Consider the following 101,142-nt stretch of genomic DNA (forward strand, 5'->3'; position numbering starts at 1 on the left):
TATATATATATATATATATATATATATATATATATATATATATAATGTGGAGCAGTGGCAGCATTCTTATGATCATGAAGCACATCACAGGGAGGAAAAGCCAACAAGCCAAGTGTATCAAAGTGTAAGGCTGGAAAGAGTCTGGGTCCTGGATGACATTTTTGAACAGAGAAATCAGCCCCAGCAGCTGCTGGCTGTTAAGACTTCTCACTAAATGTTAAAATACAGACCCTGTTTGTTTAAGCCACTGTCATCTGGGCTTCCTGTTCCGTAGCTGAGCCCATCCTATCTCATACATCATTCAACAAACATTAAGTTCTACTAGTACTAGGCACAATTCTAGGTATGAGCTTTACAAGAAGGGATAAGACATCTTTGAGGTTTTACAGCCTATTCAGGAAGACAGCCAAGCTTTTTTTTTTTAATGCAATGAAAATGTAAGTGGTGGTACAACTAAAGTCTCTAAATGTTAGCCTGAGCACATAAAGGAAGGGGTAGACTATTGCTTCTAGACTGTAAAAGCTTTCAGAACAGATACTTTGTTTTTCTTACCAATACATCTCTAGCACGTCTCTTTGCATATAGCCAACCCTCAATAAATGTTTGTTGGATTTGGTAACTGTTCATGCGGCTTACCCTGCATGAAGGATGATCTCACTTCTGTGCCCTTTTGAAGTTAAGTGTGGCCACAGGACTTGCTTTAGCCAATGAAATGTAAGCAGAATTGAAAAGGGAACCTTCATGCACTGTTGGTGGGAATGTAAATTAATACAACCATTAAGGAAAATAATATGGAGATTCCTAAAATAATTAAAAATATAACTACCGTATGAACCAGCAATTCTACTTCTGAGTGTTTATCCAAAGAAAACAAACCCACTAATTTAGAAAGATACATGCACCCCTGTGTTCACTGCAGCATAATTTACAACAGCCAAGATATGGAAGCAACCTAAGTGTCCATCAATAGATGAATGGATAAAAAAGAATGAAATCTTGCCATTTGTGATAACATAGATGGACCTAGAGGGTATTATGCTAAATGAAGTAAGTCAAACAGAGAAAGACAAATACCATATGATTTCACTTATATGTGGACTCTAAAAACAAAACAAACAAACATAATGAAACAGGAACAGATTCATAGATACAGAGAACAGACTAGTGGTTGTGGGGAGGGGAGTTGGGGGATGATGGGTGAAACATAGGTGCATTTTAGGCAGAAGCAGGTAAAAGCCAGTGCCGATCTCTGTGCTCTCTCTTCCCCCTTGCTATTTGTTGCTGGAACATAAACTAGCCAACCCTGACTAATACAATGAATGAATCATTAATTAAATGAATGAGTGAATTAATAGTGGCAGTGTTGGGAATGGATTAAAGGGGTGGGGACACCCAAGGCAGGAGGTTTTGGGCTGACACTATTGGTTCCCTACCCTAATAGAAACTGCCTCTTCATGCTCTTCTCATTCCTGCTGGCAGAACCTGCATCCCACTATTGAGATTGAAACTGCCAAATGATGGCTTTCCCAGCCTCCCCTGCAGCTAAGGCATGAATGTGTGACCCAGTGCTGCTAGTGGACCCCAAGGGAGAGTCTTCTGGGGGGCTTTCTGGAAAGGGCTTTTCTCTCAAATAGAAAGAACAGACTTTCCTCATTGTGTAAGCTACTCCACATTGACTTTTCTGTTACTTGCAGCCTAAAGCACCATAACTGATACAGCATTGATTGCTACAATGTGGCAGGAGCCCATGTGAGAGATGAGGCTTAGTTGAAAGGATAGAGAGGAAAAGATATAGCTGAGGAAAGCTTGGAAGTAAAATCAATAGGACTCGTGACTGACTGGGTGCAGGGATTGAGCTGTGTGCTGTGCGGAATAAAAGAGGTTTAAAACCCAGTCACTGATGTCAAGGATCCCAGTGAGAAAGATACATACTGAATGAAAACACCAACTGCACGAGGTAGCCTATCATGGGCCAATGTGTACTGTAGGGGCTGTGAGGAGGGAGGGATGAGGAGGCAGCACAGGACTTGAAGAATGGCTGGACTTTGGGTTTGGATGGATAAAGAAGATGATGATAGTCTGGGCAGACCCTTCCTAATATATCTCAGACCAAATTTTATAGCTAGTACTTTACAAATAGTCTTTGTCTTAAAACTTTCATTTTTAACTTTGTTTCAACCATTTTCACATAGTAGATGAAAGGCAGTAGAGGGACAATCCAGTTCAATGCCAAATGTACTTTAAATGTAAGCATCATTTAAAATATGGCTACTTAATAAATCATTAGGTAGATATGCTGTAGGTCATTTACCTATTTCCTTGCTCTCAGATGCTATGGGTTTTCAATGCTTGAATATCTAAAATAGTGCTCTGGTGGGACTTCCCTGGTGGTCCAGTGGTTAAGATGCTGTGCTTCCATTGCAGGGGGCGCAGGTTCGATCCCTGGTCAGGGAACTAAGATCCCGCATGCCGCCACACAGCGTGGCCAAAAAATAGAAAAAAAAAAATTAAAATAGTGCTGTGGTGAGCTCTTTTGGCGAGAGTTTTTTCTATGCCTTAGATTATTTCCTGAGGATAAATTTTCAGGAATGGAATAACTCATTCAAAGAAATATTGAAAGCAGTGAGTCTCACCCAAGACACAGCTGCTATAATTCTTGATAAATAGCCAAATTGCCTTCCAAAATGCTTCTATCATTGCACATGAGATTTTTGTTTAACATGAAAAATGCAAAACTGGATCACCTGACTCAGGAAGAACTTAGCATGTATTATGGCTATTTTCACCTTGTGAGCTTAGCCCTCAGGACTCTCTTTTTTATCTTAGGTTCCTAATAGTCAGGGTGGGCTGCTCCTGTTCTGAGCTCATATGGTCTGAATACATGGCTTAAGTTGGAGATATAGTTAACTGAGCTAGAAAGCAATATGCTTCTTCATCTTTTCTTGAAACAGAACTCCAACCCTTCATCAAAGAGCTAAACAAAGTAACCATTAAATAGCCAAGTAAATAATTCGACGTGATGATTTGTTTTTAAAAAGTAAATTCGGAGCTTCCCTGGTGGTGCAGTGGTTGAGAGTCCGCCTGCCGATGCAGGGGATACAGGTTCGTGCCCCGGTCCGGGAAGATCCCACATGCCGCGGAGCAGCTGGGACCGTGAGCCATGGCCGCTGAGCCTGCGCGTCCGGAGCCTGTGCTCTGTAACGGGAGAGGCCCACAACAGTGAGAGGCCCGCAACAGTGAGGGGCCCGCGTACAACAACAACAACCAAAAAAAGTAAACTCTTAGGTTTAAATAATAATTAGGTTTCTTGAGAAATAAATGTTTCTATTCTTTTCTCACTAATCCTGAATTATTTTCAAGCACAGCCTAATCTCATCCTGGTCTTGGTCCTCTGATTAGAATGGGCCATTCTAATTGGAGTTAGAATTAAAAAGTCCTTGCAGGGCTGATGTAAGGACCTATCTGGCTTCCCAGACCAGCAACCTGTTATACTGACTGTTGAGTCTACTTAACTCTCAGCCTTGGGCTCAGACCCCCTTACCTCCCTGCCCCCCCCCCCACACACAGAGGCTGAGACCACTTTGGGCCCCAGATAAGCAGACAAGAGGGGCTAGCCACGTGAACTGGGCTGTCATCTGTCTCCTCCTGAGGGAGAGGATGGTTCTGGGCATTGAGAGAGAAGCACAATCCTAGCAGAGACTGGAAAAGGATGTTCAAAGGGATGGCAGGGGCCTACCTCCCATTTGTAGCCTCTTTTTTTAGATTCCACATATAAGCAATATCATATATGTCTTTCTCTGTCTGACTTACTTCACTCAGTATGACAATCTCTAGGTCCATCCATGTTGCGGCAAATGGCATTATTTCATCCTTTTTATGGCTGAGTAATATTCCATTGTATCTATGTACCACATCTTCTTTATCCATTCTTCTGTTGATGGACACTTAAGTTGCTTCCATATCCTGGCTATTGTAAATAGTGCTTCAATGGGGCTTCCCTGGTGGCGCAGTGGTTGGGAGTCCGCCTGCCGATGCAGGGGACACAGGTTTGTGCCCCGGTCTGGGAGGATCCCACATGCCGCGGAGCGGCTGGGCCCGTGGGCCATGGCTGCTGAGCCTGCACGTCCGGAGCCTGTGCTCCGCAACGGGAGAGGCCACAACAGTGAGAGGCCCGCGTACCACTAAAAAAAAAAAATGGTGCTGCAATGAACATTGGGGTGTATGTATCTTTTGGAATTACAGTTTTCTCTGGATATATGTCCAGGAGTGGGATTGCTGGATCATATGGTAGCTCTATTTTTAGTTTTTTAAGGAATCTCCATACTGTTCTCCATAGTAGCTGTACCAGTTTACATTCCCACCAACAGTGCAGGAGGGTTTCCTTTTCTCCACACCCTCTCCAGCATTTATTGTTTACCTCCCAGTTTGGCTAGACATCAAATGTCTGCATCATTGAAAAATCAAGAGAGTACCTGAACAATGAATTGACAACCTTTTTCCTAACTACAGGACTAATCAAAACTCAATATAATAAGTTTCCCTTTACTTCTCTGAATCTCATTCCCTCTTCTATAAACCGGGGTTTAAAAACTCTAAAACTTTGGGGTTTCCCTGGTGGCGCAGTGGTTAAGAATCCTCCTGCGGGGCTTCCCTGGTGGCGCAGTGGTTGAGAGTCCGCCTGCCGATGCAGGGGACGCAGGTTCACGCGGCAGTCCGGGAGGATCCCACATGCCGCGGAGCGGCTGGGCCCGTGAGCCATGGCCGCCGAGCCTGCGCGTCCGGAGCCTGTGCTCTGCAACGGGAGAGGCCACAACAGTGAGAGGCCCGCGTACCGAAAAAAAGAAAAAAAAGAATCCTCCTGCCAATGCAGGAGACACAGGTTTGAGCCCCGGTCCGGGAAGATCCCACATGCCGCGGAGCAACTAAGCCGGTGCGCCACAACTGCTGAGCCTGAGCTCTAGAGCCCGCGAGCCACAACTACTGAAGCTGGCGCGCCTAGAGCCCGTGTTCCACAGCAAGAGAAGCCACCGTAATGAGAAGCACCCGCACCGCAACGAAGAGCAGCCCCTGCTCGCTGCAACTAGAGAAAGCCCCGCGCAGCAACAAAGACCCAATGTAGCCAAAAAAAACCACACAAAAAACACAAAAATCTCTAACTCTTAGTATTGCTATAAAAACCAAATGAGGTGATAATGTGAAGGTCTCTGAAAACAGATTAAGAAAGTATTATTCGCTTTTTGTTTTCATTAATAATAATGCAGCTAACACCTATATTGCAATTTACAGTTTACAGTCGTTCTTCTCAAACTCTAATGTGCGTATGAATCACTTGGGAGTCTTGTTAAAATGTGGATCTTAGGTTCAGTAGGTCTGGGACATGAGATTCTGCTGCTACTGGTTCACACACCACACTTTGAGTAACAAGGGTTTGCAGCAATTTGCAAACATGAAATTTACTAATAGTCGGTTCCTGACAGACTTCAAGTCATCAGTTTGGACCGTTGTTAGTGTATCCCACATGTTACATGATCAAAGCTCAAGGTCTGAACTGATTGCTGAAATAGACACCCATGGTGGCCAAGTAAGTGTTGTCTCGGGTTTGACAAACTGTTCCTGGAAGGTGAGTATCTCAGGAAAAATCCAACGACAATGGGTCTCTCCTTGTAACCAGAGCTTAAGTTAGGGCCCAGAGCTTTGCTCTGATAATTATTTAAACTAAGCTGAGGAAGTGGTGATTTTCATGGGTTTACTGCTTGGCAGGTTCTCTATACCCCGGTGCTGGGGGATGCTTCCCTCTAAAAACATTTATTATCTCCTGAAAACAGTTTAAAATATGTTTTTAAAAAACTATTGAAAAGATGATGTAAAATTACCAGTAAGGACCATTTTGAGAAAGGAAGATTCCCCACAATCCCACCACACGATGGCTTTTATTGTTATAGTCCCTTGCTAGATGACACATCTTTCTGTACTATATTTCCTTGGTTCTAAAATACCATCAAATTTAAGCCTCAGCATTGATTTAGTAAAAGCTTTTTAGGGGGAAAAAAAAAACCACCACAAGAACCTATTAAGAATGCCCAATGATTGAGATATATTCTGATAATGGAAACTTTAAAATGTGGGTTAGAATTGTGCCTTCGAGTTGAGGAATATAGTAGGAAAAAAGATATTAATCTATCTTACTTTGCTATGTACCAGGAAGTGTTTTAAATTATTTGATTTTTTGAATCAGAAACACGCTCACCTGGTTCAACATTCAGAGGGTAGAAAAGTTGTCAGTGACTTGTTTCCAAATGTCCACCTCTCTGTCCCCTCCCTAGAGGCCCAGGTGTTTTCAGTCACTTGTTTGCTGGTCAGAGGTATTTTGTGCTTAGAGCTGCAAGTGAAGTCTTCTATTTTTTGCCCCCTTTTTTACACGAATGGCATCATCTCATACTTTTTCCCAGGATCTTGCTTTTTCACTTAACAAAATATCAAGATTGATCCACATCATATGCCAAGACCATTTTGATTTCTTTTGTTTTGCTAAGATTACATCACAAACATTTCTCTATCTTTCTATACAATTGCTATAATTATCCTTCTCAATGACTGTTTGGTTTTGTGGGGTGACTGGGCCACAGTTTAATAACAACTCCCTGTTGTTGGGTATTTAGGTTGTTTCCAGTGTTTGGTTATGACATGGAACACGTGATGACCATTTAGTCATTCAGCAAGTATTTATGTGACAACCATGAGTTGCCATCCTCCAGTGTACCAAAGTGCCCTCCCCCACGGGGCTGACAGTCACTCAGCGGGAGTAGCCAGGAAAATGAATAAGAGCACAGAAGTGTCCCCAATCCCCCAAGGGGCCTCTGAGTATAGTCAGGGATCCCACATGGGGAAAAGAGAGATCAAGGTGGTGACAGATCCGCCTACAAGCACTGGCCGGCGTGAATGAATGAGTTGGTTACAGCTTATTCATCAGGCTTGTGAGCTTGGTTAACGTGCATCCACCTCAGATACAGATCCGACCCCCAGTGCCGACTACGTCACTGCTCGGGACGCCAGTTACGTGAATTTACAGAGGTGGTAAATAAAGAATTACAATGGTTAATACTTTGTAAGCACTTACCATATACTAGGACAGCCCTCTAGGAGGCGAGTATTATTTTCCCATACATAAGAAAACTAAGGCACTGAGATGTTAAGTAACTTGGAATCAACATAGCTATGATTTAAACCCAGACAACCCAGGTCCCTGACCACCTACACTGTACTGTCCCGAGGAAGGTCATTGGACTCAACCCTGGGGTACAATTTGTCTTTGTTCTGTGAATGCCGGCCCAATCCCTCTCCTTTCTTAAATCTCAACAAGGATAAACTTGGGGTGCCTTTAATTCCCATTTATTGGATGAGCATTTTGCTAGGTTGAGCCTGGCTTTTCTTCCTCTCCAGAGAATTGCCTACCAGTACCTTTGAGGTGGGAGCTCTCCTCCTCCACTGGGGGAGGGGGTGCAGAGCCTCTTCCTACCCTGCAGCCAGACAGTGCAAGGGGACTCAGAGCCTACGGTGGCCCAGACCGCAAGGCTCAGACAGTAGGGACCTAGGAGAATCCAATTGGCTCAGACCTGCCCCAACCTTCCATCCTTCTCCCCTCTCATTCCCTGCTTCTCCCAACCACTTCCCCTTGGTTCCCAGACAACTCCCCACTCCCCCAGACAACTCCCCACTCCCCCAGACAAAGGCAAGCCTGGATCTCATCAACCAGCACGTTGCTGCAAGCCCTGCCCCTTATGCCTTCAGACCCAGCTGCAGGGCACATGTAATCAAACTCTCCCAATGATGCCCAGTCTCCTGCCCCATTTCTAATAATTCAATTTCTTCTCCTCTTCACCTCAGAATATTTCAAATGCCAAAACAAATAGCAGCTTACAGCAATGGGGACCACCTACAGCAATTCTTCTTTGTTTACTGTAATGGAAGTAACAAGGAAAACAGGAAAGATTGGCAATGAAAAATGGGTTTCCCTCGCACCCTCAAACCCTGGTCCTCCTCCTCAGAAGTAGCCACCGTGAGTAGTTTTGTTTCTGAAATTTTACGTGCATACACATAGGGAATATTTTTTCCGTTTTTGACATAAATGGTAGCATATTTATTCTTTGGATCCTTGGGGTTTTTAAAAAAATTTTTATTTTTCCCATTTACCAATATATCTTGGAGAACTTTCCATATGAACACATCCAGATCTCCCTTATTATTTTCTATGGCTGCAGAGAATTACATTATATGGTAAATGAATATATACCAGAATTAATTTAACTAACTTTCCACTGAGAGATACTTAGGTTACTTCTAGATTTTTGCTATTACAACTGGTGCTGTATTTAACAACCCTGTGCATATATTGGGGTTCTGGGGGGACTCCTGTGGGTACTTCTGCAGGATAAATTCCTACAAGCATTTATTTTAAAACAGATGGTGCCAAACAGCCCTCCAGACTTGCAGTTTTTCAATAGAGACTGAACAAATAGCTTAAGCTTGATGGTTAAATCATTTAAAATAACCAAGACTCTATTTTATATGAGAGGGCATCTTTATGACTTAAAGACACAAGCATATAAACCATAAAGGAAAAGAATGATACGTTTTACTATATTAAAATTTTAAACTTCTGTACCATAGAGAGATAATAAAAAAGTTAAAAGACGAGTCACAAACTGGGAGAGGATATTTGCAACGCATTCAATGGAGCTATTATTAGTATCAATGTCTACACATTAATAAGAGAAGGCAAATGCTGTCCTTACCCCAATGGGGAAAGGCTAAGAATAAGCAATTCAGAGAAGAGGAAGGACAATGAACATATGAAATGACGCCTAGCCTCGTAAATAATCAGGAAAATATCAGTGAAACAACAATAAGATAGTGTCCATACCCTTCCGATTGGCGACATTTTAAAAATCTGGTAGTACCAAGAGAAGGGAAGCAGTTAGATCTCTTATTGTCTGGGAGCGTAAAATGGCACATCCACTCCAGAGAGCAATTTGGCAACAACTGGTCAATTTGAAGAAGTGCCCTATTTTCCTATTGTGTGTATTCTTGATGGTCTGGCATTTGGCCTCCCTGACTGGGGAGAGACCACCCCTCCCAGGGTTAACCAATTCTTAGTGATAGCAAAGGGCTCAAAGCACACCTTTCATAGCAAAGTAACCAATCCAGAGCCCTTACTCTGAACCACCTCCTTTATCTGGCTGTTATACTCCAGGAAGCAATATTCCTCTGCCTTAATCACCCAGGGCTAGGTTCCAGACAACTTGAGACCACATCTATAGTCCAGAGCCTGCTGACACTATTTAAATCAGCCAGTCCTAAGCTGTTTTCTCTGCCCTGCCTTGCCTTTCTTGCAGAAAACACAAACAAGTTTCTGGGCCATGCCTTCCCCTCATCCCGTCTGCCTCCTGACCAAACCTGGTGGTTCCCCATATAGCCCTGCATGGCATGGCAAGCCCCCTTGAATCAGGGTGTAAATAATAAAAATTTTCTTTCATTGGCATTAGCTTCTCCATGTCACCACTCAGTTACCGCCATAAATTAAAATCCCATGGCTACAACTGGTATACCCACATTGTGACCTTGAGAAATTCCCATATGATATAAAGGGAGATGTATAAAAGGGTTCTCACTGTAGCATTATTGGTTAAAGTAAAACAATGGAAACAACCTGAATGTCCATCAGTAAGAGAATAATGAATATGTTGACCCCTGGTCTCATAATAGGTTACCAAAGCAGTAACATGGAAAAGACCAGAGCCATGTATCCCAATGCTGAATGAAAACAGCAAGTTGCAGAATAAGTCAATGTGTTTGCCTATGTGAAATTTAAAATATTTATAAAACAATACTATATATTGTTTATAAAACATATTCATGTAATAAAAATATAAAAACATGGAAGGGAAAGACTCTCTCCAATCTGGGACATGGTTTTCCCATGGGAGGGAGAGTGGGGGTAAAATTAGGAAAGAGTTCGAAGGAGGTTTCACCTCTACCTATGATGTTTCATTTCTTTAAAACCAAGCAAGTATTTGTCCAAGATGTGATGAAATGTTAAGATTAGTTCAATCTGTCAGGTGGGTACATGGTTGTTTGCTATTCTATTTTCAGTACTTTACTGTATGATTAAGCTGTTTCATAATGAGAATAAGATGTGATTTAGGCTGCAAGAATGATCTCAAGGTCATGTAAAAGGACAACATGACAGGGTGCTAGCAAGCTCTGTCCCCATCTCAAGAGTGTCAAATTTTCTCCTCTCGCCTTGTCTTTTTGTTTCTTTTTTTAATTACTGACTTTTTAGAAAAGGTGTAAACACTTGCACCCCACAGAGGATATACATATATGTTGATCAAGTATTCAAAAATTAAGTCACAGACCTCAAAAGTCAAGTGCTATATTAGAGGGCTGTTCAATTAATGAGCAGAACCTCACTTGTTTTTCAGGAGGAATAAGGAAGAGAAAAATATTCTATTCTAACAAAAGTAATAGTTGGTAAACAATTTCTAAAAGGTATAATAAAATTCTTCTGAAATTTTCAGATTGAATTTTTCAGAATTTTTATGAATCAGATTTCAGCTGTAATAAACTATACCTTAAAGCATTTATTTTTCCTAAAAACAAAGAACTAGTTTTTATTTGTTCTTCTCAAGATGATGTTTCTACATTTTACTAGAAATACTGAATAGTCCTTGCATTAGTCCTGAGGTTTTCAGCAGCAAATATCAAATGTACAGTGGCTTCAACAATAAAGGCATTCAATTATCTGATATAACAGGAAGGGTACACATGGTTTGGGGGTTGGTACAGTCACTCAACAATCTCCTCAAGGACCCAGACTTTCTTTCTCTCTCTTCTGCTATCCTCAGTGAAGTAGCCAGCCTCCAAATTGTCCCTTAAGAATTCCCACTTTCTGGTCACATAGACCAACCCTGGCAAAATGTAGGAGGGGTGTGAATATGGCAGAAGGGATGGTTTTCACTTCTCACAGTGTTATAAAAAGACTATGGCTTCCACGGGGGTTCACACTCTCTATCTCTCTTATTCTCTCTCACTCCCTTGCACATCTCACTCTGGGAAAAGCAAGCTGTCATCTTGTGAGCAGCCCAGTGGAGAAGACCATGTGGTGAGGCACTGAAGCTTTCTATCAATAGCCAGCTAAGAACTGATGCTTACCAGCAACCATGAGAGTGTGTTTGGAAGTGGATTGTTCCACCCCAATGACCCTTGAGATGATTGCAGCCCTAGCTGTTAGCTTAACTACAACCTAATGAGAAACCCCGAGCCTGGAACTAATCCATTTCTGGGTTCCTAATGCTTGGAAACTGTGTAAGATCATAAACGTTTGTTATTTGAAGGAACTGAATTTTGAGGTAATTTGTGACACGGCCATAGATAACTAATACACTCAGTGTGGCTGCCTGTTTCCCCTGATGGGTACAAGATGGCTGCTGTAGCTCCATCCTCCATGTTCTCACAGGATAGCATCTCAGGCAGGAAGAAAGGGGGATGGGGTGAAAGGGGCTCTCCTTATGTACCTTCCTCCTTTTATCAAGGAGGAAAACCTTTGTTGGGAGCCACCTAGCAGATTCACCCTTACTTCTCATTGGCCAAAACTGGGTCTTATGATGGACTCTAACTGCAAGGAAGACTTGGAAATCAAGTATCTAACCTTTCAGCTGCTCTGTAGGGAAGTGGGCAAGGAACATTGGGCCGGGAATGGCTGCTGTGTAGTAACAAGTTATCTACCAGCCCTTCTCCCAGTTTCACTTTGTCTTTGTTTCCGTTTCCTTTTTTTTGGCCACGTGGCACAGCATGCAGGATCCTGGTTCCCTGACCAGGGATCGAACCTGTACCCCCTGCTTTGGGAGTGCAGAGTCTTGACCACTGGACCGCCAGGAAAGTCCTGCCTTTGTTTTCACCTGGCATCGTTTAACTTGTTCCTTCATACTCTGTATTCCCAGTAACCGGAAGTTAGGCCTCCCTTAGATTCAGGTTAAACACTATTGGCAAGATTACTCATGGGCGATGCTGTGACCTTCATACTCTCTCACATCCAGAAACAACCACGTTCTTCACTCGATAAATTTTACAAGATTTAAGTAAAAGGGGATGCACCATCAATGAAAAGCTAACCCAGAATCTCAATGCCGTCTTTTTCCCTGAGAGGTGTGTCCTGGGTGGTCTCACATATTTCATATTTAGGGAAACTCTAGGTTCTTCTATAAGTTCCTTTTGGGTTGGCTTGTTGGAATTGTGTGTGATAAGCAGTCTCATTTTCTTGCATGTGATTTCCTCAGAGGCTGATGAGTCATATGAGCAGCATTAACTTAGTGTAAAACACCTGAGAGGATCATGAGCCGACTTTAAAAATCAAATGCAGAAATGTCAGAAAGTGATCCTTTCTTGATGACATCCACTTGGAGTTCTTAGGGCTTTGAGCATAATGTCAGGAACAATAGGAAATGAGGGGGCTTCCCTGGTGGCGCAGTGGTTGCGCGTCCGCCTGCCGATGCAGGGGAACCGTGTTCGCGCCCCAGTCTGGGAGGATCCCACATGCCGCGGAGCGGCTGGGCCCGTGGGCCATGGGGAGCCTGTGCTCCGCAACGGGAGAGGCCGCAGCAGAGGGAGGCCCGCATACCACAAAAAAAAAAAAAAAAAAGGAAATGAGATGAACCTTCTCAATCACTTAACACCAAGGAACTGGGTGGGCGAGTCCTGCGGCCCGCCCCCAGCCCTCCTCAGAGGTGTAGAATACTCCGCCAGGGTCAGCGCGTGGGAACGTGTTAAGAGTTCCAACGGGGCCTTCCTAAGTGCAATCGTGAATTTCTAGTTTGCTTGTGGCCTAATCCAACAGCGAGGCCTGAAGAGCAAGGTGCCAGGGACCGAGTCAGGACACAGTGCTGTCTTTGAAAGGGTGGTGGGCCCCCAGCCTTCTCGAGGCCCTGCAGTCCATGTAGAACAAGTGGCCTTGCCTCCTATTTCACTGGGAATAGCAAGATGACCAGGAAGGAGCATACCTGTCCAAGGTTGTCTTCCTTCAACGTGACCCTGTGCCCACCTCCAACTGCTCACCCTTCTCTGATACTCAATGTCAGGGTCTCTGTCCCTGTCTCTGGAGCCTTCCCTGCCTCTCCTCCAAAGCTCCAGTGTCCTGCTGTCATCTCAGACATGTCCTAAAGTAAACTCATACTCTATCCAGTTTCCTCAGCTCTGTCTCAGTTTTCCCAAGACTTCCAAAGGCAGCCCCACCCCTCCCAGCACCCAGGCTAAAAATGAGGCATCAGCCATGACTCATCCTGCCCATCCAACCAGTCCCCAGGTCTTGAGAGTCTCTGAGGCAATGGCTTCATTAACTCATCTTTTGTCAGCCGCCACCCCAGCTTGGCCACCAACATCCATAGGAGGATTGAGCACTATCCTCCTTCCTCATCCTCCAGCCTGTCTCATTGCCCTTCCAAGACTCTCCTGCCTGAGAACTCTCCTAGCTCCTCCTGCATGTTGCAAATGCAAACGCAGCTGCTGACCCCATCTTTCTACTCCACCTTTTCTCCCAGGTCCATCTGTTCCAGAAGCCTTGGCCCTTTCTGACCTTTGATAATGAGACACACCACGTGCCAGGCATTTTACAGCTATATTTTAAATTTTACAGTTCCTGTACAGCATAGGCATTATTGTCCCTTTTACAGATGAGGAAAACTGAGGCCTGGAGAGGTTACCACACGTCACACTGCCTATAAATAGCAGAGATGGGCTTCCAACCACGTCTGTCTGTTCCAAGGCCCTTCATCCTGTGTAACTGCCTGCCATCACACCCCTTCCCTCTCTGTAAGGACCTCATGCTGCTCTTGCCACAATACCCTCCCTCCTCCTTCCAGCTTCTTCAAACACCCCAACCCAGAGCTCTACCACATAGCTTCTCTGATGGTTCCAGCCCACGCCACTCACCCTCATCTCTTAATTTTTCTGGCAGGAATCTCAGCCCTGCACAATTTGGTACTTAATTATAGACTGCCTTGTATGGGTCTCTGGCTCTTTCTCATTGGTCTATCTTGTTCCCAAGAAGTGTAGGCATCTGATTTAGGGGATGGGGCTTCCACTCCCTCCCATCTCCCAGGACCCCCAGCGCACAGCTGGACAGACCAAGCTGATTTCCCAGGAAGGAGGCAGGGTCTCAATGTTGCAAAAGCTGCTTGGACTCCACCCAGCCCCACCCCACCCTTCACCCCAGCCAGTCGGTCACCTCAGATCTCTGTGAACATATGTGAGCCTGCCCCGTGTGCTCATGTGCACACGTACACGCAAGCGCAGAGACACGGGCGAGATCGCGTTTTCTCTGTTGCAGACACAGGTAGTTAGGAGTTCCCTTCTCAAACAGAGGTAATATACTTGGAACTACCTACCTGAGATAGAAAACCCCCTCCTGACCGATCACTGGGCGCTGCCCCCAATGTGAAATTCCAATACGGATCAGTAAGGCGGACAGAGTTGGTGGGAGCTCCCCAGGGCGGGTTCAGCATGGCCATCACATCCTAACAGAGTATGGAGCTGGACTGGGGATTGGCCAGGGGACTTTGTGTGTTGATTCCAATTCTGATCCTGCCTCTAGGTGGTCTCGGGGGATGTTGAAGGGGGAGACGTGATCTGCATCTTTCTACTCCACCTTTTCTCCCAGGTCCATCTGTTCCAGAAGCCTTGGCCCTTTCTGACCTTTGATAATGAGACACACCACGTGCCAGGCATTTTACAGCTATATTTTAAATTTTACAGTTCCTGTACAGCATAGGCATTATTGTCCCTTTTACAGATGAGGAAAACTGAGGCCTGGAGAGGTTACCACACGTCACACTGCCTATAAATAGCAGAGATGGGCTTCCAACCACGTCTGTCTGTTCCAAGGCCCTTCATCCTGTGTAACTGCCTGCCATCACACCCCTTCCCTCTCTGTAAGGACCTCATGCTGCTCTTGCCACAATACCCTCCCTCCTCCTTCCAGCTTCTTCAAACACCCCAACCCAGAGCTCTACCACATAGCTTCTCTGATGGTTCCAGCCCACGCCACTCACCCTCATCTCTTAATTTTTCTGGCAGGAATCTCAGCCCTGCACAATTTGGTACTTAATTATAGACTGCCTTGTATGGGTCTCTGGCTCTTTCTCATTGGTCTATCTTGTTCCCAAGAAGTGTAGGCATCTGATTTAGGGGATGGGGCTTCCACTCCCTCCCATCTCCCAGGACCCCCAGCGCACAGCTGGACAGACCAAGCTGATTTCCCAGGAAGGAGGCAGGGTCTCAATGTTGCAAAAGCTGCTTGGACTCCACCCAGCCCCACCCCACCCTTCACCCCAGCCAGTCGGTCACCTCAGATCTCTGTGAACATATGTGAGCCTGCCCCGTGTGCTCATGTGCACACGTACACGCAAGCGCAGAGACACGGGCGAGATCGCGTTTTCTCTGTTGCAGACACAGGTAGTTAGGAGTTCCCTTCTCAAACAGAGGTAATATACTTGGAACTACCTACCTGAGATAGAAAACCCCCTCCTGACCGATCACTGGGCGCTGCCCCCAATGTGAAATTCCAATACGGATCAGTAAGGCGGACAGAGTTGGTGGGAGCTCCCCAGGGCGGGTTCAGCATGGCCATCACATCCTAACAGAGTATGGAGCTGGACTGGGGATTGGCCAGGGGACTTTGTGTGTTGATTCCAATTCTGATCCTGCCTCTAGGTGGTCTCGGGGGATGTTGAAGGGGGAGACGTGATCTTGCCACTTTGCTGCTTTGCGACATCCTCAGGCAGTGAAATCTGCTGGTTGTAAGGAAGGCCCTCCTTGCCAGGGCCACGTTGCACAGCTCCAGAGGGGCACAACCAGTGCTCCCTGGAGCTAACCCTGGTCCCCCCGCCCCCGCCCTTTGGGCTCCAAATCATCTCTCTGCCCTGACCCAGATGCCCCCATACCTGGCGTCCCAAGCTGTTCATGCTTGGGGTTAAATACTGGCATCTCAGACTTCTCATTTCAAAGTGAGAACAGTGCACAGTATGAAGCCCAAACAGAATGATCGAGATTCCAGATTGATTTCTTCTGGGATGTTTAGGATACAGGATAAAGATTCAGGGCTTGGAGAGAGGGCACTGACTAAGAGTTAGTGTGTCAGTAAAGGGCCAAGGAGAAAAGAAGGTGGGAGATGGAGAGGCGGCAGTGGGTGGTGCCCCTGAAGCCAAAACTCTTTTCCTTTACAACTTTGCTGGTGGCCAGTCCTAACGTGGGAATAAAAAAGTGAATAAGCAAAGGGGCACTTATGTAAGAAGAACAAATAAAAATAATTGTGTAACACAACACACAAAGCCTGGAGAAGGAACCCAGGGAAGGGCATCGCTGTGGAGGCATGGGTGCTGTGAGCTGTGTTTCCCTCTAAAACCAGAGCCAACTTGGCAGCCCTGCCCCTGCAGGAAGGGGATACCGTCCTCCTGGCATGAGGTCAGTTCCTTTACTGCAGTGTGTTGGGGAGGGAGGCGCCATCCCATAACCATCGTTGGAGGTTTTGCAACCAGATGAGCGAAGCCTTCGGGGCTGAAGGCTGAGCAGTGCGCGTGCAGGGCCAGGGAGCTGCTCACCCATCAGGGCTTCCTGCACCTCGTCCTGGGCCTGAGCCCTTTACCAGGCTTTGGGGCTGCCTACTGACGGAGCTCAACAAGCCCAGGCAGCTGCTGCCTAAACCACCCATGGGTGTCCCAACCGCCTGGGGAGAGACAGCCACATTCCAGGGTCCGGGCTGGCAGGGAGTCTTGGCAGAGAGTTCCGACAGGAGGGTGGCCCGCACTTGGGCAGGCCAGCACTGAGGGGTTCCTCCCCACCCTGGGAGGCCCCAGGCTGGGGAGATGGAAGAACAGGTGTTCAAGGGGGACCCAGATACCCCTCATTCCATCTCCTTCTCGGGCAGTGGATTCCTCTCCTTCTACCAGGCCAGGGTGGTGGATGCCTTTCAGGACCTGACCCCCCGGATGCTGGAAACGGCCCATCGCTTTGCTGGGACGTCGGCAGGTGCGGTGATTGAAACCTTGGCCATCTGTGGGATTGAAATGGGTAAGGCCTTTGTTCTAGGTTCCCTTGGGAGCCTCTGGAGGGATTCCACAAAGCAGAACCTGAGGATGGCTTGGGGGTGCTTTGGAGAACAAAGCCAGGCCTTCTGGGTGGCAGGAAAGGAAGAGGTGGGTCGAGTGTGACAGCATTTGAGGTTGGGGTCTGCTGGGTCCCAGTCTCTGACCCACTGGGTGAGCTTAGAACCCTTTCTCCCTCTCCCTCAACACCCTTACCTGCCATGCCCTTTCCCCCCAAGGTCTGGGAGAGGGAAAAGCGGTATCTCTCTCAAACATCCTGGGCTTGGAAGTTACACCATGACACAGTCATACATTGGGGTGAAGAGCTGCTCCTGCGTGGCCTCGTTTAAAATGCAAATATCCTTGCGAAGGACAAATTGGCATGCTCATCATCTTGGTGGGGATGGATTCGTCAGACCAGCTTCCAGGTGGCTGGAGGTGCGAACCCTGGGTTGGAGATATGGCCAGAGGGGCCGGCAGAGGAGGAAAACTGGGAAGATATATGGGAGATCTCACTTTGCCTCCTTCCCCACTAGTCCAGGGGGCCCAGAGGGAAGGATGGGACCACACACCCAGAGGCAGAATCACCATCCCGTGTAAGGGGAGTGGGCACATTCCGAGCAGTCACACACAGCAGGCCCAGACCTGGTCCCAGAGCAGCCCTGGGCTGCCTTGGCCTGGGGAGGGGGTGAGCATTTATTCATTGGCTTCACTACCATTCTGTGCCAGCCTCTGTTCCAGGCACTGGGGACAAAGTCCCTGCCCTCATGGAACAGAAATTCTAGAGAGAGGAGACACATATTAACCATCCAAAAACTATAGTCTTATAATGTCGTATCAGGAAGTGATAAGATCTATGAATAAAATTACAGCAGAAAAGGGTCAGAGAATAAAGTGAGGACTATTTTAGAAAGGGTGTCAGGGAGGCCATTTGGGAGGAGGTGACATTCAAGCAGAGACCTGAGTGAAACGAGACAACGATCCATTAGAAGATCAGTAAGGAAAGACTGTTCTAGGTGGAGGACCAGCTGGAGAGCCTGTGGGGTTGGGGAGTGGTGGATGAGGAGAAGGGAGGTGGTGGATAAGGCTGGAGGGGCAGGCAGGGGCAAGATCACGTGGGGCCTTGTAGCCGGAGTATGAGCTCTGATTTCACTCTGGCAGAGTGGGGAGCACAGGCTGCTGGGAGGGAGGCAAAGTGGGGAGGCAGCTAAGAGCACGAGATCCACAGGGATTGGATCCCAGTGCTGGCACTGCATGATGTGGACCTGGCGCAAATTACTGGATGCTCTGTGCCTCAGCTTCTGCATTTCTCCAGCTGAGATCCTACTAGTATCTCATTCTCGGTGTTGTTAAAGGGTTAATGGAGCAAGTGAGTGAACTGCTTATCACAGTGCCTTGCACATGGCAAGCACTTGGTACATGTCAACTGCCTGGTTTGGGTTTTTAAGGAACCCCGGCCCGCTGCGGGGAGTGAGATGGAGGGGACAAGGGAGAAACAAGGAGAGCAGTAGGGGAAGGTTGTACGTTGAGGCGAGGGATGGGCAGGGCAGGTGCCTGGGCAGTGAGGGTGGTGAGAAGCGGTTGGATTTAGGATACACTTTGAAGGTAGAACCAATGAGACTTGCTGAAGGGCCAGCTGCAGTGTGTGAAGAAGGGTGCGAGCAGGGCCCCTTCCTGCCTGGGGATCTGCACTGGGTGGGAAGTCTTTGTCCCCGTTTTAAAGAATAATTATAATGCCCATTCCCTGCGTACCTCTTTTGTGCAAGATATTTTTTTTCTAATAATTCACAAGTAACAAATTCTTTCCTACTGTACAGAATTCTCAAACAATGCAAAAGTATCTAGAGTTTTTTTAAAAAGCCTCTACTCACCTCCCCCTTGTCCCCAATCCCACTTTCCCTCTTGTAGCCAGTGGAAGGGCTCTGCTTGGATCCTTCTAGATCTTTTTTTTTTTTTTTTTTTTTTTTTTTGCCAAGACATCTGTGAATGTAGCAGTTAATGTTTCTGTCACACCATGGACCCCACTCCCTGGTCCTGGAGTCACACAATCCTACCCTTGGAGACACCCTGCCTCTGCGAGTCTCTCTCTTTCTGGGTACCTGTGTTGTTCACCTGCTCCATCGCTGCCACCCTCCTCATGTTTTTAGTTCAACTTCTTAAAATACACCATCGTCTTAATCCTCAGGCATTCGAGGACTTTCAGAATTAATTCAAGTCAATCGATTCAATAAATACTGCCCCAAAACTGACGTGGCCAGGCTGTGGCCGGTGTGGACAGCAGGGGAGAGGAACTCAGACCCGTGAGAAGGACACCTGATGGCCGTGTAACCAAGGGCTGGTCCGTGTGCTGGGCCGCATGCGTGCAGTTGGGAGGGAAGGGTGACATGTGTGTGGGACTTGCTCTTTTCACTCAGCAGCATGTTTATGAGATTGAGCCATGTCACTCCAGTGTACTTCATTCCTTTTAACTGCCATGCAATTTACCATTAACCAGCACTTTCTCTGTATCAGGCACTGTTCTAACTCTTTGGTGTATTAATTCATTCAGTCCTCACAACAACCCTCTGAGGTGAAAACTATTATTATCTCCATTTACAGAGGAGGAAACTGAGTCACAGAAAGCTTAAATAACTTGCCTAAGGTGATACAAACAGTACTTGGTAAAGCTGGTGTTTGAACCTAGCCCGGCCTTTAAGCCACTCTGCTTCTTGACAAAGCAGTGTCAGGGGGCGTGGACGCTAGTTGTATGGATACCAGGGTCAGGGAAGCTTCTCTGAGCAGGTGGAATTTGCACACAGACCTGAAGGAGGGGAGGGAGTGACCCACAAGAATATCTGGGGAGAGCATTCAATGAAGAGGGATACGTGACTTGTGTAACATCCTGTCATCAGTTAGAAGCAGAACAAGAACCAGGACTCGGTCTCCTGACTTTCTTCAATTCTCTTTTTTACCTCTTTTACCTCTTTCAGTGTTTATTCCATTAAGACTGTATCACGGTTCATTTAGTCATTCTGTTGATGGACACGGCCAAGTTTTTGTTGTTATAAACAACACTGCAGTGAGCATCCTTGTTTGTGTCTCCCAGGCCCACATGGAATGTTTCCCTAGGGTACACGTCACATGAAATTAACCAGACTTGGCTAAATTACTCTCCAAAGTGGTTGTACCAATTTAACCATTAGCAGCATATATGAGTTTTAATTTCCCCACAATGTCATCAACCCTTGGTACTATCAGACTGCAGAGTTTTTTTGTTTTTGTTTTTTTGGCCGTGCTGTGCAGCTTACAGGATCTCAGTACCCCAACAAGGGACTGAGCGCAGGCCATGGCAGTGAAAGCCCAGAATCCTAACCAGTAGGCCACTGGGGAACTCCCAAGACCGCAGAGTTTTAAGTCAATCTGATCAATGTGAAATTATATCTCATTTTATTTTGTTATTTAATCTGTACCTCCTGATAACTAGTGATGTTAAGCATCTCTATGTATTTATCGACCCCTTGTGTTTCCTCTTCTGTAACTTACCTGCTCTTGACCTTTTTCTGTTTTTTCTACCATTATCCTTTTCTCTTCAACTTGTAGATGTTCTTTATATAGTCTGTACATGAGTCATTTGTCAGTTATGGACATTGCAGCTATCTTATCCTATTCCATGACTTGCCTTTTTATTTGACCATGTCTGTTATTCAGAAAATTGCAATTTTGATGCAGTCAGATGTATCAATAAATCTTTTCCACTTACAATTTTTGTTTTCTTAAAATCTTTCTTTGTTACAATGACTTCTTCTATATTTTCTTTCAAAAGTTTTAAAGTTTTCTCTTTCAAATTTAAGTTCATCCATCTGAAATTTATTTTGTGGCTAGTTTGAGGTAGAAATAGAAGTTTTTAATTGTGATAACCAATTACCTCACACTATTTATAGGCAGCCCTTTCCACACTTGTTTGAAATGTTGCCTCTGGCTTATTCAAGTTCCTAGAATCCCAAGAGTCTGTCTCTGGAGTCTCTCTTCTCTTCTTTTGGTGAATTTGTCTATTTCTGCACCAAATCACACTGTTTTGATCACTATAGGCTTATAATAAGGGGTACATCATATATGGCAGTCATCTCCTCCTTTTTCAGTTTCTTCTTCAAATATTGACTATTATTCTTAACCCTCTTTTTCCCCCATGTGAAAAGCTCTATTAGAATTTTGATTAAAATTATGTCTTCCCATTTATAATATAGTCTATCTCTCTATTTCTTCTGGCCTTTTTTTTTTTTTTGCCCTTCAATAAAGATTTTGTGTGTCTTTTCTTAGATTTATTAGTTTTTGTTGCTATGGGGAATGGGATTTTTTTTTTTTTTTTTTGTGGCTACATTGGGTCTTCGTTGCTGCATGCACGCTTCCTCTAGTAGCAGCGAACGGGGGCTTCTCTTCATTGCGGTGGCTCCTCTTGTTGTGGAGCATGGGCTCTAGGCGTGCAGGCTTCAGTAGTTGTGGCACGTGGGCTCGGTAGTTGTGGCGCACGGCCTTAGTTGCTCCATGGCATGTGGGATCTCTCCAGGCCAGGGATCGAACCCTTGTCCCCTGCATTGGCAGGAGGTTTCTTAACCATTGTGCCACCAGGGAAGTCCCGGGATCTTTTTTTCTATGGCATTTTCTAATCTAATTTACTATTGCTGATATAAAGGGATGTTGATGGTTTTTGCTAAACGGTATTGCTTTGAGCAACCTCATGAGCATTCTTAATAGTTCTAAAAGTTTCTTGGTAGATTATCTCATACTTTATGTGTAAACAATCATACTGTCTGCATATAACTAGAGGTTTGTCTCTTTAAAAAAAAAATTCTTGGGCTTCCCTGGTGGTGCCGTGGTTAAGAATCCACCTGCCAATGCCAGGGACATGGGTTCGAGCCCTGGTCCGGGAAGATCCCACATGCTGCAGAGCAAATAAGCCCGTGTGCCACAACTACTGAGCCCTCGTGCCACAGCTACTGAAGCCTGCACGCCGAGAGCCCATGCTCCACAACAAGAGAAGCCACCACAATGAGAAGCCTGCTCACCGCAACGAAGAATAGCCCCTGCTCGCCGCAACTAGAGAAAGCCCGAGCGCAGCAACGAAGACCCATCGCAGACAAAAATAAATAAATTAAATTAATAAATTTAAAAAAAAAATCTTCAACATGTGGCCCCCAGGCCTCTCTCCTCCAGGCCATGCCCCCTCCTCTTGTTCCCAGTCTCGGCTTTTCTGTCCTGAGATTGTGTTTTGTTCTGTGGAAGCTTAGGCAGCAGTGGGTCCATCTTCTGGTCATGTGTGCCTAGTTCTGTGATAAGGCCAATTTGGGGGCATGTGAAAATGTTTATAAAACACTTAACCCAGTGCCTGGTTTTCATTAAAGATGCATTAGAGAATCAATGTTTGTTCCCTCATTTATTCAACTGAGGAGAGATGGTCTCCCTGACAACCAGCGCGGAGATTCATGATTTCCAATTTGGGTCGAGGAACTTGCCTCAAAACTGCATTTGCATAACTTTGAAAGATAATTTTGTCTTACCAGAGAATGGGCATCCGGTGGACTTAAAACCCATCTCCCCTTAAGCTACTACTTGGCACCTTCCCCCCTATAACAACTTCACGGCAAGCCAATTATTCATTCATTCATTCATTCAACGAGTGTTTTTTGAGCATATACTGGGTCCTGCAGAGGATACAGAGATATAATACAAGATGAAACTCCACCCATGCCCTCAAGGAGCTTACAGTCTACTCAAACCCCAAGGTAGTAACCAAGTCGTTACAATACAAAGAGTTCCAACTGAATGTTAGAAAATTAAAAGGCAGTGGAGTGCAGGGGGAGGGAGCAGACAGCTCCCATCGTGGAAGGCCTCATGGAAGTGACATTTGAGCTAGTGATTGAAAGGTGGGTAGAAATTTGACGAGTAGAGACAGTTTGGACAGGAGCCTCAGCTTCTAGCCAGGACGCTGCATAACGACAGGACAAAGTCACGTGGTCGGGAAATGTGATGCCTCCAGGGAGTGGTGAAGAGTGCAGGTCCCCTGGTGTCAGGGGTTGATGCGAAAGTTTCAGAAAGGCAGCTTTTGACTCGGCAAGGGTTGTCCAAGGTGGGAAAGGGCTATTTTGGAAGCAGGGGAGCACCTGCCCTCCGAGAGGCCCACGGAGAGGCTGGGAAGCACCTGATTGCTACTGGTGAGTCCCCTTCATTTAGCTCAGTGACTGACAGGACCTGTCAACCTGAGGTCTCCAGCCTCCCAGACTGAAACCTACAGTGAGAAGTATTTTTGGTATTGAGACCCAGGGTGAACATAAATCTGAAAGAGAAGTTTCATGATAGAAACTTTACCATACTCTATGATACAATTTTGATATTTTCTTCTAGTCATTAAAGAATTCTTCACTTAGTCAATGGTTCTCAATCTTGCACATTTGAATCACCCGGGAGCTTTTAAAACGTCCACTGCCCCAGCTTCTCCTCCAAACTAATTAAATCAGGATCTCTGGGGATGGAACCCGGCACCAGTGTTTATTCAACTCCCAGGTGATCCTGGTGTGCAGCCACAGTTAAGCCCCAGTGCACTTTGCAAAACTAAGATGTACTACCTCCCTGAGACGCCAGGACTGTATGACCAGGCGGTGGAAACGGGTCAGGCATTGCTTATGGAAACCTGTAAAATGCCCGCCACAGTCCTGGACTAATGAAAATTCCGTATCTGATTATTAGTGGGATATGTATTTTTCCAGGATAAAGAGAAACAGTTTTCCTACAGTGGCTTTAGACTGGACTAGATTCTGTGAATTCCTCTGGCTGGGTCACAAATGAGGAAGACGGACTTGGTTCAGGGGCTGGTCCATCCCTTGCCCTTAGCCCAAGCCCACATCCAGTCTGCTTTTCTGAGAAGCCTGTGGAGACCCATGGCTCAGAGCTTCTACTGGCTGTTTCTCTTTTTCTGTGGCTTTTAGTATATTCACAAAGTTGTGCACCCAACATCACAATCAGTTATACAACACTTTAATTATCCCCCCGAAGAAACACCATACCCCTTAGCTGTTAACTTTCAATACAGCCATTCAAGTGCCTGACAGCCATTAATCTACTTTCTGTCTCTATAGATTTGCCTATTCTGGACATTTAATATACATGGAATCATACAATATTTGTCCTTTTGTGTCTGGCTTCTTTCACCGAGCATAATATTTTCTAAACTCATCCGTTGTAGCATGGGTCAGTACTTCACTCCTTTTTATTGTCAAATAATCTTCCCTTGTGTGGATATAATACATTTTTAAAATCCATCCATCAGGGAATGTACATTTGGGCTGTTTTTACTTTGGGCTATTATAAATAATGTCATTGTGAACATTCATGTACATTTTTAAAACTTTTAAATAACTTTTTTTTTTTTTTGGACACACCACACGGCCTGCGAGATATTGGTTCCCCTACCAGGGATTGAATCCACGCCCCCTGCAGTGGAAGCGCAGAGTCCTAACCACTGGACCACCAGGGAAGTCCTTAAATAACTTTTTTTGTGTGTGTGTGGTACGCAGGCCTCTCACTGTTGTGGCCTCTCCCGTTGCGGAGAGCAAGCTCCGGATGCACAGGGTCAGCGGCCATGGCTCACGGGCCCAGCCGCTCCGCGGCATGTGGGATCTTCCCGGACCGGGGCACGAACCCGTGTCCCCTGCATCGGCAGGCGGACTCTCAACCACTGCGCCACCAGGGAAGCCCCTTAAATAACTTTTGAAAATGGAAAAATTTCAAACATCTTGGAGAGAATAATATAATGAATCCTCAAGAACCCATCATCTAACTTCAACTATTATCAACACTTACCAACTGGGTTTCATCTGTATACTCCCAACCCTGCTTTGTTTTGTTTTTTAATATTATTTTGAAGTAATTTTAAATCTGCATGGAAGTTGCATGTAACCTTACCAGGCTTTGTTTTCTTGCGGGAACATTTCGCAACATGTATCTCTGCAGATAAGAGCTGTGAGCCGGAGGAGAAGCCCAGGGTGGTGAGGCTGGTTGGTCTCATGGCACAGAATGGTGCTGGGAAGTACCAGCCTCAGTGGCTGTTCCCCTGCTGGGTGCGGGTAGGACAAGGTGACCGAGCTGACTTTTAGCTGAGCTCATCATGTGCCTTTGTTCTGGCCTCTAAAATTAATCGTTTTCCAATACCTCTTACACTGCCTGCTCAAAAAAGCCAATCCACCAAACACCCAAACCGCTAAATAAAGTATTAAAAGGGTGGGCCTGATGATGAGGGCTGGAATTGAGAGCTCTTCACGTCCACGATAGTCTCAGGGTGTGTCATATCTCTGTGCCTTTGCTCCGTTGTTCCCTCTCCCTGGGGTGCCATCCCCTTTCTTCTCTCCCCGTGTTGCATCTCCCCATCCTCCAAGGCCCACCGCAGAGGTCACCTCCTCTGAGAGTCTCTCGTCATTCCCGTCAGGCACTAAGTCCTTGGTGCCCCGACAGCTCGCTCTAGGAGAGCACTTGACTCAGAGACCAGAATCACCATGGGAAAGAGCACTGGTCTAGGAAGCAGGCTCTCTGGATTCTGAGAGCAAAAGCGTCTACAGTCAGATTGTGAGCCTAGCTTGCCACACACATGATTTTCACGTGATCTTTCAGAGTAGGGTTTAGTAAGCAGGGAGGTGGTCTTCCCTTCAAATCAAAGTTGGTCTGACCCCAACATCCAAACTCTGTCCACCTTCCCTTTCCTCTTGCCCCAGGAATCCGTTCAGCAGTGAGTGGCCTTGGACAGGCCACCCTGAGCCTCAGCTCAGCTACTGGACAGTGGGAGGGAATAATGCCTGCTGAGCCCTCCCGACAGCTGGCTCTGGGACCAGCAGTGGGGTCGGCAGTGGTCCCTCGGATTGATACTGCAGTTGCACTGGTTGGGATAGCAGTGACTCAACAAGACCCGAGAGCATTGCTCACTCATGTGGCCTTTGCACTCCAGCCCTCCAAGCCTGGTGTGGTAGCTCCACAGAATTAGGACCCAGGTTCCTTCCATCATGTTGCTCACAATCCAAGAGGGCTCCCCACCATGTCTGCCTTCCAGCTAGTTGGGGAAGGAAAAAAGGGGCACACTTCTTCCCTCTAAGGGCAGACCTTGAAGGTGACACACATCATGTCACCTCACATCCTATGGATCAGAACTTAGTTACATGACCACACCTGACTGCAAGGGAGGCTGGGAAATGTAGGCTTTCTTGTGGGAGGCCATGTGTCCAGCTAAAAATTGGAGGTTCAACTGCTAAGGAAGAAGGGGAGAATAGATACTGGGGACAATTAGCAGTCGTTGTCACAATAGCTGTAATTGGATATATGATGATGATGGAAAAACTCTGTCCCTGTCTGGGACCCAGACCTTGACTCCATAACCACCAGGTCAAGTCCAGTGTGTTGGCTGGGAAGGGGCTCAGCTCTGAACCATCAGCAGACTGCCTTCCTGGCGGCTGGCACGTGAGTGCTCCAGTCTTGCTAGGGGTCCTGGGCAGTGCCTCACGGCACCCGCTGTGTCCCCTACCTAGAATGACCTTCTGTTTTTCTCTCCAGAGATAACACCTCTTCCCGACATATCCTCCCATTTTACCCCACTGGATCTCTTTCCATGATCTCGAGTTTACCTATAGAATCTGTCCACCTACTCTAGCACTTGAGAGCATCCTGTCTTAATTGTTTCAGACACTGTGTCTCATCCCATCAACTAGATTGGTTGAGCAATCTGACATCTTACGGGTTCCGTGGCTCCCACAAATTGCTGGTCCAACAAGAACTGCCTGATAGACTCCTGACAATTGCTGGCCGTTGGAAAGTGTGACACTGAATGTGTCTTTGCAGTTTTTACTTTGGGGTTTACCTGATATGACATATAATACTAGAATGTCATAGAAGGAAGGTCAGCGAGTCCAACTCCTCCACTTTATGGATGACTGTATATAGACTTTGGAAGAGGAAATGACTGGTTGGAAGTGGACCGCACTTAGGCCAGTGGTTTCCAAACTGTGTTCTGAGGAACCCCAGGGTTCCATGGGGGCCAAGATGGGGTTAGGAAGGATGGAGCAGGGGAGCAGGGAGAGGATACACATTGAAGCCCTGGGCCCTTACCCCAGCTTCAACGAGTACAACCCTGCTATTTTCCACTCTTTATAAAATTTCTCTTAAAGAAAGTGTTCCAATGATTTTTTTTTTTCTGTGCCTCTCCTGATCTCCAATGATTTTTTTTTTCTTTTTAAGTTTGAAAGCCACTGTTTGAGTCTAATCTACTTAGTGTGAAGACAGAGAAGTTGAGGACCAGATTCTGGCTGAATTTACAATGATAAAATAGACCATTTGTCCAGTCACTCATTCTAGGTCCTAGGGATCTAGCAGCGAACAAAACAGTCTGCCCTCTTGAAGCTGGCACTCTCTTTGTGAAATCAAGCCATAAATAACTAAACATACAGAAAAATATCAGCATGCATGCTCAAAGAAGAAAATAAAGCAGGCGAAGGGTGTGATGAATGATCAAAGGGTAAAGTTTCAGGTGGGCTGGGGGATGAGGCCCACTCTGAGGCGGAAAGAAGGGTGGGAGAGCCACGCACTCTGAGAGGAGAGTGTTCCAGCCTGTAAGATCAGCAGGTGCAACAGCCCTGCACACAGATGTGCTTGCATTTTCAGAAGGAAGACAAGCTGTCTTTCCGGGCAGGAAGTGAGTTCCAAAAGGACCTTGCAAAGCACCTGAGCGGGCCAGGCTCAGGTGGGGTGCCCACCCCACAAATGTGGGCACAGCAGGACCCGGCACAACTCCTCCCATGGAGGCAGGGGATGCTACAGGTGTTTTGGTCTGCCTCCCATGCCTGGTCCAGTGCTGCCTTGGGCAGCTCCTGCCACCCCACCTGAGGCCCCAGAGCCAAGTGTGGCTGAAGTTATTGTCATTGGCAGGTGGCTCAGGTGTGTTCTGGGTAGTGGACCCACTGGGGCCTCAGGGGTGGATGCTGGGAGGACAACACTGCCTCTGTGAGAACCTTGACTTTGGTGAATTCTTTCCTCAGTCACCCATGTGCCTGTCTTTGTCACTCAGATGAGGGACAAGACACCCCAGGGTTGATGGAGAACTCATATCCCAGGAATGAGGGTGACTGGGCTGGTGTTCCAGCTCTGCCACTAATCACTGTGGGTCCTCCGCCCACTGGTGACCTGCCTCCCCCTCAGTTTTCCCATCTGTAACTTGGGAGTGGGGACACATCCCTTGGACGTTACGGTGAGGGACAAAAAAAGTCATGGATGTGCCTGGCAAAGTGCCTAGCAAATATTCATCACAAAATATCTTTGATGAGTGAATGTTGAATAAATGGATCAACAAGTGAAAAGAAAATGATCTTGAAATAGAAAAGCATAGGTAATGCAGCAGTTTTCAAACTTAACTGAAGAACATCCTAGAGAAGTCATTAAACTTATTAAAACAGATTACTGGACTCCAACCTGGTCTGGTTAATATTTGTTAATAGTTTAATTGTGAGCTCATCTGCACAAGGACTTGGTTTTTCTGTGTGAATTCTGTGTGGCTTGGGTGGTGGAAGGACCGTCTGAGCTGGTTTGCTTTGGCCCTGGCCAGGCACCCAGAGTTATCAGCAACTCGGGACCAACCTTCATGGTAATCACCCTGTAGGTTGTGTCAGTTCAAGCTCTAAACCACAGGTGATACAGGCTTGGGGCTTTGCGTTTTTATGGGGGACTTTGTGTTGTTTCACCCAGAGTCCCGCTCAGAGACAAGCCATTGGCACGTTTCATTGGCCCAGCAGCTGTTGGAGGGTCCCGGCTTTAAGCAGCGTCTCAGTTCAACTGCCCCTCACACAGCCCAGAATGACAGGCCCTGTAGCTGCCAGTTTCTGATCTAATAATCACAGCATCAGCTTTCTCTCTCATGGCACTGGCTTTCAGTTCCTTCTTCATTTCTGCCCTTTCTTTCTTGTGAAGTCAACCATGTCTCATGATTTTATTTTATATCATGCTCTTTGTTCTGGTTGTTGTTGTTGTTGATGATGATGATGATGTTGTTCCTAAAGCTGGAGAGGTTCCTTTTTAGCTTAGCACTCTATTACTGGAGCTAGAAGTCTCTCCAAAGTTCTTTAAGACATGAGTAGAACCACCAGTTTTTCCTGTTGCAGGCGTGTGCGTGTGTGTGTGTGTGTGTGTGCGTGCGTGTGTGTGTGTGTGTGTTGCCCAGACATAACCTGAAGTTCAGCCCAGACTGCTAGGTGCACTTTCAGAATCAAAATGTCCTCATCAAAAATCATTCCCGGAGTTCTTTATCTGCCTGAGATGACAGCGTTTTCTGTAGAATGAACTCTGCTCTGATTCACATCTTAGTGTCACACTAATAATACTATTTATCAGGCACTTGGAATGTGCCAGGTACTATGCCCAAAGCTTTGCATAAACCATTTACTTTTATCTTCTCACAATCCTATCAATTAGATACTATATTTATACCTATTTTACAAAGTGGGAAACAGGCATTCAGAGAGATTAGCTAACATAATCAGCCAAGACTGGAATCTTTCTTAATTTCTACATTTCTATATCCCCTCTTATCACGATTTCAGAATTGCTTTGCAAGCAACACCCCAGCTTTCCTACCAGACTCCATAGGCCAAGCAATCATTTGCACATTGGTTAAGAAAGTGAGATCAGATGACATGATGTATGCAAAAAAAAAACTTTTTGTAAAATGTACAGAAATGACATTGCTGGGTGGTGGTGGCTGTACCTCCTACTACTGTGATGGAATCAGTATCTTTCAGTTCACTGAAAGTAACTTGTGTTTTACATGTTTAACCTCTCAAACCAAATGGATAAAAATTTATTTTACCCAAACGATTCTTTGGACTCAAGTAGAAGACAACTGAATGGAAAATCGGGTGATACTCTGAATGTGTTGGTTACACATTAGAAACATCTAACTATTTGGAAAGCAAGTCATGCAGGTGACCTATGTTGATTCATTCTTCTTAAATCAGCAGGTGTTAACTGAGCCCCTGCCAAGTGTCTAACAGCCTTGGTCGATCTATGGTTTTTTTTCACTTTTTTTTTTTTGGCCACATGGCATGTGGGATCCTAGTGCCCCGACAAGGGATCGAACCTGTGCCCCGTGCAGTGGAAGCATGGAGTCCTAACCACTGGACTGCCAGGGAATTCCCTGTTTTTTCTTTCTTTCTTTCTTTCTTTTTCTTACTTTAAAAATAATTAACTTGTTATTCTGGAATAATGATAGATTTACAGAAAAGTTGCTGAGATAATACAGATAGCTCCATACATCCTTCATCCAGTTTCCCCTAATGTTACCATCTTATATAACCACAGTACATTTGCCAATCCTCAGACATTAATATTGGTACATTAGTATTAACTATAGGTTTCACCAGTTTTTCTACTGATGTCCTTTTTCTGTCCCAGGATCCAATCCAGCATCCCACACTACATTTGGTGGATCCATTTTTAGTCCAGCTCACTTAGAGAGTATTAAAATAGCGATGTTTTCTTTGCTTCTCTTTGGGATCAAATTCTAATTCCATTTCTAATTCTACAGGGAAAAGAAGCAGACAAATGATAAACAAATCTCCAGGCTGGTTTGACTCTCATTTGAATTAGGAGTTCACGCATCAGTCCTGAGGGTAACTCACCTCTGTCCTCCTGAGATCAACACATAAAGAAAAAGCTCCTCTTCAGCCCCAGCTCATGGTATCGTGTCCATTAATGGGGGGCAAGAGTTAGGACCAGGCTTGACAGAGCAAACTGCTCGGTCAAGCCCCAAGACCGGCTGAGTCACTGAAGAATTCCACCTTCCTGATCACCAGTTGGGAAGAGTCCCAGCAGTCCAATAGAGAAGATACTCTTTGATCTCCTCCTTCAGTTCATTCATTCTTTACCATTCATTATTAATTTATTCAGCAAACATTTATTAAGTCCCTACAGTGTGCCAGGTACTGAATTAAGTGCTGGGGGTATAACAGGAGCAAAACAGAAATATGGAACATTAAATAGTTCTTTAATTTATTCTTGAATACCTACTAAGTGTTCAACACAGAGCTAGGTTTGGCCACCCCTCGAGGCATCTTAGTTCCCCGACCAGGGAACGAACCCGTTCCCCCTGCAGTGGAAACACGGAGTGTTAACCACTGGACTGCCAGGAAAGTCCCAGGAGAAGGGTGTTCTTGATACAGGTCCTGTCCTCAAGGAATGCACTAGCCAGAGAGACAGGACAGACCACTGAAGGCAGCCTGAGATAAATAGTGCAGATGGTAAGGAGAAAGAGAGCGCTAACAGTGAGGGTGATCAGGGAAAGCTTTAAGGAGAAAGCCCAGATCTTAAGCTGGGCTTTATGGTGAAGTCTGCGTAGATAGTAAAAAATAAATAAGTAAATAGAAGTTGTGTAGCAGGAAGAAAAGCAGGATTGTGCACTTTGTGTTTACAAATGAGAGAAGAGATTGGCCTGGCTTGAGAAGGGTCTCTGGGTGTGCGGCCAGAGGAGCATATGTTTGAAGATGTGATTTGAGTTCTGTTTGCTCTAAAGAGAGTCTTCCTGTCTCCCAGGGACATCTGAGCCCTTAGTAGATGTGCCTAAACTAAATCCTAGAAAGGCAGATCCCAAGAGCCTTTGCAGAGCCACCCTGCTCTCCCTACCTCACCGTGGGAACTGGAGGCTCTGGAGTTGAAGGGCATGTCCCTGGTGGAGGCAGTGAGCTGTGGTGGAAAGAACACTGGCTTCGTGGCCCTCAGGAGTTGGAGGCCTAGCTCTGCTGTTTTCCAGTGTGTGACCGTAGCCAAGCTACTGGCTGAGCTTCTGTTTCCTCATCTGTAAAGAGGAGATAGCCACAGTACCTACCTCAAAGGGGTGTCATGAAGATTACATGAAACTATGAGGCCTCAGAACCTGGCACAGAACCTGGCACCAAGGAGGTACCAAAGAGTGGTAGCCAGGAAAAGCAGTAAACAGCTGGTGGGATCGAAACCTGTGGTTCCATGAGAACTTCAAGACTCATGTAACGTAGACGGAGGTCTATGTAGGTAGGTAGGTAGGTAACAGACCCCACCAACTGAAGTCTTGGACAGCTGGGGCAGTGAATACTGCCAGTCAGCAGTAATGAGCTTCAACTATCAGTGGTTCTGAAAGAGGGAGGCATGGGCATTCCTCTGCAGTGGTGCCCTAATTTGGGCAAATCTCAAATGAGGAGATGCTCTAAGACGGTATTTTCTCTTTATAGCAGAGACTCACTTGGCGGTCCCCTGACCACATACACACACACACACACACACACACACATATACACTAAGACTGTAGGGTGACTAGTTCACAACATTTGTATTATCCCAGTGTCCCTTCAGTAGTTCAGGGAGAGTCTGTAGGGTAGGACAGGCTACAGCCTGGAGGGGTGCAGTATTGGTTTCTACCTTAGAGCAGAATCCCGAATGGACTTCTGGGTCCACCAAAGAAAACAGAGAGAGAAGAGCAGGGGCAATGGCCCTGAGAACTTTGTGAGGTTCCAGAGAACCTTCTAGATACATTCTCTCTGCCTGTTTCATCTCAAGGTAATCAGTAGATCCTTCAGAGGAAAGTTGTGGAGGTTGTGTCTAGATTCTGGGGGAGAGGCACACAGGGGCTGAGTGAGTCCCCTGGCCCTGAGAAAAAGTTCCGAGGGCACCTTGACAGGAATCCAGGTGAGGAACCAGGGGCAGGCACTGCTGTTTCCATGGCAAACTGAGGTAAGATGATTTGAACTTTTTATACCAATTTTTTAGTAAACTCTTACGGTTAGAGAAAGGTCTCTGTGGAATATTGTTATTATCCATAAGAAGTATTGTTTTTGTTTTTTGGTTTTTTAAATGCTTACTAAGTCAGAGTTGTTTTGCTTTTGGCTAAAGCCAATAATGCATTCAGAACAGAGAAGGAAAATGTGAGTTTTGTCATATATTCTAGTTCCAGTTTCTGCTACCATAGAGAGCATGACCTAGGGTATATCCGGCCTTTATTCATTTCTCCATTTAGCCAGCTAGCCAGCCATCCAGCCACCCACTCAGCCATATTTATTAAGCTCAACCTTTATCCTGAGCTGGGTTTCTTACCTGTAAAATGAGAGAATTAGTCTGGTTTAGTATTTTTGACCTAGGCTCCTAGATCCTTAGGAGTTTCAGGGCTGAGCTTTCAGGGCCTTCTTTCCCAGGGTTGGCTGGGGCGATTGGGCCTGAGACCCCACTTGCCTTCAACCCAGAAAAGCCCTGTTTTTAGTTGTTTTGTAATACACATTAGGTTTTCATTTGAGATTTCTTTTGAATGGAGGCTCCTTGGCTGAAAAATCGCTGCCCCAGAGGGTATCTATGGACCTTCCAGTGGTGCAGTGGTGACACTGCAGCTTCAAGCCAATTTTTTTTTCAATCGGTGCCCTTGCAGTATAGGATTTAGAAATAAAATGGTGAATAAACCAGTTCCCTACCCACCTCCCGCACAGGGGCTCGCTGTCTCTGTGAGGATAGACTGAGATTACAAGTGTGAAAACCTGCTTGGGTAAACGACTGTTGTTAAGATAATACTAATAATAATGATCATAGTGGAGTCGGGCAGTCAAGATATACCCACAGTGAAATACAGCCTATAATTCAGCCTACAAGTAGGGATCAGGTAAAAGCAGTTGACTCCCAGGGTCTCCACACAGGGACTCAGAGAATTGCATGGCTTTCCTGGGAACGCTACTCTGCTCGCCAACGCCTCCACAGAGGCTGCCGAGCCCCCTGATTCCCCGGTGCCCACCACTCCCGCAGGTGGGGGAGCAGGGCCGCAGTGAGAGGGGCTTCACGGTGATTGGCTGAACTGGAAGTTGTTGCTAGGCTACCAGTCCGAGGCAGACTGGGGCCTCTAGTCCCATCCTCCACTGCAGATTCATCCTGCACAGCCAATTTAATTCGGGCACCCTGTGAACGAGATCCCCAGCAGTTTAAATTGTCAGCTGCCAAGTGCCCATCTTTCTAGGATTTAACACTTAGCAAGAGGTTATGTGAGGGAGGGAAAGAGAAGCCCTGTTTTTACACTCTGGGTCACCTTGAGTAGCTTCTTCTCTCTCTGGGCTGCAGTGTCCTCCCTTGATTTCTGGTTTCATTCATTTATTCATTATTCATGCATGCATCTATGTTTATTAAGTGCCTGCCATGTTCCATGCACTATATCAAATGCTAGGGACAAAGGGATGAATGAGATGGAGACCATCCTTGCCCTCATGAAGGGGGAAACATCACACACTTAAGCATATAAGTGAGATAAACACATATCTATTTCTTTCCTTCCTCGTCAATGATTTTACTAAGCCCCCCTTTTCCCCTGCTAAATCTGTAGGGTCCCCCAAGTTGACAGGGTAAGGAGTGCTGCTGCCAGCCATGCCTAAACTACATTACCCCTCACCCATACCCTTACCACTCCCTGAAACCAGGGTACATCCTCTCATCTCCACAGTGCTTTCACTTTGTTCTCTTGAACCCACAAGTGAGCCTGAGTGAACCTTTTTTTTTTTTTAAATAAATTTATTTATTTTTATTTTTGGCTGCATTGGGTCTTCGTTGCTGTGCATGGGCTTCTCTCTAGTTGCAGCGAGCGGGGGCTACTCTTCGTTGCAGTGCGCAGGCTTCTCATTGCGGTGGCTTCTCTTGTTGCAGAGCACAGGCTCTAGGCGCATGGGCTTCATTAGTTGTGGCACGTGGGCTCAGTAGTTGTGGCTTGCAGGCTCTAAAGAGTAGGCTCAGCAGTTGTGGCATATGGGCTTAGTTACTCCGTGGCATGTGGGATCTTCCGGGACCATGGCTCGAACCCATGTCCCCTGCATTGGCAGGCAGATTCTCAATGACTGCATCACCAGGGAAGCCCTGAGTGCACCTTGATAAAGATATGGGGCGGAGATCATTTTCCCCTGTTCAGATGAGAAAGCTGAAAGCCAGAAACATCAAGAAACCCTATCCATGGTCACATGGAGAATTACTGGCATAACCAGTATTGAGCACTTACAATGTGCCGGCTCTTAAAAAATTATCTTCTTCATAACAACCCAGTAAGGTAAGTATTATTATTATTCCCATTTTATAGGTGGCAAAATTGAGGCTGGAAGAAGTTATTTGACTTGCCAGTGGTGACCCAGATAGTATGTGGCAAAGCTGGGATTTGAACCAAATCTCCCTGGCTCCAAAGCCTGAGCTTTTTCCAAAAAATGCGTCTGGTCACAGAAAAGAGTCTCTGAGTGGCTGACACTGGAGTGGCTTCGACATGCCCTTCAAAACCTCCCAGTCCCAGGATCTTATTTAATTTCCTGCTGAAGTTCTTGGCCCAACAGGCTTGTAAAACGGTGAATTGGCCGCATTTATCAATATAGTTAACTCTGTTATCTATCCATCTATCTGTGATGATCTTGCCTTCAAGTTTTTATTGGGTAATTAAGTCAAGTAACTCTTCCCTGTAAGCATCTCCATTCCTTGCTTTGTTGGGTTTTTATTTTCCTTTGTTCACATACTGAACAAACACCAAGCACCCACCAAGTGTTGTGGGAGGCTTAGTGGGTGTAGGTGAGTGGGGCCCACTCCTCCCCTTGAAGAGTTCCCAGCTTAGAGCAAAGTTTCTGAAGGGTTTTCCATGGGCAAAGTGCGGTGATAGGCCATGGAGAGAGGAGGACCACAAACACCTGCCCTCAGAGAATCTCCTGGGTTTGGGAGACGGATGCAATTAGATAATAGAAAAGTGTGAAAAGAGGTGGGAGGGAGCAGAAGTTGATGTGGTAAGTGTGGGCTGGGGGTGGGGGCAGCCCGCCTTGAGTTCCCACAGTGCTGCTTTTAAATCCCAATTTGCTCTGGCCACTGTGGGACACTGTGTCTCAGAGCCCAGCAGCCTGCAGCTTGGAAGGAGGCCTTTAAACGGGAGAAGGTGCTGGAAAGAACAGAGTTGCATAAAGAAACAAGCTAAATTTATCCCTCCTTGTAGACCCCCAGCAATTGCTATGCTTAACACCTGACTTTCTATCAACAGAGACTTGTTTAACCAGCAGGTTAGTTGTTTTTCTCTGAGAAAGAGACAGAGAGAGAGGGGAAGAGAGAGAGAGAGAAAGAGATAGAGACTCTGAAGACAGAGAGGCACAGAGAGACACCTGAGGAGGAGCAAGGAGAGACAGAGGTAAAGGCATCCTTTGGTACCCAGCCCCGGTGAGCAGCAGGGAAGAATACTAAATTGGGTACCTGAGTGGGAGAAATCAGGCAATCTCCCGCCCCCTTCCTCCCTGCCTACCTTGCTAATTTCCAGAGAGCACCATTCTTCAGATGTAAGTATATAGGAGATGTCTGTGTTATCTTGGCCACTGCTTTGTTCCTGTCACCCGCTACCATCCCTATATAGCTGAGAGTTGACTGTAAGTGGATAATATACAAAAGCAATGATTTAAGTAAGTATTATAAGACTAAATATGCATGCCTTTGACCTAACATTCCCACCTCCAGGAATTTATCCTACAGAAAGTAATTAAGGAAACAGGCAAAGAATTTAGCAAGAGATTATTCATTGCAGCATTGTTTAGAAAAGCAAGGAAACTAACTACATAGCCAACCCCTGTTGGGGACCTGCTCAATAAATAATGGTATAACCTTACAATAGCTGTCCATACTGCTCGTAAATTGGGTTATAAATGGTTACTTATTGATGTGGAAAGACATGATTTATTAGGTGTAAAAAGCAAGTTACAAAATAGTGTATACAGTATGACTCCATATAAGTATTCTTATAAGTAATAAATATAAAATATATAGTCTAGGAAGACATATACCGAATGTTAATCTCTGGGTGGAGGGATTCTAAGACATTAAAATTTTTTTCTTTTTGCTTATCTGCGTTAAAAAATATTTTTTTTTCCACAATGAACATGTATTTCTTGTGCAATGAGAACAAATTTCCTTCCAGTGGTCCCAGCAAGCACCTCCTGCTGGGAGTCCAGGAGTGTACGGGCAAGCTGAATCAGGTGCTCCTGGCTCTGGGGCACTGTTGGAAAGGCCACCAACCCTTGTCAGGCCACTTCAAGCTGCTCATTAAGAATTTCCAAAACAGGGGGCTTCCCTGGTGGCGCAGTGGTTGAGAGTCTGCCTGCTGATGCGAGGGACACGGGTTCATGCCCCAGTCCGGGAACATTCCACATGCTGCAGAGCGACTGGGCCCCTGAGCCATGGCCGCTGAGCCTGTGCGTCCGGAGCCTGTGCTCCGCAACGGGAGAGGCCACAACAGTGAGAGGCCCGCGTACCGCAAAAAAAAAAAAAAAAAAAAAAAAAAAAGAATTTCCAAAACAGCGAGTCCCCACCCTGTTTCCACTCCCCATCCTGACTGGTCTTGCGGGCAAGAACTCAGTGACCCAACACCTTGGTATCAAAATGCTCAGTTGCTTCATAACCTACTGGGGGGTTGGCTGCCACCCTCCCTTGAGGCAAAACAGTTTGTACAAGTTGGTACTTGGTAAAGCTAACCTTGCTAAAACTGCCGGGCCTTCCCAGCTAGCCAGGAGCACCCTCCCCTGTAAGGGAGTGATGGCTAAAATGCTGTGTTGATCAGGTCAGCCCCTACCACACAGAGGCAGTTGTGATTCTGAATGTTGGAGAGAAAAAGCCGTCACCATGGCAACCCAGGCTCCCTCAGCCTCTGCGATCAGTCCAACACTCAGGGAAAGAAGGTGGAGTCTGGAGTCAGAACAAATACTGCCTGGCTGTCTGACCTCGGGTAGGACACTTAGCTTTTCTCTGCCTCAGCTTCTACATCTATAAAATGATACTAAAGTTCCTTATCCTACCCGCTCCCCGGATTAATGAGGAATAATCTGTGAATGGTAAAATGCAAGAGGAGTAGAGCATTCCTAGCTTTGGTTTGTCCCCAGATTGCTGTGTGTGACCTTGGGCAAATCATTTAAACGTTCTGTGCTTCAGATGCTCTATTTGTAAACAGGAAAGTAACATGCACTGTGATGGCTTCTCAGATTTATTGTCAGGTGCCCATGAGAATCCCAGAATCTCAGGGTTGGAAGGAATCTTACCCCTTACCACCCATGCAGGAATCCCTTTGATAAGTTCTTTGACCGAGAGGTACTTGTCCTGCCTCTGCTTGGTTACCTCCAGTGGCAAAGAGTTCATGACTGCACAACTTCCCAGGTAGCTCTTGCTGCATGACACTAATTGTAAGAAAATTCTTCTGTATATGATGTTTTACAACTAAATATTTATTTAAAAAATTAGCAGTTCTTTTCAGAGCTATTTCTGCTCCTGATTTTCCCAGTGGGTTTGCACAAGGTAGAAATTAGCAGCAATTGGCCAGAGGCAGGTACAGGCCCAGCTCTGAAAGCTTTTAGCTTACTGTAAAGGAGTATGGGTTCCAGGGAACCATACTTGGCACACATGAATGGGTTTTGAATCCCGTCGGATTCATGGAAATTTGGTGCTAGAAGGAACCCTGCAGATCACTGAGGCCACTCTCTCGCTTTAAAACTGAGACATCCGGCCCAGCCTGACCAAGTAGGTTACCAAGGATCCAGCCAGGAGCTGAACTTGGGGCTCCACTTCCCAGGGCAGTGACTCCACCTTGGGTTTAAGGAGGGCCAGGCTGATGGTGGCCCAAGTGCCCGCAGGTGATTCCTCCCCACCCAGCCCCCAGGCCTTCGGCGTCTCAACCCTGTCCTCTCCCCCACAGGCCCTGTACTGCAGCTGCTTTGTCCCTGTGTACTATGGCCTCTTTCCTCCAACTTACCGTGGCATGGTAAGTACCACAGTGTGGGAGGGGGGGTGAGCTGGGATCCAGGGGTGCCTCAGGGCCCCTGTGACCCACATTTGGGAGGAGTGGTCTCAGAATTCAGTGGGAAGACCAAGAATTGAAAAGGTCCTTGTGGTTTCCTACTCAGAATTCCCAGCGTAGATAGATTTCTGGGGTTTTAAGAAGAACTTCTCCCCCTAAGTTGGGCTTCTCTCTGGACCCACCAACACATTACTGAACCCAGCAAGTCAAGGCTCCACAGGTTTGCCAGATTGCCCCAGTAGGTCTGAGACTCTGTACCTCTAATCAACTTCAGTTGATGCCAGTGCTGCTGGTACATGGACGACACTCTGAGTAGAAAGATTTAACCCATGCCCTCTCCTCATTTTATGTATAGAGAAAATGAGATCCAGGGATTAGGAATCAGCTAGTAGATGGACCCCCGTATTGCATGTCATTCATTTAATTCTCAGGCACCCAGAGAGTTAGAGCCTCAGTATCTGTGATCCTTTGTTCACAGCTGAGGAAACAGAAGCCCCAAGAGGGGAAGGGACTTGAGGGTGGACACACCCTCAAGTCAGGGGTGCTCTGGAGGGTGTTGAGGGTGTCTGACCTCAGCAGAGGGAGGCAGCTTGGACCCAGGGCAGTCTGGAGGAGGGATATTTCACAACCTGCTCAGACCCACCACATGTGCACCTTCTCAAAAGGCCCTGTGGATGAGCTCCTTTCCCCGGCCCTGCCCTCAGCCATTGAGGGACTCCACGAGGGGTCACGTGACAGGGAAGCATTCATTCCTGCTTCATTCAGAGTATGGATGCCCCCTGACCTCGGTGTCAATGCTTCTCCCAAGGGACCCATTTCTTTGCTCTCCCTGAGTGGGGGAGAGGACCTATGACCCCAGAGGAGCATTTCTCACTCTGCCTCCCCCCTCTGCCCTGCAGTGGTACATCGACGGGGGCTTCTCGAGCATGCAGCCCTGCTCCTTCTGGATGGACTCCATCACCATCTCTACCTTCAGTGGTCAGCAGGACAGCTGCCCGCGGGACTGCCCCGCCATCTTCTGTGACTTCCGCATGTTCAACTGCTCTTTCAGTTCTCCCTGGAGAACATCGCCAGGATGACCCATGCCCTGTTCCCCTCAGACCTGGTGGTAAGAGACAGGAGGGACCGGGGAGGTGGGCAAGGAGAGCCGGGAAAGGGTGATGGGGGCTGGAGTGGGATGGGGGAGCCAATGAGGCCCACTCAGTCCATCTCAAATGATCCCTTAAACTTCCTCCTAAAGCTGTATCCCAGCCTTGCTGCCAGCTGGGTATGTGACCTTGAACAAGGGCCCTACGTGCTCCCAGCCTCAATTTTCTCCCCTGCAAAATGAGATGATCTCAGAACCACTGATAGCAATGTTGGCTGAACTCTCCCATTTTCACATGCAATGTGGGTTCAGCAAACTATGACCCAGGGGCAAAATCCAGCATATGACTTGTTTTTATACAGCCTGTGAGCTAAGAATGGACTTTCTATTTTTAAAGCATTGTTTAAAAAAAAAAAAAAACACAAGAAGAAGAAGTGACAGAGACTATATGTGGCCTACAAAGCCCCAAATATTTACTGTTTGGCCTTTTACAGAAAAGGCATTGTGGGCAATATCTGGTGTAATCCTCCAGCATCCTCTGTGATAGATACTGTTATTATTCCCATTTTACAAGTGAAGAAACTGAGGCTGTGAGAGGTTACATTCACACAGCCACCCAGCCAATAAGTGGCAGCACTGGGATTTGAACCCGATCTCCAAATGCTGCTCTTTATACTGTCCAAATGCACCTTCTCTGGTTCTACTATAAACATCGCACCCTCTCCGGCCCAGGGGAAGCTGATGATCAGCTGTTCTTAGCAGGTAGTGAAGGATGGGCCCATTTTGAAAAGCTCATCATATAAAGCTTAAGAGCAATGAAAGCAGCGGCTTTGGGAGAGGGACCATGGGTCTCTCTGTTGCTACAGCCTTAGTTATTTCCTGGTGCCCCACCTTGCAGATCCTGCACAATTATTACTACCAAGGGTACGAAGATGCTGTTTCGTACTTGAGGCGGCTGAGTAAGTACCGTGTGGCGCCCCGAGGAAGGTGGGGCAAAGACAGGAAGTAGAAGGGCTGGATAGAGGAGCATTTCCCCCCAGTTTGTGAACTGGAGGTGCTCTTCACCCAGGAGAGCTGGAAATGGGCAGCCTTCATTGTCCAGATGTTACTGTGGCCAGAAATTAGGACCACTGTGGAAAAGGGGCTTTAGGTTAACTGATGGGATGGTGTCTAGGGCTTTTGTACAAATGTATTTCTGAATTTAAAAACTATGATTAGGAAACACATAGCTCATATCTCCCTAGAGCATTCCAGTCTCATATCATTACATTTTCTTGCATTTTATTCTCTTTCCAATGAAACACTATTGTTATTGTAGAACTAGAGGTGACTAGTCTATGTTTGTGTGAGACTTTTGAGTGACATATTGATCAACAAATGAGAGAGAAGAGCCCTTGACCTAAGTTGGTTTGGAAAGCATGGTCCCACCCCTGTGTATCCTCTGTGCATAATCTGGGTGGAAGGAAGATTCCAATGGCATGCACTACACACGCTAACTCCATGAAGGCCATGCAAACATCTTTGTTAAAAGGAAAGAAAAAATGCTTTTCTATATTTAGAATTAATTCCATAGAGCATATTTCCAGAAAAAAGGGATTTCTGGATCAAAGAGTATTTACCTAATGTTATATCATAAATTTTTTTCCATGTTGCCGTATGGTCTTTGTAACTGGCTTTTTGGCACCTGTATAATATTCCATCACAGTTGTACAGAATACTTTGATCATTCTTTGAGTTTCCAAATGTTCACTATTATAAACAATGCTGTGGTGAACTTTTTGTGTATGTAGTTTTAGAAAATATATTTAAGGAGTGAGATTAAGGGGCTGAATGAGGTTTTTCTTGTAGGATATGTGCACTTCTTTTCTTCAAAATTGCTTCCTGCTGGGACTTCCCTGGCAGTCCAGGGATGAAGACTCCATGCTTCCATTGAAGGGGGTGCAGGTTCAATCCCTGGTTGAGGAACTAAGATCCTGCATGCTGCGTGGTGCAGCCAAAAAATTGCTTCCTGCTTTCCTAAGGTCCCCTGTCCTAACTCTTTACTTTCTCCTGGGTTCATTTTCCTGACTAGGGGCGTAGGGAGCGGGAGCACAGGATGGAGAGAATGTGGGCTCTGGAGGCAAGTAGCCCTGGACCAGGATCCCTATCCCCCAAGCTGTGTGAGCTCCAGGAAATCACTCTCCCTCTCTGAGTCTTAGTTCCAAATCTGTAAAAAGTGTTTAGATCCTGGTTTTTGACACACCAACTATGTGACCTTGAGCAAGTAATTCATCTCCTGGGGCCTGTTTTCTCATCTGTACAAGGTGACTGATGGTGGAACCTACCTCTGAGTTTTTTTCCTAGCCATGGTCAATCCAGTCCACTGCCCCCTCTGACCTCTCTGCAGACAGACTCCTCCTAACGCTGACTGTCCTCTGACAACTGCCCCATCTTCCACATTTTCACAGGTGACCGCTGTGAAGCCGAGCCCCCAGTATCCAAAAGGAGGACGACATGAAGGGTGTGGTGGTGGTGGAGATGAGGTCTCACCTACAGAGCTTAGGGAATAGGAGGGTCTGGCTAGGGCCTGTAGTCCTTTCTGCCCCAGGTGGGGAGCCCCTCCATTCTTTCCTCAGTGATGGTGTATATTGAGGGCTTGAGGTTTGGGGACCCCCTGATTTGGTTCTTGGATCTCGGAGCAGACACCAATTCCCTGCCCCAGGAAATCCCGCTACACCTCAGATTGCATCCTGGCTACCTGGCTGCCTCCACACCTGTCTCTCCCCTAGAACTTTTCCTTTCTCTTCCTCTCAGGGCAAGCCCTGGGAAGACTTACAAAGTGGGTTGTTAAGCATCTCTAGTCTCCCCCATTTCTCAGTAGCCCCTTACCCTCTCACCCTCCCCGCTTCCACCCTTAGCTGGTGTGGACATTTTCACAGGTATGTACGGCAGTCTTAAACCCAAGGATGAAACTCTAATAGTAGTAGCATTGCAGGCATCCACTCCTGAATTGAAGCAGTATATGGAGGATGGCAGGTTTTCCCCAATGGCCCTGGAATCACTCCAAGTAGGAACAGACACAACTCATAAGGGAGAAAAAAACTTGTGCTGGCTGCCAGCTGTTTTTGCTTCCTCTTCCAATCTGCAAATGTGTGCATGGCTTTCTCAGTGCAAGTTTCAGCTCCAGCACCTAAATCCTCTTGGGATTGGTGGGCCTGGAGTTTTCTCCCGGCACCAGATGCAAGCAGGAAATACTGACATAGCCTGAGAAAACCCCACCTACCATCTGGGAACAGAAAACGGAATTCTGCTCCAGCCTCCTGCCTGCTTTCTGAAAGAGGGTCAAGCTCAGGTAGGAAGCCACACCTGCAAGGTGTCACCCTCAACTCCTCAGCTCACATCCTGGCATCCTCTTCCTCCTCCCTCCTAAGGGTTCACATCTACCTAATTATTCCTGCCACCAGGTGAGCCTCCCTCTCCACCCTTGGCCTCCCCTGACAGCGGCCTTCTACCCCAAAGGAAAGGACACTGCTTGATGGCATCCTTGAAAATCCACATTCCCCACACAGACACATGTACATGGTGAGGTTGGAGCTCAGCGGATGCCATGTCTGAAATATCCATCCCATATCCAGCCATGTCCGGCCAGACTGACCTTCCTCCCTCCCTTCCTCCCGCTCACAATTGGGTAAGTTTTGACACAGACACAGACACACTGACACAGACACAGACACACACACCTGTGAAACCAGCACCACAATCAAGATAGGGAACAATCCATCATGCCTGAAGTTTCCTCAGCCCCTTTGGGATCTCTCCCACCTTCCCTCACCCCACTATCCCCAAGCAAACCCTGATGTCTTTCTGTCATTATAGATTAATTTGCATTTTAGAGTTTTTGATCGATGAACTCTTATAGTATGAATTCTTTTTGTCTGCATTCTTTCACTCAGCATAATTATTCTGAGATTCACCCATGTCACTGCATGGTATAAATAGTTCATTCCTTTTGGCATTCCAATCCACTGTATGAATATACCACAGTTCATTTATCCATTCACCTGTTAATGGGCATTTAAGATGTATCCAATTTGGGGCTGTTATGAATAAAGCTGTTATGTACATTCATGCATGAATTTCTGTATGAACAAATGCTTGCATGTCTCTTGGGTAAATACCCAGGAATGGAATGACCCGATCATATGGTGGATGCATGTTTAATATGTAATGTGTATATATCTACAAATATATGTGTAACATATAATATTTTAATATAAAATGTAATGTATTTAATTGTAGTAAAACACACATAACATAAAATTTACCATCTTAGCCATTTTATTTTATTTTATTTTATTTTATTTTATTTATTTATTTTAACATTTTTATTGGAGTATAATTGCTTTACAATGGTGTGTTAATTTCTGCTTTAAAACAGAGTGAATCAGTTATACATATACATATGTTCCCATATCTCTTCGCTCTTGCGTCTCCCTCCCTCCCACCCTCCCTATCCCACCCCTCTAGGTGGTCACAAACCACCTAGCTGATCTCCCTGTGCTATGCAGCTGCTTCCCACTAGCTATCTATTTTACCTTTGGTAGTGTATATATGTCCATGCCACTCTCTCACTTCGTCACAGCTTACCCTTCCCCCTCCCCATATCCTCAAGTCCATTCTCTAGTAGGTCTGTGTCTTTATTCCCGTCTTCCGTCTTAGCCATTTTAAGTGTACAATTCAGTAGTGTTAAACATACACTGGTGTGCAACCAATCTCCTGAACTTTTCCACCTTGCAAAACTGAAACTCTACACCCATTAACCAACTCTCCTTTTCCCCCACCCCCTAGACCCTGGCTACCACCATTCTATTTCTATGAGTTTGAATACTTTAGGTACCTCATGTAAGTGGAATCATAACAGTATTTGTCTTTTATTTTTTGCGGTACGCGGGCCTCTCACTGTTGTGGCCTCTCCCGTTGCGGAGCACAGGCTCCGGACGCGCAGGCTCAGCGGCCATGGCTCACGGGCCCAGCCGCTCTGCAGCACGCGGAATCCTCCCGGACCAGGGCACGAACCCGTGTCCCCTGCATCGGCAGGTGGACTCTCAACCACTGCGCCACCAGGGAAGCCCTATTTGTCTTTTTGTGACTGGTTTATTTCACGTATAACGTCCTCAAGATTCATGCATGTTGTAGCATGTGACAGGATTTCCTTCCTTAAGGCTAAATAATATTCCATCGCGCATATAGAGCAGATTTTCTTTATCTATTCATTCGTCAGTGGACATTTGGGTTGCTTCCACCTCTTGGCTATTGTGAATAATACTGCAATGAACATGGGTGTGCAGATATCTCTTCAAGATCCTATTTTCAATACTTTTGGATATGTACAGACTGAGAAACATACCCAGAATGTATGTCTAACTTTTTAAGAAGTTACCAAATTGTTTCTAGAGTGGTTGTACCATTTTACATTCCCAACAGTGAATGACAATTCCAGTTTCCCCACATTCTCACCAACACTTGGTATGGTCAGTCTTTTTAATATTAGCCATTCTAGTAGGTATGTGGTAGTATCTTATTGTGGTTTTAATTTGCATTTCCCTAATGACTAATGATGCTGAACATCTTTTCCTTGGCTTATTAGTTGCTCAAATATATTCTTTGGTGAAGTGTCTGTTCAACTCTTTTGCCCATTTTCCCCTAGACCTTTAATAGGCTTTATTTTTTAGAATCATTTTAGATTTACAGAAAAACTGTGAAAATAGGACAGAGAGTTTCCATATACTCCACATCTAGGTTTCCCTATTGTTGTAGGTCTCACACTTGTTAGATGTTATAGCATGGTACACAAATCATTTGGTGCATAGTATGGTATATTGTTTACAATTAGTGAACCAATGTTGATAAATCGTTACGAACTAAAGTCCATGCTTTATTCAGACTGCCTTAGTTTTTACCTAATGTCCTTTTTCTAACCCAGGATCCCATTCAGGATCCCTCATCACATTTAGTTGTGCTGTCTCCTTAGGCTCCTCTTGTCTGTCACAGTTGCTCAGACTCTCCTTGTTTTTAATGACCTACTGGCCAGATAGTTTGTAGCATGTCCCTCAGTTGGGATTTGCTTGGTGTTTTTCTCATGATTAGACTGGGGTTGTGGGTTTGCGGGGGAAAGACCACAGAGGCAAAGTGCCATTCTCATCACGTTGTATCAAGGGTACATGCTGTGAGGTGGTGTTTGTCAGCTTTTTCCACTGTAAATCTACTCTTCCTTTCGATACTGTGTGTCCTTCTTTGGAAGGAAGTCACTAAGAAGTAGGGAGTTATTCTCCACTTCTTTAAGGGCTGAGTATCTAAAGAAATTATTGGGAATTCTTCATCATGAGAGATGTGTCTCTTTCTCTGCCTATTCAATCATTTGTTTACCTATTCAATCATTTATTTATATTAGTATGGACCCGTTGATACTTATTTTATACTGTGGGTTATTACTCAGTCCTCCTTTATTTATTTTGTTACTCAAATTATTCCACCTTTGGCCATTGGGAGCCCTTTCAATTGACTCTTTTGCCCATTTATTTTTATTTTTTTGGCTGCACCTCACACAGCTTATGGGAGCTTGTGGGATCTTAGTTCCCCAACCAGGGATAGAACCTGGGCCCTCAGCAATGAAAGCATAGAGTGCTAACCACTGGACTGCCAGGGAATCCCCATCTTTTGCCCATTTAAAAAATGGAATTGTTTGTTTTCTTATTAAGAGCTTTTATGTATTCTAGATAAATGCCCTTTATCAGAAATATGATTTGCAAATATTTTCTCCCAGTCTGTGATTTCTCTTTCCAACTCCTTAACAGTGTCTTCTGAAAAGGAGAAGTTTTTAATTTCGATAGGGTCCATAGTAAATTTTTTCCTTTGTGGATCATGCTTTTGGTGTCTTTATCTAAGAAATCTTTGCCTCACTCAAGATCACAAAAAGCCTTTTTCCTTTGTCATATTTTCAAAGTTGATTTGGTTATTCTAGGTCTTTTGTCATTTTATATGAATTTTAGAAATGGTTTGTGAATTTCCACACAGAAAACTATCGCACTATGTTTTTCTTGTCAACCTATTCTCTCATCCTCTGCAATTACCACCTCAAACCTTCTGCTCCCAATTTCCAGCCTCCTACCCCACCTGACTTCCTACTTCACAAGAAAAACCAAAGCCATCAGAGGGGAGTTCTCTCAACTTTGTACCACCAAATATACAGACTCACCTTTCCCTGACCCCCTCCTTCTTAGCATGTGAAAGGAAGCATCCTTCTTCTGCCTGTCTAAAGCTCACCCCATCACCTGGGCCCAGACACCATTCCAATCTCAGGATTCTCTAGTTTTCCATTATTCCCTCTCTCTCCAACCTCCATCTCTCAACTGGATCCTTACCAGCAACGTTTTTTTTTTTTTTTTTTTCTAGGGTGCTACACTAGTGTGTTTTAATATATAACAAACCAGTTGCTTAAACAAGATTTTTTCATAATCACTCACACATCTTTGGGGTCCCTCAGTGTCTACCAGCAACGTTTAAATCTACCCCAGTCTTGTCTGTTTTAGAAAACTTTCCCTGGGTTCCCCTCTCCACCTCTCCTGATCAATCCTGGTTCCTTCCTCATCTCACCCTGCTTTTCCTCCCTGGGCCAACTCCTCCACTGCCACCGTTATGGCTTCAGTGACCATCCAGAGGTGGGGCTCCCAAATATATATCTCTAACCCTCATCTCTTCTCTGAGATCCAAATACATGTATCCAGCTACCCACTTGTCATCTCTCCTTGGACATCTCAAAGGCCCCTTACACTCAACATGTTTCCAAAAAAGCAAACTCCACTCTCCCCACTTCTCCCCAGGCCCACCCCTCCATGGTTGTATTCTGAGCCAACGGCACTGACATTCATCCAATTGTGTAAGTCCCCCCTCCCCATCTGTGGAAAAATTGTCTTCCTCAAAACTGGTCCCTGGTGCCAAAAAGGTTGGGGACTGCTGGTGTAAGCCACATCCTTCCCCTCACCCCCCAATCAATCCATCGTCAGTTCTCATTTATTTTACTTCCTAAGCAGAATCCTCTATCTCTTTCTAACTCCTTCCAAGGGGAAGCCCCACACACCTCTCCCAGAACCCTGACAGCGTGCCCTGGGTCCCCTCTTGCTTTTCTCAGTGAGTCTCTGCACAGCAGCCAGAGTGATCTTGTCAAAACCAGAGACAGGTCTTCACCTCTCTGCTCATAAGTCTTCATGGTCTCTCTGAAAACCAAGGGTCTTTGATGCCGCCTGTAAGCCCTTGCATGGTCTGGCCCCTGTGGTCTCCTCAGCCCCATCTCCCATCACAAGTATCCCCACCCCTGTTCCACCTACACTGACCTCGCAGGGCCTTGGCTTCCTCCTGCTCCCTCGAACCTGTGACCTTTGTGTGTGCTGTTCGCTCTGCCTGGAATGTTCCTCCTCATCCCACCCTGACCACCCCCTGGACCTCTCCCCTGTCACGTCTCAGCTCAAATGTCACTCCCTCTGGGAAGCCCTCCCTGCTCCCGTCTCTCCTAGTACCACATTCTTCACTTCCTAGCACTTGTCTTGGTTAAAACTTGAGGTTATTGGCATGGTTAGTGCCTGCCCCCAGGCTAGACCGTAAGCTCCAAGAGGCCTATTTTTGTCTCCTTCAACTCCTCAGTGCCTGGTATAATGCCTGGCACATATTAGATGCTCAATAAGTATCCATTGAATAAGTGGATCAAAACACAATCAGATATTCAATATAAATTCAAGTAAGTAAAGAAAGGCCATTGAAAAGCACTAATCCAGGAGTTCCCTGCTGGCCTAGTGGTTAGAATTCTAGGCTTTCGCTTCTGGGGTTCAATCCCTAATCGGAGAACTGAGATCCTGCAAGTTGTGCAGCGCAGCAAAAACAGAACAAAAACAATGAAAAAGCACTAATCTTGTTTATGAGAATAATTTGGGAAACCATTTTTTGCAAATACTATGCTGATACCAGGGGTTAGTAATGCCACCTGTGACCCCATGCTGTTGTTTTTCCTAGATGCTGCTTACCTTAATTCTCCTTCCAAGAGAGTGATTCTCCCCTGGGTAGAAGTGTACTGCCAGATAGAACTCGCCCTTGGGAATGAGTGCCCTGAACACTGTCAACCAAGCCTCCAAACAGAGCGGGCCAGTCCAGAAGAATCCAGACAACTTCACACACAATGGGCTCCCAAAGGGGAAAGAAAAGGTGGCCGTGGTCCATCTCTGTCCCCACCTGTGCAGACACCTGAATCCACATGTGAGTGGCCTGTGGAGTCACCTGTTTCACCACCTGCATCGCCACTGGCCTCATCACCATCACATTCTCCAACTGACTTGCCACCTGTATCACTCCCAGCTGTGCACTTCCTCCCCAGCTCAACACCTGGCCTGTCACCTGTATCACCATCACAGCAGGTACAACTGACTGGATCACCACCCAGATCCCCCCACCCCAGTCATCTGTGTCATCCAGGACGTCCCTGGGGCCTTCCGCTGTGGGGACATCTCCAACATTGCCCCAGTGTTCTTCTTCAGCAACACCTGCACAGCCACCTGTGGAGGAACTGGGCCCAGAACAGCCCCAAGGTATGGACCCTTCTGGCTTCTCACAGCTTCCTCATGTCTGGAGCCCGTTGGCAAGTGTGTAACGACATGGTTGCTGATTAACAGTTGCTTTAGAGGGGTGCATTGGTGAAGTTAGCCCGTTAACTTTAGCGGCTCTACTTGCTATGAGGACAGACCACCACGAGAGGGCAGTGTACTTGACATTTGGTTTTTTTCTTCTTTAGTCCAGTGATTCTCAAAGTGTGCTCCCCAACTAGCAGCAATAGCACCACCTGAGAACTTGTTAGAAATGAAAATTCTCAGGCCCTACCACATACCTACTAAATCACAAATTCTTGGGGTGGGACCCAGCTGTCTGCATTTTTTACAAGCCCTCCACATTTGAGAGCGGCTGTTCTAGTAGATTTTTTATTGTGAAAGCTGCTGTGCCAGGGCAATGCTACTCAAGAAGGGGTCTGTGGACCAGTGCCAGTCCCTGAATTATTTGCTACTAGTTCACAATGAAATGAGTAGAGAAAGTGAGAGCAAGCATTTAGAAATGTTTATAGCAATACAGTAGAGCCATGACATCCAAGAGCTTGGTCATTTTCCTACTAATTCATTTATATTGTATTTCACAAAAGCACTATTCCATTATGGATTGTAAATAGTATTTTTAAAAATTGGTTCTTTACTACAGGTGAAGCACCCATCTGGGGGCTGCAAAGATGAACAGCTCTTAATTCCTTACTCTCAGGAAATCTCCCCTCCAACAGAGGGAATGGCATGGATACCAACCTCAAGAACGCAAAAGGAATTCTTAAGTACTATATAACTAACAAAAACAGTGTTGAGGGTATTCATAGAGAATAAGATCACATCTCTCTGGGGAGATAAGAAAGGCTTCTTGGAGGTGACAGGTGATTTGAAATGGGCAAGATTTTCTCTTTTTTTTTTTTTTTTTTTTTTGCGGTTCGCGGGCCTCTCATTGTTGGGGCCTCTCCCGTTGTGGAGCACAGGCTCCGGACGCGCAGGCTCAGCGGCCATGGCTCACGGGCCCAGCCGCTCCGCGGCATGTGGGATCTTCCCAGACCGGGGCACAAACCCGTGTCGGCAGGCGGACTCTCAACCACTGCACCACCAGGGAAGCCCTGAAATGGGCAAGATTTTGACAATTGTGGTTTGTGGGATCTGACAGAGTAGAAAGAACATTTCAGATTTTGTTTATTCCAGAGGCTCAGGTGCAGAGAAGGAAAGTGCAAGGTACATTCAGGATGAAGAGGATACCTGTTTGGCCACTGTGGGTGGTCTGGGTGAGGACCAAGGGAGAGGGGCCCAAATGATGGACCGAAGCCAGGTTGTAGGGTCCTCATGGTCCACCAGCCAAACTTCCATAGTTATTATGATAAACAGTAGCACAGATTAGCAAGGTTTCCTTCTTTGCGGATCTGCCCTGAGTCAGGGGTGACCCCCCTTTCTCTGGAATAGGTTCACTTTGTCTTTTTTGTTTGTTTGTTTTTCTTTTCTTTTCTTTCTTTCTTTTTTTTTTTTTTGAATAGGTTCACTTTGATTCTTTTAACAATGAGACAAAAATATCAGAACATTAAGAGTCAGAAAATTGTTCAAAGTCTTTCACCTGCTGTCTTCTTCCCTGTTACATGAAATGCATTTATTTTATGTTATTGCACCTGTGCTTAAAGGCAGCCATGTTCAGGGGCCTGAGAACTCCTGGACCCGGAGCTGGCACTCCTCACTCATATTGGGGGTGGACAGAGCATATGGATAGCCCAGTGGTTCATGACTGCGGGCCATATTTCCCCCCAGGAGACATTTGGCGACATCTGGAGACATTTTTGGTTGTCACCAAGTGGGTAACGTCTAGTTGGGAGAGGCCAGGGATGCTGCTAAACATCCTGCAATGCTCAACCCCTATAACAAAGAATTGCCTGGCCCTTAGCGTCAGTAGTGCTGAGGCTGAGGAATCCTGTTGGAGCCCCCAGCTGGTCTCAGCAGTGACATCCTAGGCCACCTGTAGGAATTGGGCAGAGTGGAGCCCCAGGGGTTCATGTTAGCAGTCGTTTGGCAGTGGCCATGTTGTTGTTGGGGGCGGGAGGTGCTGCAAAAAGTCCCAGGAAAATCCATAAACAAAGGAGCCACAAATAGATTTGGGAGAGTGAGGGATATCCAGCAGGTCCCCAAATGAAAGAAGTTCAGAGAGAGGAATTTATTAATTTATTCTATATTATTTTTATTTACATGTATTACATAATTACATATTAATATTCATGTGTTATATATCCCCCTACTCATTGGAAACATGCAAAGAGCTTACTTAAGGGAATTCCCTGGTGGTCCGGTGGTTAGCATGCAGGCTTTCACTGCCGTGGGCCCAGGTTCAATCCCTGGCTGGGGAACTAAGATCCCGCAAGTCAAAAAAAAAAAAAAAAAGAAAAGGGAGCTTACTTAAGAACAATGGTCATGAAACTATTTGTATTTCCTATTCCAGCAAAAAAGACAAAAGCATTACATAAAGCAGATGCTAGAAGGTTTAGACCCCTGTGGGGGATTTTCTTGAAAACTTTCCCTGACACAACTGGCTGCTTTTTATGAGGGAATTGCTGATAATATTATATCAAGGGTTAGCTTCAGACCTTCTACAGATGCCACTGCCCTGGATCTCAGTCAAATCCAACAACATGATTCTGGTCCCAAATACGAGAATTTGAGAGTAAAAGTTCTTGATGGTTTCTGAACATTTCACTTACTTCCTATTGTTATTTCAAAAATGACTAAGTAGGGCTTCCCTGGTGGCGCAGTAGTTGAGAGTCCGCCTGCCGATGCAGGGGACACGGGTTCGTGCCCCGATCTGGGAAGATCCCACATGCCGCGGAGCGGCTGGGCCCGTGAGCCATGGCCGCTGACCCTGTGCGTCCGGAGCTTGCGCTCCGCAACGGGAGAGGCCACAACAGTGAGAGGCCCGCATACCGAAAAAAAAAAAAAAAAAATGACTAAGTACTCCTCCCCAACCCCATCTCACTCATGTCTTCTGTATTTTCATTTTTGGCTGTAGCTCTCTTTGCTTCTTCAAATTCCAAAAGCACCGTGCCTCTGGCTAATGTGAAGGAAACCATGCGCAAGCCTTATGCAATGTTAAGTGTCTCCTCAATTGGGAATATGTTGTTTCCTTTGGTCAGGGGAGAGGGCCCAGCTAAGTGATATTTTCCATCTCTTTAGCTGCCCAAGGAGCACTGGGTTCCTTTTCTGGATGTGATTTCAGTCCATCCCCTTACGGTTCGCAGACCACCACTCCTTCCCTCTTCCTCAGTGAAGGCAACGTGTGGGACATGAGCCTATTCATGCTGACAGTGTCATTCCCCAGAGTCCCTGCTGTGCACACTGGGGAATGTACCTTCTCTAAATGCAGTGGGAGAGTGTGCACCCCTCCTCGTATCTGACTCTCTGTTGATGTCTCAGTTCAAAAGAGCTGGCAGCCATGCTACATTCTAGCCTTTGGTGGATCCTGCACAGTATAAGTTAAGAGACTCTACCAAAAACTTCCCTTAATCCAAATTATTTTCTATCAGCATAAAAAGAGGGCTAATATTCCTATGTTGTAGATTGTCCCCAGAAAATCTTTTAACTGTCTGGGTTGCTGGGTTGTTTAACGTGTACTCCATTATTGTCTTTGCAGTGATTGGGAGAGGGCCTGGGGAGCTGGTTTTGTTTGTTTGTTTGTTTAACATCTTTATTGGAGTATAATTGCTTTACAATGGTGTGTTAGTTTCTGCTTTACAACAAAGTGAATCAGTTATACGTATACATATGTTCCCATATCTCTTCCCTCTTGCGTCTCCCTCCCTCCCACCCTCCCTATCCCACCCCTCTAGGTGGTCACAAACCACCTAGCTGATCTCCCTGTGCCATGCGGCTGCTTCCCACTAGCTATCCACCCTACGCTTGGTAGTGTATACATGTCCATGCCACTCTCTCACTTCGTCACAACTTACCCTTCCCCCTCCCCATATCCTCAAGTCCATGTTCTAGTAGGTCTGTATTTTATTTCCGTCCTACCCCTAGGCTCTTCATGACATTTTTTTTTCTTAGATTCCATATATATGTGGGAGCTGTTTATTGTTTGTTTGTTTTGTTTGTTTGTTTTTTCCTCTCTGGGAACCTCAATACCCAGACTCCTTTGCTGACTGAATGCCAGTGGGGTTAGCCAGTGGAATGCAACAGCAGGAGATCAGAGGTATTTCTGCCCCCCAACCTCATCCCTTCCTGCCTTGGGGTAGCTCTGGCAGTGGCTGAGTTTTTCTATGGCCACAGTTGCAGAGAACAGGGCCTGAGGCACTTTTATTTTTGATATTCCCACTCGATATCATATCGAGTATATTAAAACATACCTGTTTCTCACATTAAGTATAGTTTTAATTATAAAACTTTTGGAAAGAGTTTACATAAATAATTTTGTGCTTGGGCATAAATTATGCATTTTGTTCACATGACTTAAACTTTATTGCATTGACATATAACTGTATAAAAGTTTAGCTGAGTTTCATTTGACTAGTTGGCATGATGTTACTTAGATAAACATTCATTGATTACAAAATAAAAGTTTGCCAGGGAACTCCAATGTTCAGCCAGGGTTGAGAACCATGGTATTGGTGTTTCTGTCTACCTTCTGAGCTGGAGCAGGGCTCTGTCATTAACCAACCATTATTTCATCTATTTTCCCAGGGAGAGAACTGCTGAAGACTCCAATTGGGTGAGCAAAGTATTCAAGAAGAACAAACAAAAGACAAGTGGCACCAGAAAAGGCTTCCCAAGACATCCACAATCCAAAAAACCAGGCAGCAAAATGCAGTGAGCATGACTCATGTTTCTAATTCCACAGGGAGGAGCAGGTTTGGGAATGGTCTGCAGAACGATTACAGGGGTAGTGAGGGAGTGAATAAGGATGCGGATGAGGAGATGGGCTTTGGGGTTGGACACACCCAGCAAAAATCCCTTCTCTGCCACAGTCTCACCCGGTGAGTGCGCTTAGGACTCTTGGTCTTTCTGAGCCTCTATCTCCTGATCTGTAAAATAGGGCTAATGCCAGCTCATAAGGTTGTTGTGAGGGTTTAACAAGGTCAACTGTGTAAACTGCTTCACAGAGTGCAAGATGTGTAATAGCACTCAATAATTAGTAGTTATTATGGTCATATAACTCCCAGAAGTTAACTAGCCACCTCTCAGCTTCTGAATAGAACTGCACTTAAAGAAGATGATTCTTTGGGACACTAGTCTACCATCTTCTCCGTCTGCTAGCTTCCGGAATAAAGTTGTTATTCCTTGTCCTAGATTTAAAAAAAGAAAAAAACTGTACTTAAAAACCAAACAGGGATGGGCTTCCCTGGTGGCACAGTGGTTGAGAGTCCGCCTGCCGATGCAGGGGTCACGGGTTCGTGCCCCAGTCCGGGAAGATCCCACATGCCGCGGAGCGGCTGGGCCCATGAGCTATGGTTGCTGGGCCTGCGCGTCCAGAGCCTGTGCTCCGCAAGGGAGAGGCCACAACAGTGAGAGTCCCGCGTACCGCAAAAAAAAACAAAAACAAAAACCAAACGGGACTTCCCTGGTGGTCCAGTGGTTAAGAACTCGCCTTCCAATGCAGAGGAGATGGGTTCGGGCCCTGGTCAGGGGACTAAGATCCCACATGCCGTGGGGCAACTAAGCCCGTGCGTGCAACTACTGAGCCTGCTTGCTCTAGAGCCCGCACCACAACTAGAGAGAAGCCCACACACAGCAACAAAAGATCCCGCATGCCTCAACAAAGATGCCGTATGCTGCAACTAAGACCCGACGCAGCCAAATAAATAAATAAATATTAAACAAACAAACAAACAAACAGGTGGGTGCTCATGTGACTCAACAGGTAGCGTTTCTAACTGTTGCCAACCTACAGCTAACAGTCCTGACCAATGTAGGCCTGCTTCTTATATAGCTTTTGACTATATTACACTGTTGTTGATTTAATCAGTCAAGCTTTACTGAGCACCTACTAAATGCCAAGCACTCTTCTGGGTTCTGGGGATATCAAAGATGAATTCAACTTGATCCCAAACTTTCAAGACTTTACCCCAAAGTTGAACTTTAGACCAAAGACAAGAGTAAAACCAACTAATTTGCCAAACTGTGAGCCCCATATAAAACCAGTCTTAATTTTTTTACTGAACCATAAAATTGTTTTTAAAGGCACATGCATATATACATACACACTCACAAATTCAAAATGCCAGCCTCAAACCCAAATCAAGCCAGGTATCATCTACAGTTATTTCACAGGATTATTGAAGTATTCTCTGAATGGAACAGACCTTGCTATTTAATTTGCTTCAAGCCTTAATCGGTTGGACAAATTCCTAACTCTTTCTATGAGACATCCAGTCCTGGGTGGGAGTCCCTGGGTGGGCACAGGAATGTATCAGGTAGATGAGGGTCAGAGGCTCACCCTGGCAGCCATAGGCCCACTGCAAAATCTGGGCAAGTAGGTACTTGGTGGTGGTGGGGAGGAGATTCAGAGCTGCTGCAGGAAGTAGGGCAGACCTACGTGTCACTTTCTGGATTATAGGATGGTCAGCAAGGGTGTAGGACCCAGAGGGCAGTTGGTGGTTTCTGGGGTTTGTAGGATCACTGCTGCCTGGGATTAGCCTCACTCTGTTCCTTGGTCTCCATCCCCAAAACTTCCCTGACCTTTGAGTCTGTCTCTAGAAGCTCAGGGTCAGGTTTGGTCATGAGGATGTAGGCAGGTCTGCCATGGGTGTGGGGAAGCTTCTCTGCGGCTAGGAGTACCCTCTAGAAGCCAGGTCCAGAGGCCTCTTCCCATACATCAGAGAAGTGGGAACTGTGCAGTTCAGCCAGAGCTACCCTGGTTGATAAAATTCTAGGAATCAAGGTGCTTTATAAAGAAGCAGGCTGTGATAAAAAACAAACAAAACAACATTCATAAGCTGTGGAAAACACTGTTGTCAGTGGGTCACACATCCTGTGTGCGGTGCTCCTTTATAGAACAGGTTATGAAACTGCTTGGGGGCAATTTACCAATTGATTTTAAGCAATTCCATGCTTTGAGTTCAAATACAAGGTTAGTGGGCAGGGAAAAAAAGCTTAAAAATATTAGGCATAGAGAGGTAGGAGTGGTCCTGGAAGAGGAAAGGTCTGTTCCCAAACTACAATCACAAGAGACATTGTCACATCCACAAGCTATTCCTGTGTAAATTCCTGGTCCCCAGCTGATATCTCTCCCAGCAGAGGAAAGAGTCTAGAATAAAAGCTCAGGGTAAATCTTCCATACATTAGTGTGCGTGCGTGCGTGCGTGGGTGTGTATGTTTTAAATTAGAAGTTCAAATCAATACTCTGGTGTGGGTTGTATTAGTTAGTTATTGCTGCTGTGATAATGCTGTATAACAGATGACCCTCTTCCCCCAAGATCTCAGTGGATTACAAAACAAACATTTATTTTTTTTTTCTCTTTCATAGGGCTATGAGTTGGCTGGGATAGCTCTGCTTAGGCTACAGGTTGGGGTCAAGTCTGTTCCCTGTCCCTTTTATTCCAGGACCAGCAGTAATGCCAGATATGCCCTTCTCCTGGAGCATGGCTAGATATATATATCAGCCTAGCTTTCCTCTGCTAGTCTTATCTCTTCTCAGTGGTCATTGGACTCAGGTTGTATAACTGACCTCAAAGTAGAGAGACAGATTGAGAAGTTGAGAGACTGCCTACAGGCTACAAATGGAAAAGGAGAAGGTCCACCTTGCTCATTGCTACCCACATCCTTCTAATTGCTGCCAAGTCTGTCAGACTCCCCAAATTTCCACCATTAAAGAGCCCCTCCTTTGAGTTACTATGGAATCTCCCCTTATTCAAAGGTGAATTTAATAATGGCTAAAACTGGGCTTCCCTGGTGGCCCAGTGGTTGAGAGTCCGCCTGCCGATGCAGGGGACACAGGTTCGTGCCCCGGTCTGGGAAGATCCCACATGCCGCGGAGCAGCTGGGCCCATGAGCCATGGCCGCTGAGCCTGCGTGTCCGGAGCCTGTGCACCGCAACGGGAGAGGCCACAACAGTGAGAGGCCCGCGTACCACAAAAAATAATAATAATAATAATAGCTAAAACTTATAGAGTAGTAATTATGTTCCAAGCACTGTGGCACAGAGAGGTTAAGTAACATGCCCAAAGTCACACAGTTGGTAGATGGCAGAGCCAGGATCTGAATCCAGATCGTCCGTCACTAGAATCTTGATGTTGACCAAGTGGTACAGTCTCCTGGGGTAGAAGGAACACTGGAGTGAGAATCAGAAGTCACAGAGTCTAGTCTAGTTCCTCCATTTGGGCAGGAGAGGCCTGGAGGTGCACTTGGAAACATGGCAGGGGGTAGGTCAGGCTGACTTATGTGCCATGTTAACGAACTTCACCTGTGTTAACTGGGGAGTCATCATAGGATTTAAACAACAGAATGACACAGTCAGATTTGAAAATTAGACAAGAATGTGCAAGTCCACATCCCAACATTTCTCCAAGATGAGCTCTTCAGGTGTCTTCCTGCAGTTTCCCAGAGAGGGCAAGTGACTTGCCCAGGGTCACACAGCAGGTAGAGGAGGGCTTGGAAATCAGGACTTCCAATTGCCCCTTTTTGTCTCATTTCCCTTCACGTGTGCTTAACCTCAACTTCTCGCATCCAGGTCTGCTCCCTGCCCACTCGACTTCTCTCTGCTCTCCACTTCCGGGACAGTTTGGGTCACCTACAGACTTCATCCCAGCCGGATCAAGGAATACAGCTGCCCTGAGGTGTGGAACTTCCCAGCGTGTGCCTGGAGACCAGACACTGCCTGTTCTGTCCCAGAATACTGTGGTGACCTCTGAGCCCTGTTGCCCCAGCTTCCTTTCCGCCCCCACCTGCTTCTTCCTGGTCACGGTCAGGGCCAACACTAGCCCATATAATGCCTTGTACACTAAGAAAACAGCACGCCTTCCTTGAGAACTTGACTGCCAGCTGCTTGAATGTTGTCATAATTCACTGATTTCGTTTGAACAATTGACTGCCAACTGCTAGAAAGCTGTATGAATGACAAGTAAGTATGTCTGTGAAGTGCTTACCCTTTTGTATTGGGCAGTGTGCAGTCTGCACAACTGTCCTCCGCACTCTGGAGGCCACTCCACTTCTTCCCTCTTCCTGCAAAACCAAATACCAACCAGACTTTTGCAAGTCGAATGATATTTCAAACACTCTTTTATCAACTCCTGCTCTGCAAATGGAATCCTCCTTTTGCAAAAGACCCTTGTGTAATAAAGTGAACCCTCGAACTGACTTTTGGTATAAATTGAGTTTTCCAGTTTCCACATATTAGCCTGGCTACTTGCTCAGGATGCCCAAGGCATATAAATCTGTGAGGAGTGTTCTCAGTGGAAATAAGGGGAGGGAAGTCCTTGATTCGGGACTTAGAAATGATGAATTTGTGTCCTTTTTCTAGGAAACTGTGAGCCGAGGGAGAAAACTTGAGCTGGAATGGGAGAGAACCTGACGGCCGCAAGGCCAAGGCTTCTCCCTGCTGCTCTCAGACGCCCTCCTCTCACCCCAGGCCTTTTGGGGACCTGCGTGCCACCCACTACCAAACCTGTTGGTGTAGAGGGTCCAGCTTCCCCCAGGCAAGAGCCTTCTTGTCTAAACATCCTCCCAGCTTCCCTGCAGTCCTTCCACTACTCTGCTCTGGACAGACAGATGGACGTCAGCACAGACGGGCACTGAAGAGCGAGCAGCACAGCCTCCTCCCAGCTGGCTGGGCTCTGGGCCTTCCTCCCAACCTAGCCTGAGTTCACTTCTTCAAGATCCTACTAGCCCCCCAGGATCTCATCCACAGGGCAAAACTGTTGGGGGTCAGGCAGAGCTGAGCCATGGACACTCTTTCCTGTTTCCTGTGGTGTCAAGAGACCACATCTTCTTCTATTGCTTGTTTTTTGTTCACACAGCATACAAAAGGCTTGACTTGGAACCAGTGGGCTCCACCTCAGCCACTCATGGAAGTCCCCAGGTGGGGGGGCTCATCTGGCATGCAGCCTTTACAAGCTCCCGAGGGATTATGTGTTGCAGCTGGGTGGAGTGGGCAGCCCTGGCCTTCACGGAGTCCTCCCATGGTTGTAGAGGAAACGGGAAGCTTTATGTCCCCTTCCCTCCCCTTTCCCAGCCCAAATGAGGGCAGACTCTGTCGGCTCTTCACACCCAATTGAAAATGGTCCACAAGAAATACATCTTTGGTGCAGTGGCTGAGAGTCCGCCTGCCAATGCAGGGGACATGGGTTCGTGCCCCGGTCTGGGGAGATCCCACATGCTGCGGAGCAGCTGGGCCCGTGAGCCATGGTCGCTGAGCCTGCGTGTCCGGAGGCTGTGCTCCTCAGAGGGAGAGGCCACAGCGGTGAGAGGCCCAGGTACCGCAAAAAAAAAAAAAAAAGAAAGACATCATCTTTGGGACTTCCCTGGTGGCACAGTGATTTAGAATCTGCCTGCCAATGCAGGGGACGTGGGTTCAAGCCCTAGTCTGGGAAGATCCCACATGCCACGGAGCAACTAAGCCCGTGAGCCACAACTACTGAGCCCATGTGCTACAACTACTGAAGCCCATGAGCCTAGAGCCTGTGCTCCGCAACAAGAGAAGCCACTGCAACGAGAAGCCCGCGCGCCGCAACGAAGAGTAGCCCCTGCTCGCTGCAACTAGAGAAAGCCTGCATGCAGCAATGAAGACCCAATGCAGCCACATATAAATAAATAAATTTATTTTTTAAAAAAAAGAAAGACATCTTTAACCTCAATTTTTCCAGCCTGTCCAGAAAAGAAAAATATATATATGTATAACTCACTGCTTCCCAGAGTGTGGATAACCTCTAGCTCCAGCCGGACCCAGTAAGGAAGCCTGGGCTGCCCACAGGCCTCAGATGCATTTGCTTAACAAATCCTAGAATGCAAACCCCGGTGGACTGGGTGGAAGACAGCCCTGAACTGTGGCCCTTGAGAAGGACACTTGCAAATTTAACCCTTGGTGGGTGGGAGGCTATGGCACAGAGGCCTGGGTGGAAGCTACATTTAACAGGACCATGTCAGGGAACAAGAGTCCACACAAGCGCCCTTCAGATGGTTCTACCTGGAGGAACCTAAGTGCACCTTTGAGAAGCCTGAGAAGGATCAGATCTCAGGTGTTCTTGTACCCTCTGCCTTCTCCAATTCTGCGGCCCAGACCAGTCAAGGGAAGCACCCGGGAGTTACGTGGAGCAGCCCTGCTGGCTGCAGTCCTTTTCCCCAGGAAGGTCTTGCTGTTTGCAGGTGACTATGTGCCCAGAGGCCCTGAGACATGTGAGCCAGGCGAGGGAGGATTTCAACCTTGTACAACTCAGGAACACTTATTCCCTGGTGTGCAAGGGAGGATTGAATATAATGTTAACTATTGTTTTAACTCAAAGCCTGTATTTAGGGCCCAGATGCTCTGAGGTAATTAGAGAATTGTTCTTGCATTAGTTCCAGGGTTGCCAGAAAAAATACAGGATACCCTGTTAAATTTTAATTTTAGATAAACAGCGAATAATTACCTAGTGTAAGTGTGCCCCCAGCATTGCAATTATTTGTTGTATATCTGAAATTCAAATTTAACTGGGCCACCCATATTTTTCTTCGCTAAATTTGGCAACCCTAATAGTTCCTTTCTCCTTTTTTATGCCTTAAAAACAACAACAACAATAACAAAAACAACAACACTAATGAGTTGTTTTTTGATGTGCCAGTCACTGTGCTTTGAAATCAGGAGGTGTCCCTGAGGCCAGAACACTTCCTGGTCTTCCAAACAAGCATATCTGAATGACACCTACAGTGCAGCCAACTGAATAAATTATGTGTTAAACATAGATGCCCATCTGTTAAGTGCATGTGGACATTCTGGTGAGAGATTAAACAAAAATTTATTTTTAAAACTAAGACATTTAAAACCAACATCTGAAAAAAGTATCAACAGGCCTTCTACATGATATAGGCATATTTTCAGCCCTGTTGGATCAAGAAAACACATGATAAAAAAAAATGCGGGCACATAAGTTGGCACTACACACTGGGGTTGGCCCCAGAATGCAAAGGCCTTGATTCCCGGTCCAATGCTCCGGACCAATGCCTGCTGAGGTAGCTCCCCCCTTTCCTCCCTAGCTCCCAGTTTAGAGATAGAACCACTGGTTGCACAATTCCAGTTGAGGACCAAGGCCTCCCAGAGAATGCCTGGCAAAATTGCCTAGATCTCAGGAGTTCCCCCCATTCATTCATTTGGTCAGTACTTAAAGATTGCCTCCAGCTCTGTGGGGTGGGTATATTTAGCCACAGAGTGAAAGCACTTACTACCTCTCTTTAGAGAGACTTCAGCATAATAGAGCCAGAAGAGATCTGATGGGTCACTAATCCAGCCCAGAATCCAAGGTCTGGAGAGGAGAGGGAACATGGGACATGGACAGGGTCTTGCAGCAAGTTTGGGGCAGGTGGGCAGGTAGAGTCCTGGTCTCCTAACTCCCAGTCCAGTGTTATTTCCCCCCATGGCCTCTGCCTCCAGCTTGGTGGAAGAACATTTCCGCATTCTCCACTGAGATAAGCTCACAACGGTGCAAGGATGCAGAATGGCTGCCCACTCTTGCCTTCAGTCATGTCTGTGAAGCACTGGATTGGGACATCTTCAGGGTTTCCTGGCTAAAGCCGCTGATGTTTGGATAATTCAGGGAACTTGAGTGCAAAGCATAGCTTTCAATCTGGACTCTGGCTCTGAGGATTTGTGTCGTTCTGGGAGGAGAAAAAGAACACAGGTCTTAGCCATAGCCCAATTATATATGGGTCCCACCCTGATAACAACAGACTTCTCATTAACCCACTAGCTCCCACCTCTGGGTCTTTGCTCACACAGTACCTCCTGCCTGCAGTGTCCTCCTGGTCCTTTCTCCCCGTCTATAGCTTCTCCATCCTCAAAGGTCAAAATCAATGCCTGCTACTTCCTGGAAGGCTCCCGGAACCAACTTGCTTTATTGACCTCAGTTAGTGCTAATTTGGCATTTAATTGACATTTAATTTTGTCACCAGTAAACATTCTATCCTTTTCCACTAGCAGAACCTTCCACAGGCTCTCATAGCATCTTGCACAGTTGGGCTCATAGGAAGCTCTGAATGTCTATTGGTTGAATAAATAAATGAATGAATGGCTAGTAAAACCAGCAGATGGAGTTAGGGCTACTGAGGATGTCAGAATTGATGTTTCTATAATATCTTTCACAAAGAACTCAGATCACTCCATCAGCTATTACCTAACCCACCTTAGAGGGCAAATTATCCCTATCCTCCGGGAGAAGACAGTGAGTCTGAGAAAAGAGAGGTCTAAGGTCATGAGGAGTTTCCACTAGGAAAACCATTCGAATGATGAGGTAAAAGTATCATGAAATAAGACCAGCTTTCTTGAGAGCCTTATCACATGGCTTCTAAAGGTAATTCCAGGAGGAGAAGACAAAGGGTTTGCATGATGGTGACATCATTGCAATAAAGGTCTGGTTTCCCAGGGGACAATTTGGATATAGAAGTTCTGGTCCTATGTGTCCAACACCAATAGGACATTTCATTCCTTTAAAATCACAACTTCACTCAGTAGTTTCTGCACTATAGATCTGGTCAAATGTTTGCAAGCAGGTCATCTTAAGAGAATTTGAAAAGAGTGGGGAGATCTCTATCAGAGTCCAACAGAAAATTCAGATTAAAAAAAAATCCGTGTTAAGCTTTATCTCTACAGGAACCATCCTACAGCCTCAGGGAAGGGGGGATTATTAGGAAAAGCATGAAACCAGTCAAAAGAGTGAGTGATGGGGAATTCCCTGGCGGTCCAGTGGTTAGGACTCCAAGCTGCCACTGCAGGGGGCATAGGTTCGATCCCTGGTCGGGGAACTAAGATCCCCCTATGCCAAAAAAAAAAAAAGCTTGAGTGATGGTAGGGGAGAGGCTATGCTTTTTCTTTTTTTTTTAACATCTTTAGTACAGTATAATTGCTTTACAATGTTGTGTTAATTTCTGCGTATAACAAAGTGAATCAGCTATATGTATACATATATCTCCATATCCCCTCCCTCCCACCCTCCCTATCCCACCCCTCTAGGTGGTCACAAAGCACCAAGCTCTTCTCCCTGTGCTATGCAGCTGCTTCCCACTAGCTATCTATTTTACATTTGGCAGTGTATATATGTCCATGCCACTCTCTCACTTGTCCCAGCTTACCCTCCCCCCTCCCCGTGTCCTCAAGTCCACTCTCTACATCTGCGTCTTTACACCTGTCCTGCACTACTGGGCATATACCCTGAGAAAACCATAATTCAAAACGAGGCTATTCTTAATTAATCAATCAAGGCAAGGTCAGTGAAGAATGGCCTCCAGGAAGCCTTCCAGAACCAAACAGCCCCAGGGATCCTTCTCACCTACCTTATTTGATATGTAATCTTACTTTACTTTGTTCTCTAAATTTTACAACAGTCTCAATTGGAAAGCCAAGCAGCACAACCCATGAAATAATAAGAGGGCGAGCTAAGATAGCACCTGGTCCAATATCCCATACTGATGTCAAGAAGTGTGAAAATGCACACCCAGTTGGAGACCAGAGCCAAATAAAGAAGATGCTGATTAGCTAATTAGCAGGTAAAGAGGGCGGGGGTTGGAAAATAAAGAGGCTGCTGTGGTGTAGAATTGTCTCAGAAGGCCTTGGCAAGGTGGTGGCATTTGAGCTGGACCCCAGAAGTCCTGAAGTAAGCAGGGGAGGGGAGTGGACAGTAAGCAGATCCCTGTGATTGTGAGTCTGTGGCCCCTCGTGCCATATTGCCCTTTCTCACCTGCTGGTCTTCCCTGTATGGGAACTGGCTAAAACTGGGTCGCCTGTAGTGTAGGCCCGTGAGGCTGAGGACGGCTTGGTAATTGCTGCCAGCACATTTGTTAGCCAAGCCAAAGACAAATGGGTGGGGTCTCTTGGGCTCCGTGGAGTGGGCCTCCTGGGTGCCCAGGGTGGCTACGAGCTCTCTGAGGGAAGAGTCTGAGAGCTTGTAAAAAAACTTCTTAAAGCTGGGGTGTTGCCTGATCTGGAAGCAGAAATGAAGGCAGGCCATCAGTGTTGCCAGCAGGGAGCCCCCTCCCCCCCAGCATCTCCCTCCCCCAACTCCATGCAGCCAGGCTGGGTGTCTCATTGTCCCTGGGACAAGCATCCCTTGTTAAATTCATCCACCATCCCTAGCCTCTCAGAATCTGTTCTGCAAGGTACAGCTCCACCAGCAGAACAAAATGGGGAAAAAAAAAAAATGCAGGTCTTTGGATTCAGATAACATATGCTTAAAGAGCATTTACTAGCTGTGTGACCTCTCATGTGTAAAATGGGGGTAATAATATGTGCCTCCCCAACACTGTCGTTGGGGGGAGGAGATTAAGTGAGATAGTTTAATGTTTTGTGCAAAGTGGATGTTGGATGAATTTTAGTTCCCACCCTAAGCCTCCTCCTCTTTAATCCCTAAATGTCTTAGGTTGAGTTCCCCCCAGAGACAGACCCAGAGACCAGGACTCTCAGATGATCCTGGCAAACACAGATGGGGGAATGGAGACCCGGGGCAAGAATGGGAAGGCATCTCACTCAGGCTGGCAGCTGAGCCTGATCCCCTCGGGGTACTTTGGGAACCCTCGAAGAACACACACCACAGAGTTATCCCTCAAAGGGATAAGGGAGCTGGGGTATGTGTACACCAGCTCGCATCAGACAGTGGTTGAGGGCTGCTCCTGGGGAGGTGGAGAATGCTCATTCTGGCCTAACCTGTGGGTGGTAAATGGCTCTGGGGGCCAGTCCTCAGGCAAAGGGATGCAGGTACTGGCAGTTGGGAGCTGGGCCAGGTGTTCTGTGGTGGTAAGGAGAGGCACTAACCAGGTCAGCTACACTGATTACTCATCTCTGACTTGTGCCCGCACCTAACTCCTCTTCATATGTGATCTGCGTCTGTCTCTCCAAGTAGTCTGGGAGGTTTTCAAAGGCAGGGAACCTTATGTTACACTCTACCTAGCAAGGGAAGAAACTCTAATAAAAGTCTGAAAGAATTGGAGACGTTATAATTACTGAAGTGCGTGCCAAAACAGAGTGACAGGCAGATAGCAGAGGGCGAGATGAGAGGGACTCAGGGAAGGAGGCTTCCTGGGAGGTGGCTCATGAACTGAACTTCAAGGAGCATTTGGACTGCCGGAGGTCCCGGCTGGCAGGGGAAGCCACATAGGTTTATATTATTCTTAAGTTAACATTGATCTCATCTGCTATGTGTCTGGCATTTTCTACATATGCACTAACCTTGGCAAGTAGGTATTTATCCCCCATTTTGCAAAAGAGAAAACAGAGGCTCATAGAGGTTAAGGGGCCTACCACGGTCACCCAGATGCAAAGATGGGTACTGAAATTGGGTTCAGTCCTTGGGGAGACTGAGCAATCCTCACCTGCTCCCCCAACTGGCCATCCACTTCTTGGAGAAGGGCCACCAGCTTCTGGATGATCAGCTCCTCTAAGGAAAATAAAGAAGGATTGAGGGATTATTGACATGTTCTGTAATAACCCATCCATCGATCGCAGAAGTATTTTGTCTTTAAAACACAGTACACAGATTAGATTTGAACGGCAAAGAAAAATCTTCTCCTAAACTAGGGCTGGAGCATGCGAGCTTTGTTTTGGTTAGCTGTATAGAAATAGAAGGCAATTCGGCCTGCCGAGCCTCACCCGTCATCACATTCAGCTCCATTCTGACAGATGGGGAAACTGAGACCTTATCCAGGCTACAGAGTAGTCAGGAATGGGAGCTGGGACCAGGAGCAACTCATCAGAATGCAGGGAGGGCAAATGCCATGGCTACTGATGCAACAGGAATGTACCATCAGCCTGGGCTATAAACAGCAATGTGCAGGTGGCTGCTTGCACCAAGAGTTAATTGTAAATACTCAGGACCTTTGTGGACCTGTTGTTATAAACTGTCAGCAGCTTGAATTTGGCCGTGGTGGGAATTTTATACCACAGAAATCTGCAAATGCTACAAATCAGGGCTTCCCCCATCCCCCCGCCCTTACCCAGAGTTTGTTTGCCAGTGCACCACTGGTTATGACACCCAGAGCAAGATAGGAATTTTATATGAAACATTCAGGCAAAGCAATGGCATGTGGTGGGGGTGAAATTACATCCCACAGAATGGACAGGTATTCTCTACCTGAAGAAGTTTGTCCACCTGCAACTCTGCCCCACCAGCGCCTGTTCAAAGGCCAACACTGTCTCTTCTCTGCCCTTCTAGAGTCTCTTGGGGTACTTGTCAGCTGTCTTCCCAGTTCGCTACTAGGATTCAGGCTGTGAAATCCATGCAAAAGGGAAGCCCCGGGTCAGCTGTCCCAGGAGAGAGCAGGGTGGCACTAACTAGATTCATTTGCTCCATCCGGCTGAGGTCCTGCTTCTGGCTTGTGGCTTCTGGCCTGGGAGGGTGCTTCTGAGGATCCAACTGGCCCCCCTTCTGCAGGTGAGGACTCCTGGAACTCCAGATCCTCTGGATCTGAGGGCAAAGAGGAGTTGGTGTGAGTGTGTTTGCACCTGTCTCAAATCCAGCAGCACATCACTGAACCCAGGTTCTGACAAGAAGCTGTCCAAAGGCTCTGGCTTGAGAAGGGTCCTGGTTTCCCAGGCTCCTTGGGAACCCCCAGCCCCACTGGACCTGCCTCAGAGGAGTTCACAGTGCTTTTTTGCGCCTCCAGAAATCTCATTCTTTCTTCCAACCACCCCCTTTGCCTCCTTATAGTCTGGGAGGAAAACAAGCAGGCCTACCAACAGGTCCCACCAAGTGAGCCCACTTCCCCTTTAACTCTGTGAGCCTTTGCCAAGTCACTTAGCCTGTCTGAACCTCACTTTCTCCATCTGTCAAATGGGAGTAACAGGACTGACCTCACAGGGTTGTGAGTGGGGGTGTTAAATGAGATAATATGTGTGAACGTGGCAGGCAGCAGGCACTCCGTAATTGTCAGGAGAATTGTTGTACACCAGTGGTCCTCATAGTTCGGTGTCATGAAAAAACAGAGGCCCAGGCCATATCCTACTTCACCTAACCTGGGTTTCTGTTTTTCTATGAGCTTTCCAGGTAATTCTGATGCAGGTATCTGAGGAACAGATGCACTGCTCTCATACCACATTTGTTTTCAGGTGTTTATGGTGGTGGGGAGGGAAGGTGTGTGTCATAGGGGTGGGTCCTGGCAGCAACCGGCCCCTTTCTCCTCTCCACAGCCCTCCCACACCTCCCTACTCTGCTCAGAGCAGAGAGTGAAAGTCAAGACTGCACAGGACACCAAGCAGCTGGCCGACCCTGCCCTGGAGAAGCCTCAGGGCCAGAGGCAGCCTCTGTTACCATGGCAACCCAGCCCTGCTCACCAGCGTTGCTGGAGATAGAGGGCCGATGGCCACCAACACACAGAGGCAGAAAGCTGGGCCTCTTCGGCGGCCGGGAGTCTGGGCTGGCAGCACCTGCAGCACCCCCTCTCTTGGGCTCCTTGAAGCCATGTTTCTTATGAGAAAAGGCTTTCATAAAACTGGACTTTTTCTCTTGTGATTTCTTCCTGGAGGTTGGGGCCAGGTTTCCTACAGCCACTTCTGGCTCCTGGGCTTGAAATTGCTGTGGGAGAGATAAGAGAAACTGAGTCAGGGTCCCTTACTCTGAGGAGGTTACAAGTGAGCGGAGGAAAGAGACCATCACCTGAAACAAACAGAGACCCACTATGGACCAGAGGGTGTGGCCGGGGGAGAAGGGTGATTGGTGCTCAGAGCTGGGGAAACAAGTACAGCCTGCAGCGGTCAGAGGAGGCTCTGGGAAGGAGAGACTGGAGCCAGGCCCTGGCAAGATGTAGAATTGGGGGAGGGGCAGGGAAGTTATTGTGCCAGGTAGGGGTAGGGGTGTCCATAGTGAGGGTCAGGGTCTACATGGGGAATGTCTTCCTCACCTTGTCTCCCCCCTGCTCCTCTGCATCTTGGAGTAGGTCAATGATCTTCTGTATAAATTCTAAAAAAGAACAAAGTGGTTGCTCACACTTGAGTGTTGAGAAAAGCTTTCCTATGGTCAGTCTTCATTTCCTAAGGCCCAATGGCTCCCTGGATGATTCTCACAGGTCTCCAGGGTGGGGTGCTAATGAGCTTGCCTTTAAGGTTGTCTCAGGCCCAACCCATGGGGACCACAGATTCCTCAGAGGTAACCTGCGGGCAGAGCTGGCTTCATGGGAACGTATTCGCTTATTCATTCACCACTGAGGAAGGGCCTAGATGTGCCTTGTTAGGTGCAGGAAACAGCCGAGGCCCCTGCCTCCAGGAGAAGGTGTCTCAAGACCATAAGGGAAGGCCTGGTCCCCACAAGTCCCCTCACCCCGCTCTTTCCTCCTCTTCTAGGTAGAACAAGGGCCCTTCTCAATTTCCCTTCAAGGCACATTTTCTGTGAAAAGCAAACAAGGCAGAATGGGGAAGGTAGGGGAAGCGGATCTTCAGACACACAGAACTGACAGTGATTATATGATCTTAGGCTCGGCTCTGCCAATGATAAAATAATAATAATAGTGATGGCAGCTACCACTGGTTCAGCTTCTCTCCTAAGGCCCCTACCCCCTTTCCTATCCTCTTTACTTCTCCTGAGGCTATGTTCTCAAGCTGGGCTACATGACAACAACACTAATAGTCACAATAAATGGCAGCTGACATTTATTAGCTGCTCATGGGTACTGCTCTAAATGCATTATCATCATTAATTCATTTAGAGCCTCCAACAACTCTAGAGAGTAGGTACTATTATTATCCCCATTTTACAGATGAGGAAACTGAGACCAGATATGAAGTAGCTTGTCCAAGATCACACAGCTGGAGAGGTCAGAGCCCAAATTTGAATCCAGGCCCAAAGATCGTACCATCTATCGAGCCCTTGCCAAGGGCCGATGCTTTCCTTGTATCGCCTTATGTTGGCCTCACCAAGGAAGATGTTATCACTGTTGTGGTTTTACAGCTGAGGCTCAGACAGAGTAACAGCAGCCCGGCTAGGGGCCTGTGCTCTGGACCCTGAGCGGCCTCCCCAGCCTGCTTCACTCAGAGGCAGGTAAGGACAGGTCACTGCCTCTCTCTGGTTCAGTTTCTCTTCTGCAAGTAGAGGGGTCAGACCAGACATCTTCCAAGGGGCCTCTGAGAAAAGGAGAGGGGTACTGACTGAATTCCGAGGCTCTGTCCAGCTGCAGGTCCTCTTCGGGTCCCCGGCTTCCTGCTGGGTTGGAAAGCTCGAAGGGACTTGGATCCCCACCGTCTGTAGACAGAGCCTCTTGGACTTCAGGTTCTTCCACACCTGAGAAGCAAGAGGAAATGGTGAGTGAGCTTAATCAGTCTGAGGGTATTAGCTAATGCACAGAAGTCAGCAGAGACTCCAAAGTGCACTCTGTGGCTAGTGCATGCAAAGGCCTTGCTGGGGTGGTGGGGAGCTGCTGGGCGGGGTGGTGGGGAGCTGCTGGGCAGGGCCGTGGCTCCTCCCTCATCCCTTTGCACTTTCATACAGTTGCCTTTCCTGGGCTTTGCTCCCCTCTCCTCCCTCCCCTGGAGACCTCATCCCTCCACCATCTTGACTTGATCCATGAATTGGAGAGTAAATGCCTGATGCCCTGGCATGTATTAAACTCATCACAGCCAGGATCCCCCTACATGAAAATACCTCCCCTTGTGGCCTGAAATCCCACCACTGGGGATCCACTCTTTGGTGTTAAACATTGCCTTCTCCTTTTTAAAGTATACATTCTCCTGGCCAAGATGACCTGCTGGGCTGTTCCTCCCTGACACCCAGGCTGACCCTTTCTCCCTGTAGCTCTGGCTCCATCACTGATGGGCCATGTGACCACAAACACATTGTTTTACCTCCCTAAGCCTCAGTTCCCTGGTCTGTGAAATGAGGATAATAAGATGTGATTCATGAAATGAGGACTGATTGCATATAGATACACAGCAGGGAAGTGTCTCATTTTACAGGCAAGGAGACTGAGTTACAGAGATGGAGCCCAGAACCCAGGTCTCCTGCCTCCCAGGCTCCAGTTCCTTCCTGCACATGCTACCCCCTGCCAAGGTGTGGAAGCTGAGGCTACGGAGAGATGAGGATAGTTGGGGGAAATCCCTGAACACAATTTCCACCAGGGGCTTAGCTGGGTTGCCTAGACAGTGAGGCTTCGTGCGTGGCGGTATCCCTTTTGCCCACCCCACGCTGCTCAGGGCAGACCAAACGTCAGAACTGGGATGGCAGCTCTGAAAATGGCCAGTGCAAGCCTTGGGGAAGGTTCCAGCGCAGTAGGCAGCTGCAGTGTTGCTGTGGTAACTGTGAGCCTGCTCACCTGGGCTGCTGGAGCTGGAGGGCCGATGGCCACCAACACACAGGGGCAGAAAGATGGGCCTCTTGGGCGGCCGGGACTCTGGGCTGGAAACATCTGCAGTCCGTGCTCTCTTGGGCTCCTCAGAACCATATTTTTTATGAGAAAAGGATTTCTTGAGGCTAGACTTTCTCTCTTGAGGTTTCTTCCTGAAGACTGGTGCTGGGTTTTGAGGAGCCACCTCTGGCTGAGGGGCTTGACGCTGCTGTGGGGGAGACGAGAGAAACTGAGTCAGGCCCCTGACCTTGAGGAGAGGGGAAAGCTCCCCAAGAAGCAACTGAGGAGCAACCAAGGGCTTTAGGGTGGCCCCAGGCAAGGGAGGTGACAGAGCCTGGAGCAGGGGAACACTGAGGCCCAGAAGGACAGGTGGGGCTTGAGCAAGGAGGAGGAGGGGAAGGCAGCAGGCCCCTGTGCATCTGTGCAGACACTTCACCCCTCACCTCTTCTTCCCACTGGTCTCCCACTTTTTGGAGCAATTCCACTATCTTCTGGATGATGGTATCCTCTGGAAGAAAACAAATGCACCCAGTTAATCTTTCTAGATGCACAGAGAATTCTTTCTAATGACTGCCTTGGAGTTCTGAGACCAACTTGGGCCTTCAGGGTCCTCTTAAAACAACTCCTTTAGCACGGAAGGTGGGGTGTGAGAGAAGCACCACATTCCAGGGGCTGGTCCTTCTGAGAGAGGCTTGGAAGATCCACAGGCGAAGGGTACTAGGCCAAAGCATTAAATTTTATGCAGGAAGTTTCAAGTCAGTCCTTCAAGCATTCAACTTGTGCCCCATGATTTCCTTTGAACATTGCAGATCTGTGCATATCTACTTGGGGTTTGACAAGCTGTGTGACCTTGGGTAAGTCTCTTAACCTCTCTGGGCCTTCATCTCTTCCTCTGTGAAGTGTGGATCATAATCCCCATCCTGGTTCCCTCAGAAGGCTGTCAGGCCATCAAATGAGAGACTGTGCTTGGAAATACTCTGCAAGGCTAATGTTGATCCAACCTACAAAATTCCAGCAGGGGAAATGATGGAGACCAGGCCTAACTAAGCTGGACAGAGGCACTCCAGCAGGCATGACACAGGTAGCCTGCCCCGTTGGTGCCCCAACTACACTGCCAAGGCTTTACAGAGAAGCCCAAACAACATAAATGGTTTTCTTTGATATTCCAGTCGACCTACCCAAAGACAATGTGCCCAAAGGAGCATCTGCTTAGTTGCCAGCTGATCAGTTTACACAAAAGAAGGTGCAAACAAGATTCCCTCTTCCCTGGCTATCTGCAGGTTTTTTCACCCCTCTCTTCTCTCTCATTTCTAAATCCTGTTAGGCTTTTGTACTTTGACTCAGTCTACCAGACAGCTCCCTCTCATGTGAGAAAACAATTATCCTGCAAAATAACCAATTAAATGCCTTTTTGCTATTCTTTGACAGATGCATAGCTTCTCCATTTCATATCATTTAAAATATGCCCATTCTTGGGACTTCGCTGGTGGCACAGTGGTTAAGAATCCGCCTGCCAACGCAGGGGATACAGGTTTGAGCCCTGGTCCGGGAAGATCCCACATGCCGCAGAGCAACTAAGCCCGTGAGCCACAACTACTGAGCCTGTGTTCTAGAACCTGCGAGCCACAAGTTTGGAGCCTGCGTGCCACAACTACTGAAGCCCGTGCACCTAGAGCCCGTGCTCTGCAACAAGAGAAGCCACCGCAATGAGAAGCCCGCAAACCGCAACAAAGAGTAGCCCCTGCTCGCCGCAACTAGAGGAAGCTCACGCACAGCAACGAAGACCCAACACAGCCAAAAATAAGTAAATAAACTAATTCATTTAAAAATAAATAAATAAAAATAAAATATAAAGTAAAATAAAATATGCCCATTCTTTGTAGGGAATTAGATTAATACAGCATTATTTCTTTTATTAGGGGCAATAACAAGACTATGGTTGTGTATGAGACTGTTCTTATTTCTTGCAAATATGTGCTTAAGATTTAAGGTTGAAGCATCATTTTACTTAAAATGGTTCAGCAACAAAATTATACACACACGAAGCAAATATGGCCAACTGTTAACAATTGTGAGCATATGAGTGTGCATAGAACTACTCTTTCCACTCTTTTCTATATTTAAATATATATGTATATATATGTGTATGTATATATACGTATATATTCCTTCTATAAGTTTAAAATGACTAAAAAAAAAAAAGTCCCATGCTCAACACACAAGGCAGGAGTATTTGCCAGCAGCCAGTCTAATTCCTGAGACTCCCTTCTGTGAAACTCTAATGTAAATGTGACCAGAAGCACCAGAAGGGGCGAGATCAGCACACATATTGTGAGAGGTCTAAGCATCCAGGGTCTAAGCAGGCATCAGGAGCATTCCATCTCGTTTGCTAACAGCTGCCCCAGCTGCAGGCAAAGAGGGCACTAAGAAGATTCTGACTCACTGTCAGGCTTTCCGAGCTCCTCTTCCCACTGGTGACCTGTGGCTTGGGAAGAAACCTTCCGGACTCCAGCACCTCCACCTTCAAGGAGCAAGAACTGGCGGAGGTCAGAAACTTCCCTTCCTGTAACAAAGATGAAACCAAGTGAGTGGGGCAGTGTGTGGGTGTCAGTGACATTCTTCCAACTTTGTTAATCAACACAATAAAACAGCATAGAATTCACAGCAGGACAGGGACTGCTGGAGCAGCTCTAGGCTTAACCAAAAAAAAATCAGACACCCACCAAGGTTTCCATTTGAAAAGAGGCTGCCTCTGCCCAGACATCCTTCCCCCAACCCCCAAAATATCTTGGATCTTCCTTGAGTCCCTTCTCCCCCATTAAAAACATGGTGAGTTTTGAGTCCTATAGGGCAAAGCTTCATCTTCCTCCAGCAGCCTGTGGGACATTCAACTCCAGGATGCTAAGCGTCAGAAAAGGAAGGCACCTTGGGGAACAGCTCCTTCATTTTACAAACGAGAATCAAAGGTTCCAGAGAGGGACAGCAACTTGCTCAAGGTCACGCAGCAAGTTTATTCCTGATGGAGCCAAGTCTAGAACCTGCACCCCAGCAGCCAGCTGTTTCTATTTCCCTGTCACCCACCTCCAGTCCTCACATGTAAACTAGTGTTGGAGGGTAGGGCTTCCCTCCTTGATTCCCCTCTGTCTTCCTATTTCTCCCTGGTCCGTGCTCCTCAAACCAGAGTACTTAACAATAACATTTGCCACTTATGAAGCACTTCCCATGTGTCAGCTCTGGGCCATGGACCCCCGCCCCGAGATGGCAACTGTTCTAATCTCCATTGTATCAAGGGGAAAAAAAAATGGAGGCTCAGAGAGGAAAGTCGCCAGCCCCAGGTCACACAGCCAGCGAGTGGTGGAACTGGGGTTTGACCTCAAGTTCTCAGCCACGGTGCTGCTCTGCCTCAGAGAAGTGGTGCTGGGCTTCCCTGGTGGTGCAGTGGTTAAGAATCTGCCTGCCAATGCAGGGGGACACGGGTTCATGCCCTGCTCCGGGAAGATCCCACATGTCGCAGAGCAACTAAGCCCGTGTGCCACAACTACTGAAGCCTGTGCGCCTAGAGTCCGTGCTCCGCAACAAGAGAAGCCACCGCAATGAGAAGCCCTCGCACCCCAATGAAGAGTAGCCCCCGCTCACCACAATTAGAGAAAGCTCTCACGCAGCAACGAAGACCCAGCGCAGCCAAAAGTAAATGATAATAAATAAAATAAATATTTTAAAAATCTTATAAAAAAAGAAAAGTGGTGTTGTTCCTGATAGTGGCCCTACCTTCCAAGTCCCCCTCTGTTGAGAGGTTTGAGCAGCCAGCTCAGAGCACCCTAGCCCTTGGGGTGGGGGATGGTGGCTGTGGGGTTACCATAGAAACGGGCATGGTCTGCTCACCCCCAGCTGCTGGGCCCAGATCAGCCTCCTCGCAGCCTGAGGCACCAGCCATCTTGGCCTCCTGCCCTTTGGCCTCCTGATCTCGGGTCCCCTTGGTTTCCTCAGCACCATGTTTCTTGTGACCGTGTTTCTTGCGGCTGGCCTTCTTGCTGTGGGCTTTCTTCCTGGGAGCTGGCTCGCCCAGTGTCTCGGGGGTTTCTGCGGGCTCGGGGAGGCCCTCCTTCCCCTTGGCCCTCTTGTTGGTCTTTTCCTTGGGCTCCTCAGGGCCCGTCCCAAATAAGAAGTTCATCATGGTCCTCAGCCATCCCTGCTGGGCCCAACACTGGGCCTTGTCCTTCTTGCTGTCCTGCGGAGGCCTCTGCTCACTGGGGAGAAACTCCCTGGTATCCTCTGGGATGAGGGCTGCAGCCGTGGTGCCCCGAGACTCCGCAGACTGAGCTGGGCTCTTGGGACATCCGGCCCCATCGCTGGCCGTCCGGCGCAGCATCCTCCTGGAGGGGTCGATGGGCAGGGAAATGCACCGGCAGTCCCACGACTCTGAATCCTTCTGGGGGTTCTGCAGCCTGTCCAGAGACCTGGCTCTCCTCCCTGACAGAGGCTTCCTTGGGCCCCGCGGCAGCTCCATTGCACTGCAACCAAAACAGACAACTCCCTTAGAAGAGGCCTCAGAGTCTGCCGGGTGGGCTAGCAGTGCTGACCCATGTGCCCAACCAACCTACCCTTAATGTGAGTACTATCAGCTCTCAAAGCTGTTGTCTCATTTAAATTCCTCAGCATCCCTGGGAGGAAGGGCTACCCTTGTCCCATTTCCCAGAGGAGGAAGCTGATCCACAGGGGGTCAGGCCCCAGGTCTCACAGCTAGTCCCCCAGAGCCTCCAGGAGGAACACAGCCCTGCCAACACCTTGATTCTAGCCCATTGAGGCTGATTTTGGACTTCTTTTTTTTTTTGGCTGCACCGCACAGCTTGCAGGATCTTTGTACCCTGACCAGGGATGGAACCCCGGCCCCCTGCAGTGGAAGTGCGGAGTCCTAACTACCGGATGGCCAGGGAATTCCCTGAGTTTGGACTTCTGACCTCCAGAACCATAAGATAATTGATTCATGTTATTCCAAAGCCACAGAGTTTGTGGTATTTTGTGACAGCAACAATAGGAAATGAATACAGCTGGAGCCAGAGGCCACGTCCTGCCCCTTGGGACTGCGGGCAGCTCCTGCAGCTTTTCTGGCCCAGTGTCTTCATCTGAAATGTGCCTGAGACCTACCTGCCTATCTCACAGGCTGTTAAGAATATTTCACAAGACAGCTCAGTAAACGGCAATTCTGTTCTTCCAATTGCTCAGGTCCAACATTTGAAGTCATCCCTAACTCCTTTCTCTCTCTTGCTCCCCACGTCTGATCCATCAGCAGAGGCTGTTGGCTCCACTTTCAAAGCACACCCGGGGCTTCCCTGGTGGCGCAGTGGTTGAGAATCTGCCTGCCAATGCAGGGGGACACAGGTTCGAGCCCTGGTCCAGGAAGATCCCACATGCTGCGGAGCAACTAAGCCCGTGCACCACAACTACTGAGCCTGCGCTCTAGAGCCAGCGAGCCACTACTGAGGCCCACGCACCTAGAGCCCGTGCTCCGCAACAAGAGAAGCCACCGCAATGAGAAGCCCGCACACCGCAAGGAAGAGCAGCCCCCGCTCGTCACAACTAGAGAAAGCCCATGAGCAGCAACGAAGACCCAGCGCAGCCAAAAATAAATAAATTAATTAAATAAATTTTTTTAAAAAGCACACCTGGCCGCGACCACATCTCCCCTCCTCCTCCACCACCATCCGGTCTAGGCCCCATCTCTGCTCACCTGGACTATTGCAGTCACCTCCTAACTGATCTCCCTGCTCTACCCTTGTCCTCCTTACAGTAACTTCTCCCCTCAGTAGCCATGGGAGCTTTTACAAATTAAGTTAGAGCCTGTCACTCTCCTATCTCCAATGGCTCAAAGTCTAAGTCCTTACAATGGCCAGCAAGGCCCCAGTGACCCGGCCCCATCACCTCTCCCGTCCCCTCTCACTCACTCACTTACTCCACTCCCCTCATGCAGTCCTGCTTGCTGTCCCTCAGGCCTGCTCCAACTTGGGTCTTCACCCTGGCTGTTCCCTCTTTCTAGACCACCTTACAGTTTGTTCCCTCACTTCCTTCAGGGCTCTGCTCAAATGTCACCTTCCCATAAGGGCCCTCCCATTGCACCCCCATTAGCACACCGTCTCCCCCTTTACCTCACCCCCGATGTTAGGCAGTATCATATCTTTCCGTGTTTAGTGGTTTATTGTCTGAGCCTCTCTCCCTCCCCTTTGTCTGTTTTGCTAGGTCTTGTATCCTGAGTACCTAGAACGATGTACTTATTAAACAAAGGAATAAATGTATAACAAACATTTAGTAAACTGAACAATACCTAAGAATGTGTAGTTAACATACAGTAAATGAATTTGCACCAGTTCCATCTTAAAGCTGCCAGGGCCCTTCCGTTTTCCAACTAGAATGAAGCAGCTGCCCATGGAAAAGACAAAAGAACAACCTCCTCCTGGGCAGCTTTTTAAGTAGGCTGGGGTGTGGGCAGCTCACTTGATTTGTGTGTCTTTAATCTGAAACACCTGGGGCTTTCCAATTTTTCCAGAGTTGTTCAGAAACCCTTTGCCCTTTGGTGGAAGTTAAAAGAAAAGTAAAGTATGTTTTGAATCTCAGTCCTGAGCTCCCAGAGATTCCTATGGAGTTTAGATTTATGGATTGCCTACTCTAATCTGTAATTATAGCCTCATCATGCATTTACTATTATTTAGTGTATTAAGTATTTATGTATTATGTATTCATATCGTATCTGCTGTGTTTACCAACTGATTCATTACTTTAAAATGTACTCTATTACTATGTCTAGCTTAGAGGCAAAAATAAGAACCTATAATTATGATTTCAGATGTGCAGAGATCCATGTGAATGTGAGGAAGATACATAAATAGAGGGAAGAAAAGGCACAGGGACATAACAGAGAGATTTGAAGGTGACAGTAACAGTCAAGGATGCCTTTCTTCCTTCTAACATGGGTCTTGGGAGGAAGGGTAGGGAGGATGGCTAGAGGCCAGTGGGTACCACCGGCACTGCTGAGTGTCCACACATGGACAGTCTTGGAGGAAATGAGAAAACAAAGAAGCAGGCAATTTGGAAGGCTTTATTTGTTGTTTAATGTTCCTTAAAGGAACATTTGAGTTACATGAAAACTTTTAGCAACACACATCTCTAGTTTATCTGGAAATTGACTAATGTTCTTGAAAGCCTCAGAGGCTGCCTTATGGTTGTGCTTCCAAAATGTGGCATTAAGTGGTATAAGAAAAGAAATCATAGAAGAAAATATTTTTCTTTCTTCTCATTAATTTCTTTCAACAAACCTTTAATAGGCACCCACTATGTACCAGGAAGTTTGCTCAGTGCTAGGGAACGAGATGCAGGTTGTGCCCTCAAAGAGAATGTTCAGTTCTTCACATGGGTGGGAGTGGAGGTGTTAGTAGGTGGTGATGACAGTAATGCTCTATTTCCCTGATAGCTACTCTCTCTCTTTATTATTTTTTATTTTATTATTATTATTATTTTTGGCCGTGCTCTGTGAGGCATGCAGAATCTTAGTTCCCCGACCGGGGCTCGAACTCACGCCCCCTACAGTGGAAGGGTGAAGTCTTAACCACTGGACCGCCAGGGAAGTCCCTACTCTCTCTCTTTAGTAGCACGTGGTCTTAAGAGAAGATAAGTTTAGGTCAAAGGTCTATTTGATTTTAAGATCCAAGTAAGCTGATCCAGAAATATTCACTAAGGGAATTCTCTGGTGGTCCAGTGGTTAGGGCTCCACATTTCACAGTCAAGGGCACAGGTTTGATCCCTGGTGGGGCAAGTAAGATCCTGCAAGCCCCACAGCTGAAAAAAGAAAAAAAAAAGAAAAAGAAAAGAAAGAAAGAGAGAAAGAAAGGAAAAAAGGAAAAAGAAAGAAATATTCACTGAATGGTGTCAAGGTTCTCTTTGCTTACTCCGTATGTTCCTGTGATCAGGGCAAATTGGATGAGGTTGGCAGAGAAGCTGTTCAGTAAGAGAACCACCAAACCAGCCCCTTTTCTTCCTGTGCTAACTTGGCTCGAGGGGGCCCACCGCAATGAGGGCACAGCATCCTTCCCCAGCTAATGAGAAAAGAGGTGCAGTAATTTCTTGAAAAACTGTCATTGTTATGGAAACGGTTTTCACTATTGCTGATGGTTGCAGCATCCTCCTACTGCATTCAAAGGACACATTGCTACTTCTAATCAGAGCATCAGTACAATTCCACCTGGCAATGGTTTTCTTTTGTGATGTTTTTTTCAAGAAAACTGCCTTGTTTTGGCCACCCCCTCCCTGGAACAACAGTGCTCTGAGCCCAGGGGAAGGTGAAGGAAGAACAGCTCCCAGCCCAGAGGCAGGGAGAGGCGGTGTGGGTGATGTGTGACCTTGGCCATCCTAGAGTGTTTCCCCAGTGAAGAGAAACTTCAGAATCTCCCAAGGCCTCCTACCCTAATCCAGTGACCTCTTCCCATTCCTCATCCTCCCTCAAGGTGCTGCAGTGTTTGCTACCTCGTCCTCTTACTTCTTCCTGCAACTCTTTCCTCTCTGGGAAGCTGTGACAGAGCTCAGACCCACTCTCCTCCTTCCCCCCTGGCCGCTCCTCCTCTGTCATGTTCCAAAGATTCTGTCTTCCAACACTAAGCACAGGATTGAGAGAGTGTGGCTGACCTAGGAGGGCAAACCTACCCTCCCCCTGGGAGACACCCTGGAAGATCTTCTGTGGGGCAAACGTGTCCTCAGACTTTTAAAGTCTCTAAGCCTGAGAAGATTGTGTTTTAATATTACCCCCCACACACACACATCATACATACACATGCACACAAATTGTATGTGTGCTGAAATTAAGTCTTTCCAGACTTTCTGATTGTAAAACTCTGCCTATCTAGAATTCATCAAAGCAAGTCTTTCTTTTTCCTTCCTGTTTTCTTGTTTTGTGCCCCTGCTTTGCCTGGGACTTCACCCAAGTTCTGCCTGCCTGTCAGGAAATCCCACCCTGTCTGGTCCATGCTTCCAGACAGTAACCCGGAGACAGCAGCAGACCATAGCTGCATAGAAACCCAGCTGCTCTTGTAAACTTGCTGATTGCCTTGGCAGAAAGTGGATTTCAGGGCAAAGTCCGAGTCTGCTCAGAAATACCCAAGTGATCTTCAGATCACAGGACTTCTGATAAGACATGACGTATACTGGTGACGTATTTAAAAGTAACCACAGCAAAACACCAGAGAAAGTTCACAGAGCTGACCTTAAGTTACTGTGGCACGGAGAGTTTGCCAATTTTTCCCAAGCATGCTGCTATTTTGGGTTTATTTTCTAAATTATACCCTGACCTCATCTGTACACCATTCTCTAATTCATGCACCTGTCATGTTACTTTGTAACTGCTCTGCACCATTTCCTAGAGGAATTTAGCCGCTCCCCTTCTCCCCGCACTGGACTTCACACAATAGATACTCAATAAGCAGCTGGTTACTCCGAGGGAGAGTGCGTGTGGACCCAGAGTCACCCCCACAGACACTCATTGCTGTAGACTGAATGTTTGTGTCCCTCTCAAATTCATATGTTGAAACCTAATCCCCAGTGTGATGGTAGTAGGAGGTGGGGCCTTTGGGATAATCAAGTCTTTTGAGCAGAGCCCTCATGAAAGGGATTAGTGCCCTTATAAAAGAGGCCCCCAAAGTGCCGTCTTGCCACTTCCACCACGTGAGGACACCGAGAGACCTGGTCTTTGAACAAGGAAGCACTCACCAGACACTGAATCTGTCGGTGCCCGAGTCTTGGACTTCCAGCCTCCAGAACAGTGAGAAATAAATTTCTGTTGTTTATAAGCCACCCAGTCTATGATAGTTTGTGATCGCAGCCCAAACAGGCTAAGACACTCATGTGACCCAGCAACATGCTCATGTATACCGTAAACTTACAAGGACTCATAACACCCTGGAATTCCCCTTACTCCAAGTGTGAAGGAAATAATTATCTGAGTATTTACTTGCTGAATGCCCTTCCTCTCTAGATCCACGTTCCACAGAAAGGGCCCAAGCCTGCCTGGTTTCTGCTGTGTCCACACTGCCTAGGAGGCTCTCAGTGTTTGTGGAAAAAATATACAATACACAGATATGTGCTCACCAGGTACATGACACCCAGCACCTCCTTCATCTTCATGATCTCAATTCAACTTGGCCACAGCCCTGGCAACGAGCCAGGCTGGCAGTGGGGCATTAAGGGTCTGCCGGTTAAGAGACTTGACCAGGGTCCCACAGCCTGGAAGGGGAGAGAGTTGGGGCTTGAATCCATTTCTCTGGATTCTAAATTCTTTCTCCCACACTGAGAGACCTCCCATAAGCACACACACACACACACACACACACACACACACACACACATAGACACTTAGAAGTGAGCAAATCTGCTATTTCACACTGACAGAGATAACCCACGTGTGTGAACCCACGTCCACACACGTGCCTGCCGTGACCTGTACGCATGGAGTCGGACATTCACGTGTGCCCAGGTATTGAAATCTGTGTCCCAGAGGCAAAGATTGTAAACACAGGGCGGGGCTCACAGACTCTCGGGCTGGAAGCCAGTCAATGGGCTAGAGGGTCAAGGGCTGATCCTGAGCTCACGTTTACTTTTCATCGACACAGGTGAGCCCATGGACACTTAGAACCCCAAGGGTGAGTGCCTGTTCAAGCTCAAAGCCTTCCACCTGGGCTCCCGCGATGGTGTGCCTCCCATCCACAGGCCACACGCTCCTGGGAGGACACCTCCAATCTCCACTGGCAGGACTCGAGTGGGGGACAAGGTGGTCAACTCTTCCCTCAACACCGGACCCATCCTGCTCCCACGCCCAGCTCCCTGGTGTTAGATGGGAACAATTCAGGTGTTCCTTCTCCTTTGTGGGGTCCTTAGCAGGTTCCTAGAGTTGGAAGGGACCTAAGAAGTATCCAGCCCTCCTCCTGTAGGGTAGGACTGCTTTGCAGACTCGCATCCCCTGTTGGAACCCTTCCTGCAATGGGAACTCACCACCCTTCAAGGCAAATCATTCCACTGTCAGCCAGCAGGAATTAAGGACAATCCTCCTTAGACTGAGCTGACTCGGCTGGCAGCAGGCCCTCACGCCCTGAGGAGAGGTCACCTCACCCCCTGAGTCCTCTCTGTTCCAGCCCATCACCCGATGACCTGGGTGGTTCCTCCGGGTGGTTCCTCCAGGTGGTTCCTCAAATCACATTGCTTCTGCACCCATCTCCTGCCTGGGCACCCGTTTCTGGGAACTCCCCAGCTGGTCCTTGTCCACTTCAAAATGTGAGGCCAGGCTGGGACGGAGGGCTCCAGCCACGGGCTGACCACAGCAGGGCCCAGTGGGATTTTGCACAAAGCTTCAGATCACAGAGATATCTGAGCAGCCACGTGGTGCCCCGTGGGGGTCGGCTCTGCCTGAGCCGACCCACAGCTCAATGTAAAGGGCTGGACTTGTACCATCTGCCCAATCCAATTGTCACCATCAAACACACGTCACCTGGTACCTGTTTTCCAAAATGTTGGGGATTTGCATCTTTTGAGGATCTTTCGAAACCCAAAAGATTGAACTCCCTAATGGTGGAACTTCAGGCCCCATGATACAGCAGTGGGGCAGACTTGCGGGGACAGTGGGGTCATCACACACAAAGCTGGAGAGCTCCAAAAATGACCGCAGCTCCCCTCCATCCAGCACTAGAGTCTGTGCTCTCACCCCATCTTGTCCTCTATGCAAGACCACAGACCATGCAATGTTATAATCCCCCCTCAAATCCCTGTCAGAGCGGCAGGCCACCAGAACTCTTTTCATAAGATCTCCCTGTCCTTGGGCTAGCTTCCAAGAAACTTAAAATGATAAAATCTTAATCCAGCCATAGGTAATAACAACGCCCCCATTTATGTGACGTTTCCCTTTACTATGTACCTTCACATGAAGCCTATAACTTGACCTCTACAGTCTCCATTAGGGAAATGAGCAGGAGAGGTATGTAATGCTGTCCCTGTTCTACAGATGAGGAAACTGAGGCCCAGAGAAGTGAAGTTCCCTGCTCAGGATTGCTAAGTTAGGACTTGAGTTCAGAGCTTCTGTGTCCAAGATAGTTAAGAGCTCTTTGCATGACACCTGGTTGAGATCACATCATTGAATTTTCTATCTTTCTAGAGATGAAGAGACTGAAGCATAGCAAGCTAGAAGCTGCACTGGGACTAGATTCAGGGTCTACCCTCCTTTCAGGACCCCAAGATACCTACTCACTACTCCAGCCTTCAAAGGGGAGACAATCATTCAACCAACCTCAGACCATGAAAGTCGCTCCTGTCCCAGGGCACTTTTTGTCCGGACTTCCCAACCGGGGGGCTCTGCATTGGGTACTCCCAGCAAGGTGTAGGCACGACTCCCTGTCTGCTGCAAGTTGTATCCAATGAGGGGTAGTAGTACCAGCTCTCCCAGGGAGAATGTGCTGCCAGTTTCCAGACTGTCTCAGAAGATGCTTTGGTCAGAGCCATATATATCCTGTGTCCCAGGAGGTGAGCTCATGGGCAGCCAATCCAGGGGCCACCCGCTACAGCCCCATCATCCTATCCCAGGGCTGCTCTCCGCTCCTCCACAGATAGGAGGCTTACCTCAGCTACCCTGGAAAAAACAATTTTGCTTGACAACTTCCTTATTACACCCAAAGAGAAACCAATGTTCAGAAAACAAACTTAGGCCTGGCTGGAGAAAGGCCAGTCCATGGAATAGAAAAGAAAAACTCTTATGGGAAACACGAGTCAGGGGAAAGGAGGAGGAGGTAGGTTTAGCACCTGCATACCTTCCTCGGTTCTCTCCAAAGAACTCTGAAGAGGGAATGATCTAGAAAGAAAGGTCATTGTATGTAATATATATTCCTTGACCTGGAGATAAAACTCAGAAGGAGGAGTTGATGAGGAGCATGTTTTCCAGATTCTGCTACCCCTGGTAGGGTTACCATGAGTCTTGACAGAACATTCTAAGAAGTCTTAAAAGTTCACATTTTCACTTTCTGTAGTGCCTCAATTTTTTTTTTAAAGAGAATTTATCCATGTTTGTAATCAGAAAAGAAAAACTAGTTTTAGTCAAACAAAAGTTAAAAAATGTCAGAAATTCTGTTTTGGTTAATTGAGCCAGGGAGACATTGTAAAGTAAATACTGAAAGCACTGAGCTTTGGAGTCGCCCAGACTGGAACCATCTGCTAGCTGCGAGACCTCTGGCAGGGGACACAATGTCTCTGAATTTGTTTCTCACTCGAAAACTGAGTGGCCACCTTAGATGGTGACCATAGGGTCAAATGTGATAATGTTCGTAAAGAAAAGAAGAAAATATATTGAGTGTCAAATACTAAGATCTTTCTGTATATTGAGCCCCTAGTAAGTGCTTAATAAAGAGTCAATATTTTATTATTGGTAGCAGAGTTAATGCCTTATTCATTCTGTCAGCAAAGAGGTTTTGGATCCAGCTTTGTGCTGGGTACTGGCTCAACACTGAATTTATTAGCCCAAGAATCAGCCCAGATTTCAAACAAGGGTTAAATTATATCCCATATTTTTAATTTATTTAACAAAACTATTTTCTTCCCCATGGCCTCCAGGCCCTGTGTACATCATATATGCTCCTCCTTATTTGAAGGGGAGTAAGCCCCACTCGGCCCTCACGGAGTTCACAGTGTAACTGGGAAGAGAGACAAACAGGAAAAAAATCGTAAAAGCAGCTGGAAGGGAATGGGAGTTCTTGTTTCATGGGTACAAAGTATCTGTTTGAGAAGATGAAAAAGTTCAAGAGGCAGATGGTGGAGATGGTTGTACAACAATGTGAATGTACTTAATGCCGCTGGGCTACAGACTTGAAAATGGTTAAGATGGTCAATTTTATGTTATGTATATTTTACAATTTTTTTTTAAGGCAGAAGGAAGCACAGGGGCAGAGAGCCATGAGGGGCATTATGCATGAACCTACCTTATGACCCAGTAATTCCATCCACAGGTAAATACAATCCCAGGTTCTCGCAGGAGGGAGAACCATCCTGGGGCCAAAATGGGCATTTGGCACCTTCCCTGATCTGGCAGAGCGGCAACCTGGCCCTGTCCTCAGTGCCCAGCAGAGACCAAGCCTTAGGTGGGGATCTGTGCAGAGTCACTGGCAGCTGCCCATGGCCAGGGTGGCTACGTGATGTGTGAGGCTCAGCAAGCAAGCAAAAGACCCCTTGTTCAAAAAGTATTAAGAATTTCAAGACAAAGATGGCAGAGCATGAAACCAATCAAAGGTTCTTCTGAGTGTAGAACCTGTGCAACTGTACAGGTCGCAGGGCCATGAAGGGGACTCTGATGGGGACAGTTCCCAACCAAGTACCATGAGGAAAGGTGACAGAGGAAGGGAGAGAGGGAGATTGAGAGAATACTTTTTTTGAAATTTTTATTTAAGTATAACAAACAGAAAAGTGAATGAATCCTGACTACATGGCTTGATGAATTTTCACAAAGGGAATGAAATGTAACCAGCACCCAAATTAAGAAGCAGAACATCACCAGCACCCTAGAAGCCCCCCTCCTGCTTCTCATAGGTCCCACTATCCTGACTTCTAACACCTTAGATTATTTTTGCCTGTTTGGGGGCTTTATGTAAGTGGGAATTAGATGGCATGTTTACTTTTATGTCTGGCCTTTTTCACTCTGTTTCATGTTTGTGAGATGCAGCCATGCTCCTGTGTGCAGCTGTAGCTGTAAATTCTCAGACTGGTGATACCAAATGTCAGAGAGGATGTGGGGCAACCTGATCTCTCATGTACTGCTGGTGGTGGGAGTGGACCATGGTACAGCTACTTTGGAAAGCTGAGTAGTAACATCTAGTAAAGCTGACCCAGCACCTCTACTCTTAGATACGTGCATAACAGAAATGCAGGCATGTGCTCTCCCAAAACAACATTTATAAGACTTCTTACATCAGCACTATTTGTAATAGCCAAAAACTCAAAAACTTGAAACTACTCAAATGCCCCAGAACAATAAGGTGAGTAAATAAATAAATGGTGGTATAGTCACAAAATGGATATTATTTCCCCCTGAGAGTCTGTATATTTGTTTGTTTAGAAAGACTATTTATCCTCTTGTGTGGCCTGGGTGTGCAACACAGAAGATAAACTTACTCTTGAGTGAAAATGCAGAGGAGTGAGTAGCAGAGAGGGCCCCAGTCTCAGGAGCCATCGGTAGAGTAGTTCTAAGTGACATATTTAAGAGAAGAAGAATTTTCACAAGAGACACTCACACCTGTCTATGTTTGGAGCCTCAATCCCCAGAAATCTGCCCACCACCTGGAAAGAGAATTTGCGTTATGGAAATGGAGCACAGTGCCTTTGGTGACTCCCAGGAACAAAAAGCAAGAGTGTGAAGGCACCCTCCTTCCCAGGGCCACACCCTCTACTGGGAATCAACCAATGCAAGGTCCACCCCCCATCTGTGTTTGGACTCCAACCCCCCAAGTTTCCTGGAGGGATGTTTTCTTCCTTCTCCTCGGTGAGAGGTACCTGAAAGACTGTGACCTCACTCTTTCCCAAGCCAGGTAAGGACCAAGGACCAAATTCCCCCGGCCAGAAGGTAGTCTCAGAATAGTCTTCTGGGGGAACTCCCTGGCAGTCCAGTGGTTAGGACTCAGTGCTTTCACTGCCAAGGGCCCCAGGGTTCAATCCCTGGTCAGGGAACTAAGATCCCATAAGCCGTGTGGCGTGGTCAAAAAAAAAGTCTTTTGGTTCCTGTGCAAAATAACTGTATTTAGGTCTTGTGCCTAAAGTACTCAATAAATCTCAGTCTCCATTCACACTCCCCTATCTCAATGACTTTTTCTGTCTCCCCAGTTGCTCCCAGAATCTCCCCTCCCTCAGTTGTTTCTGGGTCCCCACTGCAAATGGGTGACTCAGGCGGCCGTGACGATGGCCTGGCTTTGACATTTGCACTGCAGCCCCAGCTCCTTAGCCCCAGTGGGCATACTAAGAAATAGTAGGAACAACAACAGCCATTTGTGAAATGTTTATCATATGTCAGGCCCTTTACATGCATTATTTATTTTTACCCCATAATAGCGTTTATAAAGTAGTGTTGTTTTACAGATCTGGAAAGTGATGATCAAAATGATAAAATAGCTTTTTTCTGTATCCACTGTGAGAATGAAGACCATTCTCAGCAATCAGACTGTCGACATTCCAGAAAAGGTCAACATTACTCTGAAGGCATGCACAATTATTGCGCTAGACGACTCCGAGGGCTGCTGCTCTGTGTAGAGAATCCCTGGCGTCAGCCTCGCTCGCCGCCGGGCCCGGCAGGAGCCGCAGGAGCTCGGCGCTCGCTCTTCCTCGAAAATCTTCTCTCAGCGGGTGGGAGCGGCGTCGGCGCGAGAGGCCCCTGGGCTGAGGCGGCGGTAGCTCCTCCGGCTCCCTCACGTCAGCGGGCGGAGACCTCCGGACTCCGCTGAGGAAATTCCGGTCCGCGTTCTTGGGGTCGCAGAGCAGTGAGTACGCGGCTCCCCAGCGCCGCCCCCAGTGCGGCCCTGCAGTCCGCGCCCAGCTCCACCCCCCGGCCCTTGCCCGCGATCGCCGGCCCTTGCCCGCGATCGCCGACCCTTCTTGGCCACCGGTTCCTCTTCGCCGCTGTCGAGGGTCAGGTTTTGACCTCCCGTCCCCTACTCCGCCGGCTCCTTTCCCGCAGCCCGGCCCTCTCCCGTCCACCTGCCTCCCCGGTCCTCACCCAGCCCAGCCCCAGACTCCGGTGCATCCCTTTCTTCCCGCCGTCGCGTGGTCTCACCAGCCCCAGCTCCCTTCTTGAACCCCACCCTGTTCCCTGCTCTCGTCCCAGTAGGTCAGCTAGTGAGCACCCCCTCCCGCCCCCGGGAAGCCCCACTCGAGGGACCCGGCCTCTTCCACCTTGAAAGGAGGGTGGGATCTGGCCGCTGTTTTCCCCAGAGGCCTGGCCCCCAGAAGTGCAGATCTTATGGAAAGTGGGAAGTGGAGGTTCTAGAAGATTCTTGGATTGTTTTCACCTGGATGGGGAATTGGTGTGGGTTATAGAGGATGTCTATTTGGCTCCGAGGCGGCTTGAGGATGGAGTGGTTGGGGAGTGAGGGAGTGGCGGGGGCAGGGGCGATTTTTGTCCCTTGGGTTGGGCTGTGGTTTATTGGAAAACCTCGTTTTCTTCTCTTGACTTCCATCACTGACAGTTCTTTTGGCAATGTTGATGGCTTTTCCAATCTCTGCCAGATGCAACGTCATTGATCGATTTACTTGGAAGTTTTCACACTTCCCCTCTCCTTTTTCTCGTTTCAGCAGGAAGCAGTGTGTGATTCTCCTCACAGTGGGGCAAACAGGAGTTGCTGGGGAAATGCTAATTATTGCATTTCTATTTTCCAATTATACATTTTAGATTCCTGTGAGAGAAGCCTTTAGAATAACAAATATCTTTATTTTGTAAGATTTCCTTTGGGGTTGGGGAGTAATAGAGAAGGAATAGACTTCATCATCTAGTTATCTCAATTAGATTTAAGTATATAATACCATCTTGGATAAATGATTCTTCTGTGGTTAATATTCCATAGTATCTGATGAGTCAAATTGTTATCTCATTTACCTGATCAGGCTTCTGCTGTGGCTGTACTTTGTATTAGATATAAGGTTCTAATTTCGCAATGGCTGTCTCTAAAATTACTTCTTGTGGTAATTCCAGTTTTATGCTGTGTTATGCAAACTTCACACTCTACAATTTAGAGATTATCATCCTCTTTTGTTTTCCTCACACTTTTCCTGACTATCTTTCAAACTGAGACATTGAGAGATTAGTTCCTCCCAAGTCATCAGACATTGAGTTACCTGCTAGGTGTTTTAAGTTAGGCTATAGAAAACATTTATTTCTTTTGATTGGAAAGAAGATAACTGATATAAATTCAAAGATTTTATTACTACCTTGAACTATTTATACTAATTTGTATGGCACTAAAGTAGGTTAATAATAGTGGCAAAATTGCTTCCAGTTAGACCTGGAAATCATTTTTCTCCTTTCATACATAATCCTTTCTCCCTGTCCCCCTTACCAAGTCTCCTCTTTGCTTATTTTTCTTGAAGTAAGTATAAACTTGTTTCTTGAAGTAAGCAAAACTTAGTAAGACCTATGAGGTTGATCCTTGTCCAGGCATTTTATGACAATTTCAGGACAGTGCCATACATAAAGCATAGCCTATTGGTCATTATTGTTAAATAGGATCTAAAGTGCTTATTGTGCACTCCAGGGATGTTATTGCCTGCTTATGTTGTGATGCAGAGTTATTTAGTTTGCATGAAAAAACCCATTGATCTCTGTCCTAGGAAGATTTTAGTATGAATAGAGATCATAACTTAAGTATCTGCAAGCTTTCTTTGAATTTCTTGAGTTATATTTTAATTCACATTGCAGAGTTTTATGGCTTCTCATTTCTTAATTTCTTTAAGTCTTTACTAACTCCCCTCCCTTCCACTGTAATTCCTGAAGTCATCTTATATATATATTTTTAAAGTATACTTGATTTTTTTAGAACAGTTTAAGATTTACAGAAAAATTAAGATTATGCAGATAGCCCCACCCAGTTTCCCATTATTAACATCTTACATTAGTATGGTACATTTGTTATAATTAATGAACCAATAATGATACATTATTAACTAAAATCTGTAGTTTATTCAGACTTCCTTAGTTTTTGTTTTTTTCTGCTTCAGCATTCCATTCAGGATACCACATTACATTTGGTTGTCCTGTCTCCTTAAGCGCCTCTTAAATTTTTTTTTTTTTTAGTGTCATGTTTACATGCTTTTTAACTCTGTGGAACTGTGAGGTTAATTATCTTCTGAGGCTACTATATTGCCAAGTAATGCCATCCAATAGCTTTGACAATGAAAGATTGATCTCTGTTTTCATTGGTAGTGTCTGTCGTTTTCTTATACATTAGCAAAGCTCTGTAGAATCTAGGTCATCTTTTTTTTTTTTTTTTTTTTTTTTTTAATTTTTGGCTGCATTGGCGTTGGGTCTTTGTTGCTGCATGCCGGCTTTCTCTAGTTGTGGTGAGCGGGGGCTACTCTTCATTGTGGTGCTCGGGCTTCTCATTGCGGTGGCTTCTCTTGTTGCGGAGCTCTAGGCGCACAGGCTTCAGTAATTGTGGCACGCGGGCTCAGTAGTTGTGGCACATGGGCTTGGTTGCTCAACGGCATGTGGGATCTTACCAGACTAGGGCTCGAACCCATGTCCCCTGCATTGGCAGGCGGATTCTTAACCACTGCATCACCAGGGAAGTCCCAGAATCTGTGTCATCTTGATGTAACTCTTCATGAATTTTTTATTTTTAGGTTTTAGGATTCCACAGTTCAGCTTTCAAAGACTAATCTATAGCAAAGCCTTGTTTGTCTCCTTAATAGCATTTACCACACTTATAATTCTTATTTTTTGTGTGTTTGTTTTTGTCTATTTCCCACAGCAGAATGCAAGTCCCATGATGATTAAAAACTATTATTGTTTTTGTTCGTTGTATCCCCAGTGCCTAGAATAGTGCCAGGCTTGTAGTGGGTACTCAGAAGATTTGGTGAATGAATGATGGTTGAATCTCATAGTAACCAAAGCTAGTAGTCATCTTTGCTATAGTGAAGTCTATGTTTTTTCCTTATGCAATTGATAGTTTAACAATAACATTTTAGACTTACATTATTTGATTGTATACAAGGATACTCCAGATCCTCAGGGGGCAGGGAACTCAATAATTTATAGCCTTTACCACATCACTAAAAAAAAATACGACTGACCAGAATTTTATACTTTTTTTTTTTAGTTAAAATTGTTTTGTTAAAGTTATTGTTAAATTATTTGCTGTTAGTATAGCACCTAAAAGTATGTCAGATGATTATGCAAGACGTGTTCATGGAACAGATTTGAAGTTAGGCAGACTGCTTTATTTAGCTTTTCAAAAATTTAAGGTTCTATGCTCTATAATGAAGATGAATTGTTTTCAGTATATGAAGCCTCATATTGAATTAATGACCTCAGTCTTGGTAATCTTCCTGTAAACTCTTATGGTGTCCTTATATTTCACTAGTATACATGGTTCAATAAAGGAATGTTGAAATAAAAACAAAAACCAACAATAATGAGAGGAATCACATAAGAAAAGAATGGTAGACTTTACAAGTCAAAGTTATAAACTTTTGCCCATCAAAAACACCATAAAAGGTTAAAAGACAAATAACCAAACTAGAAAAAATTATTTGCAATGAATAATACAGGCAATACTCTCCTTATTTTATAAAGGATGCAAAAATAAATACAAATTTAAAAGTAATTAATAAGCACATAATAAACGTTTAACTTCATTGTCAGTGTTTAACTCCACCTCGTAAACACAGTTTACTTTCATTTATATATGTTATGACACAACATTAAGTAGAAAAATCGGGATGTAAAACTGCATATGCAGAGTAATCCAAATGATGTTAAAACATACACATGTGTTTTTTAGTTTTTGTTTGTTTTTTAAGCCCCATGACAGGGGGCCTCTTAATTTCTTTTTTTTTTTTGACTTGTGGGATCTTAATTCCCTGACCAGGGAGGGATTGAACCCAGGACCGTGGCAGTGAAAGCGCCGAGTCCTAACCACTGGACCATCAGGGAACTCCCTACACGTGTGTATTTTTTAAACGGAAATACAACCATCTAAATATTTTAGATAACTTTCCTTTGGAATTATAGATGGTTTTATTTTTTTTTATTCTTTGCCACTTTTCTATAGTAAATGTGTATTATTTACGTATCCTGTTATTGACATTTTTTAATTTATTTATTTATTTTTGGCTGCATTGGGTCTTCGTCACTGTGCACGGGCTTTCTCTAGTTGCGGCGAGCGGGGGCTACTCTTTGTTTTGGTGTGTGGGTTTCTCACTGCTGTGGCTTCTCTTGTTGCGGAGCACGGGCTCTAGGTGCGCAGGCTTCAGTAGTTGTGGCTCACAGGTTCTAGAGCACAGGTTCAGTAGTTGTGGTGCACGGGCTTAGGTGCTCCACGACACGTGGGATCTTCCAGGACCAGGGATCGAACGAGTGTCCCCTGCATTGGCAGGCGGATTCCTAACCACTGCACCACCAGGGAAGTCCCCTGTTACTGAAAATTAGTTAACAGTATTTCCCTGGCTGGTCCCCACCGGGAAAATTATAGAAATGGCTTGCCCCTTTAGCAAAGCTGGTTTGAAGGGAGGATTCCTGGAGTATCTCCCACAGTGACAGATTCCAGTTTGCTGTGTCTCGCAGGAAGCTTCCTTCCTGTCCACATGGGGTCTCAAACATGTCACCCTGGAGAAACTCTGGCTGTGAGCTGGGCCCTGTCTGTCACGACCTCCCTCCCAAAGAGAATGCCAAGCAGTGGCTCTGACTTTCTGGCCACTGAACAAACCCAAATCAAATCTTCCCATCTGGGAGGTTCGTGGGGAGGACAAGGCCTGGGAGTGACAATAAGCAGAGGGGAAGCGAGGAGTTTCAAGAAGGCCCTGTTCCTCAGGAGCTGGCCGCCTGACCCCAGATGCCTGTCTATTTCTCCTTCCATTCAGCATCCCAGTTTCCTTTGCAAATGGGCTTCATTACACCCATCTTCCTGCCAGGTCTAGACTGAAATGATGCAGTTTGGTCCCCAGGAGCTGGGACCTCTTTTACAGATAGGAAGTTATGCAAACTATTAGGCAAAGAGAGATTTGCAACATGCCAGGAATAATTGCAGTAGCTCGAAGGGCAATGAGAGCAGCAACTGTCCTCAGTCCCAGTGGATCCCTCTCTTTAGTGGGTTGAGCAATGACCACCAAAAGGATATGTCCAAGTCCTAACACCTGGAATCTGTGAATGTGACCTTATGGGAAAAAGTGTTTGTGGATGTAATTAAGTTAAGGACCTCAAGATGAGAGATCCTGGATTTAGAGTGGGCCCTAAATCCAATGACAGGTGTTCTTACAAGAGGAAAGCAGAAGGCTATTTTAGATACACAGAGGGAAGATGGCCACGTAAAGATGGAGGCAGAGATTGGCGTGAAGCATCTACAAACCAACGGATGCCAAGGATTACCATTAGAATCTAGGAGAAAGGCATGGAATGGATTTTGTCTCAGAGCCTCCAGAGGGAACCAACCCTGTTGAAACCTTGATTTTGGACCTCTGGTCTCCTGTGAAAGAATAAATTGGTTATTTTAAGCCCCCAAATTTGTGGCGATTTGTTACGGTAGCTACAGGGAACTAATATACACTCTTTCACAGACGGCCATTCAGCAGTCTCCAGGGTCTCCAGGTGCCAGCACTCCTACCCAGCTAACTCTGATCCAGGTTCACGACTCAGCTGCCCATCTCCTTTGAGTCAGGAACCCACTGGGATAGTCCTCTTCCTGCTGGAGGAAGCACTTAGGGGCACTCACTTTAATTGCCTGTCCAGCAGAAGGGGTGCGTGACAGACAGATGACAGTGCCATCCTGTTTTCAAAGTGTTCCCTTTATGGGTTCTAAAAAATAAGCAAATAGGGCTTCCCTGGTGGCGCAGTGGTTGAGAGTCCGCCTGCGGATGCAGGGGACACGGGTTCGTGCCCTGGTCCGGGAAGATCCCACATGCCGCAGAGCGGCTGGGCCCGTGAGCCATGGCTGCTGAGCCTGCGCGTCCGGAGCCTGTGCTCCGCAATGGGAGAGGCCACAGCAGTGAGAGGCCCGCGTACCGCAAAAAAAAAAAAGCAAATAAAATGAAATAAAAGAGAAAATAATTCATCTCTTCATCTTGAAATAAAACATGTGAAACCAGTATTGAGGAAACTAAAGCCAGATTTGATCCCTAGAGTGTTACTCACAGCTTTTTTCTGCCCTTCGTGACTTTCATTCTTAGTCAGCACTGACCTTCCACTGAAGTACGGGGTAGGACCAGGTTTCCACCTGCAGAGGTTGCCCACAAGGTGAGACTTGAGGGCCAGTCTCTTCTGACTGTCCTGAAATTCCCTGGGGAACCTTATCAGATGGTGGGATTTCAGGCACTAGGATCCAACCCAGAAGGAGCTGTATTTCAAGGAATACGTGGACCTTCGCAGTAGCAGGTGACTGTGCTCTCAATTGATAAGTAAGATCACTCTACTTCCACCAGGGAACCAAAAAATGAGCTATTCAGGACAGACTTTGAAAGTCATATCTTATCAAAGCAAGAGCCTTATTGACAGGCAGGCAAACCTGTTGGGCGAACTTTGCTGAGAGCAGAGCTGTTGCACTGCAATAATAATGCATATCTGTGTATGAGACTTAAAACACCAGGGACCCCATAACACCCCGACACGTGGGAGAGAGTCGCTGTTTTGAATATGCTCTTCTGGGATACTTTTAATAGAAAATATCATAGTCTCATTTATTATTATTATCATCATCATCTTCACAGATGGGCGCATTCAATATATACTGTTCCACAACTTGCTTTTTCTTTTTTCCCCTAGATGTTCTTGTGGTGGTGGTTCCACAATAAACATTGCCTTAAGGGAGTTTTTGGCCAAAGAGCAGAGAAATCCCCCTTCTGCCTACCAAGCCCCAGATAGTTTCTTAACTCAGTGTGTGAAAGTGTTCAGAACTCCAAGAAACAGTCAATACTCAGGAGGGGTGTTCAGCAATGTCCCTGTATTTCCCACGCAAGGTGACATGAAGAAAATTGCATTTTATACACACTGGCTCCTCAGCCTTCTGCAGATAACTTTTCTCCTTGAAATTTTCAAAAGTTGGAGTGGAACTTCCAGCCCCCACTCCCAACTCAACTTAGGCAAGCAGGGGGGAGGGGAGGGGACAAGAGGGTGGGCCCGAATCAGCTTGTCCACAGCTAGGTTACTACCTCCCTCCCCAAGGTAACACCCCTCCCTCTTTTAAACCCAAGGTGGTTGACAATTAGGACATCCAAGTTCAACTTTTCCTTTTTCACTTGAAGCACTGAGAGGTAAGTAAAATTCTCATGACTTAGTGGAAGACCTGAAGACTAGAGAATATCCCATGCTTTTAGTTTAATTCCTTGATACACTTTATATAAATTATCTTATATAACAAAACCTAAGCCTCGCTGTGCCATGTTCTCTGAATCACGGTTTTACCAATTCCAAACATTCGTAGACAAGGATAGCATCAACATTTGGCAAATGACCAAGAGACCCCCAGCCCTGCACCTGGGGTCCACATGTCCATTCCACATCACTACTTACAGATCTGGTTTTCTTTACATTAGCTGCATAGTATTTCATTGTATTTATTTATCCAAACCCCATTGCTAGTCATTTGGATTTTTCCCAAGCTTTTGTGATTGTAACCCAGTGCTTCGGAGAATCTCTCTTTAAATATATTTTTGTGTTATGTGAGAACATTTCTGAAAGGTATATTCTTAGAAATAGAATGGCTGGGTTAAAAGGGAGACACGTTTAAATCTTTAGGAGACTCTACCGAATTCCCTTCCAAAACTTTGCACCTCTTCACACCTCCATCTGTGGTTTGTGAGTGTGGCTGCTTCTTCCCACTTACGACACCACTGAGCCTGTTCATTGCTGTCAATCCATGAGTCACTCACTCTCGTTTGAATTATTCGATTATTAGTGACGCTAAGCATCTTCTCAGATGCTTCTTGGACCCTGAGTTTATTCTTGAGCAGCTGGTTCTTTAATTGAAAAAGAATATTCAACTTATCAAGTTATATTGTTTCCTCCAGGAAGTGCTCATTATTCTCAAGAGAATATAAGGAAGCTCTTGCTTCCCATAACGCGCAGGAGTTTCTCACTTCCTGTAAAGAAAGCAATTACTCACTTCAGTGTCAGCCAAATGCAAAGCACTCAGAGTCAGATATGAGCACTTCTCAAAGGAAACCACTTCTCCACATTTCAAGGGCCTGTGTTACAGATAGGGCTTCAGGGGTAAATTTATAGACGTCACAGATGGGAAAAAGTCATTTCACACTGAAGATACAAATTTTACACAGACACACAAAAAAAGGACCATCAGTTGTTTACCTCAAGTAAGTATTGAGCAAAGTTAAATGTACTTTAATGTATTAAATGTTAAATTTATTTAAAGTTTATTAAATAGTAAAATCTTGATTGTCCTGATGGATTGACCCCATTCACATTCATCTCAAGCTCCTCCAAGGGTCTCTTCCTCTACCTCATAGGCTGGAAAACTGAAAAGTACATTTCCCAGATCTTTCTGTGGATTTAGCTGCTGCTGGAACAAGCAAGATTAAGAAGAGCTGTGTACTTTTTAGCAGCAGCATTCCAGCATGTTGCTGTCTGGTGGTGGTGTTCTGGAACATTGATGGAGGTCCTACCCGGAACCTACCCCTCCAGCCCTTCCAATGACTTTGTAAACCTCTGATTCATTTTCTGCTAAAATTAGCTGACATAGTTTCTGTTTTCCTCCAATTGAACCCTGACTGATACAGCTCACAAATACTTATCTTGATGGAGCCATGTGAGATACGAGAAAGAAAAGTCTAGACAAATGGCAGTGCGGGCATGAATCATGCTCATTATGATTTTCCTAATAGCACTTTAATCAGATACCTCGTCCCTGTAGGAAATTTGAAAAGTACATAAAGCATGCAAAGAATGAAATAAAAACCATCTGTTATTACACAAGAATCAAATATTGATGAGAAGAAAACCTTCAGCCCCTCTGAAATGCTGGTCCTAATCATCAGCTGCTGCTGTTTATTTGAATGCAGAATGACCAGCTCAGCCAAGGGGAACCTGGGCTGATTTTGGTGCTCACATCTAATTTGAGAATGCAGAGCAGCTCCCAGCCACTTCCCAATAATAAGGGAGAAAAGTTGTGGCAGCAGAATGTGATAATAACTTATCCAATTTGTCTCCTAGTTCTAACCCATAGACCTGGCAGCAGTAGTGGGAGGCTGAGTATCTACTCTTTCCCTCTTCAATCATCCTCCCTGGACCCACACTGGCCACTCCCCATGCCTGGAGAGGGCCCTTCATATGCCTTTAGCCCAAGCTAACCTGAAGTCTGTTTGTCTACTTATTGAAACTGGGCCTCTTCTTCCCCTTTTTCATCCAAGGCCAGAGTTTCCTTCCAGAGACCTCCTTCCTCTGTGTCCAAGAGAAAATAATAATAAAAATAGCTATCACTTATTGAATACCCTAAGCTACCATGAAGTTAATCCTTATAAGAACCCTACAAAGTAGAGATTATTTTCATTTTACAGATGAGAGGCTCACAGTCAATTTCGTAACATTTCACAGTTCAGGAGAGGTGGAAGCAGGATTCAAACTCACAACAATCAGGATTCAAAGTCTGGGTTTTAACCTTTATGCTGTGTCCCACTCCTGTATCCCTAGGAAAGTGCCCCTGACCTGCTCCTCTCTTAGAGGAAACTGACACTCTACACAGGGGCTCTATTTGCTCATAAACTCTTTTTCTCTTTAGTAACACCTTTATTGGGCTCTAATTCAGATGCCATAAAGTTCACCATTTTAAAGTGTATAATTCAGCGGTTTTTAGTGTATTCATACAGTTGTGTGTCAATTGCCACTGTCTAATTCCAGAACGTTTTCATCACTCTGAAAAGAAATCCCATACCCATTAGCTGTCACTTGCCGTTTCCTCCTCCCTCCTGCCCCTGGCAGGCACCAATCTACTGTCTATTTCTATGAATTTGCCTCTTCTGGACATTTCATATAAATGGAATCATACAATAGGTAGCCTTTTGTATTTGCCTTCTTTCACTTAGCATAATGTTTTCAAGGTCATCCATGTTATAGCATGTATCAGAACTTTATTCCTTTTCATGGCCAAATAATATTCCATTGTGTGGATATGCCATGTTTGTTTATCCATTCTTCAGTTGTTTGTTTCTTTGGGTTGGGTTTTTTTGGGGGGGAGGGGCTTTATGAATAATGCTGCTATGAACATTTGTGTGTGTATATATATATTCATAAATTTTCAATTCTCTTGGTTATATGCTTAGGAATGAGATTCCTGGACCATATGGTAAATCTACTTTAGTTTTTTGAGAAAATGCTAAACTGTTTTTTCATAGCAGCTGCATATCTGCAATATATGAGGGTTCCAACTTCACATCCTCTCCAACACTTGTTATTGTCCGTCTTTTTTATTACAGCCATCCTAGTATATGTGAAGTAGTATCTCATTGTGGTTTGATTACATTTTCCTTATGATTAATGATGTTGAGCATCTTTTCATGTGCTTATTGGCCATTTTTATATCTTCTTTGGAGAAACATCTATTTAAGTCTTTTGCCCAATTTTTAATTGAGCTATTTGTCTTTTTTTTATTAGGTTGTAAGAATTCTTCCTTTATCCTGGATACAAGTCCCTTGTCAGATTCATGGTTTGGAGATGTTTTCTCCAATTTTTGTGTTGTCTTTTTAGTTTCTTGGTGGTATCCTTTGAAGCACAAAAGTTTTAAATTTTAATGAAGTCTAATTTGTCAATTTTTTTCTTTTGTTGCCTGTGCTTTTACTGTCATATTTAAGGAACTCTTACTTAATCCAAGGTAATGAAGATTTACTCCTAATTTTCTTCTGAGTATTATGGTTTGAGCTCTTATATTTATATCTTTGATACATTCTGAGTTAATTTTTGTATATGGTGTGAAGTAAGGGTACAACTTCATTCTTTTGCATGTGGATATCCAGTTCTCTCAACACCATTTGTTGAAGAGACTATTCTTTCCCCACTGAATGCTTTTGGCACCCTTATTGAAAATCAGTTGCCATAGATGTATGGGTTTATTTCAGGACTCTCAATTCTTTTATTTTATTTTTTTCAGGACTCTCAATTCTATTCCATTGATCTACATGTCTATCAGTATGCCAGTACCACACTGTTGTGATTACTGTAGCTTTGCAGTAAGTTTTGAAATCAGGAAATGTGGGTCCTCCAACTTTGTTTTTCTTTTCAAGATTGTTTTGGCTATTGGGGGGTCACTTGCAATTCCATATGACTATTAGTATCAGCGTCTCCATTTCTCTAAAAAAAAAGGTTGGAATTTTGATAGGGATTGTACTGGATCTATAGGTCAGTTTGAGGAGTTCTGCCATCTTAACAATATTAAATCTTCCCATCCATGAACATGGGATGTTTGCCCATTAAAAAAAATTCACTTTATTTATTTATTTATTTTGGCTGCAACAGATCTTAGTCGCGGCATGTAGGATCTTTTTTAGTTGTGGCATGCAGACTTCTTAGTTGCAGTATGCGGACTTCTTAGTTGCAGCATGCATGCAGGATCTAGTTCCCCGACCAGGGATCCAACCCCGGCCCCTTGCATTGGGAGTGAAGAGTCTTAACTATTGGACACCAGGGAAGTCCCTGCCCATTTATTTTGGTCTTCCTTAATTTCTTTCAACAATGCTTTGTGGTTTTCAGAGTATATCTCTAGCACTTTGTTTAAGTTTATTCCTAAATATTTTATTCTGCTTGATACTACTGTAAATAGAATTGCTTTTAAATTTCATTTTCAGATGTTCATTGTTAGTTTATAAAAATACAGTTAACTTTTGTAGATTGATCTTGTATCCTGCAACCTTGCTGAACTCATTTAATAGTTCTAATAAATTTTTTTCCCTTAAGATTTTTATATACAATATCATGTCATCTGTGAACAGATGTAGTTTTACTTCTTCCTTTTCAATCTGGATGCCTTTTTTTTTCTTGCCTAATTCCCCTGGCTAGAACCTCCTGATATTGGGGGAAAGCATCTATGATGGTAGCAGTGGGGTTTTCGTAAATGGCCTTTATCAGGTTGAAGACGTTTTCTTATAGTATTAGTTTGTTGAGTATTTTTATCATAAAAGCATTTGGACTTTGTCAACTGCTTCTTTTGTCCCTTGAGATGATCATGTGGGTTTTGTTTTTCATTTTACTAATATGGTGTATTACATTGATGATCATAAACTCTAGGTCCATGGTTTGAGAGAATACTAGGACCATATTCAAATACTAGGCCTCTAATCCCTAGCAGGAGGACACTGTACACAATGGGATCAGTGATTATTACTGAGAATGTTCTTGCCACCCAGTTAAATCTCTTGAGCTCCAATGCAATAATTCCCTCTGTTTCATCCCAAAGGGCATCCCTTTTCTGCTTGAAAACCTCTAATGATGGGGAACTTACCTCCTAGGAAAGAGAAAAGAATCAGGCTTGGGAGTGAACTTGAAAGGTTCCGAGCAATTGTTTGACTGAAAATTATACCTTCTCCTCAAAATATAGTCAGATTCTTTTTATTTGCCTAAGACAGAACCCCAGCTCAAACCATTTTAAATGAGAGATTTATTAAAAAGCTATTGAGTTTTTCAAAGAATTGAAGGGAGATCCACAGGGATTCGGACAGCTCAGAAATCCCACCAATTGGACGTGAGAGACCAACCCCTGTTGGGACCCCACATCACCTTCCTGCTTCCCTGGCGTCCCCTCGTGGCAGAGGACATGGCCACCACCAGCATGGGGATAACTTCCTTGCCAGCTCCAATTAGAAAAATCCCAGGGAAGACCTCTGATTGGCCTGTCCTGGGTCATGTGCCTTCTCTGGACCAATCACTGTGGTCAGGGGAATGAGCTTCTCTCAGTGGCCCTGCCTAGGTTACAGAGCCCTCCTCAACTGCCAGGACCAGGAGACTGTGATGGAGTAGGAGAGGATCCGCTTCCATAGGCAAAATCAATTATTATCAGGAGGATGGCAAGAGGGGTGCTGAGCTGATACCTGTATTACCTCACTGACAATCTCTTTTAGGGGTTAGGCATTGAAGATTCATGTTTCAAGTTTAGATATGTTACTGAGGGAAATTTGAGGGACTCCATCATCTCCATTAAAACATCATCACAGGGGCTTCCCTGGTGGTGCAGTGGTTGCGCGTCCGCCTGCCGATGCAGGGGAACCGGGTTCGCGCCCCGGTCTGGGAGGATCCCACATGCCGCGGAGCGGCTGGGCCCGTGAGCCATGGCC

General features: G+C 46.2%; 2 protein-coding genes across 2 annotated transcripts; one reads left to right on the forward strand and one right to left on the reverse strand.

The window, feature by feature from the left end:
• Positions 1-16,898: 16,898 nt before the first annotated feature.
• PNPLA1 (patatin like phospholipase domain containing 1) lies at positions 16,899-59,689 on the forward strand. Its single transcript, XM_028479517.2, is given in 9 exon segments — positions 16,899-17,118; positions 17,372-17,391; positions 38,866-38,931; positions 39,867-40,008; positions 40,011-40,075; positions 40,953-41,013; positions 49,097-49,519; positions 49,522-49,665; positions 59,135-59,689. Coding segments are annotated over 9 exon segments (1,155 nt in total). The 5' UTR covers positions 16,899-16,913; the 3' UTR covers positions 59,164-59,689.
• A 2,735-nt stretch (positions 59,690-62,424) lies between these two features.
• BNIP5 (BCL2 interacting protein 5) lies at positions 62,425-83,499 on the reverse strand. Its single transcript, XM_024121726.1, has 12 exons — positions 83,429-83,499; positions 75,001-75,629; positions 73,562-73,681; positions 71,562-71,626; positions 71,086-71,326; positions 69,927-70,058; positions 68,686-68,744; positions 68,120-68,360; positions 67,122-67,253; positions 66,163-66,227; positions 64,536-64,778; positions 62,425-62,460 (listed from the first exon to the last, which is right to left on the reverse strand). Exons 1-12 carry the CDS (start codon positions 83,497-83,499, stop codon positions 62,425-62,427), a joined length of 2,034 nt encoding a protein of 677 aa, XP_023977494.1.
• Positions 83,500-101,142: the final 17,643 nt, after the last annotated feature.

Source organism: Physeter macrocephalus, chromosome 18 (assembly GCF_002837175.3).
Source record: "Physeter macrocephalus isolate SW-GA chromosome 18, ASM283717v5, whole genome shotgun sequence".
Lineage (NCBI taxonomy): Eukaryota > Metazoa > Chordata > Mammalia > Artiodactyla > Physeteridae > Physeter > Physeter macrocephalus.

Bases quoted from the DNA above. Each gene is read 5' to 3' on its own strand.
- BNIP5 (XM_024121726.1), bottom strand. From the start codon at position 83,499: ATGCAGAGCCCCCCGGTTGGGAAGTCCGGACAAAAAGTGCCCTGGGAC. The intron at 75,630-83,428 runs GTTGGTTGAATG...TTTTGGTTGCAG, and splicing joins AGCGACTTTCATGGTCTGAG to TGCAATGGAGCTGCCGCGGG. The intron at 68,745-69,926 runs GTCAGTACCCCT...GTTCTTTTTTAG, and splicing joins GGACAGAGCCTCGGAATTCA to AATTTATACAGAAGATCATT.